Below are 124,173 nucleotides of genomic sequence, written 5' to 3' on the forward strand. Positions count from 1 at the left end.
CAGTTAAGCTGATTTAGGGTCTCTTCTTTATCTTCATTTAACACCTTGGTGCATAAGTAGTGGAGTACTTCATTTATGAAATATTTGTTCACCCTTTGCTCAGAGCTAGACACAATGTTAGGTACTTAATGAACCATAATGCATTAATCAATTTTGTAAAATATCCAAGCTAGAAGAATGACAGACCAGAGTTATTTTTGTGTGCTAAACAGACTATCTTATTTTGGACTATCTTTGATCAGATGCACCTTTTCTTAAGTTTGTTTGGGGTGAGGAGGGGCAGAGACAAGGAGAAGGGGAGAGAGAGAGAATCCCAAGCAGGTTCCCGCTGTCAGCCTGTCAGCACAGCCAATGCAGGACTTGATGTCAAGAACCTTGAGATCATGACCTGACCCGAAATCAAGAGTCGGACCCTTAACCGACTGAGCCACCCGGACGGCCCCAGAAACACTTTTAAGATAGTTTTCAGTTACTGTCTAGCAGATTTCCAGGCTTTCACTCTGTTTCCAAATGAGTGTGTTAGCAAATGCTTGAAATCTCAATATTGGCCAGGGCTTGTATAGTTAAAAAGGAAGAATGGTCAAGAAAGAATTATATTTTTTTATAACCAAATACAAATTAATTTTTATAACATGCTTGCTGATGTTCCATCCTTTGAATAAAAATTGACCATCTATTCCTATACCTTCATGTGTTTCCCCTGATATTAATTTCTTCATTTGATGTGTAATCTATAAACAATGAAATACATACATTTTGCATGTACAGATCCATGAATCTTGACAAATGTTTACACTGGTCCAACTGCCAATTCAGTGAAGAGATGGAGTATATTTATCACACCAGGAAGTTCCTGGTGTTCCTTTGCAGCCAAACCCCCAAACACTGTTTTAACTTATGTAACTATGAATTAATTTGCATGTTCTTGAAGTTTATATAACTGGAATCACACAGTATGTATTCTTTTGTGCCTAGCTTCTTTCACATAACTTTATATTTGGAGAACCATCCATGTATGTCAATCTGTAGTATACTACAGATTATTTATCAATTCACCTGTTAGGAGGCATTTAGATTATTCTCAGTTTTTGAATGATTTGAATAAAGTTGCTATAAACATTCTTGAACAAGTCTTCAACCAGACATATGTTATCTTTTCTCTTAGGTAAATGCCTAGGAACGCAATTTTGGGGTCATATGGGAAGTATATGTTTAATTTTATAATAAATTGCCAAACAGTTCCCTAAAATGGTTTTTACCATTTTTATATTCTAATACAACAAATGTGTGAGGGTTCCAACTGTTATGCCAGTGTCATATTGTCTCAATTGCTGTAGCTTATTAGCAAGTCTCAAAATAGGGTAGCCTAAGTTCTCCAGTTTTATTATTTTTTTCAAGCTTATTTTGGTTATTCTAGGTCCTTTGCTCATTTCTTTTTAAATTTTTTTTGTTGAGAGAGAAAGGGGGGAAGAGAAAGAGGGGAGAGAGAGAGAGAGAGAGAGAGAGAGAGAGAGAGAGTATCTTAAGCAGGCTTCATGCTCAGCGAGGAGCCAGAGGAGGGCCTGGAACCCAGGATCCTTGGATCATGACCTGAACCTAAATCAAGAGTTGGATGCTCAATGGACTGAGCCACTCAGGAACCCCAAATATATTACTTGTTTCTCATTCTGAATTTTTAAAAAAAATTTTTTTAAATTTTAATTATTTATTTTTGAAAGGGAGAGAGTACATGCATGTGAGTGGGGGAAAGGCAGAGGGAGGGAGAGAGAAAATCTCAATGTAGGCTCCGCTCCCAGCACTCCCAAAGCGGGGCTCTATCTCCGGACCCTGGGATCATGGTCTGAGCGGAAACCAAGAGTTGGTTGCTTTACCAACTGAGCCACTCAGGCGCCCCTATGTCTTTGCATTTCCATATAAATTTTAGAATCAGCTTCTCAATTTGACCAAAAAAAAAAAAAAAAAAACAAACAACAACCTAGAATTTTTATTGGGATTAAATTGAATCTATAGAATAATTTGGGGATAATTGATACCTAAATAATATTGAGTCTTTTAGTCCACAAACACAGTGGATCTCTCCATTTATTTAGGTCTTTTACTTTTTCAGCAGTATTTAATGATACCAGTCCTCAGTGACAGAGTGGTTTTGTTAATTCTGTATGCCATAACCAAGAATCAGTCCATTCAATTAAAATATTCCTCTAAATCCTTAGCTTGAAATTTCTATAAAATGGCATATAATTTCCTTAGCAGAAAATGTCAAATCACTAAACGCTCACTAGAAGGGGGAAAAAAAAGCATACAAGGAAAGGACTGGTTGGAGATATGCTTGAATGAGTAATGTATCAACTGTCTTAGTTTTCCTCAAAGATGACCAAGCCTTCAGCAGGAAGGATATTACCGGGAGCAGGTCAAAGCAGACTGAGTGAAAGTGCAAATTAAAACGGCACCTAGGGAAATGTGCTAATGGTCAAACCAGTGCAACTAGATTGGTTCAAGGTGGAGGCTTGGTGCTGGGAACAGTCACTAAGTCAGGAAACAAAGGCAGAAATGAAAATAGAGGTGACCAGCAAGACTGGAACGAACTGAGAACAGCCAGGACATCTCTGAAAAAAAGCTGGTACATTCAGATCATTGTTAGTGCTGGACTCAAGATAAACAGTTTGATCAGCCCGGAGGGTGAGGCCAGGGTAGACACCTTTCAGAATTGGAGGGCCCTGAAAGCCACAGTGTGGAGTCTGAGTCAGCAGCTGATGAGAAGACTGCTTTGGGTTTATAAATTATAAGAAAGACACAAAAAATAATAAGAAGCATATGGTTTAGAGGAAATACTGGGCTAGATTTGAGGGTCTGGGGGTACACCTACCTCCCTAAGGAATGGAGATAGCAAATGTAATGGGGAGTCGGAAACCCTACATGTTGAGGGTAGAGATGAAGTCGTTTAGGACCTTGGGAGGAAGGAAGTAGAGAGGAGGAATACTCCATAAGTCTGTGAGCAACATAAAGGCATCGTCTGTATAGTCATGTTTTCTATTCCAAATTGTAGTATAATGTCATAAAATGAATGAATGAATAAATGATGAATGAAAGACTATTGATATTGTAAAGGAAGGTGTGGAGAGTAGGCTGGGTTCCAGGTTCCAATCAGATAAATTATCTCACGGAGTCATCAATGAAATGAAAATCCCATTAGCTTACCCATAAAAATCCCATTGGTGAGGAATCAGCATTTGGTGGTTTTTGAGGCGGGCAGCTTTGACCTACTTCTGGGGCATGAACCATTGCACATGGATGACAGGAGCAGGGTAGAGGATGCTAGACCAGGAATGCTGGAAGTCTGTTCTTTCTAGATTCTAGAGCGAGAAGTACAGTTAATTAACCTGAGAACAGTCTCCCCAATGCAAATATGGGGTTTTCACATGGAATGGAGATGACACAAAGACTGGAAGAATCTGTTAAGCTCCCATGTCAATCTTTCTGAGTGACCTGTGTCTACATATATAGTTGTAGTTACACACACACTCACTCACTCACTCAAGACAAATGGACTCTGGCATTAGATAGCCTAGGTTCATATCCTGACACATCCCACTTAACTAAACAAGTAGCAAACCCCTTCATTTCTTGAAGCTTCAATTTTACTATCTGCAAAACACCTAAGTCCTGTGGGTAAGAAAAGTGAATGTGTTCAAAGGATTCAGTCTAGCATCAGGCATACGGTAAGCTATCAAGCATCAATAGCTCTTGGGAATTTATGCGCTTTTTAGAACTCCTTCACTCCAAGATGGCTGGGACCATTAGCAGCGTTCAAGTTGTGTAGGAAAACTATAATATAAATTTAAAAGATGGGAGAGGTGCTTGGGTAACTCAGTCGGTTAAGTGTCCGGCTCTTGGTTTTCGATCGGGTCACGATCTCACAGTTTTGTGGGTTGGAGCCTGTATCTGGCTCTGCACTGTCAGTGCGGAATCCCTGCTAGGGATTCTCTGTCTCCCTCTCTCTGTGACCCTCCACCATTCATACTGTCTCTGTCTCTCTCAAAATGAATAAATAAACTTAAAAAAGAAAGGTGGGAGCAAATCCTTATCTCATGGATAAGACCTTTGGTGGAGACATTGAATCTTTGCTTAATACATGGATAGTTAAAGAGGAAATTATCCTGTTGTTATAAGACTGGAAGGATATCACTGGAGAGCTGTTCTGGGAAATCTTATAAAGGAACATCATCTAACCATCTCAGTGTTGGTTTTTGTGATGTAATGCAGGAGTGGGGACAGAAGACATTGTGCAGTAATGAGGATTATATGATCCTCAATAGGAAAAGAATTTAACTTTGACCAAAAAGAGATCTGGCCTTTGCCCTTGAATTCTGAAGGATAATGTTTAAACCCTTTGAATGTCATGCCTGATAGAAATGTTTTGGTTTTCCTGGGGCCCTTGGGTTACCCCAAACAGTCTGACAGTGTGATTTGGAGTGAGGAAGGTTGGCTCATGAGGTCAACCTCTGGAGGCACTGGAGGTTGAGTTTGGCTACATGGGTGTCAGCCATACCTGCATGATGGATCCCCAATAATCTCTGGACACTGGGCTCAAGCAAACTTTACTGGTCAGTAATGTCTCATGTATGTTGTCATGTATTGATGCCAGGAAAGTAATGCTGTCCACAACTTCATGGGAGGAGAACAACTGGAACTTCCCTGAACCCTGTGTTATGTGCCTTTTTCCCTTGGCTGATCTCCATCGGTATCTTTTAGTTATAATAAACCATACCCATGGGTATAACATGAGTCTTTCTAGAAAATTATCAAACCTAAGTGTTGTCTTAGGGACTCCCAAACTTGGAATGGGTGTCAAAAGTGAGGATAATCTTGATGACTGCTCTTTTTAACTACGCACACCACAATTCCACTTCTCTTGGGAAGGAAAGAAGGGAGGAGAGAAGGGAGAAAGCCTGGGAGGGGAGGAAGGAAGAAGGGAAGGAGGGAGGAAGAGAAGAAGGGAGGAAGGGAAGAAAGAAAACGTCAACCACTATCTATCTGTATAGACATGTGTTCGCATGTATCAGGAGAAAGTATGGAAGTATTTTTGCCTCTGATGGGCAAAATAATTGCCCCCCAAGGATTTCCATGTCCCAATCCCCAGAGCCTGAAAAGATGTTAGATTTCATGGAACAGGGGAATTAAAGTTGCATATGGAATTAAGATTGCTAATCACCTGACCATAAACAAGGGGGATTACCCTGGATTATCTGAATAGATCCAATGTAATCAAAAGGATCCTTAAAAGTAGAAGAGGGAGTTGGAGAATCAGAAGATGTGACTAAGAAAGAATAGTCAAAGAGATGTGAGATTTCTGGCTTAGAATATGCAGAAAGGGAACCATTAGCCAAGGACTGTGAGTGGCTTCCAGAAGCTAGAAAAGTTAATGAACCCGATTCTCCCCTGAGAGCCTCCAGAAGGGAACCCAGCTCTGTTGACACTTTGGTTTTAGCCCAGTGAGACCTGTAACACACTTGTAACAAACAGAACTTTAAAATAAATTTGTGTTGTACTAAGCCACTAAGTTTGTGGCAATTTGCTACAGCAGCCACAGAAAACTAATCTAAATGGTAACTATCAATATTGGCTACCTAAAGAGATAGAAGGGATTGACTATTTATTTTAAAGTGATACTTAGAAAAATAGAGTAGAGACTTCTTTCCTAGAAGGTAGTCTCTTCACTTTTGATGCTGAAGATTTCAACATGTATGTTCCCTAAAGAATCCAACCTTATTAGGTCCAAAACCTAACTTGTCATCTTTCTAGAACACTAGACATTTCTGCTAAGGGCATCCCTCTTCTACTAGTTTAGAGTTGGTCTCTAAGTTCAGAGGTGCTGCTGTCATATTTCTCAAACTCAACACATCCCTGTTTCCATTGGTTTCATTGACCTTGTCACCTCGCTCTAGGAATGCAACAGCCACACCTACCAGGTGTCTCTATTTTCATCTCTCCCCATTCCAGTCTACTCTATTCTCCAGATCCAGGTAAATATTCTGAAAGCACATCTTCCATCATGTAACTCTTTGACTTTAGATCCTTCTTTGGCTTTTCCTTTCCTACAGACTCACAGTTTAAATTTCTCCAATCCCAGTGACTTCTTTTTTCTTTCTTTTGAAAGAATGGATTTTTAACTCCAAATGTATCATTTTCTAAATCATACCACACAGATTTCACAGCCTAAAGGATTTTGATTTTTATCATTTATTTTTGCCATGTAAAAACGTCATTTTTCCTGGATCATTTTATTTGTATAGAGATGATTTGATTCAAACAGTACTTTGACTCATGCTAGTAGTGTTCATTGTGTTGTCCAGAATTAAAAACTTTAATTTTCTGGTTAAACACCATGAAATCAATTTATAATACTATTAATATAATTCTTAACTCCTTTTTGCTGTTATTATTTTTCAAAATACTATCTGTAAATATTTAAAAAAATGAAAAATTCTCCAAAGCTTATGTTAAAAAAATAAGTTTTCAACCAAACTCCTCCTCATCTTTAACTTCCCTTTCTCAGAAGTTAGTCACTTGCAATTCTTTTTCTAAATATCATGCTTCATTGCAACTATTTCTTGCTGTTTCGGTTTTAGATATTATATTTCAACTTGTTACCGTGAAAGACAAACATTTAGTGTTCTTGGACACGACTCACATTTCCTCCTTCTCCAACCTACTCATATATCAGAATTTGTTGTGTAGATAATTGCAGACCATTCATACTGTTCTGACTCTGTAGCTATTATTTACAACTTAGCAACACAGTGCATTGTGATTGCATTTTCCTTTTCTGTACAATTTTTTTGTTTTGTATTTGGAGTTAATAATTGTCTTGTGGGTTTTTTTGTTTGGTTTGGTTTGGTTTGGTTTGGTTTTCTTCTTTGCTTAGTTTTGGATGTGACTATTGCTAATTCATCCAGAAACCTCTGCCTGAGATGTAAATCTCCTCTCAGGAACTAGACACGTAAGGTATTTATAAACTTCATCTTCCTGTTAGGGGCATCCTCCTGGATCCTCTGCCTGTCTGGATTGGCTGTTGTCATACCTGCCACACGACTACTGTGTATGTGTGTGTGTTGGGGGAGGGGACAGATAGCATCCTGGTGATTCTCTTTCGCCTTCTCCTACATAACATCTTCTGTGTGCTCAGCTTCATGACTTCCTCTTCCTCAATATACTCCCTCGTTTGGAAGATGGAGGAGAGCAGATCCTCCGTTAGCTTCCTCAAAAAACTATTCCTTTTCCCCGAAACTTTTATTTTGAAAAATTTAAAACATGGAGAAAATTTGAAGAATTTTTCAATCAACACATATTTTAAACATTTTACCACATTTACTATTTATCTGTCTCTTCCTCTCTCTCACTTTTCTCTGCCCCTCTCCCTCTCCCCACCAATCTAATTATCTCTCTGTGAACTATTTGAGAATTATTTACAGACTCATAACTTCAACCTGAAATATTTCACCATGTGCCTTCTGAAAGTCATGCATGTAGGACCCAAATTTTCTAGCCACAATACACTCATCACACTCAGGAAATTATACATCAATATAATACTATTACCTGGAATGCATCCACACTCACATTTCCTCCATTATCTCCATACTGTCCTTCAATGATCTTTTTTTTTTTTCCATTTTGTTCTTCCAGGATCCAATCAGGGATCTCATCTTGCATTTAGTTGTTAGATTTCTGTAGCCTCCTTTCAAATTATAGTTCTGTAACCCCTCCCTGTCCCCACCTCATAAAATTGACATTTTTGAATATTCCAGGTAAATAGTTTTGCAGAATGTCCTTCAATTTGGTTTTGTCTCATTCCTCATGCCATGTTGGTCCTGTTATCTCCTTTAAAGTGTTTTCTACAAGGTTTAGCTCTTTGCCTGATGTAAGCTATAGAGAAAGCAAATACACACTTATCCATATGCATACACATATTCACAAATTCAAGTTTGTGCATAATTTCAAGTGGCTCACTGACCTTCCCTTGAAGCCTACACATGCAGGTGCACAAAACCTGGGCAAAGACTGTTCTCTAAACATAAATGGCATGGGTGATGGGACTTATGATCCTGCTACTCAGCAATAGTGCTTGAGTTACTTTTTAAGTCAGATAATGTTTATTAGAAATGTTACCTCTTAAGTTATGGCATTATTTGTTTCCCTAAAATTCATATGTTGAAGTCCTAGTACTGTAGAATAGGACTGTATTTGGAAACAGAGTCTTTAAAAGGTAATTGAGTTCAAATGAGGTCAATAGGGTAGGCCCTAACCGATATGGCTAGTGTCCTTTGAAGGAGAGAAGATTGGGATGCAGACAGAGACAGCAGACAGGTGCATGCACAGAGAGCCAGCCATGCAAAGTCATAGAGAGAAGGTGGTCATCTGTAAGCCAAGGAGAAGGGCCTTAGGAGAAGCCAGCTGTACATCAACTTGATCTTGGACTTCCAGCTTCCAGACTTGTGAGAAAATAAATTTCTGTAGTTTAAGCCACCCAATCTGGGGTATTTTGTCATGGCAGTCCTAGCAAACTAATGTTGATACCTTTCTGAATTCTCTGAGAAAATTAAAAAACAATTTTTAACATTTTTATTTATTTTTGAGAGACAGAGAGAGACAGAGTGTGAGCAAAGGAGGGTCAGAGAGAGAGAGGGAGACACAGAATCTGAAGCAGACTCCAGGCTCTGAGCTGTCAGCACAGAGTCCGACACGGGGCTAACACCCATGAACCGTGAGATCATGACCTGAGCTAAAGTCTGACGCTTAATCAACTAAGTCACGCAGGCACCCTGTCTCTGAGAAAATTTCAATTATTTCCTCCTCCATTCCCGTAGCACTTCATTAATGCAACCAAGATAGCACATATCACACTGTATTATGGTTAAAAATGTCTCTTCTGCCAGACAGAAGATCTTTAGAGTAGATGCTAAACATTCTTGCATCACCTGGCATAAAATCTAGGGCTTGATGGTGCTCAGTTGTTATTTCTTACTCTGAATTAAATGAAAGCATCCAAAGGGCTTTTATTTCATGGGCAAGTCTTACCTCTGAAGTGATAGCTATTTCTGAAATGCTATAGATATAGGAAAAGATGTGGATCACATACAAAGTTATATCTAATAAAGTTATCATAATTTATTATAATTTGGTTTATTAGACATTTATGAGAGTGGGCTTAGACATCCCAGGTTGTTTCTGAAACCATTAATGATTTACTTAACAAGTGTCTATTGAATGTCTTCTAGGTGCTGGCCATTGTCACAGATAATGGACCAAATGGCAAGCCAAAACTGAACTTGTTCCTGCCTGCATGGAGCTGACATGCCAGAGAGATTCCAGAGTTTTGGGAAATAATTCAATTCCTTCCAAGCTTCAGAGAAGTAGAACAAACCCACAGCCTATACATTCATAGACCTTGGATAGCCTTGGAGAACTCAGGTAGTATGATAGCCCTCTAGTTTTAGGATGTCTTTCTGGAGATGTCTCTAGAACTTCAGTTACAAATGAGGTCCACTTGAGAACATTGAAAACACGAAGAGCCTACTAAAGCTTGGAAAATTTTTGGAAGTAAAATTATTTCTGAGTTTTGAAGTGAATAGGAAAGAGTCTTAGAATTCTGACATTACTGGGCCATATTTCTGCACTTGAGACAAAGTAAGAGAAATAGTGTTCCAGGACCTAGAGACGACCTTAGAAATGTTGATTATTCAGTAGAAAATAATTGCAATGCTTTAGGAGGCATCAGACCAGCTTCCTGACTTCTGAATCACAAGAGGTGGTAATTGGTGGTTCAAATGACAGGCTGATGCATGTTTCTCTGGGTAAGTACGTTAGTGGCTGGGTAAGTAAGTGGCAGTCTTTGAAACTTGGGAGAATTTAGGGGTAGATTAGGGATTAGCAATACTGTAAAGGTCCAGTTAGTAAATATTTTAAACATTGTGAGCCAAAAAGCAAAACTAAAGATATTATGTAGTTATGTATATAAAATCAGAGATGTGTGCATATTTATATACGAAGTTAAATAAATTTTTGCAATTTTTTATTGATAAAATTCAAAACACAATAATTATAGAGAAAATGTTTTATTTACCCGAGGTTCAAAATTACTGTTCCCTATCTCTAAGTTGATTATAAATGTTCAACTGTGTTTATTGGCAATGAGATTTTATGTGTTTTATGTTGGAAAATGTCATTTCACACACATAGTACTGCAAAATATTGATCTCAAGCTATGGGAATTGATTTTACTTTATTATAGTCATCGTTTGGATGTCTAGTAACCCAGACACTTTATTTATTTACTTATATTTCAGTTTTGAGAACTTGGGTCCTGAGGCCCACACTGAGCTTTTGACCTTCAGGTAAAATGTTGCCTTCCAGCCCTGGTTCAGCATTGCTAACACCAGTCCCACCTGGACTGCCAGTCCTGGAATTAGCTCCAATACGGGATCTTCACTGGCCAAAGACTAGCATCTGCCTTTCCTATACTAAGGAACTGCCTATCAGGGTAGCTTTTTGCTTGCTAGGCATGCTCGTCAACCTCTCTGTAGGTTTTTTTTGCCTTTTCCGTAAAAGAGGCCCTCCTTGAAGTTGGCCACCTGCCCCTCTGTTACTGTGTTATTTGAAGTCTTTCAACTTTGACGGACTCCTTCCTACTGCTGGGCCTGAGCCCAGTATCTGCCTCAACTTCACCACCTCCCTCAGTGTATCCAGTTTCTCTGGGCCTTCCCAGTCTGGCTCGTCCAACTACCACCAAAGCTCTAGTGCTGGAACCAGGAAGGACGGGTTTATGAGCCTTAAGGAAGTTGATGTTGGCATGCCCCCGGGGCTTTCCCAAGACAGCAGCATACTTGCTGTTTTTTTCTTTGATTTTAGAAAAGTTCTCAGTATTCTGTGGGCACAAGGACCTTGTAGAGTGTGAGAAATATTTATGATTGGTAGGAGATGTAATGATCGCTGCCTTTGAGAGCATAAGTGTTCTAGGCCATTAAGTATTACAGTCCGCACAGGGAAGCTTTCAGAGGACCCAGAAGGTGCAGATTGTTCTAGTTTTTACAGGGGTAAAGAATACAGTGGCTTACAAGGTTCAAGTAACTTAGAGAGTAATAGGATCGGATCCAGGTGACTGTACGGTGTATTCCAAAGTCTAAGTTGCATGGAAGGTATGGATTTGTCCAGAGTCCAATGCTCAGGTGAACTGTTAGGAATAAGTGTTTCTTTTTAATGTTTATTTATTTTTGAGAGAGAGAGAGAGACAGAGACAGACCGTGAGTGGGGGTGGGGAGAGAGAGAGGGAGGCGCAGAGTCCGAAGCAGGCTCCAGGCTCTGAGCTGTCAGCACAGAGCCTGACATGGGGCTCAAATTCATGAACACTGAGATGATGACCTGAGCCACAGTTGGATGCTTAACCAACTGAGCCACCCAGGTGCCCCTGTTGGGAATAAGTTTTAAGACTTGAGACACTCAAAAAAGGTTGGGGTTAGGGTTCATTTAGGGGAATTGCTAACAGCAGAAAATATGACTAGAGACTGGACAATCTAACGTCTCTACTACTCCTGCGTGTAAGTGTCTCAGGTAAATTCCCTGAGGTTTGCTCACCTCAGGATCTGAAGGACTAAGATATTTTTCCGTTAATTTAGTAAATTTGAGATAATTTGAGATCACCTTAAAATGTAGAATTTGGTCTTAAGAGTCAACCAGTAAGTGAGACAGGCAAGACTTTATCAGAGGCCGCTTGACTTTCTTCTCTGGTGTTTTTGTGTTCTCAGGGTTGAAAGAAGATAAAGGATGAGGGTAGAAGCAGAGAGGAAGGAAGTTTGGGCAGTGGGGAGAGGTAATGAATGTAGTAACAAAAATACAGAGCCAGAGTCGGTGGTATTCCGGTGAACAAAGTTGGTATAGAATCGAGTGACATCATGGAGGGTACCAGCAAGGAGCATTTGAGTGCAACTGGGGTATCAGTACCAGGTAAGCCTTCTGGAGTCAACGTATACAAATTATTATAGAAAATACCAAGACAAAGAGTTAGAAATCAAGAAGACAAAAACCAAGATAATAGATCCTGGAGGGCCAAATAAGGAAGGGAGTTTAAAATAAGGTAAAGTCTTAACAAGAAGGAAAAATGTGAGATGTTCAAAGGATGTATCAGTCAAGATTCTCCAGAGAAACAGAACAAGGTGGAGGTGGGGGGGCAGGGGGAGAGGGAGAGGGAGAGGGAGATGGACAGAGAAAGACAGACAGACACACACACACACACACACACACACACACACACACACACAGAGAGAGAGAAGAGAGAGAGAAAGGAATTGACTCACTTGATTGTGGGGGCTAGCAAGTCTGAAACTTACAAGGCAGGGCAGGCTGACAGGCTGGAAACTTGGGCTGATGGTGTAATCTTGATGCAAAATTTCTTGTTCTTTTAGTCTGAAACTGGATGGAAAGCCACCAACATTATTAAGGGTAATCTTCTTTCATTAAAAGACAAATGATTGTAGATATTACCACCTTTACAAAAAACCATCATGGCAATATCCTCTATTAGCTTTTGATTAAATAACTAGGTACCGTAGCTTAGCCAAACTGATGTGCAAAACTACCATCACAGAGAGGAAGGTAAAAGTAAGAGCACTGTTAATGAGAGTCAAGGCAGACTAGATAGATTGTCATAAGTGCAAATAGAAAAATTGAAGCTATATGTCAGAAAACTAGATAAAAGCCATAATTCCTAGGAATCTCCTAATTTTGATACAAATTGTGGTGTAGACTGGATTTTTCTTTCTTACAATCTGTTTGCTACAACAGCAATGATGACAACAGTACCCCCTGAAGCGGCAGTTTCCACACCAGGCAGAATCTGACTTCTGAGATAGCACTAACCAAGGTGATCTTGGGCAAGAAGTCAAGCTCTAGAGGTCCTCTAGTCTTATCTTAAACCTAAAGTTTAAGTAGAATCCGTAGGAAATATTTGCAAAAGAGAATTCAAAAGTGCATGTGCTGCTCAAAACAAAGTGTTTACACTGAACTTGGTTACATATAAAATGGCTTGGAGGGATATTTTAGCCCCAAATCCAGAAGATTCTAATTCAGTTGAAGTGGACTGGGCTTCAGGATTTAAAAAATAAAAACGAAAATTAAAAAAAAACTTCTTGGGGTATTTCTAAGTCTATCCTGTGCAGAGAACCTTTTGCCAAAGGCATCCAAACGTGTTTTTGTTTACTTCTTTGCTGTCCATGTAAAGAAGGCTTTGGACTTTGATTTAGGTTTAGGTTATCTCTATGGCATCTTCTTCTAAAACTCATTTCTTCTGTGTCAGCAACTCATGCGGGTACTTCCAGTGATTAGGCATGAAGGTAAAGTTGGGGGGAGGGGGTATCCTGAGCTGAGAAAGAACAGCACAAACCCTTAAAAGGAAACATGGCTCTTATTCTGCAGTTTTCCTTAAGGGCATGGCCTCCAATAGTAGAAAAAGGGATTTTGACATGACTTTCAGAAATAATATTCATATTTATAAGTCATTGTATATTGGGATAGATTCTTTTCCTATTTCTTTTCACTGCTTTTAAGATTGTAATAGTTTAGTGTTTTCCAAAGACTATACTGAGCCTACAGGATTTTTTTTAATAATCTTTACATTAGAAAAGAGTTCTAAAGCTTTATGTAACCAAGGAGGTTTTCATAGGACTAGTGTTCCAGGGAATCACATTTTGAGAATTACTGCCTTAGGGTCATTTAAGCTGGAAGAGCTTATGCCCACCATTTACCATAACTCTCTGGCTACATTGCTGTTAATTTATTTCTTTCATCATAAACCTGTACTCCCCTTCTCAGCATGAAGTGCATGTATGAGGATGCTCTTGTCTATGTAAAGAAGAAAAGAGCGAGTTTAATTGCTCAATGAAAGTTAACTTGAATTTGGGGAGTAGAAGACTTGGGTTTCAGTTCTACTTCTGGAATCTAGTAAATATGTGACTTGGGACAAGTAAGTCACAGACCTGACTTTGAATAATCAGACCTTTATTTGACTCAACTACAAAATAGGAATAAAATGTTTATAAGGGATGTTGTTAAGTTTGATATGAGATAATACGTATGAAAACATTTCAAACTGTGAACCCTTTAAAACAAGAAGACATAATTCTTTTATAATTAAGTACTTTATATAAATTCAACAGAGTTATGGGATTCCTATATGGTTAAAGCACATTTTTAGTAGTTGACTTTCAACTGTGAAATTAAGTGTATTACAAATGTAGAAACTCCCTGGAATTTCTATAACAAAACCATTTGTTTTGGGTTATTTTTGAAGAAAACAAATGATCAAATTGTATTAAAATTTGATTATTATTATTGTTACATGTATTTTGATTAATATGTAGTATTTGTCTACAATGTCCTGGAAGAGGACTTTCATCTCGTGACACTATTGTCATTACAGCCTTTTTCCTCCCTTTTGATTGTCCAATCATTAACGAGCTGTGACCTTCCAAAACATTGAAGTTACTCACAGCTGTGTAACTCATTCAGTTTCTCTTTGCTGGACTAGAAAAAGGAAGGAGTACTACTGTCTTCTAGTAAAACAGGTTTATACAGCTAATGGAGTCTACGCAGACTCTATCAATGGAAGAACCTGTCAAGAGGAGCACTGTTAGGACGTATAAGATAATTTGTATTGTAAGTACAGCTTTTAATTTTAGTCTTTGTAGCTTTGTGATAAATGTTAAGTGTATGACTCCCCATTTACATTGGTGTTGCTTTTTGAGTGTAAAGTTTTAAGTGATTGCATTCACTTTGGCCCTTGTGACAGCTCCAATGCCACGTTAATATTTTGAATACCATTTTGCCTAAGAAATTTGAATAACAAGTTAATATCTGATCCATCCTAAAAAGTTGGCATCTTGTGGCAAAACACTTTGCAGCATTGATTTTAGCACGATTATAATCCCATCCCAAATCACCATTTTATTGCGTGAATATTTTTAAGACCACAGAGTAAAAAATCAAAGATCACTATATATCATATTCTTTGTTGGACTGTTGCTTTTATCTAGTTTTCTTTACTCCTAAAGATGGCCTCTTTTACCTTTTTTCTCTATGCTTTTTTTTTTTTATATGTTAAGATCTTCCCTGTTCTGAAAAATAAAGCTTTCCTTGATTTGATTACTCTCTCAAATGTTTGGGGAAGGGGAGCTCCATCCACTGCCCTGGTTTTCTCACCACTCACCCATTCATTCCCTGTTCCCTTGCTTGTTTTCACTCTCCTGAAGTCATCTTCTTGAAAGTCTTTCCTTCTCCTCTGTCCTCCTGCTGTGTCTCCATAACAACAATATGTGGATATTGTTTTGTTCTCATCTTGAATTATTCTCTCCCCATGCTTCCGTGATGGCATTAATATCCCCATTTTTATGACTTTTCTCTTTATCTGCATTCTTGGCTGACTTTCTTCTTTCTTGCACATAGCATTCCACCAAACCTTGTCTAAATATCTTTCCTTTAGGCAATCTCATCTTTTCATGGTTGTAAAAGTCATATTCTCAACCAAGAATTTCAAGTAGGCCGGTAGGTCTGACTTCTTGCTGAGTTTCTGGCACAAGACTTCAAATGCCTGCTTGCTGGCTCTCATCCAGTAACTCCAGCCAAAAACAGTTGCATAATTTCTCACACCTATCCTGCTGCATTTTTCTCCTAAGTTCCCTGCCTTAGGTAATGTCACCACCATTCTGTCACTCAAGCATTGTTTCTAGAAGTAAATGAAGAAATGTGTGTGAGCATTGAGCCCAGGAACTATAACAAAGTAAACTGTCAAGATACTCTATTTAGTCATTATCCTTCTGGGAACTTTAGAGTGCTCTTTTAACTCTTATGCCATTTATTAGATTTATTCCATCTATAAATTAAAGAAATTATAAACTCCTTGAAAGCAAAATTTTGTGCATCACTTATGTTCCTTCTTTCTATCCTTCCAGTGGTTTACTAGTATGTATAATAGAAGCTCAGTATTTTAATTTTTTTAACACTTATTAATTATTGAGAGAGAGAGACAGAGAGAGACAGAGCATGAGCAGGGGAGGGACAGAGAGAGAGGGAGACACAGAATCCGAAGCAGGATCCAGGCTTCGAGCTGTCAGCACAGAGCCTGACGCGGGGCTCGACCTCACAAACCGCGAGATCATGACCTGACCCGAAGTCGGGCACTTAACTGACTGAGCCACCTAGGGGCCCCTAGAAGCTCAGTATTTTAAAATTGTAGTTTCAGAAATACCCTGTTTCCAAATTTTAACATAGGTTTCATTCAAGAAGCTTTAGATGTATCTACTGTGTTGCTGGCACTCTTTATACAGCTTTCTAAAGCCAAATGTTGGCTTCTTGGTGATTTTTGGAGTCCGAGTTCTCCCCTGTCCATTTTGTAGCTAGCATAAATAGTTTAAGATGCATATGCACCTAAATATCAAGAAGCTAACTCAGAATTACTCATTTAGGGGAAGTCATTATAGGAGATTAAAAATGAAGCTTCTTTGGGACACCTCCGTGGCTCAGTCGGTTGAGTGTCCGACTTCAGCTCAGGTCATGATCTCATGGTTTGTGAGTTGGAGCCCCACATCGGCTCACTGCTGTCAGCCTGTCAGATCCTCTGTCCCCCTCTCTCTGCCCCTTTAAACAAAATTTTTTAAAAATGAAGAAGCTTCTTCTCAGGGAATTTACAGAATAATGCGAGAGCAAGCCAAAAATACACAGAACAAGTAGAGTCGTCAAGAAACAGACACTAAGATTTAACAGGAGAAAGTTCTAGAGCATCCTAGGGACAGCTAGATGCTGTTTATTTTCCCATCAAGTTTGAATGGTAAAAGGACTAATGATAAGATGTAAACCAAAATATACCAATTTTTAAATCTATGATTTACATAGATTTTGTAAATCTATGAGGTTTACCATAGGGACTATGTCCCAGTGTTTCCCTGCTTTGTATTCCTAGTCCTGGTCATGAGTGGCTTTTTAGCATCATAATAAGGGACTCAGTGCTAGTGATGCTATTTAGTAACTATTTATGTTCACTTTTTGCCTCTCCATTCTTTCCACTGAATGCTGGAAGGTCACTGAAACCTGGGCGAAGTTTCAGACTTTATGTAAGAATTGTTTTCATAGGGGGTGCCTGGGTGGCTCAGTCCATAGAGCATGTGACTCTCGATCTCGGGGTTGTGAGTTTGAGCCCCACGTTGGGTATAGAGATTATTTAAAATAAAATATAAAAAAAAAAGAATTGTTTACATAGTATTTTCACATATTTTCCCAGTCCCTGAATCCACTGCTGTTGTAAAAATTAGATATGTTAATTTTCCAGATGATTTTCAGAGTGAAAACAAAATCAGTGGTTTACAGTATTATCGAAGCAAATTTTGTTATTGTGTTTTTTATGAAAGTGATTTTTTAAAAAGCCATAACAAAGGTTATTGGAGTTGTAAAATACATTCCTAAGTAATTCATGTGTTTGTTGTGTTCATATTCTATGGCAATATATGTTTTTCAAGCTCTGTCATCCAGCATGCTTATCATTGGACTTACTGGGTGGGGAAAAAGGTGAGTGGGAATAATTCTCTGCAATTATATCACAGTTTAATTCTAGTCATTGCATAAAGTCCACTACACTGAAGAGCCTTGTCAGCAGTAGTGATAATGAGTGACACACACAATCTTTGGTCACAGAGCTTCCACATCGTTGTCTGTGCTAGAGATCAAAGCGGATCATTTGCCAGTTAATTATTTGAATGCTGTATTTTCACACGTATTAACTATTCTCATCCCCTCCATAGGACAGAGCTGGGAGGGAAACCCCTGCTCCCTAGGAATGAGGTAGTTAACGATTTCACAACTCAGGAATGCTCTTAGATAAATCATCTCCAAACAGGTACCTAGTTAAGAATGAGAAGTGGGCAAAGGTAAATGGCCCTCGTAGTTTGATCCATGCTTTAACTCAATCTGGGGTTATGCTAACCAGGACTCATACATTGGAATTTAAAGATCTGTAGTAAATACTATTTTAAACTTGTGCCCAGAGCTTTCTTATTTTCAGGCCTTTAAAATTGTACGTTCCCCTGTCACTGTTGGATCTGGTGTTATGAATAACTAGCTTGCTGTGGGGCTTTCGATTCACTGATGCAGGGCGGGATCTTTGCACCTTTGTACATTTTTTAAAAATTGTAAAGGCCACTTTTCCTTATTTTAAATATAGGTTCTCCTTGCTTTGTTGGTGATTGTGTCACTTGGACTGGGCCTGGGGCTTGGACTCAGGCGACAAGAGGAGCAAGGTAACCCCTCAGTGTTTTCTCAACACATTTCCTGATTCCTCCTTTCTCCTCACCTTTACCGTTGAAACTTGTCCCCTCTCTCGAGCCCCCTCTCTCTTGCGTGGAGCAGTCTCATCCAAGGTTTCTTCTTCTCCCACACCGCACTTATCGGGAGCCCACATCTGTGGTTAGCATTATCCAATGTCATTTCTGGACTTCACTCTTTTACCCTCACCCCTTACTCCTTTGAGAGTCATATCATTCCTGTATTTTCCCCTCATTTGTTCTCACCTTCATAGAGTATTTGATAACTGGATCAAAGACTCCTTCTGTCTCAACATCTACTCTAGTCATTCCTACCTGCTGATAAACTTGGCCTCAAAAGTCTTGGTTACTCCCCTCCCAGGACCTCCTGGGAGAAGGTATCACTTTCTTCTTGAAATCTCACTATTTCTTGGCTAGGCAATGACACATTCTTGAAATGTAGTGCAGACTAAAAGCTTCATGTTTCTTTATTTTTCCTCCTGAGAAGCAAAGAAAAAATTGGAGAAAGATGCTGCAACATATCAAAATACATCTTTTTTTGCAATATCTGGTCAATATGAACAATAAATAAATCATTTACAAGCATTGTCTAAGTTTTGTTATGTATTGTTTGGGTACTTTTATTAAGGGGAAGTAGGAGGTCGAACATGAGATCATTTGTTCTCCTTTTTAATTTGGCTGATTAACTTTTAGTTTGACTCCCTTGGGGAAGGTCTTTTTGCTTCTTCATTAGGGAGACTCTTGGTGAGACTGATAAACAATTTTTCAGTTATGTTTTCACTTAAAAATTAACAAACATTCAGTACTCCCAGGATAGCATGGGAACACGGCAGAACTGAAAAGGTGGACCTTACCTGGAAAATTACTATCTTTTTTGAGTCACTTGGCTGTTGTGTTTCTGAATTATAGTACAGAGCTACAGGTTGTGTTTCTGAACTACAGAGCCCTAGGCTTAGATCTAACAAGTGTTTCTGGGCCACTTTAGTAGTATTATTCTGATGTAAGTGTGCACAGAAGTACATCACTTCTTGCTTCTCTTAAATTACGTAAATTAATTGCAAGAGGCACATACTAATCTCTGATTATTTTGGCTGTTTCTCTCACCTCCTTATTTTATTGCACCTACTGGCTGGCTTCCCAGTGTCATTGTTCCTTATTCTTGTCCTTTTATCTCCGTCTGTCAACCCTCATGTGGCACCACCCCCTCCAGGACTTTGGTATTTAACTCCAGCCCCTCCTTTGCCAGCGCTCTTGAAATAGTCACTTCCTCATTCTTTTACCACTGATTCCTAATCCCCAACCCTGGACCATTTTCACCATTCTCCATTCCAGTTAACCTGCTTTTCATAGGCAGTGTGAATTTTAAAAGTAGTTCTTCTAGTTTGAGTTTGTATGTATTCTTTTTTTTTTTTTAATTTTTTTTAAACATTTATTTATTTTTGAGACAGAGAGAGACAGAGCATGAACGGGGGAGGGGCAGAGAGAGAGGGAGACACAGAATCCGAAGGAGGCTCCAGGCTCTGAGCTGTCAGCACAGAGCCCGACGCGGGGCTCGAACTCACAGACCGCGAGATCGTGACCTGAGCCGAAGTCGGACGCGCAACCGACTGAGCCACCCAGGCGCCCCAAAAGAACACATTTATAAGAATACATACAAACTCGGGGCGCCTGGGTGGCTCAGTCGGTTGCGCGTCCGACTTCGGCTCAGGTCACGATCTCGCGGTCTGTGAGTTCGAGCCCCGCGTCGGGCTCTGTGCTGACAGCTCAGAGCCTGGAGCCTCCTTCGGATTCTGTGTCTCCCTCTCTCTCTGCCCCTCCCCCGTTCATGCTCTGTCTCTCTGTCTGTCTCTCTCTCTCTCTCTCTCTCTCTCTCTGTCAAAAATAAATAAAACATTAAAAAATGTGTTCTTTTATGTACACATGCTTTTTACTTACTCTTCAATAATTGAACACTGACTGTATGCTAGGTACTATTCTAATTACTGGGAAACTTCAAAGAGTTTACATTCTAGCATGGAAGGGAGACAATAAAAAAATAAATAAGTCATATATATATATATATATATATATATATATATATATATATATGATAAAGTGCTAGGGAGTAAGTAAAGCTGAAAAGGGGATTATAAAATATTGAGTTGGGGTAGGATTGGGGGTGTATGTGAAATAACTTTTGTAAAGAGCTGAAGAAGTAAGGGAGAAACAGGGATATTTGTGGAGGGACATTCCAGGCGAGAGGAAAAAAAACAAGTGCAAAGGCTTAAGGCAGGAGCTTGCCTGGCAAGTTCATTTAACAAGTAACAAGATCAGTGAGTTCGAACTAAGAGGACAAGAAGGAGGTTGGTCATAAAATGAGATGGACCAAAGGACTGAAGAGAAGCCAAATCAGTGAGGCTGATAGATTGAATATGGCCACAGGCTTTTATTCTGAGAGTGCTGGGAAGTGATTGGAGCAGAGAAATGACATGCTGTGGTTTGCTTTCGGTACACTCATTCAGGCTACTGTGTTTGAATAAATGGCAGAGTGAAACGAGGAGACGTGGGGAACACCAACTGGGAAATTATTGCCATAATCCATACAAGTTTTATGTCTTGAACTACAGCAGTGATTGTAACTGGTGAGACATGTTTAGGTCCTGGATATCTTTGATGTGGTAGATAGATTTTATTGACAGAATGGATACGGAGAAAGAAGAATGACCTCAAGATTTTTGGTAGGAACAGCTGGAAATACAGAAATTCCCTAACTGAGATGGGAAACACTGTAGAAGAAGCTGGTTTGGGGAGAATAATCGGGAGCTCGTTTTTGGACATGTTAAATTTGAAATATTTACTAGATGTCCAAGAGGAAAAACCACGAAGGCAGTTGGATATATGAGGCTGTCTTTTGAAGGGAAGTTCTAGATGGACATACAGTGAGGTGGTTATCAGCATCATATGTGGGACTTAAAGCAATGTGACTGGAACACACTAACCTTACAGAATTGGGAACATGCGGTGGGGGAAAAAACCCACAGATGAAGCCTAGGAAGAATTTGTCAGGAATGTGGGAGGAAAGCCAAGTGATTGTTGTTTCCTAGAAACCATGTGCAGAAAATGTTTCAAAGCAGGTGAGTGAATATAAAAATGTAAAGGCCTTTTGTATAAATGGTATAACACTTTTTTGGTTACTTTTTCACTGAATGTTTCTTAAGATCGATCTACATTGTTATCATGCATCTATTCTTATGCATCTATCTACTTACTACTTAATACTCTTTAGCATGTATCTAATGTACTATTTAACCTATGCCCTCCCCCCAGTGCCTGACTGACGTTAGTTCCTTTACACCACATATATCCTGCAGGTTCCCTTATGGACTTGTGTGAGATTGCTTCATCATCTACCAGGGATAGAATTCCCGGGTCTTAGTGATGAAATTTGGGGGTGATGGAGCGTTTGTGGGGTCTGGAGCTGATGGCCAAGAAAGAATTCTTGAAGATGTCTTTGGTGCAAAAAGGTGATTTTATTAAAGCATGGGGATAGGACCCATGGGCAGGAAGAACTTCACTGGGGTCCTGACCAGTAACTCATTACATACCCTCAGATTGGGAGAGGGTCAAGGATAGAGTAAGTCTCTAAGGAATTTTGGAAGCAGGGTTTCCAGGACCTTGAGGGGCTAGCTGTTACTAGGGAAATGCCATTTATTACCATTTTATAAAACCTCAGTCATGAGACCCTTTAGATGTATATCGGGGGGCCATAAGCTTGGAGTATGATTGCCAGCATATATCTTGGGGCAGTTGGGGTAAAGGAAGCAGACTTATGGGATCCTCAAAGTTGGGATAATGTTATGCCAAGATTCCTTTTTGCCCCTAGCAAAGCATTATCCAGCAGCTGAGCTCCTAGAGGGAGGTCACTCTGCCTGTCTCAAGGACTTGTCAATGGGCTGTAGGCAGTAAGGGAATTTAATTTTTCATTTGCTTTAGTTTCCCGTATTACCATGGCAAGCACTTAAACCCCTTTCCTTTGTTCTTGGGTAGCCAGGAGTGTCCGAGGAATATCACACATATTCCACCTGGGTGTGTGTGTGTGTGTACCAACCTATATTTTGCCTTCAGCTTGCCCCAAGCTCCCTCATAATCAGGGTTTGTATTTTAACTCAGTTGAGTAGCCCCAGATTGCTTCCTAGAATGGCTGCTACAGCCTACTCTGTCTTTACCATGTATCCCCACCAACTCTTGGCATTCTCTGGCTCTCTCATTTTTGGCAGTGTAAAGTTAGGTATAGAGTGATATCTTTTATTTTAATTTTTGTTCCTCTGTCCTGCTGCTCTGATCTGTGTTGTTTGCTCTCTTAGTTTTCTCTCTTTGTTTGCTCTCATATACCTATGGTTGTTATTTCGCTAGACTCTCCATTGTGTTGGATCTCATAGTTTTTGGATCTCTTTGTGTTACTTCCTCATTTTGCTAAAGAACATCTTTAGTAGTTTCCTAAAATAGGATGCATATGAGATTTAACTTGAGTTCTTACCTATATAAAGATATCTTCATCACCCTAACTTAACACTTAATGGTTTGGCTAGATACTGAATTCTGAGATGAACATAATTTTCCTTTAAAAAAAATGAAGACATTGCTTTCCTATCTTCTAGGTTCCAGTATTGCTTTTAAGAAATTTGATACCATTCTGACTTGTGATCTTTTACAGATTGCTTATGATTTTTCTCCGTGAGCTTTCAAGATCACTTTATTCCTGTTGAGCTCTTGGTGTGAGTTTTGCCCTGCGAAATGTTGATGTAATAATTTAAGCTTTTCAGTTCTGGTGAATTTTATAATGTGAATTCTTTAATAATATCATCTCCACTTTCTTTGTTTTCACTTTTAGGTACCACATTCCTGTTTTAAGGTCAACTAAGTAATAGCCTTAATTACATCTGCAATGTCTCTTTGCTGTGTAAAACAGCATAGCATATTCAGTCTTGGGGATTAGGGGAACAAATCATGTTGGGAACCATGATTCTGCCTACCACAACCCCTCTACTGAATTTTTCATTACCGCTCTTATGTTTTTATTTCTCATGTTTTTATTCCCAGGATGTTATTTCTCTTTTTTAAATTATAGCTTTCTTTCTTATTTCATGGATACAATGTTGTCTCTTCACAGGATCTCACCATTAGCTGTGCGTGTGTATATTTGTGTTTAACTCTTCCATTCCTTGCATTGTTTCCTTTTCAATCAAGCTTTTCTTTTTCCTTTTCTTTCTTTCTCTCTTTCTTTCTTTCTTTCTTTCTCTTCTTACTTGTTTTGGTCTATGTTTTTATGTTGGATATTATCTTGCCATTCTCAAATGTCTGGTAACCATCTGTTCACGTTTGTGAATATGGCGTGTTCCTCTTTTCTCCTCGTAGCTATCCTCTGTGTCTGCCTCTGTGAGGAAAGCTACTTTTCCTAAATTTCTCCAGATTATGAGCCTTCAATGTGAAGACAGAAGTGGGGTGGATAGTTGCTGCTCCAGCTCCAGACTTTCACCCAATTCCGCTACATTTAGCCTCTGCCGGTGCCTCCTACCTTCACCTAATGGTGCCTGGTATTTCTGAGTCTGGGACCTCTCTGGAGTCCTATGGAAAAATCGCTTATTATTTATCACTTTGCACTGATGAATCATACAGCGCAATAACAAAATACCTGTTTGACCTACAGAGGTCAGAGGTCTGTACTAGGTACCTCTTCTGTGTGCTTCATCCAGCTCTGAGATACCGGATAACTCCTAAGCACTGGTTTTCTCATTTCCTCTACTCTGCAGGCAGTTGCAGGAAGAAATGCTTTGATTCTTCATTCAGAGGACTGGAGAGCTGCCGGTGTGATATGGAATGTAAACAGCGGGGTGACTGTTGCTGGGATTTTGAAGACACCTGTGTGAAATCAAGTATGGACTCTGAGGATAAGTTCATTGTAACATGTTGGTTGTGCTTTCACGAATGCACGTCTGATGTGTGTTAGTTTTCTAGGGCTGCCATAACACAGAAACTGGGGAGGGGGAGACTTAACCCACAGAAATTCATTTTCTCACAGTCCCAGAGGCTAGAAAGCCGGGATATAGCTGTTTTGAAGGTTGGTTCTTTCTAAGGGCTACGAGGGAGAATCTGTTCCTTGCCCCTCTCCTAGCTGGTGGGTTGCTGGCAGTCACTGGCAGTTGTTGGTTTGTGGTAGCGTAACCCCAAACTCTGCCTCCGTCTTCACGGAGAGTTCTCTTGTGTCTTCGCAGTCTTCCCTGTGTGTGTGAGTTCATGTCCAACTTTCCCCTTTTTATAAAAATACCAGTCGCACTGGATAGGGCCCACACTAAGGACCTCATTTTAACTTGAGTGTCTACAGAGATCTTTTTCTAAGCAAGGTCACATTCATGACATTGGGGGCTAGGACTCCAACATTTTGTGGGGACATTATTTAACTCATAACAGCTTGTGTATGGGATCTATGATTACCATTCCCCCCTTTACAGTACTAAACATAGAGTCCACACTTGATCTGATTGAGGTTGAGGAGTACTAGTCTCTAGCAGACAAGATGCTGTGTATGTTGCATGGAGTACAGATGTCACAATGGAGTTTCACTATGACTCAAGTTAATCATCTTAGTTTCATTGGCAGTGGCTCTTAGATTTTAGGATGCATAAGATTCACTTGGAAAGCAGAATCATCTTGGTGATTCTGATGCCAGTGCTCCACAGAACGCAACTTGAAAAACACTATTCTCTGGGGAGAAGAGACCGTTCACAATGTTTAATTTTTTAAGAAACCAGCGACGGCATGTGCATACGGGGGTGGCTAGTGATTCAAGGAGAGTAAGACTGGAATAACAGAACTCCTTACATTACGCTTTCTGAAAAGGATAAGAGGGAAGGGATAACGTACTGTAGATAAGATGTGTATTCCCTTTACTAAACCTTTCCCAGTATTTTCTAATAATAAGTGAAGGGCAATGAAGAACTTCGTGCACAATGGAAGCACACAGCAGTTACCTGTTCAATGCATTTGTCTCCGCACAGGGCTGATGTTGATTTTAGACACTGACTCCTAGCAGGTGGCACTAGGAAACAACGGCGGTGCAGTCTCTTGCTGTTTTTAGCCCAGATGTTTATTTACACTGATGTCATAACTGAGCACATAGCCTGGGAGAACAGCAAGGGCATGGCGGAGGCTCATCCACCAGTTCTGTCACCCTCAGCTGCGAGGTGCCCTGACCTCCCTACATCCTTACCCACCTGACCGTGTTCCTGCTATTTCTGTTGTCACTGCCTCTTCCTTGCTGCCTGTCCTTAGACAAAACTGCTCTCAGGTGGCAACAATCATTCAGGCATAACGGTTCATCGCTGTTGGGAACTCCTATTTCCCAATAGGGTAGGGTGGGTGGGGACAGAGCCAGTGTTCAGAGTTTCTCCAAACTCAGAGGTGTACCTGCTAGGTGGATCAGAGCTGCTGCTTGAAAGACTGCACCCGTGCCAAATGAAGAAAAGCGGTGGATAGCCCCTTGTTTGTCTTACATATTCTCATTTATTAGGGCGATAAGCCAAGACTTTGACTGCCCAGTAATACAGGGACAAACGCATGGAATTCATGTTTGATATTGGATACTTACAAGAAGTTAAATGCTGGCAACCGAACTGTGTGATTTTACAGCTCAAATATGGACATGCAATAGATTTCGTTGTGGGGAGACCAGACTAGATTCCAGCCTCTGCTCTTGTTCAGATGATTGTCTGCAGAGGAAAGACTGCTGTGCTGACTATAACAGTGTCTGTCAAGGTAAGCAGAGGAGATTGAACCATTTGCCTCCACGGGTTCAGTGACCCCAGAGCTGACTGGTCTAGGCTGCATAAACGAAAACGAGTCAGAGAATCTTGAGCTACTCCACGTAGAAGAAATGGCCAGTGTGTTTACCGTGGGAAGAAATGCGGCTTGTGTGCTGTAGAGAGAGGGAGCTCATAACATAGGGACTACAGAAAAGAAGAGAAAGGTGAAAGTTCTGTATTTCTTGGTAAGGCAAGGTTTCTCTAGTCCAATGACTATGATAGAAATACTTGTGGTTTGAGACACCAGATGGCAGATCCTAAAGTTAAAACATGAGGAAAGAGATTATCTGGCTTGTATATCAGTCTGTTAAACCAATGTTACTGTTGAAACAGCTGTGTCCTGACTGGTTAAATTGCTGATTAAAGACCATGAGAGAGTTAATGCAGAGCCAAGATTAGGATACAGGTTCAACTCCTGATTCCAGCTCTAAGTGAGATACTGTAGATTTTTTTTAATTACTAATCCCTCTGAACACCTAATGAAATTTATGAAAAGTGAGCATAAACACACAGCAACAAAATTGCTTCAAGCTATCAACCTTTTTTTCATAATGCCACACCCGATAAGAGGACTAGGAGGAAGATGTTATAGAAGAAACATTAACTGTAATCTCTTAGTAGAAAATAGGTTTTGCACTAATGGATGAATCAGTTTTTATTACAAAATGTAATTTAAAACCAACTAAAAAGAGCTATCAAAAAAAGAAAAATAAAAGCCTGAAATGGTAACTTCTTTTTCAAATAATTATTGCTTGACATTTAGTATTGTATCATTAAAAATTCTGCTACATTCACAAAGGCAAGCATAATTTCTTGCTTGCTTATTTCTATAAGTTCACTGACCACACTGCCTCTGACCTCTATATTTTCCCAGCTTTTACCCCAAATATATAACTTTTAACTTTTTATCTCAAGACTGGTCCTCAGGTCATATGGTAAAATTTCCTGCTGAATTCCTTGCACAATATTGTTCAAACTTAATAGATACAAAAATAATTGTTTAGCAGTGTAGAAGTTTACTACCACCACTAATTGGGCACTTTGATGGAGTTAATTTCATCATTTCAGCTTATTTTTCAAAATAAATGTAAATGTGTTCTTACTGTAAGGAGTCAACATTTTGTTTAAAGAGGTTACATGATTTGTGCCAAAATTAAATCTTTAAGCAGTAGCTTGAAGGCATTCGAATAATTTTGGAAGAAACCAGCCAGTTACTCTTACATTTTAAGTTTGGAATTTTAAAGATTTTATGATAAACTTCTAACACATGTACAGAACAGAATAGTATGGTGATCTCCCCATATGTCTGGCACCTAGCCCCAGCAATTATCAACTAATGGCCAGTCTTGTCTCATCTTGACAAAGTATAATTTTCAAAAGATAAAAACACAACTCTCATATAAATGTAATGTGAACATGTCAAAGAGTAATTAGCTCATTCATGAGATAACCAACTGGAATGTTCAGTTGGCTTAAAGAGAATGAAAGAGACTAAGTATATATAGTATGGAAAGAATGTTAGAATGAGGTAAAAAGTACTGTAACTTTTGGTGGGATAGAAATGATTTGCATTTCTACAGGAAAATTTCTTTGTTATCAGACAAGAATCAGTTATGTTGCTATCACTTTTCTACCAATTAACTGCTATTGTTACTGTGAAGTAAGATAAATGGTAAAGAATAAGCTAAATAAAGGTATACATTCCTAGGTAATTAGATAATCCATTTGATTAGATAACGTCCATTTTAGATAATTCCCAGAATGATATTAAAATGAAGTTTAGTGATCAGTCCTCCTTTTGCTTATCTTCAAGTTTTGGATTTTGTTTTTCTTAAAAAAAATGTAATTTTATCCACCCCAGCTTTTCTCCCTAAATTTTAGATTATTTCTAAGTAAATCCTAGAGTTAATATTCATCTGTAAATATTTTCAGGACATATCTAAAAAATGTAAGTATTTAACAAAATTATAATACCATTAATAGATCTAAAAATATCAATTGTTGTTTGTTGTCATCAAATATCCACTGTTCTGATTTTTCTGCTTGTTTCATAACATTTTTTAAAAAGATTGTCTGAAGTAGGATCCAAATAGATTCCATACATTACAAGTGGCTGATGTATTTCAAGTCCTTTAAAAGTAGGTTCTCTTTCTTTTTTTCCCCTTGCAATTTACGTGTTGGAGGAAAAGGGCCATTTGTTCTAGTTTTCCAGTCTGAGCTTTGTAGACTGCATCCCCTGTAACTTAAGCAGTTTGTCATCTCATTTCCTGAAAATTGGTAGTTGCAATCAGAATCAGACGACTGTTCAGATTCAGGTGCTATTTATTTATTTTTTTATTTTGCAAGTATACTCCGTAGACGGTGGTATTACTTCCATCAAGAGGCACATCTTGACTGCTTGTCACCTTTTCTGGGATGTTAGCCATTGATGATCTTGCGTATATCCATCAAGGGGTGCAAGTGATGACATTTATGCACTATCATTTCTACTTCATTAATCAGCTGGAATGTTCTATAAACAGAAACATTTATGAAGTCAAATTTTTTTAGTTAAGATCTTTGTTCAGGTTTTCCCAGTTGATATCAATTATTCTCATTGGCTGCTTCTGCCCACCCCCCACCCCCCACCATGATTTCTTTCCTCCTTTCTTTAGATGGTATATCTGTATTTGTTAAACTCATTTTTTCTAATTGTCCCTTTCCAGTTAAATGAATCTCCTTTGTTTTTCTTGGTAAAGATGAGCTTCTTGATATTCAGTCTGTGCAAATATCTGGACGCACTGACCTTTTCACCATGTGGAATAACACTTAACATGTTCTGGTGGAATTAAATCATTGGAATAACATGGACTAAGTAGTTTGGAAAGATCAAGGTCATTGAACATTTGTTCTTTTTTTTATGGTGTAGTTGTCTAAAGATTTTGATCTTACATTTTTTTAGGAGAAACCCCATGGGTGAAAGAAGAGTGTGGCACAGCCCAGCCGTCTCAGTGTCCAGAAGGGTGAGAATAAGGGCAGTTTTTATTCTCCTTTAACAGATGGCACATGGAATGTAGTTGAGACACAGGGTGGAATTTCCTCCACTATATTTATATTTCAAAACAATAAAGTTAAGAAACGATGAGGATTCTTCTGACTTCAAACTCAGAGTTTTGTCTACAAAGCATTTTTAAATTAATTTTTTTATATTCATGTCTTACAACAATGACTTAAAAAGATTTGCTGAACTATTACATACTGACATTCCCAAGGTCCTATGATCAGGACTGGAATTTAGATCTGAATTACTCCAGCCAGAACTCTTCTCTATTCACATCCCGGTACCTCGAATTTATGCTTACTGAGGGGAGGGGAAGAAGTTTGCCCATGGAAGGCCTCACAAGGAAAGGTAGACCTTGAAGGATGAGGAGGACTCGTTATGTGTACCTGCGTGATGAACATGTGAGGTAGAACCCCTCGCTGACCCCTCCTATGCATCTCCTCCACACATTTGGGGTGGCTGCTACTGGACTTTTCCCAATCCTGGAAACATGCCCACAGCATGTCCCAGTCAGGATGGATTTCTTCTCCAGTGGCCCCTTATGCCCGTCCCCTACTTCATTCTGGCCCAAGCAGTGGGAGGAAGATGATGAGGTAGAAGAAAAAAGGAGTACCTGGCTATAGGAAGAGTTAGTGCAGTCATTTTTAGATAACATTATTTTATATAAAAAATGTGTGTGGATCATGTCTGTTTTTGTACCATGCCACTTTGGTTTACCCCAGTCCTCAGATCCAGTTGCCCAGTTCAGCAGCATCCAGGAGGAAGAGCCAAGAATTTAGAATAAAAAGGATACTTGAGTTTGACTCCTGGTCTTGCCCCTGAGACTCTGCACTAGTCACTTCTCTGAACTTCATCTATAAAATTATAGTAGAGGGGCGCCTGAGTGACTCAGTCAGTTAAGCGTCCAACTTTGGCTCAGGTCATGATCTCACAGTTTGTGGGTTTGAGCCCTGCATCAGGCTGTCTGTTGACAGCTCAGAGCCTGGAGCCTGCTTGGGATTCTCTGTCTCCCTCCCTCACTCACGTTCCGTCTCTGTCTCTGCCTCTGTCTCTCTCTCTGTCTCTTTCAAAAAATAAACATTAAAAAATTTAAAGTTGTAGTAGTAGTAATAATAATAATAACAATAATAATGCCAAGTTCAGAAGATTTCATGTGAGAATTAAGTCAGCATCATCATCAGTGCGGATCCTGCTTAGGATTTTCTCTCTCTCCCTCTCTTTCCGTCCCTCCCCCACTCATGCTCTCTCTCTTTCTCAAAATAAATAACATCAAAAAATAAATCTTTAAAAAGGGAAATAAAAAAACATGGTAATTGTCTTAATGTGCTTTCTAAGGATTTTCTAATTTACAAAATTGTAAGTAGTACAGACGTCTTTGTTTTTGTTTTTTTTTACAATAAAAACATGTACTAATTCTGTTTTCCACTTTCAGATTTGAATTGCCGCCAGTTATTTTGTTTTCCATGGATGGATTTCGAGCTGAATATTTGCAGACCTGGGATACTCTCCTACCTAATATTCATAAACTGAGTAAGTCCTCCACAACCACAGGCACACAAACGATGAGGACACCTAGTTAGCCATCCTGTAGATGTGCACCTTTCTTCCTGACCTTCCATATTAGTAGTTTGTCTTCTCCCAGGACCTCTGGAGATCCTGAGGACTTCACCGCTCAGGATACCTAGTTTCATACTTTTGGCTCCTCCTCTTTTTTGACGCATGCTCATCTTTTTGTTTGTTTCTTGTGATTCGTTTTGTATTTGAATATAACTTCATCCTATGGAAATCTGTTCACATATAATGTCTCAAAAGCGGTGTTTGTCAGACTTGGGTTCTGGGTCTTAGCAACAAGCATATGACCAGCAAGGACATGATCCTGAAAGAGTCTGAATGGCAGAGCAGAGTCAGCACATCATACGCTCCAGAAGGCAAAACGTCTAGTATCTCTCTCTGGTTCTGGAATGAAACTGCCTGGAACCTGGCTTCACCACTTATTAGCTGTGAGACCTTGGGCAAACTTATCTCATCTATTGGCGCTCTTTCTCTCCAGCTGTAAAATGGTCACTTCCTACCTGATGCAAATACTGTGAGAATGTATATGTGGTACACACTGAATGGTTTTAAACTGTGATTGTAATTATTGTTTCTGTTATCATCTTTATCAGGATGTGACGCTTCTTTCTAGGACACTTGGCCTTCATACAATTTTATAAAGTTATTAATAAGGAGAAATTAAGTACCTATGGATACAGAGCCAAGAAGTGTATCAGAGCATGGTTGGAACCAGAGGGTTGGTTCCAGAGTCTGTATTCTTCACTGCCTGACAATTCCTTTCTTTCTTCCCCCTTCTACTAGGCCTTCTTTTGCCTCTAAGGTTCTCAAAGTTTATCACAATTTTACTGGAAGCCTGTTTTTATTTTTCTCCAAATTATTAAAAAAGAGCTGTTTGAGCCTGAGTAAGTCAATTACCTCATCTGGGTCTTCGTTTCTTCATTTGTAAAATGAGAGGATTAACTTTATGGAATTCCACTGTTAATTCCAGCTCTAAAATTCCATGACTCTAGAGAGACGAACTGCTTCCCCCTACAACACAAGATACTTTGTCTCTTCAGCTTTTTTCTTATTCCCTGAGGCAGAACTACAGCAAAGACATTGAGAGTTTGGGGCTCTGACCGAATTAGCTTCAAATTCAGGATTTGTCGTTTAACTGCTGAGTTACTTTGGCCTGGAAAGTTGATTAACACTTCCCAGTTTGTATTTCCTCATCTGAATTTTCCTTGACAATCGGGATATCCAATTCTGTATCCAAAAGGGAATTTAGCTAGCCAGGCTGAACCGAACCCCTTCTGAAGGGGAATTATTTGATTTGCTCATCCCACTCAGGGTTGGAAATGACACAAATGAAACATTGGGCCATTGAGAATGTTCCCTTTTTAAAGCTTAATATGTATTTTTTAAGTCATGCAGACAACATTTGATTCTTTAATGTGTAGACATCACTAACTAGGTCTACCAAGGCAAATGGGCTGTTAGTTTCCAGGAGGCCTGATTAAGAATAGATGTGAATGAGACTTAGGATTAGGACTTCCTGGGAAAAGTAGGCTTGAGGTGAGGTGTGTGACAACAGACATCACTTTAAGGAAGTCTAGAACCCCATCTCCAGTATCCCAAGAAGCTGCCTGAGTTGGGTGACAGCGGTCTGGGAAGCTGAACATGAACTAATACCACAGCACAGTGAGTCATATTGGTGACTTACAAGGACTCAGACTCAACTCTAGTGAGAGGACAAGGTCATTATCTTGTCTTAGTGTGGGTGGGGACAGGAAAAAAAGGGTCAGGCCCAAGAACAGCAGACTGTCAGGTGAGATGGAAGTGATTCGACTTGCACCACAAGTCAGGCTTCCTGGAAAGTTAGGTAGGAAATTGGGGATAGATTAAGGCTAGTAGTAACAGGTGTATCTGGCAGGCAACATTTGTAGATTTTTGAAGATCAGAGTTAGTTAGCAAAGTTTACTTTCACAAACAATAGAATTCTTAACTTCTCCATAGCAGATGCCGTTTGCTGTCTGCTGCCTCTTCCTCCTCCCCCTCTTCCTCTTTCTTTCTTCTTTTTAATTTTATTGTGGTAAAAATACTTAGGAGATATAACCACTTAACAGACTTTTAAGTGTATAATGAAATATTGTTATCTATAGGCCCAAGGTTGTATAGCAGATCTCTAGAATTTATTCATCTTGCGTAAATGAAATTTTATACCCATTGATTAGCAACTCTCCATTTTTTTCCTCCCCACAGACCCTGGAAATCACCATTCTATTCTTTGTTTTAAGACCTTGACTCTTTTAGATCTCATATAAGTGGAATTATTTGTATCTGTCTTTCTGTAACAGGCTTATTTCATTTAATGTCCTCAAGATTCATTTATATGGTTTCATTTTTTTAAGGCCAAATCAAGTTCCATTGCATATATACACCACTTAAAAATCCATTTATCTATTGATGGACATTTAGGTTGTTTCCACATCTTGGTTATTGTGAATAGTATTGCATTGAACATGGGGGTGTTAATATCTCCTCAAGAACTTGATTTCAATTATTTTGGATAAATATCCAGAAGTAGGATTGCTGGATCATATGATAGTTGTATAACTTTTTTATTCTCACTGTCAGTGCACAAGGGTTGCACTTTCTCCACACCCTCACTAACACATGTCTTTTGTGTTTCTGATAATAGCCATCCTAACAGGTGTGCAGTGATATCTCATTGTGGTTTTGACTTGCATTTTCCTGATGTTTAATGACATTGATCATCTTGTATGTATTGGTCATTTGTAGGTCTTCTTCAGAGAAGTATCTATTCAAGTCCTTAGCCTATTTTTTAATTGGGTTATTAGTTTTTTTTTCTATTGAATTGTAAGAATTTATTATCTATTTTAGAAGTCAACTCCTTACCACATATATGGTTTGTAAGTATTTTCTTCCATTCCGTATGTTGTTTCTGTTGATGGTTTCCTTTGCTATGCAGAAGCTTGTTAGTTTGATGCAGTCCCATTAGTTTATTTTTGCTTTTGTTGCTTGTGTTTTTGGTGTCATATTCATGAGATCATTACTAAAACCAATATCACAAATCTTTCCTCCTCTTTTCTTGTAAGATTCTTGAGTCTTTAGTTCATTTTGAGTTAGATATTGTTTATGGTATATGAAAGTGTCCTTGCCTAGTTCCTAATTTTACTGGAAAAGCTCTCAGTTTTTCTTAGTTGTGGGCTTTCCATACATGACCTTTACTATGTTGAGGTAATTTCCCTCCATTTCTAGTATGTTGAGAGTCTTTATCATGAAAGAGTATTGAACTTTATCAGATGCCTTTTCTGCATCTATTTAGATGATCATGTGATTTTTATCCTGTATTTTATTAATGTGGTATATCACATTAATTGATTTTCATATGTTGAGCCATATTTTATCCCAGGGATAAATTCCACTTGGTCATGGTGTGTGATTCCTTTAATGTACTGTTGAATCCAGTTTCCTGGTATTTTGTTGAAGATTTTTTTCATCTATGTTCATCAGGGATATTGTCCTGTAGTTTCCTTTTCTTGTGGTGTCTTTGTCTGGTTTTGGTATCAGGGTAAATGCTGTCTTCATAAAATGAGTTTGGGACAGTTTTCTTCTCTTCAGTTTTTTGGAAGAGTTTAAGAATGATCTCCATTGATTCTTCTTGGTTTCATATGAATGTTTATTTTTGAGAGAGACAGAGACAGAGACAGAGCATGTGAGGAGGAGAGGCAGAGAGAGAGGGAGACAGGATCCAAAGTGGGCTCTATGCTGATAGCAGAGAGCCTGATGAAGGACTCCAACTCACGAACCATGAGATCATGACCTGAGCTGAAATTGGACCCTTAACTGACAGCTCCCTAGGAGCCCCGTGCATTAATTTGTCTTTAAATACTTGAGAGAATTCATCAGTAAAGCCTTGTAATCCTAGACTTTTCTCTGGAGAAGGTGTAGTCTAGCTAAAGATTTGTTAATTTTATCTTTTCAAAAAACCAACTTTAATTTTCTTGACTTTTACAAGTACTTTTCTTACAAGTATTTCTCTTTGTTTCCTTTATGTCTGCTATAATCTTTATTGTTTCCTTCCTTCAGCTAACTTTGGATGTAGTTTGTTCCTTTTCTTCTTTGAGTTGTAAAGTTAGGTTGTTTATGTAAAATTTCTTTTTTAATGTAGCTGTTTGCTGCTATACACTTCCATCCTCGTACTGTTTTTGCTGTATCTGTCAGCTGTTTCACCTACTACGCATTTAGTTTTCTGCTCTTTCTTAGAGTTTATAGTTTCTTTTTTAAATTTTTTTAATGTTTATTTATTTTTGATAGGGACAGAGACAGAATGAGAGTGGGTTAGGGGCAGAGAGAGAGGGAGACATAGAATCCGAAGCAGGCTCCAGGCTCTGAGCTGTCAGCACCAGAGCCCGATGCGGGGCTGGAACTCACTGAGCTGTGAGATCATGACCTGAGCCGAAGTCGGACACTCAAGCGACTGAGCCACCCAGATGCCCCAAGTTTATAGTTTGTAAGGATATGTGTTTATTCTATTTATGTTTCCAGATTTTTGGGGGGTTGGTACTTCCTTTTTGAAAAAGTTCTTTAAAGAGTAAAATACACAAATGATAAACTTTTAAAAATGATATTAAAATGTATATAGTAGAATAACAACAACCAACTAACAAACAAAAAAAACTCTTTCCAGATTTTTCTAGCTTTATCTCTGCAGAAGCATCTACTCTTGTTGGCTTCTTGTGTATCCTTCCTTCCTTTATGATTTAGATTATTAAGTTCTAGAAGAAACAATTATAGAATTTTTTGCTTTCTGTGAGCTGTTCTACAACAGCTCTTGTTCAAAGGCAGGTGATCCAAAATTGTAGCATGAGTCATGGATAGTCCGCAGGTGTGTCCTATTTGGGACATCCCAACTAATGTCATGTTTTTACATTACTGGTAGCTTAGTTTGTATTTTATTTTATACTCCATGACTTAAGGCATTTAAGAATTTGATTACATCACCCATGTTTGAAGGAAATAAAAAGAAAAACTGACTTTAATATTTCTGTTTATTGTATGCTTCCTCCCCCACTTAAATTCTTTTAATTATATAAGAGAATTGGATCTCATTTTATTTTCTTATTGTATGACTTCTTAAAAATAATAAATGTTGTCTTTCTCTGGTTAAGTATGAGACTTATGGTAGTATTGACTGAAAAAAAAGGTTATTTTAATCTTTAATTATACTTAGAAATCAAATCCTAGGGCAGGCCTCAAACTTAGGTACATCAGAACCACTTTGGGTGGCTTGCCACAAATGTTGATTTTTTTTCCAGATCTCTTTTCTTCATCTTCTACTTACCCCTCCATTCCTACCAGAGTCCTATTTAGTAAACTTGATATGGAGCCTAAGAAGGTTCTGAAGGAGATAATCCCTAGGTCATATTGGAAACACTGCATATTGGACCAACTCCAAGCCTATTTGAGAAAACTTTCATTGTTTCCAACTATAAACTTTGTAACTTTCTGGACAACAATCATTTTTGCTTTTTGTTTTAACCTAAATAAAATCAATAATGGTGAAGCTTTCTTTTAGAATTTGAGTTGACAGTATTTTGAAATGGAAAATTTCTTATCCTTCACCGTTGGAGAGGAAATAGCAATGCTGGAGTGGTTCTGACCTTGAGTGGTGTTATTGCACAGATCGAAAACAGCAGAACATTTGAAAGCAAAGTTGATGCCGCACTTTGTGGAAAACAGATCACAGGAAACTTCACTGATCAAATGGAAACTGTACTGAAAATAATAAGTAGTAAAGTTATTTACTACTTATTTTATAAATGTTACTACGTGACATAGGCTTATGCTCGTATATAGGGCAAATTCCTTTTCAGTTACCTAGATAGTTGTGTTGACTTTTGTTATATTGGATGCTGTCACATAAGAACTATTAGCTGGGATGAAAATGTTATATAGAAATTCTCATCATAATGACCTGGGTCAGAAAGAGAGGAGCAACACAAACATACAAAGCTGGTGGCAGTGTGTAATTTGGGGTATGCTTAGCTGAATGATCCCCAAGATGTGGCTCATGGACAAAATGTGGCCCACTCTATTTTTGTGTGGCCTAGTAAATGCTAAGAATTGTTTTACATTCTTAACTGGTTGAGAAATAAAGAAGAGAATATTTAGTCATATGTACAAATTACATGGAATTCAAATTTCAATGTCCACAAATAAAGATTTATTGGAGGACAGCCATGCTTATTTGTTGGTGTAGCATCTATGGATGCTTTTGGCCTCAATAGCTGAATTCAGCTGCTATAACAAGGAACATATGGACTTACAAAGCCTAACATTTATGATCTGGCCTTTATAGAGAAATGTTGTAGAGTCTTTCACTTCTCTATTAAAAACGGACATTCCTTAGAATGTAGGAATTGTAGGCATCAGAATTTCAACCTTTTTGAAATCAAGGAATCGATCCCATTTACAGTTGCACAAAAAACCATAAAATACCTAGGAATAAATTTAACCAAGGAGGTGAAAAATCTATACACTGAAAACTGTAGAAAGCTTATGAAAGAAATTGAAGAAGACACAAAAAAATGGAAAAAATTCCATACTCCTGGATAGGAAGAACAAATATTGTTAAAATATCGATACTACCCAAAGCAATCTACATATTCAATGCAATCCCTATCAAAGTAACAACAGCATTCTTCACAGAGCTAGAACAAATAATCCTAAAATTTGTATGGAACCTGAAAAGACCCCGAATAGCCAAAGCAATCTTGAAAAAGAAAACCAAAGCAGGAGGCATCACAATCCCAGACTTCAAGCTATACTACAAAGCTGTAATCATCAAGACAGTATGGTACTGGCACAAGAGCAGACACTCAGATCAATGGAACAGAATACAGAACCCAGAAATGGACCCACAAATATATGGCCAACTATGCTTTGACAAAGCAGGAAAGAATATCCAATGGAATAAAGACAGTCTCTTCAGGAAGTGGTGCTGGGAAAACTGGACAGCGACATGCAGAAGAATGAACCTGGACCACTTTCTTACACCATACACAAAAATAAACTCAAAACAGATGAAAGACCTAAATGTATGACCGGGAGCCGTCATACATTCTCCTTAAGGAGAAAGCAGGCAAAAACCTCTTTGATCTTGGCCTCAGCAACTTCTTACTCAACATGTCTCTGGAGGCAAGGGAAACAAAAGCAAAAATGAACTACTGGGACCTCATCAAAATAAAAAGCTTCTGCACAGCAAAGGAAACAATCAGCAAAACTAAAAGGCAACCGACAGAACAGGAGAAGATATTTGCAAACGACATATCAGATAAAGGGTTAGTATCCAAAATCTATAAAGAACTTATCAAACACCCAAAAAACACCCCCAAAAAACCAAATAATCCAGTGAAGAAATGGGCAAAAAAACATGAATAGACACTTCTCCAAAGAAGACATCCAGATGGCCAACTGACACATGAAAAAATGCCCCACATCACTCATCATCAGGGAAATACAAATCAAAGTACAATGAGATACCACCTTACACCTGTCAGAATGGCTAACATTAACAACTCAGGCAACAACGGATGTTGGCAAGGATGCGGAGAAAGAGGATCTCTTTTGTGTTGTTGGTGGGAATGCAAGCTGGTGCAAGCCACTCTGGAAAACAGTATGGAGGTTCCTCAAGCAACTAAAAATAGAACTACCCTACGACCCAGCAATTGCACTATTAGGCATTTATCCAAGTGATACAGGTGTGCTGTTTCGAAGGGACACATGCACCCGCATGTTTATAGCAGCACTGTCAACAATAGCCAAAGTATGGAAAGAGACCAAATGTCCATCGATGGATGAATGGATAAAGAAGATGTGGTATACACACACACACACACACACACACACACACACACACACACACACAATGGAATATTACTCAGCAATCAAAAAGAATGAAATCTTGCCATTTGCAATTACATGGATGGAACTGGAGGGTATTATGCTAAGTGAAATTAGTCAGTCAGAGAAAGACAAAAATCATATGACTTCACTCATATGAAGACTTTAAGAGACAAAACAGATGAACATAAGGGAAGGGAAACAAAAATAATATAAAACCAGGGAGGGGGACAAAACATAAGAGACTCATAAATATGGAGAACAAACTGAGGGTTGCTGGAGGGGTTGTGGGAGGGGAGACGGGCTAAATGGGTAAGGGGCACTAAGGAATCTACTCCTGAAATCATTGTTGCACTATATGCTAACTAATTTGGATGTAAATTTTTAAAAATAAAAAATTAAATAAAAAAAAGAATTTCAACCTCTTTCCATCTTCAATCCACTCTTTAGTTAGCTTTTTATTTCTCTGTAAAAACTTTATGTTTAGATTTTTACTTAAAAAAAACTTACCAGGAAAAAACAACTTCTTAATTTCTCACTATGTTTTGTTGCAGAAACATGTGGAATTCATTCAAAATACATGAGAGCTGTCTATCCAACCAAAACCTTCCCAAATCATTACACTATTGTCACGGTAAGTGTTTGGCCCAGTGGCAAGACTGACAGGCCATAGACAGGCAACTGACCACGACAGACACGCTTACACAGGAAGTGGCTGAGTCCCATGTCACACACACATTTCAGAAGCACATGTGGCTTCATTCAGGCTAGGAGGTAGCATCTCATTGTGAGGCCATCCAGTGCTCTGAGATGTTACGTATGAATGAATGTCCCAGCAATAGGCTAATTCACCTGTGTGACAGGCCAGGATAGCTTCTTGGTTGTGAGAAATACCATTCTCCTCTGATCTTTGGATTTGCCTCCACTTTTCTGAGTCTGCTGGGAATTGTAGGTTATGTGTGAAGACAGCCACTTTGAAGTAGGAAATGTCTTTTTTCCCTAATCTTTTCATTGTATTTAATTTGACAAAGACTTCTGTTTGATAAATAAATGCATGCTGGCTATATGTCTTTAGATAAAGCAAATAAACCAAGTGAATGCTCCTTAATGTGTAATAAGACATAAGTGAAATGATCAAAATGAACTCAAAGGCAAATTAAATTTTTTAACATTTATAGATTTACAACACATCTTAAGGAGTCCTCTACCTCAGACTTTATTACCAAAGGATATTATGTCTTTACCACTTTGCATTTACTCTTTTATTACTGTAGGACAGTAACTATAATTTATTTAAATTTTAACTCTTAAGTTGCAATGTCTAATGTATGTAATGTATATATATATATTATGTGTGTAATATATATAATTTATATATAAATATAAATAAATATATAATTTATATATAAATATAAATAAATATATAATTTATATATAAATATATATATATATATATATATATATATATATTTGCAGATTTTACCTAAATATTTGAGTTGCCCAGCTCACATATTCCCAGTTGAGGTCTAAAAGGTGACACTCTGCCTTGCTTGTTTTAACTCTCATGTAGCAAACAAACGTTTTCACGGTGTACTGACTATATGTGTGTTAGATAAGCTTCACTGAGGCATGAGTTATAGTGAACCAACAATATCTATTAAATGATAATTTTTAAACAGAAATAGACAAAAACAAGATTATGTATTGATCAGCAGATAAAAGTGTTGTGACTAGAGGCTTGCACTTTATTTTCCCTAGGAGCAATGGTTCAGTATTCACTCATTCAGTGTTGTAGCAACTTTATAGAACATAATTACCACAGATAACAAGAATTGACTACTAATCATTAGGGAAATGCAAATAAAACCACAATAAGGTATCACCTTACACCTATAAGGATGGATAGTATGAAAAAGACAACAAATAACAAGTATGGGCAAGGATGTGGAGAAAAAGGAACCTTCACGCACTGTTGGCGGGAATGTGAATTGGAACCTTCACGCACTGTTGGCAGGGATGTGAATTGGTACAACCACTGTGGAAAGCAATGTGGAGGTTCCTCAAACAATTAAAAATAAAATTCTATAAGATACAGTAATTCCACTATTGGGTATTTACCCAAAGAAAATGAAAAGACATATAAAAACGAGCATTATTTGCAATAGCCAAGATACAGAAGCAACCTAAGTGTCCATTGATAGATGAATGTATAAAGAAGACGAGTTATATATGGCATATTACCATCTGTAAAAATGAATGATATCTTGCAATGTGACAACATGGAGGGACCTAGAGGGTATTATGCTAAGTGAAATAAGTCAGACGGAGAAAGATAAACGCCCTATGATTTCACTTATATGTGGAATCCGAAAGCCAAAACAAATGAACAAACAAGCACAAAACAAAATAACAAACAAATCATAAGTACAGAGAACAAACTGGTAGTTGCCAGAGGGTAGGGAGTTGGGGAGAATCCGCAAAATATATGAAAGGTATTAAGAGGTATAAACTTCCAGTTATAAAATAAATAAGTCCCAGGGATGAAGAGTACAGCATAAGGAATATAGTCAATAATTACGTCATAATGTTGTAAGGTGACAGATGGTAACTACACTTACCATGGTGAGCATAGTGTAATGTGTAGAAGTGTCAAATCACTGTGTTGTACACCTGGAACTGCTGAAACACTGTATGTCAACTATCCTTCAATAAAAAAAGAATTGACTATATGTGTGCATATATACATAAATATACACACATTATATATAACACATATGTATGTATATATAAATAAGGTGTTATACATAAGTGCTATTAATTTACTGTGTATGTGTGTATGTATCCATATAGTGATGTTCTGAAATAAGGACCCTAAAATCTATCTAGAAATAGTTACAAATGCATGGGATATCATAGGCATTCAATAAAATGTGTGGAATAATTGAATAAATATGTGTTAGTGGATTGAAAAAAATGATTGGATTGATGGATAAGTGGAAGGGAAGATGGAGAGAAATTTGACAGGCTCCCTTCTAAAGTGCTGGTAACACACTTTAACCCCTTTAGCCAAGATATTTGATACTTAAAAGCTTCTAAGTAGTGCATTTCTTGCTATTATTGCCAGTATAACCAGTGGCTGATCATTATTATCATATAAGAAACTTTAATTAACAGTTATTAATCACGTAAGAGTTATATTAATGTCATTGGCACAAGCCATCTGCCTAATATCATTCATTTACTGCTCTAGACCATGGTGGAACCATGCCTATACTTACATCTATACCTACACTTACACCTACCTATACCTATACCTATCTACATACATATCTGTACCTATATCTACACTTACACCTACCTATACCTATACCTACCTACATACATACCTGTACCTATATCTGCACTTATACATACCAATACCTACACTTGCACCTATGCCTGCATATATACATATACATGTATATATATTTGGTATTTAGGTTCAGACCCAGGGGTTTTGTATCGAAAAGTATATGATGTCTTTCTAAGATATGAGTTATAGATCCTATGATATTTTAATTTAAAAGTGATTGATTGATATATTATTTTAAATCTTTTTTGAAATTATCATTTTAGGGATTATATCCAGAATCCCATGGCATCATTGATAATAATATGTATGATGTAAACCTCAACAAGAATTTTTCACTTTCATCAAAGGAGAAAAACAATCCAGCTTGGTGGCAAGGGCAACCAGTATGTAGCATCTACATGTGGCATCAAAATAATCTCCATTTTTCAGTGTGATAGTGGATCACTTTCCTTTCTGCACTTTTACATTATCTTTCTAATTTCTAAGTGCGGGGTGTAATGGGAAGGTGTTTCACCATTTATAATTTTAATTTAAATCATGTAAATATTCATGATTGTTCACTTAACTTGCCTTCTGTTGAAACTTGGATGTAGTATTCTAAACATAACAATCTAGAGGTTTCTCAGAAGGGTTTTCTGTTAATTTCCTCCCCTCCCCCTTTCTGTTTTATACTTCTTTAAAAGCAAAAGAGGAGCTATACAGTTTTACCAATTTGAAAAAGAGTGATCTTTCTTACTACCTTACTATGTTCTTGACTTTTGGGGTGGATCCCTACGTAATTAAATTTTGTGAATGTTAATTAATATTGTTTAGTTGCTAAAAAATGGCACCATTTCTACAAGTTCTACCCAAACAGATTATTCTTTTGACTTCCACTTACCTTAGGTTTTCTCTTCTTATAGATCTGGCTGACAGCAACGTATCAAGGTTTAAAAGCTGGTAGCTTCTTTTGGCCTGGATCAGACGTCGCTATCAATGGCTCCTTTCCTTCTATATATATGAGTTATAACAGGTAGTCGTTAAGATATGATTGCTCCTAGGCAGGTATGATTACTAACCTTGGTAGTAATTCTATTTTTCCAGTTGTTTGGGTCAAAAATCTTTTTTTTTAATTTTTTTTATTATTATTTTTGAGCGCGAGAGAGAGAGACAGAGAGCAAGCAGGGAAGGGGCAGAGAGAGAGAGCGAGACACAGAATCTGAAGCAGGCTCCAGGCTCTGAGCATTCAGAACAGAGCCTGACGGGGGGCTTAAACTCACAGACCGCGAGATCATGACCTGAGCGGTAGTCAGCGGCCCAACCAACTGAGACACCCGGGTGCCCCTGGGTCGAAAATCTTGAAGTTATCATTGATTCCTCTCTCTTACATCCCTCACCTGGTCTGTCAGTAAATGCTTGTGACTCTAATTCAAAATATATGCCATCTATGAACTTTTGTTATTTCCAGCATTACTGCTGTGGTTGGAGAAACCATCATCTTTTGCCTATATTATTGCATTTTCCCCATCTCCCTGCTTCTATTCTTGTCTCCTACCATCTATTCTCTATCTACCAACCAGAATGTTAACTTTAAAAAACAAGTCCAATTACGACGTTCTTTTGCACTAAAAACTTTAATGGCTCCCTGTTTCACTCACTGAAGTAAAAGCCTTCAGGGTCCTATTGGTATGACCCCAACCACCCCACTGTGTCTCAGACCTTGTCTCCCATTATCCCATTATTCCACCTGGTGCTGACCTCCTGGGTAGGCCTTAACACGCCAGAATTGTCTGCTTAGGGCCTTTGTGTGGGCTGTTCCCTCTGCCTGAGATAACTCACTCCATGTATCTGCATAGCCTGCTCCGTCACCCTCTTCAGGCTGTTGCTCGAAAATTACTTTCTCAATATTGTCTTAGCCTGATTAAACTAAGATTTCAAATTCCAAACCACCCCCACCCTGAATTCTCACCTTACTGTACTCTGGTGTTTCTTTTATCCCTAGCATTTGTCACCTTGAGACACACAATAGAATTTATTTATGAATCAGATCTATTGTTTATGGTTTGTCTTCACTAGAATGTCATCTCTAGGAAGGAAAGCATCTTTGGTTTTCCCACTGATAAATATTGTTTAAAATGAACAAATAGGTGCCCAATATACACAAATGTATAAATAAATGAAATAAAAATAAACCGAATGGATAGTAATTAATGGTGTTTATTTCAGTTGGGGGAAAGTCGGAAGATGGAAGGATGAGAAAGAAAGAAAACAATATATATTTAATTTACACTGAGACAAACGTATCTCTATATAAGTATCGAAAACAGGAATCCCATTGAGTAATACTGAATCCCCTTCAGTATTCTGATCGTATATGAACACAAAATGGACATCTGAAAATATTAACTGTCTTTCTGAGTAGGAATATAGTGGAGTTATTTTTTTTATTTGAGTAGTTTTTGAAAATTATTTTTTCTCTCCTTTTCAGAAGTATCCCATATGAAGAGAGGATCTTTACATTGTTGAAATGGCTGGACCTGCCCAAAGCTGAAAGGTATTACTTAGAATCAGAGAAGGGCTGGCACACTGGGATATCTGCGAGTATAAAATGCAATTATTTCTTTACTTTAAATGACCCCTTCTGAAAGAAACTTGGCGTTTTCTTTTTTAAGAAATTTTCAAGAATTATTCCTGAGAGCAGTTGAGTTGACTTTTTGCTCTTGAGAATGTGACTGGCACTATGGGGCAATAGAGATAGAGCCAGTACCAGGAGTAGAGGCAAGTAACACAGAACCTGATGTAGACTGGAGGCAGAGTGGCGAAAGGGTCTGAAACTTCATTATGAGGATTGATTCATGGAGCTAGAGGTGCCAGAGCAAGGCCCTGTCAACAGTCCTGAGTCAGAGCATCCTGAAAGAGAGCAACATGTCAACAACGCCTCAGAAACCAGCCATCTAAAGAAAGAATTCAAATGGCAAAACAAAGAGTGGGTGGAAAGTCAGAGACTGGGAACTATAGAAGGCTGAGGCACACCAAGAGAGGTCTTGGCAGAAAGAATAAGGGAGATTTTCATAAGTGAGTCAGACCAACGCTCATGCCCAGGAAGGTCTTACTTCCTGTTACGAGTACCTCCCCTCTGGGCCAAGTGGAACGGCTGGGCCTGGATGAAGACAAGGAGGCCAGAGAAAAGGAAGGAAACTGCCACCAAGTTCTAAACCTATGCACTTGCCAAATCCAACCCGTAGGTTTATTCCAAGTTGATAATGTCTTTCTCTGCTTCAATTTTACCCCTAGACCTGCTTTTTATACCATCTATGTGGAAGAGCCTGATTCTGCAGGACATAAAAATGGGCCAGTCAGTGCCGGAGTAAGTTGGTTTTATTGAACAAATATAAAATCATCTAGCCCTAACCCACAAAGTAAAATATTCTTTAATTCTCACTGAATACAAATGTATCTGATATGAACATGAAGACATTAAAATAGCGAACAGTCTAAAAGTATCTCTACCTTATTAAAAATTTTAAAAATTACCAAAAAAATTAAAAGTCTAAAAGATATACCTGGTTTATGACAACATCTCGATTCATTTGATAAACATTCATTGAAAACTTAGATGTAGCACTGTTATTTCATACAGTGGAACCATCAAGGCTAGATACTGCATGCCAATTCAACATGCTAATGTAGCTCATTCCAAATTAAGTCACTTGCAAGTCTGTTGTGAACTATCCAGCTGTCTATTCACACACTATGTTCCATTCACAACATCCTTATAATTGGACTTTATATGCTGGTGCCCCCAGCAGAGTCCTTCCTCTCCTGGGCCTCCATTAAAATTGAAGTAGACTTTTAAATATTAGTTTTGCCATTATCTAAACCGTTATGTTACATTTTTACTACAGAAATAAAGACCTTAAATATTACTTAAAAAAAAATCATCTCCTTTATTGCTGTTGTTATTGTTACACTGAAGCCTGTATTGTCCTGGACATAATAATGTAAAGCTATGAAGGCCTCCATGAGTATGGAGGCATTTTCCTGCTTCATGGAAACTTATTTAACAGTTATCCTCCATTGGAAAACAAAGCATATTTCTTCTGGTACCCTGACTTTGTGGTTTATCAGAAATGATAAACCATTAAACCAAAATGATTCCTGATACAAGGCCTTGCTCAAGTCCTACCATTTTTTTTTTAATTTTTTTTTTAACGTTTATTTATTTTTGAGACAGAGAGAGACAGAGCATGAACAGGGGAGGGGCAGAGAGAGAGGGAGACACAGAATCGGAAGCAGGCTCCAGGCTCTGAGCCATCAGCCCAGAGCCCGACACGGGGCTCAAACTCACAGACCGCGAGATCGTGACCTGAGCTGAAGTCGGACGCTTAACCGACTGAGCCACCCAGGCACCCCATCAAGTCCTACCATTTTTAACCCATTAGTCCTCCATATTCCAACACCACTTCGATGATATCCCAGAATTTAACATTTAATCAGGCTATTTTAAGGGTGAGTGGCATAGTAACTATCTGAAGTACATTCACCACTTCTTTTCTGTTTTAATTCTTATCCACACTTGATATGGCTAATTGTTTTGAGAGGGGACACTATAATCTGTATTTGTCTGACCCATACAGCTGAGTTAATATTAGGCACCATATCTTTTTTTCTAGTCAATGCTCTAGTTTAGCTCCCAAATAAATTTTAAGTGTAATGTTGAAAAGTGCCACAAAGGAAAAGATCAAGGTGCCCTGAGGGGTGATTGAGGAGGTCCTAACTAGTCTGAGGAGAGGCAGGGACTGTGACTGGTTAGAAAGTTCTCTGAATAAGAAAAAGGAAAAAAGTTCACAAACAGCCTGGTTGAGGGAGGAGGTGAGCATGATAGAGGAATGCACAGAATGAACAAAGGGACAGACAGGCAAAGGGACAAATAGACATGGTGATAATGGTAAGAATGGTAATGGCAGTTAACTCTTCTTGTGTGCTCCTCTGTGCCAAGTATTGTTTGGAACGCTATGAGGATTATCTCCCTCCCATGTCTGGAGCATTGTGACCCAGGGGCAATGGCTAGAAAGAAGCCTAGAGAAGGAGGCAGGCACCAAATCATGCAGATCCTTGTTAACCATGTAATGTGCAAGGGAAGCACTGAGGCATTTTAATCAAGAAAGCAACATGACCAGATCGGGTTGTATCTAAAGATCAGTTTTACTATGCAAGAGGAATGGGTTAGAGGGAACAGAGGAAGGTGGGGAGAGATGGGTTAGCTTTGCAACATTCCTGAAAAGAGATAATTGCACCTTGAACTAGGGTAGTGGCAACCATCATGGGAGGAAGGAGTTGCATTTGAGATTCATTTGGGAGATAGACCTGGCACGGCTTGGTAGGATTCGGGTGGTGGAGTGGAGGATCAAGGACAGTTGTCAGATTGCTATCATTAGCTGGCAGGTGTTTCCATTTACATCAATGAGGCGACTGAAGGGGGTCAATTTTGAAGGAGAAGATCTTGTCGTGGTTAAGGGGCTTGTGGTGTCCAAATGACGATGCTCAGAAGGCAATTGAATATGGATTGAAACCTCCAAGGGGATGAAATCAGGCAGTTTGGCAGCATGTAGATGGTGCATGGAAGTGAAGATGTCCTAAGGAGAGAGTGAAAAGTGAAAATAGAAGGATTAAGACCATGCCTCATTTAAAACTTTAGAAGAGGCAAAATGGATGGAGAACCTGGAAAGCTTTATGGCTTTATTGCTGTTATTATTGTTAGTCATATACTTTAGTTTGGAGTGAATGTGACATAATTTGAAAGCAAAAGGCTACTTTAGTTTGTTTGTTCACTCACTCTTTTTCAAGCTTATTAACTTCTACATTTTTCAGTCATCAATACTCTCTTGCTCTTGCTCTGCTATCCTTTTAAGGTCTACTTTTAATAGTTTCTGGTGGGCGTGATGTTGTGCTGGGCATTCTTAGGGGTTGAAGAAAATGAAGCCATTACCCAGTAACTATGTTGAAAGGACAAATAAGTAATGACTTAATGTATAGCAAGGTTTTATTTTAAGAAACCTTTAAAATTTTGGTAGCTGAAACAGTGTTTAGGGGTGTCTAGCTCAGTCGGTTGAGAATCTGACTCTTGACTTCAGCTCAGGTCATGATCTCATGGTCATGAGGTCAGGCTTTGTGTTGGGATCTGTGCTGGCTATGGAGCCTGGTTAAGATTCTCTCTATCCCTCGCCCTCCACCCCTCCCCAACTTGCATGCTAGCATTCCTGTGCATGTGCGCTTTCTCTCTCAAAAAATGAATTAAAGCAACAAGTGTTTATTTTTTTCTCACACCTACATTTTTTTAAAAATTTAGGGGCGCCTGAGTGGCTCAGTCCGTTAAGCCTCTGACTTTGGCTCAGGTCATGATCTCACAGTTTGTGAGTTGGAGCCTCGCGTGGGGCTCTGTGCTGACAGCAAGGAGCCTGGAGCCGACTTCCAGTTCTGTGTCTCTCCCTCTCTCTGCCCCTCCCCTGCTCACACTCTGTCTCTGTCTGTCTGTGTCTCTGTCTGTCTCTGTTTCTGTCTCTGTCTCTCTCTCTCAAAAATAAACAAACATTAAAAAAAAATTAAAAATGCAAATCCAAGTTGGTTAGCATACAGTGTAGTCTTGGTTTCAGGAGTAGAACACAGTGATTCATCAGTTAGATGCAACACCCAGTGCTCATCCCAACAAGTGCCCTCCTTAATGCCCATCACCCACTTAGCCCATCCCCTCACCCAACACCCCTCCAGCAATCCTCAGTTTGTTCTCTGTATTTAATAGTTTCTTATGGTTTGCCTCCCTCTCTGTTTTTATGTTACTTTTCCTTCCCTTCCCCTATGTTCATTTGTTGTGTTTCTTAAATTCTACATGAGTGAAATCATATGATATTTGTCTTTCTCTGAGTGGCTTATTTTGCTTAGCATAATACACTCTAGTTCTATCCATGTTGTTGCAAATGGCAAGATTTCATTCTTTTTGATTGCCGAGTAGTATTCCATCGTGTATACATACCACATCTTCTTTACCCATTTGTTAGTCAGTAGACATTTGGGCTCTTTCCATAACTTGACTATTGTTGATAATGCTGCTGTAAACATTGGGGTGCATGTGCCCCTTCAAATCAGCATTTTTGTACCCTTTGAATAAATACCTAGTAGTGCAATTGCTGGGTTATAGGGTAGCTCTATTTTTAATTTTTTGAGGAACCTCCAGACTGTTCCCCAGAGTGGCTGCACCAGTTTGCATTCCCACCAACAATGCAAAAGTGTTCCCCTTTCTCTGCATCCTTGCCAACATCTGTTGTTTCCTGAGTTAAAAACAACAGTGTTAAAATGGGGAGAGTATTGTGGCCTGGTATAGCTGGAGAAGGCTTTATGAATTAGGGATGTAGAAGGTGGTGGAGAGATTTAAAGTCTTGTGAAACCAGGAACTTATTTTTTTTAAATGTTTATTTATTTTTGAGAGAGAGAGAGAGAGAGGGAGACAGAGAGAGAGAGAGAGAGAGAGAGAGAGAGAGAGAGACAGAGTGGGAGCAGGGGAGGGGCAGAGAGAGAGGGAGACACAGAATCCAAAGCAGGATCCAGACTCTGAGCTGTCAGCACAGAGCCTGATGTGGGGCTTGAACTCACTAACTGACCTGAGCTCAAGATCTTGACCTGAGCCAAAGTTGGACGCTTAACCAATTGAGGCACCCCAGAAACTTCTTGATACCAAATTTGTTTCAATGATTCTCTAGTATTGAAGTTGAATTCGGCACAGAATGTCCTGATGGGTCTTGAATAACCTTAAGTAATGTTCTAATACTTTAACAAGTTTCACCTGTTAACTCATGATTGAAAAACAAGTTATTACATGTTAGATGGAAAGAAAAGTTAGGAAGAAAAATTCAATTTGGAAAGAAAATTGAAATTAAGAACAGATCGACTTAATTCTTGATAATGCTCATGTACATGGTAGAATGATTCTACAGCACTGAGGACCTCCACTTTTGAGAAAGTGTCATAGACTCTGGGTCTAAAGTTCTCTCTTGTCTAGTAAAAGAGTGGGATGCAGGATTGAAAGTGAGAGATGGCTAATGTCCGGGAAAAGACAAGAGCCCAGAATAAGGGTCCTTGCCCTGTATTTATTCAGATCATAAGGCTTACAAAAGTGATGGGTGTGTACAAAGAGACAAAGAAACTGGGAACGTTAGCTTGGGGACGTGAGGGAAAAGGGGATTTTTGAAGACATACAGTGTTTGGGGTTTGGGTCAATATAAAACAAAATCTGTGTGCTGGGCAGTCGGGAGTAAGGTTGGTTACGGGGGACAGGAGGCAGCACCTCTGTTTATCTTTGCCAGCCTAGGGGATGAGACAGATAGGGGAAATAACCTCAGGGTTAATAAGGCATCTTTCCTTTTGTTAGCCAGCTCCACTCTGGGCTGCTTTGCCTGCAGCACAGGGGTCCAAAGTCCAGTTCACCAATTTACCTAACCTGGCCCTATCCTCCTGTGAAAGCAGCTTTTCTGCATAGTACTTCGAGCCTGAATATCTTATCTTGTTTATTTCATACACCTATGTATTGGGCACCTTTGTGCCATTTCTATTTCAGGCCTTTGCCTCTCCCTCTCTATTTTGGGGGCTCTGCAACCCCTCTCTACTTTGGGGTGCATTTGCACCCCCTATTCTTGGGGTGCCAATCTGGTTTACCCAAACTCGGGTGTGAGCATTTCATGACTTTGTATTTCTTTATGCCTTGTCAACCCATTGGTGTAAACCCGGGGGATTCCTAAGCTTATCCCCCACAAGAAAGCATGTGGAGGTAGAATACACAGGAAGGATGTTGTACCTATTGAAAAGCCCACTATGTTAATGCTGCATAGAGCTTCCTACTAGCAGGATCCTCTGCAGTCTTGAATTTCATTTTACAAAAGGGAATGTTTGGATCCAAAAAGCAACTGTTTATTGAGGGTCTTAGCATTGAACTCATTTTATCAGTATTGATTTTACTGTTTCCACAATATCCACTGTGAAAGTGAAGGATCATGATTCCATGTGAAACAAGCAAGGTTTTCTACCCAGACTTGGTTTACCCCAAAGCTGCAGACATTTCTATTCCTATTTATTATCTTACCACCCCCCAAAATGCTCACTTGTGGTCTGTCACAGGGATTTCTCTTCTTTCCTTTGTCTGGGCTAGAGTAAGGGGCTGGCATCTAGTCATTTTACATTCAGCAATATGTGCCATCTGTGGAGTGGATACTGTGTGAAAAACCCTATGCTTGGAAAGCGTGTGGTGAGTTAGGTTGCCCGGTTCCTTCCCTGCAGGAGCTCACACTCTTCTTGGGAGGCAGACATACGCACAGATGATTTCAAATCTGTGGAGAGTCCAATGGTAACAGATGCCAGGGTGCTGGGAGAGGACAGAGAAGGGGCTATTACTGCAGTTGGGAGGAGTGAGTAGGGTGACTGTGAAAAGGGACATAATTATGCCATGACAATGGGCGGGAACCATAACTCATGCTCGTAAACCAGAGTGCATGGTCACCGTAAGAATGAGAGTCAGGAAAGTTATCTCCGAGTTGATGGATTTTAGCAGTAGATAGAGCTGGTTTGAAGTCAATTCTGTTCTATCCCTTGTTAACTGTAGGACCATAAACATGTTATTTAAAATTTTTAAGCCTCAGGTTTCCTGGTATTTCCAACTGGAAATTCCAGATGGTGGAAATAGCACCAACCATGCATGTTTGCCATGACAATTTCATGAGATAATGTACTAAAGCTCTTAACAATAATTAGCTTGTAAAATTCCTTCTCAAAAAATAAAAAAAGCGATAATTTTTATAATAGTACTATAAGAGATTACACATTTTCCCCCAATCCATTTGCTATTACAGTTTCCTCTTCACTGAAACAAATAATGAACAGTTAGTCAATTAAAAGTTATTCATTTAAGGGACACCTGGGTGGCTCAGTCAGTTAAGCATCTGACTCTTGATCTCGGTTCAGGTCATGATCTCACAGTTTGTGGGATTGAGCCCCATATCAGGCTCCCTGCTTGGGATTCTTTCTCTCCCCCTCTCTCTGCACCTTCCCTGCTCATTCTCTCTCCCTCTCTCTCTCAAACTAAATAAACTTAAAAAAAAGTTACACACTTAAAATAGTTTAATGTACTATGCTGATAAGGCGTAGAAAATTTTAAAACACAAAAGAATATAAGCAATAAAATAAAAATGAACTCCAATTCACTATACAGAGACAACCATTGTTAATATTCCCTTGATATATTTCTTTTTTGTTTTCTGTGCATGTGTGTTTACTAAGGAGTGCTAAATATATTTAAACATGAAAGGATTATGAAATATCTGTGGGTACATACAGTTTAGTTTTAATATTTTATGTTTAGCATTGTATTTATGAGCAGTTCCCCATGCCATGGTTTTTTAAAGTACATTTTGAAATGTTTGTAAGCATGTGTGGCATATTTATTTTTATATTGAAATTGAAATTTATTGAAATTTTATATTTTAAATTGAAATTAGAAATGAATGAATGAATGAATAATAAATAAATAAATAAATAAAGTAATGAATAGCCCTAGGTGTAAATAGCCATTTGTACTATAAGTGTTTATGAGGACAAATTTCCAGAAATAGAATTGTTAGGTTATAGGGTAGGTCCTTTTTTTAACGCTCTGGTTAGGCATTGTCACATAATCCCTCAGCACCCAAATAACCATGTGGACTTCTATAGAAGTGTCTATGGACTCCCCTCTCCAGCATTGGGTATTATGATGAAAGCCTTTGCAGCTGAATATTTGTTGAGGCAGAACATTTTTCTCAGATACTAATTGGACAGTAGTCTATATTCCTTTGTGGAAAACATGGTTTACTTTTTTTTATTTGCTTATAGAAATTCAGGGAATTGATATTTGGTAAATGTGGTAGCACAGTGCTGGGCTCTGATGTCCTATTTCAAAATCCAGAAATTTCAGAGAAGGAAATGTGTTCAGTTTTTACTCACTCCCTTGGATAATGATTTCATCAATTAAATTTTAATTTATGAAGACAGTCTTAACTCCATTTTTTTTCCCCCTTAGGTAATTCAAGCCTTACAGTTGGTAGATAAGACTTTTGGAATGTTGATGGAAGGCCTAAAACAGCGGAACTTAGACAATTGTGTCAATATAATCCTTTTGGCCGACCATGGTACGCTTTTTTTTTAAATTATATTTTATCATTGATGATATCTTCTCACTTCAAGGAGCATGCAAAAAGGATAGTGATATTTTAAAGTCTATACTTCTAGACCTAAAGGTTCTCGAACAAGCAAAGAATACGTTTTGTGGTAGGCTGTGATGAATAGAATACTAAAACTAAAATTTCTACTTTAATTATTTTAACATTCATTATGAAAATCCATCCTTATACTTACTTTTTTGTGAAAATGGAGGTCATAGTACTTAACAGAGATATGGTTGGGTTGTTAGTCAACCAAATATTTTTTGAGTGCCTACTCAATGTCAAGTACTTTCCTAGATATGGTGTGTTTGGAGGTATGTAAAGCAGAAATAGGCCTTTTCTAGATGGGGTGACACTTTCTACATTAGTCAAGCTAAGCTCCAAAGGCTTTGAAGGAACCAGTCAAGGAAGAGAGGAGGAAAAGGACCATGTCTACAGAACTCTTGTTTTTATTTTAGGACATCAAGATAATGAGAAACAGAGTAATTTATTTAAAAATTTCTGAAATGTTTTCTTAACACATTGACCTATTGTTTTAAAATTAAAGGGAACCATTTTAATGTGCATTTTGATAAAAGATACTATAAAACATGAAATAAATTTATAAATAAATATGAAAATAAAAATTTAAGGGCAGTCTGAAGAATCTACAAATAGAAGAAGTTTTAACTACCAAATCTTTTTTTTAAGCACATGCTACTTATATAAAGTTAAATAATACACCTAAGATCTAACGAGCTTTCTACAGAGGATTTTCTTCTTTGAAATTAATTGATTTATGTTGAACAAATGATCTGTTTATAATTCTTGTTTATTCTTCTCTGATCAATGCGACCCTTCTCCTCCACTGCCAGGATTTTTTAGATCTGCCATTTAGAGTGAAATAATAGGTTAAATTAATATAGATTCTCAGTGAAACTTAGTTTGAGATCTGCCACATAAAATATCTCTGATTTGACATCATGAAAGACAACTAATTGTTACCATCTATATGCATTCAGTGGATTTTTTTTTTTTAATTCAGGAATGGATAAGACTTACTGTGACAAGATGGAATATATGACTAATTATTTTCATCGAATAAACTTCTACATGTATGAAGGGCCTGCCCCTCGTATCAGGGCTCGTAATATACCTCAGGACTTTTACACTTGTAAGTACGAAGACACCCATGTGAAAAAAGGGGTAAAATTGAAAGTGTGTAACCATAACTTCCTGATTCTGAGGATACAGGGATTGCCAGGCCCCCTCTTCTGTCTTCTTGGGAAGACCACACAGAAGCAAATAAGAAATCCCCGTCCTTGTTTAAATATCATCAGCCTATAAAGTCTATGGTAATATCAAATATCGTTAGGTAAAAGTATACTCTACTTAACTATATTAATATGAATAAGATATTAATTAATACAATCAAACATTACTATTAATAAAATATTGATATTTCCATGTAATTATTAGGTTATAATTAAAACATCAATTAAACATTAATATTACAAAAATATTAATATATTCTACTTAATCGTTAGGTTAAAATATATTCTACTTATACGTTAAATTCTAAAATAATTCTTTGCTGAAAATAATTTCCTATTTAGGGACACCTGGGTGGCTCTGTCTGTTATGTGTCTGACTCTTGATCTTGGCTCAGGTCATGATCTCAGTTTGTGAGATGGAGCCTGGAGCTTGGGATTTTTCTCTCTCCTCTCTCTGCCCCTCCCTGGCTCATGCTCCCTTTCTCTCTCTCTCTCTCTCTCTCAAAAAAAATCAATAAATTTTAAAAGAATTTCTTATTAATTTTACCAGGTCATAGTCATTAATAAATGTATGTGTGAAATTCATCTGATATGTTCACATTTGTAATGTGGTTTATTTATCTTTTTCTTTTGAAACAGTTAATTCTGAAGAAATTGTTAGGAACCTCAGTGTAAGTATACAGTGTCCTAATACATATATCTAAGTTAATATAATGTCCTTAAAATCTGGATTTGAGGAAATTTATGTTCCATATTTCTGAGTCCAATCCACTTGAAATTTATTTCTTAAACCCTCCGTTAATAGTATTTTACCTGCAGATCAGCTGCTTTTGTCTTAGGTGTTTTCATTTACAGTCGCTACCACTAGAGATTAGTTTGTGACAACAGTGGCCCTGACTCCTGGCTTTTACTGAGTGTGTTGCTGTCCCATTCAAAAGGGCCATGCCAGTCACATGTGTTGTGTGACTTAACATAAGAAAATAGTGAATCATGAACTCTTACACATCTTTTCATAGAGGTCAGAAAAATCATCTCTTTACCCTCTAATTCCAACTTCTTTTGACTGGTTCCCACATTCCAGGTTGTGAGTAAACTTAGTGGGGCAAATTCGAGATACAGATCTTAAAGCAAACTGGACTTTTCAAAGTAGAATTCCCTACTCCTAGAGAGACCTGAAATGTTCTTGCATGTAGTTTTAATACTTCTGTATTCAAGGTATACTCACAAGCATATTATCTATTATATGGAATTCATGAGTTTATCATTGCTTGGGGTGGAGCTATGTTTATTTAAGTATATAGGTCGTGTGCAATTATAGAAGAAAACTGTTAGGATGAACTGGGAATGATTGAAGGTAAGAAAACACCGCATGAAGAATGTTACTGTCACCTAGGACCCACTGCAAGTCTGATGCAGAAATGACCATTAGAGCAGCAATTCTTTAGAGTGTTAATCACTTCTTTTTTCTCTTATACTTTGATATTTTGGTCTTGAGTAAACATGGTGGACAATGTCTCCCTCTGCTGGCGAAGGGCATACAGGCAGTGTGTTCATGCTGATTGGATGGGTACTTCAGAATTTTCAACAGATGGACTCTCTAAAACCACATATTGTTGTCCTTTTCCCCATCACCTCACGAGCCATAAAGCAGAAGCCCTGTTGCTGAGGAAGGGAAAATCTCTAATAATCCTGTAGTGGAGGAGGATTGGATACCACGGGCTTTGGAAACCATTAATGGTATCGCAAATAAAGACTGGGCCTAGAGCTATAGAACCCCGAAGAAATGGACCATCATTTCCTGAATAGTCCATTATTCCCAGGAAATTTTCCATGTGGGGGTACAGTATTCCCAGTAGGCCTGTTTTGAGCTTATATTGGACAAACGTAATCAAACATGAACGGATGACTCTTTAAGTTCAACAGCATTCTGGTTGCATGACAGACAATGGCATCCTTGTTCTTAGATAAAATGAGCACAGTCTTCCCAACTCTAAGGTCTTCATCCTAAATTCTCAAATGCAAAGTATAACGCCGTCCTGCTTCGGAAATTGGCAGTGTGCCTCCACTTTCCTCTGGATTTACTCTGGCTACACACCAGCTAGGAAAGTGTGACTTGTCAGATGATCTGTGGTCCTCAAGGGCACATTCTAGTTCTTTGTATGTTTGAAGAAGCTTCATAACCAACTGCTGCCATCATGTACTTGCCTGGATGTTACAAAAATATTGACTTCAACAGGAAGTAATGATAAATTAGAAAGAAAAAGAAGCCCGGTAAAGATACCAAAATAAGCAAAGAAAAACTGGCCGAAATATCTGTGCAATAAATAATTTCTCTTCCCCTTTTCATTCTGTTACTCTCCTTGCTCTATTGTTTTTTTTTTCAATTTCATAGTGTCTTTCTTCTTACATAAATTGAGCCCAAAACAGCAGTGACACAGACTTAAAATATTTGTGTGATTATCAAGGCTTAAAATAAATAAAATGAGAAAGTAGAAAAAAATTATTTTCCCATATGCGTACCTGTATTTTTTTCCTCTTATTTCTCAAAAAAAGTTCACAAGGGAGAAAAAATTCCTTTGTAGTTCTGTTTCTCATTTCCTCACTTCTTTTTTTAGATGACTGAGTTGCATCTTTACACAGTTTTGAAATATGCCATCTAGTTACAGCAGTAATTATGAAAGACACAAAATTTCACTTCAGTTTGTGAGAAATCCATGAATCGTTCACAAATAAGGAGCCTGTACTAGGTTTTGACTTGACTTGAGAATTAAGCAAATGTAGGTTATTTCAAGGGTAAATTGAATCAACTGTAAAAGGATTTTGGTGCAATTAAACTGGTTTTTAAAATTTTTACTGATATCTACTAATGTGTTATATAATATGCATACATAATTTAAATTCAAAAATTGTAATTGCCACTTGAAATCTAGACATATCTATTGTCTGTCAAAAAAGGAGGGGAGGGTTATGGTGGCTAAAGATATAAAAACTTAGAACATCAGACACCAAATCATAATTTAAATCACATTTTAATTGCAATTTAAGTATTGTTGCAACAATAAAAGCAACCTAATTGGGGAATTTGGCCACACTGAGAATAGGGTTAATAGCCTTATTTTATTAGCCATGCTTAAATCTTCTTACTTTTTAAAGAGCGCTTAATTGTCTTAGCAAATGAAATTGTTAAATTAGCCTGCATATTTTATAACTTACACAAATAAATAATCTACCTATTATTTAGTGCCGAAAACCTGATCAGCATTTCAAACCCTATTTGACTCCTGATTTGCCAAAACGACTACACTTTGCTAAAAATGTCAGAATTGACAAAGTTCATCTTTTGGTGGACCGACAGTGGCTGGCTGTGAGGTTTGTGCATCTATTTACTTGTTTCATAATACTTTTAACCACCATCTTTCATTATAAATTACCTTAATTTTACTGGTCTATTATGATCATGCAACTTTTCCTGAGCATTGGTATTTCCTTGACTTTTTTCAATATGTATTTTTTTAAGTTTATTTCTCTTGAGAGAGAAAGTGAGCATTCGGTGCACTTGAGCAGGGGAGGGGCAGAGAGAAAGGGAGAGAGAGAATCCCAAGCAGGCTCCACACTGCCAGCGCAGAGCTCAACCTGGGGCTTGCTTGATCTCACGAACAGCGAGACCATGCCCTCAGCTGAAATCAAGACTCAGACGCTCAACCAACTGAGCCATCCAGGTGCCTCAATCCTTGACTTTCTATATGCTACCTAGCATTTGTGCATTTGAAATATCAGGGGCCAATCTTAGCATCGTAATCCTCACAATATAGATGCACAGAAGGGAGAGGGTTAGCACTGTTGATTGGCCGTTCCAGAAACCACAAGTACCAGCACATTCTTAACCCTCAGTTAGATCTTTTTTCAGGTAGTTGACAGGATGTAAAGATGACATCAGTTGTCTTCCAGGTTGGCAGTAAGTAATTGATTAGATAGGTCATCGAAATCTTTGTCATCTTTGTGGTTTTTAGGAAAGAGCACATTTGTGGCTAAGCTAACCAATTAGGTGAACATTTTTTTTTTTCTAGTTCTAATTCATGTTGATTGTTGAGCATCTGCAAGTTACAACTGCATTTAGGGAAGATAAAAACCATTCTGGATCGCTTCATCCCAAGATAACCAATGAATTCGTTGGTTTCACAAAATTTTATTGATGCTTGTTATTGTGTATGCCAGGCTTTGTTCCAGGCATTTGGGATACAGACAGGATTCCTGCCTTCCTTGTCAAATGAAGAAGACTGGTAATAAGCCAGAAAACCAAAAAATATACACTTTCTGATAGTTTAGCTAATATTTCCTTTTTTTTTTTTTGTATTTTATTCCAGCGTTTTGTTTTGTTTTGTTTTTTTCCCTGTGCATAAGTGGTTTTAAATGGAATCAGGATCACATTGTTTTCTGGCCTTATTTGCATGCTACGTCATGTCGGGGGATACAGAGGACAATGGGATTACAGATGCTGGAAGATATATTTAATAAAGAGGAGACAAAAAAGATGAGGGAGTTGGGAGAGCCTGTTCTGTGAGGTAACCAGGAAACCCAAGCAATACACCGCTAGGCCAGAGAGTGTGCATGTTCACACCTGGCCACTAGATGGCACTGGCCTCTCTTCTTGGGATAAGAAGTTTCATAACCCTTTGTGAAGGTCCTTGGCTATATGCTGTGTGGCTCAACATAACATTCTCCAGGAGATTTTAAAAGACTAAGCTTTACTTATATTAAGTATATCGGGTTTTAAATAATGTATGCGGGTAATATGTAAGCAAATATAGTCCCAAATGTGGGTATATTCTCCAAATACTTACTGTTGAGAGTATGAGATCAAAGAAGTTAGGAGGCCACTGGTACAAAACAAGAAAGTGCCCATCCATCCTATAACATGCCCTGTGGGTTGTAGAAGGAGAGTCCAGCTGCCAGGGTACCTCTGGGTATTACATAACACCCAGTCTCAAATTATGAGCTTTTTATATTTAATAGCTAGCAGTGAGATGTAAAAAGAGCAGCAGGCTGAGTTCCAGACCCGCCTCCACGCCTAGCTTGGGGGAAATGTAAACAAATTAATGTCTTGGGGCTTCATTTTCATCATCTGTAACACAAGATTAGCCTGGTTTTATTATTCTCTTGATGTTAAAGGAAACCGACTTACCCCAAAAGAAATGTTGATTATAGTCCTAACCAGAGCAACCAAGTTCTCATCTGGTTAAGTCACTCTACCTCCAATTCGTAACACATGAGCGTCAGGCTACCTAGTTTCTATGGCAAAGTATGTTGTCTTTAGTTATAGTGTCAAATGTTTGATAACTAGATTGTATTCCCTTCCCAGAGTTATAGCAAACTTTGTCATTTAGTACAACCTATCATCATCATCATCACTATCCTCATTTTGCCTAAAACATGTTGGATTTCACTAATTTGGGGAAACCCAATTATTTGAAACTACAGCTGAAGTATTTCCCCCTTAGAGAACATGAATAATAGCTTTTTATTTTATGATCGGAAAGTGACAAATACTTTCCAGGCACGTTTCTACGAAATGGGGATAGACCCAGTCCTCACCCTAAGGATCTTTGCCCAGGCAGGGAGGAAGACAACAATTATAATCAGGTATAACAATGGCCACACTAGGATCACCACAAATGTGCTCTTTCCTAAACAATAAGAGTGATTACACAGACTAGATGTGGATGTCACAGAACATCCAGAGGCTGCTTCCTGGTAGGTGTGATTCCTGCTCTGGGCTTTGAAAATTAAGGATGAGATCGGCTAAATGCCGTCACATACAACAGGTCTGCCCCAGGCCGTTGGGCAGTCTGTGCGTTGTACAGAGGCACTCAGCCAAGAACATGAGAGGCAGTGGAAAAGTAACCCTTGCTCAGCTCACTGAGCCCTGATGGGGGGCCTGTCTGCAGGAGGCCATGGACCACTTTTCTTTTGCTGGAAGGCATCCATATTCTTGCCAAGCCTTGAGTACTGCCAGCCTGTGTCTTCTCAGGGGTGCTTCTTTCTCTAAATATTCTGCCCAGAGCAATGGGGCACCTTTTTAAAGCCAGCAGCTGCTCTGGGGTCAAGGGAGGGTCTGCAGGCAGACAGGCTAGATGCCCTCGATTGCACTGGTTCTGTGTTGCCAGAGCACCAGGTAAATGAAGCCACTCTCCGCCTGACAGACCTTACCTGTCATGACTGAAAAGTGTGACTTTGCCTGGGAAGAAAATAGACCATTGGTAGATACAAGGTGGCTGCAGGTGAATATGTGGTTGTGTGGATTTGCATTTCTGAGAGCTCACAGTGTTCAATGTGATTAGGTGTGTGTGCGTGTGTGTGTGTGTGTGTGTGTGTGTGTGTGTGTGTGTGTTTTATGTGGGAAGATTCTGAAGTTCAGAGTCAGGATAACCAATTAGGAACTTCGTGCAGTTCAGAAGTAATAAGGGTCTAGCTTAGAATGGTGGCAGAGTAGGAAAGCAAGGGAAGATGTGAAAGGATTACACAGGCAGATAGTTGGCAACTGCCTGGAGGGGCGGGGGGCGGTCAGGAAAGAAGTCTTACTCGTCTCCCATCTGTGTCATTACCCGACTGTGGCAGAGACACTGGCCTTGATTTTGACTTTATGAATTAGACATGGAGAAGATAAAAGAGAGTTTGTTCCAGAAGATTTAATATGGTACTTGGAAGTTGAGCTAAATCATGACAGATAAAATCAACTCATCTTTTCCAAATGCCAGCTTCCATTTTTCCATATGGATTTCCAGAGCCAAATTAATGGCTGGAGAGCATAAACATGAGCAGTTAGAAGAGCAAATTTGTAACATTTTCACTTGAGAAGAGAAAATAGAGCTTTTTCAAACACTAATTTTTATCTTTTACTTCTGAATAAAGCTTTGCAATATTGACTAAAGTTTTCTGATTGAGTTGGGTTAGGAGTTGAAAATATTATAAAAAGAGATATTTCTGAAAATAGAGAGATATAGAACAGACCAAATTTCAGAGAATTTTACCAATGACTTGGTTCTAAAGACCTTTTTGTTCTTTCATTAATGAATACTCTAGCCTCCCACACAGAATTTAAAACTGAATTATCCCCAAATGGTTACGGTAATCTTTTTTTAATGTTTATTTATTTATTTTTGAGAGAGAGAGAGAGAGAGAGAGAGTGCACAATCAGGGGAGGGGAAGAGAGAGAGGGAGACACAGAATCTGAAGCAGGTTCTGACAGCGCAGAGCCTAACATGGGGCTTGAACCCACGAATGGGCAGATCATGACCTGAGCCGAAGTTGGACACCCAGCTGACTGAGCCACCCAGGCACCCCTAATTCCAGTAATCTTGAAGGAAGCAAATATGTATGCAAGAAGGATAAAAATATTTTTAAGACAACTCTTACCTTAAGCCCCACATTTTATTGGAATTAACTAAGGTAATGAGCTGGCATCTTAGGGTAATTGAATTTAAACACCTTATAAATAGGACTCCCTTTCTTTCCCCATCCAGCTAGTAAGTAAGTACTTAGCCTCTCCTTTCTTCCCTCTATTGGGTAGTGTTGAGTGTAGCTGAGTGTAGCCTGCTCAGTGTGATGATTTATTTTTTATTTTGTGATTTGTTTTTAATTAAGCTGAGACTCAGTTATGAATGTTTTAGAAGCTGATCTTTTAGGACACTAAATTAAAGTCCTGCCTACAACATAAAAACAAAAACATTGTGTGTGTGTGTTTTCCCTGAGGAGTGGGAGGTAGGGGGTGGGAAAGCAAATGAGACAAATCTCTTAGGGAATAAGAGTCTCTTTTTCCATTAGAGACCTAATTTGAACCAGTATGGCATTGTTGTTTAAAAAAAAAAAAATCTAGGTTTATTTATTGCCAGTTTGGACTGCTAAAATTGCTCAATTCAAATACTAAAATAGGAGAAGGTGGGTAAAAGGCAAATTAAATTTGAAAAGTCATTCAAGTAACAGAACACAACAGCCTATAGAAGAAAAGCCCAAAAGTTAGAAATAAATTCTAAATTTACAAGAATATACTAGCTTCTTCTTACCGAGTGTTATAATGAACTTTCCTTCAGTATTCTTTATACTTTTACATTATTTCCCTACCTATCTCTACTGTAGAATAGGAATCAATATTTTTCCCAGTTTCAAAGACATATTTCTAAAGCACTGAAATGCTTAAAGTAGTATATTAATTAAACTATTCTTAACCACACAGACATTAATGTGTAAAGATACAGATAAGCTTGAAGACAATTTTTTACATTTTTAAATTAATAGATTTTTATTGACATATAGCTGACATGAAGTTATATTCATTTTTTTTTTAACCTATGCCTTTGTTATTATCTTGTCAATGTCTAAGAGTCAAAGGCTTTTGAATTCTACTTCTGGTTCTGGAGTTCTCCTTCCTGCTACCATTCTGCTACCATTCTGTTTGTTCCTCTGTGGTTATGAACTTGAGCATGAAAATATATTTATGCTGTTGTTGACAGAAAATTTACCTATATAAAAGCATAAGCTGCATAAAAATCCGTTAAAGGTCAGTTTACAATAAGGTCTCATATTAATGTATTAATTGCAATGTAATATCATTTCTTTAAAGGAGTAAAGCATATTCATCCTGTGGAGGAGGCAACCACGGTTATAACAATGAGTTTAAGAGCATGGAGGTAACTTACTGCTTTATTTTATTTTTTTTAACAAATATTTATTGAGCACCTACTTTGTCACAGGCAGTCTTTAGGGCCCTTGAATACACCTGTGAACAACACAGATAAGGATCCCTGCCCTCATGAAGCTTTCATTCTAACAGAGGGATATAGACAATTGGCATAATAAGGAAATATATTATTTGGTATGTTAGGGGATAAATGCCATGGGAAATAAAGGTGACACAGAGTAGGTGGAAATTGGGCATGTCCCAGGGTACCATGGGGGCAGTATGCAACTTTACATAAGGTGGAGAGGGTAAGATTCATTGAGATGACATTTGAACAGAGACTTGAAGAAGGTGAAAGAATCAGCCTTTCAAATGTTCAGGGGATAGGTGTACCCAACAGAGGAAACAGCCAAGTACAAAGGCCCAAAGGTAGGATTGTGCCTGACGCGTTGGGGGCAGGAGAGCCTTCATCGGCTATTGGAAGGATGTAAGACTGCGTGGCTGATTGGAGAAGAAGGAGTGAAGTTTCAGTTGGGCATGTTAAGTTGAAAATATTTATCAGACATGTAAGTAGAGATGCTTTATAGGCACCTAAAGGGAATCTACCCAGAAATAAACAAAAAATTGAGTTTTAGGTATATCAGTTATTTAAAAGATACGCAGCTAGACAAGATCCTTAGAAAGTGAGTACAGGTAGAGAGGAAGACCAAGTCCTGAGCTCTAAGCACTTCTACTTGAAGAGGTTGAAAGACACCTAGAAGTATAGCCAGTGAGCAAAGAAGAAAACCTGGAGTGGAGTATGTCCTGGAAGCCCAGGGAAGAGACTATTTGGAAGAGTCCATGAGAGAAGTGTAGCGGATATGCCCACATAGGTAAACTTCATGATTTTCTGCAACCTCATTATCTTTTTAAAAAATTTATTTCTTTAAATTCAAGTTAGCTAACACACAGTGGAATCTTGGCTTCAGGAGTAGAACCCAGCGATCCATCTCTTACATACAACAGCCAGTGCTCATCCCAGCAAGTGCCTCCTTAATACCCATCACCCATTTAGCCCATCCCTCTACCCACCTCTCCTCCAGCAACCCTCGGTTTGTTCTCTGTATTTAATAGTCTCTTATGTTTGCCCCTCTCTCTGTTTTTATCTTATGTTTTCCTTCTCTTCCCCTATGTTCATCTTAGTATGCTTCTTAAATTCAGGTGAGTGAAATCATGTTATTTGTCTTTGTCTGACTGACTTATTTCGCTTAGCATAATTTCCTCTAGTTCCATCCACACTGTTGCAAATGGCAAGATTTCATTCTTTTTCATCACCAAGGAGTCTTATTCCACATCTTCTTTATCCATTTGTCAGTCAGTGGACATTTGGACTCTTTCCATACTTTGGCTATCGTTGATAGTGCTGCTATAAACATTGCGTGTGCCCCTTCAAATCGGCATTTTTGTATCCTTTGGATAAACACCTACTAGTACAATTGCTGGGTTGTAGGGTAGCTCTATTTTTGATTTTTTGAGGAAACTCAATACTGTTCTTCAGCGTGCCTGCACCAGTTTGCATTCCCATTAGTGGTGCAAAAGTGTTCCCCTTTCTCCACATCTTTGCCAACATCTGTTATTTCCTGAATTGTTAATTTTAGCCATTCTAACAGGCAACCTCATTGTCTTTCCTATTTCCTGTGTGTGTTATTCACACACACACACACACACACACACACACACACACATTCCTTCTCAAATAAAGAAAATGTGTTGGGCCCATTATGAATATACTGCCTTTTAACATTGCTGTGATGCATGATATCCCCTTGTAAACATTTGAAAAGTCTCTAGAGACAGAGTGCCTTTCTATCAAATAGAGTACTATTTGATAATTAAGTTAATTGCTAGAAAGAAAACCTATGTCTCCATTTATTTGCTATCTTGGAAAAAAAGGATATATATGTTTTATATAGTCCTATTACCAAAAAATAATTATGTTTGACACTTTTCTTCTAGTTATTTGCAATCTGAAAGAATTAGATTGTTATGAATAACATAATTAACTTAACATTAATTATTTAAATATAAATAAAAAGTATTTAGAATTCTTCATCCGAAAGGTAAAGGGGAGATATATTTGAGAAATCGGTGGGTTAGTCTAAGCTGTGAAAAAACTTTAGTGTTTAGAAACTTCAGCATGTTTTGGTCATGTATTAACATATTTGAACAATGATATGAAAAGACAACCAAAAGAATTCCTGATGTTATATTATGAATTTGTAATTTATACTGTCCAGATATTGTAGAATTGTGCTGACATTGATTGTCCATTGTTGCTTGTTTTCTCCTCGTCTGTTGACACGCAAGGTGCTGTGGAATCAGGTACATTTAGAAAAAAATAAATACAATATGCATTATATTTGATTGGGATTTGTGGAATCCCAGTCACGGGTGGAGGTAACATACAAGTCATTTTCAAATCTGAAAAGAAATCCTTATAATAGCAGGAGACACAGCTAGGAGAGCTGTGACAGAAGGCAATTGTGTCTCTTCCACCATTTGTTTTTGAGTTTAGATGGCATCTAGTAACAGTAGGACTGTCATCACCTAGGCTATCTTTTTGGCACATGGACCCAGTTTTAAAGAGAAGACTGAAATTGAACCATTCGAAAATATCGAAGTCTATAACCTTATATGTGGTGAGTATATCTATATAAATTTAACATCAAAATGTGGATGTAGTTTTAAAAATACATATTTTGAAATTGGCAATAAATTGAATCCCAGAGGGGGCTGCTCTGCACTAAGAAGACAGAAAGTAGAAAAGATAAGAATGAATCACCATTCTGAATTATTCAGCCATAGTAGTTTATGAAATTATTGTTTCTGATTGCTGGTAATGACAAAGATTAGATCTCAGGAGATGAGCCTTTCTATCAGTTAGTTACTACTTGAAAACTTAATAAAACTTAGGTGAGTAAGATCACATTTCCAACTTTTCAGAGTAGGAAAAGAACCCCTAAAACACAAGTATTTTCTTGTAATTACAGAGAAAAAGCTTCTGGCATAAAAGGATGATAGAAATCCTATTTGTATAGCTGCTTATTATTATACTCAGTGTTAAAAAAAAAAACCTTAAATAATTAGAGTTTCAGGGGATTTCCCCTATCTTTATGCCTACATGCTTACTTCAAACCATTGTATTAACAAATCGTTTAGGCAAGGTAATGGGTAAGTTGCAATTTCACCTTGAGCTTTAGAATTCTGACATAAATATCCTCACCATTGTTACTCTTAATCTTGCCAAAGGCGTGTGGTGATTGAATATGACTTAGAAACCAAAGAGTATCCATTTGAAAATACTGTGTTGTAGCCTTAACAACTTTGATTCTTGGTTCCCCAGCTGGATGTGTGGTCAGAGATGCTGGCCCTTTGTGGGGAAGCTTAGAAGGAACCAGATAGGATTTAAGTTCTGGAAGAGATCTATTAGGCGGTATTCAGCAGGAGCCACTTAAAAGGCTATGTCCATAAAATATTTGTATATTGTATTGTTATAGAACAAAATAGAAAAAGTTATCTAAATATTAAGCAAAATCTATGAGTTTAACTTTTTAAAGGTATCTGTCCTTAGAGAAGTTTCATATAACTAAGTAAATATACTACCAATAAGATTGTAAATTATTTAACTTCTTCAAAATTGTTTTTTGATAAAACTATAGCTTCTTATGCTAGAAAGACCATGATATGCTTAAAGAACAAAGTGATCCTTTAAGCAATAATACTTTTCTGTAGAGGAGCAGACACAGTTCCTGAAAATTCCTATAGCTCTTACAGCAACGGTCCCCATTCTCTAGAAAGAGGAGGTGGTGAAACCATGGGGCAAGAGTCAGTAAACCCAATGGCACATGCAGTCCAAGACTGTTTTACGGCAGAATTTATTTATTTATCTATTTATTAATTAATTAATTATTTATTTTTTGGGAGAGCACAAGCTGGGAAGGGGCAGACAGAGGGGGACAGAGGATCTGAAGCGGGCTGTCAGCCTGACAGCACAGAGCCCGATGTGGGGCTCGAACTCACGAATCACGAGATCATGACCTGAGCCGAAGTCAGATGCTCAATCGACTGAGCCACCCAGGTGCCCCTTACTGTGGAATTTATTAATGGAAATTTTGTTTTCCTCCATCTCCTAGACAGATATTGTTGCCTTTTAACTTAAAACTACTTTGAACTTATTTTTAAAAACAGACCTTCTACACATTCAACCAGCACCAAATAATGGCACCCATGGTAGTTTAAACCATCTTCTGAAGGTCCCTTTTTACGAGCCATCCCATGCAGAGGAAGTGTCGAAGTTTTCTGTTTGTGGCTTTACTGTCCCACTGCCCACAGATACTCTCCATTGTTCATGCCCTGTGCTACAAAGCGTAAGTAATAACTTCATATATTCATAAGAATATAAAGGGGCAAACTAATTTCCATAACCAGGGTTATCGTCAGGGTAGCTGACAACCAGGTTTGTGTTCTAGTTAGGATCTTTACTAAGTAAATGTATGTGGTTTCTCTGAACCTTGTCTGGGGATGAGAGATGCATTGTCAATTAAGTATGTGACTATGCTTTGTAAATTGGAAAGCACTATTTGGAAATTATTAATTCCCTTGTGAGCTAAGTGTCCTTAACCATTCAAAATGGTAGAATCTTGGAGCTCTTTTTTATTTCCTTGGTAAACCATCCCTCTTACAGCTACAAGACCTCTTACAGGTCTTTTTAGTGCATCAGGTACTTGGCTGAGTTCAGGAGCTTGACTTCAGATCCCAGGAGACCGTCAGTAAGGTGAGATTCCAGTGCTAGGAACCCCCACCCCCACCCCCAAAAGGCAAGGAGTCAGAACAGGAGCTCAAAATGCAAGTTCTCCTTGTGAGAACTAGAGCACATGGATGGGCCTTGGGGTTTCAGAATGGAATCCGAGCCCAGTTATCAGGAATCCATCAAGTTAAAACCAATGTCAACGTGCATTTGACGCCAAGTTCAAAATGTGGTTGTAGAGTTCAATAAGCACGGGCTGCCTCCGCCAAGAATTATTCCTTATAACCAGGAGGCAGCAAAGACTTGACCTTCTATAATCCTCCAAATACCATTACACCACACAGATCAAAAAGTATATAGATAGATGCCAACCAAAAAAGGCTTTAAAGGGTAAAAGTCCAGTCAAGCTTCCCAGTAGAAATCAAATCCACAGTCAAGATCAAAGTATGGATGCGGGTTTCTTACCTACAGACAACTTTGATGGAAATGCCATTCAAAATAATGGTAATAATAATAAACATCACAATGTGGGTGTTTTAGTCTACATTTTAGGAACAAAGAAGGGTCAGAGAAGTCAGGTGAATTGTCCCAGGTCATGGATGTTTGGTCTACCTCCGGACTGCCAGCTTCCAAATTCTTCTCTGTGAAGAATGCCCTTTGCTATTCAGAGTGTGGTCACAGGATTCAACATCTGCCTCACTTGCAAGCTGCTCAGAGATCTAGAATCTCAGGCCCCACTGAGCTCAGGTTTTCTAATCAGAATCTGCATTTTAACAAGACCCTCAAGTGAGTTGTACTCCTATTAAAGCCCTAGAAGCCCAGAGATGTTGTTATTTCAGTTTAGCAGTTGATTCTAGCTGTGGTCAAAATGCTTTGCCCCAACATCAATTGCATCTTTGCAAACTCCCACACAAAGTCTTTTAAGGAGTAATAGTATCTCTGTATTTCTGAGTAAGTGGCAGAATTGGAATTTAAACTCAAGTTAGTCTGGCTTCTTTGTTGAGTAGTAAAATATTCATGTGATTACTGCAATCCTGATCAGGAAATAATCCTGATCACCTTTTACAACATGTGTTATCACTTTGACTTACTTTCTCCCTTCCCCGCATTGTTTTACAGAATGCTGCTTTAGAACATGTGAATCTAATGCTAAATCTCTCCCAAAATGAAAGTAAGTCAGTAGAAAACATGTCAAGTCTTTGATGTTTAGGCCCAACAAAACACAATATTGCCTTTTTGGGGGTTCTTTAAAATAAACTCACAGAGGCTTTTGAACATAAAGATCGTATTGCCAATATATAGGAGGGGGAAAAAACAGAACTAGATCTGGTAAGATCAGTTGCAAGCCTGGGTAGTTATAGTGGTTCCAGGAACACAACAAATTCCTTGAAATGGTTGTGCCTTCTCTACGGTCCCCTGTTCCCTTTCTTAGATGTGAACAGGGTTCACTGCCTGGGTTGGACTCCTACCTCTACTGCTTCTTGGCTATGTAACCTGAGCCAAATCACTTAATGTCTCTGTGCCTCTGTCTACTCATCTATAATAATGGTACCCACCTCATGTGGTTGTAAAGACTGAAGGAATTAATCCATGGAAAGAATTTAGAACAGTGCCTGGCCTGTAGCGACATTATTATTATCCGTTATCTTTAAAGTATTCTCGTGTTAAACTCATTGGGCTTGTTTCATCATTTATAAAATGGGGATACCGTCTTTATAGAGTTTTTATGAAGATTAAATGAGTTAATCTATGTGCGCACTTAAAATAGTGCCTGACGCACAGTAAAAGTTCAGTCAATGTCTTGGTTGGTTGAAAATCTTTTTATAATCTATTGAGTGTTATTCCATGGCATGAATACCTTGCAGGTTTTTAAAGTATCAATAATTGATGGAGTTTTAGAATATACTAACAGGCAAATAAAAATAAATACATTAGGGCATACTTTTCTTTATAAAATTGCAACATTGTTCCTATGATAATTATTAATGTAGGTCATCTTTGTTACAAAGTATGTCCTTTTGGTTTTGAGGTTTTCCCTCTTCAAATATGCCCTGTGAGCTGTTAGCTGCTTGGCTAAATATCTAAGCCCTAGTTTTGTAATATATAGAGTGGAATAATAACACTTCAGAGTTGTAAGAATTAAAAGGTTAAGTATGTAAAATATTTAGGAGAGTAACTGGCATATAATAAACCACCAGAGAATGATGGTTTTTTAAAAGTTTTTATTTATTTATTTTGAGAGAGAGTGAGAGAGAGCAAGTTGGGGAGGGGCAGAGAGAGAGGGAGAGAGTGAGAATCCCCACCAGGCTCTGTGCTGTCAGCATAGAGCGCCCATGCAGGGCTCGAACCCACATGAAGGAAGATCATGAACGGAGATCATGAATGGAGCTGAAACCAAGAGTCAGACACTTAACCAACTAAGCCACCCGGGCACCCTGAGAATGATAGCGTTACACATAGAAGCATTTGCTAATTTTACAACCATTTTTATGTTATTGTCATTTTAGTAACAGCCACAGAGAAACTAAATGTGCCATTTGGGAGGCCCAGGGTCATGCAGAAGAACAAGGAGCACTGTCTTCTCTATCACAGGGAATATGTCAGTGGATTTGGAAAAGCTATCAGGATGCCCATGTGGAGCTCATATACAGTACTCAAGCCAGTAAGTTTCTCTGTCCATTGATCCCCAAAGACTGGGGAAAAAAACATTTGTAGCTCTCTAATATTCTAAGAATTGAATTTTGATTTTCAGTAGAGATCCCAAAGTGAGTTTGTCTTGTAAGACAATAGCCCAGATATTGTTTAAAGGTATTTATAGGTGCTGTATGGGTGCAAAAGAGGAACACACTGAGTTTTGCCTGGAGAAATTAGAAGGTGTTTACAGGCCAATTGGTAAGGCAGGTAGGAAAGATTTCAAAAAGAAGCAACAGGAAGTACAGAGACACACCGTTTATTTTGTATATCCTACGTACACAGTGGGTGCACCTGGAAGGTGATGGTAACTAGATTATAAAGGGCTTTATATTTATTTGATTATTTAACAAATACCTTACTATCTGCTGTGTATATTATGGCAGGCACAAGGAACACAATGTGAGTAAAAAGTAATCCTTCCCTGAAGGATGCAGTATTCTAATAAGTCAGGCTGGACTTACATGTATAGATGTCCCTTGTCATAGAGCTCTCCAGACTGAAGTTGAGAATCCAGCTGTTTATATTCTCTTCCTTTTTCACTGTCTGGAAAACACCTTTTGGGTAAGTGACCCTGGGACATGTGGCTAGCAAAATAAAATGTCAGATCTCTAATTCACACCATATACAAAATTAAATTGCTGGTAGATTTATAGACTTAAACGTGAACAGCAAATCTGTTTTCCTTTGCGTATATCCTTATGACCTTGGGATAGAAAAGGATTTCTTAGGATCCAAGAATAAAAAAAAATTATTAATTTGACCATATTAACATTAATGTGTGACAAAAAGACAAAGTTATGGATGAGACAATATATTTGCATTGCATATAAGAAACAAGAGATGGGTAGTATCCAGAATGGCAATTAGGATCTAGAATAGCTAATAAATTTCTTCCAATAAACAAGAGAACAAGAGAATGATAAACTTCTTAGTTAATAAATGGACAAAGACTATGAGCCATGCAATTGAACTTCATTAGCAATCAGGGAAATGTAAATGAAAGCAAAAATCAGTCTGCCAAAAACCAGTCAAAACCCCCTTCAGGGCATGGATGGTCCTGTTTAACGTATCCGCACAATAGAGCTGCCCTGTCAATACTTCCTGAATGACTGTGTTGGCCAGATTAATCCCAACCATTATTTTTAAAGGCTTTAGGACAATGCAGTACTTTCAACCAGCAGGGTAAATAAATAATCAGGAAGCTGTTTTGTAAAGAAAATCTTGATATCTTAGATCCAAAGATTCTGATGACAAACGTCAACCTATACTGTTCTTCCTAAGGGTACAGATATTCCACCCCTTTTAATGGCAAGGAAGTGATTGGTTTATTTACTTATCTTCTGTTCCAATTTAAGATTTCTGGAGAAAAATAAGCATATTTTCCCACTATTAATTGAAGCTTTGTGTGTTCTGAACACCAGCTCTGCTGCTGACAATGGTTTAATTGTGGTCAGTGGTAGGAGAGCCCTGATATTTCCCAATGTGGGCAAATATTTTACCAACAGTTACCTGAGTTCATGTGTATGGTTAATGGCAACATCACTTTCCTAATACACAACGTGGTGTTTGTGATTTTCTTCAACATACTGTGGAACAACAATATGAAGTTGTTTATTCCTTGAAATAATTTCTATTTGTTTTTGTTTTTGAGAAGGGCAGTATATTTAAGGCCAGTCTTATTATTCAGTTCTCTATTTTGAAAAGTCCAGGTTATCAGGGACTCTGTGGAGTTAAGGGAAATGTTGATGTTTTTAATACTTTCCCCTGCTGTCTTGCATTCCTGAATTTATATGAGCTTTAGCGGAAATCAGAGGCAGAGAGATTTTAAGTGGGCTCAGACCAGGCGTTTAGTACAATTCTTTTTTGTTATTGTTTTAAAACTGGCTTCATTGTTACCAAAAGTTCCTGCCCTTTCACTGATCCCACAGACCTACTTGTATATTTCTCCCTCCATGTGACAGGATGGAATTCTAGCAATTTTCTGCTTTCTAATTCAGAAATTACTCTGTTAGTATGTTGTGGTTCAAGAAAATTACATACAAGGATGTTTTGAGATTCACATAAAAATGTTGTAAATCAGCCCTGTGTTTGAAAAAAAAAAAATCAGACTTTAAATAAGCACTTTTTGGAGCATGGGCCCAATTGGCTTGTGCCTTTAAGTTTTATGGAGCTTTTGTTTTTCTGTGGTTTTGGTGGGTTTTCTAATTTTTGTTGTTGTTATTATCTCAGAAGAGTTCTGGAGAAGTAGCTGTGATTTGAAATCATGGTCCTAACAACAACTGCTTCAAAACCATTAGAGTTGATTAGACTGTATATGCATTTTGCTTCTGGGCCTGCTCAATAGGGCCAGATGAATGGCTTTTTCTGTTGCTAGGTGAAAAATTGAAATTAAGGGCAGGAACTATGATTATGTTTTAGAATGTATGCCTTATAAATTTAAAATAAATCAAAGAACTTTTTCAGAGAAGAAAATCTAGCACACTTGCAAAGCACTTCTCTCTCTCTTGATCTATATTCGTACATACCTCGCTTATCACTGGATTTTGGCGGGGGTGGGGGGGGGTGGGGGGAGGGAGAGGTGGACGGGGAGGAGGATCTCACTACCGTGAGATCATGACCTGAGCCAAAATCAAGAGTCGGACACTCAACCGACTAAGCCACCCAGACATTCCTTCGCTGGATTTTTAAATAGCCTTGTTTTGTTTCCAAAGTTTCCTAGCGCTAATATTATAAATTATGACTTAATCGTATTTTGTGACTCTTTAAAAAACTAGGAACGTTATTATGTATTGCAAACATTTTTTTAACTATAAGAAATATTTTTCCCTATAGAAAAAACCCACATGCCCAGAAGAATAATTTAAAAAGTATACAGTTAGTATTCTTACCATAAGTTCAGATGGTAACAATCCAATCTTCAAATAAATAACTAGCTTTTATGATCAGCCTACAGGTAAAGAGAGTCTGTAGCTTCAATAAAAATACTTTTATCTCCTATTCAAGTTTTATTTTAACCCCATGCCAGACTAGAAATGAAAGTATCTTGCTTTCCTGTCTGTGCTCATCACCTATTTCTCTTGAAGAATTTTGAGAGCTAGGGAGTTCAGATTTTATCTGAGTGTCTGAGTTCTATTTATTCTTTTCCTGACTTTTATCCCCTGGCTTAAAAAACTCTAAGGAACTCTGAAAAGCTAGCAGGGCTGAACCTGTTTCTGTGTGTGGAGGTGGGGGGTTGGGGGTGCGATGGTTCACTGTATCTTCTCTCAGGAACCCAGGACTCAGAAATGATGTGACCACACCTCCCCTCTATCCTTTTAAAGGGCTGCCTAATGCATAACCTCATGTTCATACAGGAGGCCACATCCTGTCTTTCCTAGTCTTGATGCACTTATATTTGGGGTTCAAGTTTGGTATGTAAGAAACAGGATTTTCGGTAAGCAAAAAAAGTGTAACTTTTTTTTAGTACTTTCTGACTAAACCCATTTTGATCCATGTGCCCCAAAGTCTATGCTACTTAGAGAAAATAGTAAATATTTTTGCCAGTTATTTGAGTACAACTTCTACAGCTGCAGTCTCATTAAAAATTACAGTACACTTCCCTCCTTAACATTTTTATTATTTTAACTGTTGAATGCAGGCATTTCACCTTGCTTACATTACGGAAAATGTGACCGTGGCTACATTCATGTATTGCACACTTCAAGTAAAGCTTACAAAGCATGTGAAGATTTAGAGGAAAGCGATAGGGATGTGTGGTAGGAACCATCAACTCACAATATTCTGGTTGTCTACGCAGCTGACAGTCGATATTGTTGGTTCTCCCATTTTGCAACATCTTCACGTGCCCCTTTATGTCAAGTGGAGAAACCTGGTCATTGAGAACTATTTGCTAGGGTGTGTTTTTGAAAGAATATAAACAGATGTTTTTAGCTTTCCAGTGTCTGCACCAGGAGAGTGAAATAAATGGTGAGAGCTAATCCATTGCCTCTAACACAAAAATCTTCATGTTTCTTGGTTTACTTTTTGGTTTTGTAGATTATATCACTCAGGAACTTCCTGAGAAAGGAAGACGGAAAGGTACATTTTTGCGACTTTGTGCATCTTTTTTTTTTTTTTAACGTTTATTCTTGAGACAGAGAGAGACAGAGCATGAACAGGGGAGGGGCAGAGAGAGAGGGAGACACAGAATCTGAAACAGGCTTCAGGCTCTGAGCTGTCAGCACAGAGCCTGACGCGGGGCTCGAACTCATGGACCATGAGATCATGACCTGAGCCGAAGTCGGACGCTTAACTGACCAAGCCACCCAGGCGCCCCAACGACTTTGTGCATCTTAACAAATTCTTATTCTATCTACACACTTACTTGATGGGTTACGTTTAGATTTTAGAGGTGATTTTTCTTCAAATTAATAAGACTTCCTGGACTGATTCTCTAATGTTTTTATATGTTCTCTAATTTTTTTCCCATCTTTTGTTAAATTCTACTTTTTGAGAGATATTTCCAACTTTATCTTATAACTCTTATTGAATATTTTGTTTCTGCTGTCATAACTTTTTATATCCAAGAGCTCTTTCTGCCTTTTTTTTTTTTTTTTTTTTTTTTTTTTTTTTTAGCATTTATTTATTTTGAGAGACAGAGACAAAGCATGACTCAGGGAGGGGCAGAGAGAAGGAGACACAGACTCTGAAGCAGGCTCCAGGCTCTGAACTGTCAGCACAGAGCCAGACGTGGGGCTGGAGCTCACAGACTGCAAGATCATGACCTGAGCTGAAGTCAGATGCTTAACCAACTGAGCCACCCAGGCACCCCTCTTTCTGCTTTTCTATTGTGTGCTCTTCTTTCTGTATGGATGCCATACATACTCTCATCTCTCTAAGGAGTGAGTTTTCTTCTCTCTCCGCATTGTCTCTTTTTTGTCTTGGTTCCTCCCCCACCCCGACAAAATGCCTGATGATCCTTGGCTGTAATTTTATATGTTAAGGGAGAGGAACTAAGCTATGTGGCTGGGGCTTGCAAGATGATAGACTTCGCTATAGGTTGATCAGGGTGAGAACCAGCCATTTTGTTGGGGATTCCCAATGGTAAGCATCCAGGTTTCCTTTCAGGCTGGCTTTTGTTTCCCTGAAAAGGGACACTTTTAATCTGATCCAGCATATATAATTGGTAGCCTTCATGGTAGCAATGAGACTGACAGGAGTCTTATCATTCAGTATATAGATTTTTATTTAATCCCATTACTTTCAATATGGTGCACCTGCTCTCTGGGCAGGTGTCCTTTAGTCTGGACATCCCTCTTGTTCAACCTCTCTAGTGAGTAGATGTTTTATCTAGCCTCTTTTACAGACTTTCAACCTATACTCTTCTTTCTGGCCCTATGTACATTACCTGTCTTTAGGAAACTCCCAAGTTCTACCCTTGGGGTTTGGCAGTAGGAATCAGCTTCTTTGTGCTTTCCCCAATCACAGGCTTTTGGTTGTCAGTGTTTACTGCTCTGTCAAGTCATGTTACAATAGTAAACAAATAGGATTTCCAGCTTCTGAAAATTTCTTATCCATTATGTGTCTTCATCATTAATGTTCTTTTCAACGGATTTCAGAAGGGAACAGAGATAAATGTGTTCAATCAAGTTGACAAGTCTATTCAATTTCTGTATAAGTGTTTTACAACCGAAGTGTTGTAGTATGTTAGGGGGTACATTCTCTGGGTGACTTTCCCCAGACTTCCCTCATCTTTATCTCCTACCTATTCTATGTCTATTCAATGTCTATTCTCCTACCTATTCTTCATCGTACTCTCTTGCCTATGAATGTGGTGCACAGTGTTTTTTGCCTTTTTCTTTGTGAATTGAGCTTATGCATATTATTTTTCTCCCACTTTATTGAGATATAATTGACACATAACATTGTATAGGTTTGAAGTATACAACATGATTCGTATATTGTAAAATGATTACCATATACATTTTAGACATCATAGCTTATTTTTGCTTTTAGTGCATGCAGTGAATAAAGGATATCTTAAATTAATTTAACCATTTTTTATAAATTATTTTAAAAATTTTGTTAAGAAATATACACATTGTGGGCAGTAGTGGGCATATGAATCAAAATCTGAAAAAAAAATGAATAACAAAATGTTTACTCACTCATGGTTACAACCTAATTGAAATATGATGATGATTTAATACTGTATTACCTTAAGTACTTGGGTTAGGCAGCATATTTATAGGACGCTTGCTAGTGGATAAATTATTGTATTAGTCTTTAAATAGAGTTACAAGGAAAATTATAAAAAACTTGTTCCTATATTTCATGATAAATTAAACATGGCTACAATTTTTTTTAAATCCCCAAATAAGTAAGATCAGACAACCATAGCTTCTTTGAATTAATCTCAGGTTGCCCAGTTGAAGAATAACAACATCCTTAGTTCATATGTGTATTTTTAAAATAAATTGTTTGTTACTTATTTTCAAAATTTACTTGCAGGTACAATATATTTCACCACCTAAAAGTTAGATCCTAAAAAGAATTTTGGTTTTTAGCAGTAGCTCCCATTATTCCTTTTTTTACTCCCAGTTCAGGATTTTATTCTGTAAATGTTCCTTTCCAAGATGTATTTGATTTGCCCTCGCAGTGTCCCTAACCAGAAGGGAACCACAGAAGAAAACATTGCTGAAGACATCCATTTCCATTGCTTGCGTAGACCTGATTCACTAAGAAAATAGGAAAAGGTTAAATGAAAAACATTCTAGGGAAGTTACAAACCATATAAGGTGATGGGTTAGCCACAACTGTGGGTGTAACTTTTTTTTTCTTTTTCTCTCTTTCAACAGGGAGACACATCGCCTCTTCCTCCCACTGTCCCAGACTGTCTGCGGGCTGATGTTAGGGTTGCTCCTTCTGAAAGCCAAAACTGTTCCTTTTATTTAGCAGACGAGAATATCACCCACGGCTTCCTCTATCCTCCTGGTTAGTATAACTCTTTTTTAGGGCAACAACTTAGAAAGCCCTCATCAGCTGGATGTGGGCATGTGCCTTAAACATATGCTCCCCACCTAAACTACCTGCTTGGGCTAAACTAGCTGCCCAGAGGCTTCCAGTGGTTGTGGGCTGACCTGATACAGTGTAACAGCTATAATAAAGACTAATAAATTTTGCAGTGGGAACCACACATTGGCTCTAATCTGGCCCAGATGTTCAGAGAGTTCGTCAGGTTTAAGTTTAATTTTAAAACGGAAGATTCTTTGGAGATGGATGCAAAGCGTCTAAAAAAATATTTTTTCTGGCTGCCACCCCAGCTAAGGCCTGCACCGAGAGTGCAGCTGTGCCCGTGGCAAGAAATCAGGCTGGAATTCTGGCCTGTCACACATGGGGCAAGCTCATGTCCGACAATTTCACACCATGGATTAAATAGCTGAATGAACTTTACGTTTTTCGTTTGTTTGTTTTAGAAAACGTCTCTTCTCTTGGGAACTTACAAAAGCCAGTGTCATTTTCCCTTTTTTTCTTTTTAAATGTTTATTTTTTATTTCTGAGAGAGAGAAAGAGAGAGCACAAGTGGGGGAGGGGCGGGGGGGGGTGTAGAACAGAGCATCCCAAGAGGGCTCCACGCCCATAGCAGAGAGCCCGACGCGGCCAAACTCATGAACTGTGAGATCATGACCAGAGTTGAAGTCAGATGCTCAACTGACTGAGCCACCCAGGTGCCCCACCCATGTCATTTTTCTAAACTCAAATCTTTTCCCTATTCAGCAGGAAATGTCATATTTGTTAACTCACTCATGGGATTTTCAACAATTTCAGCTTCTGGGAATGGGTTTGCTTCTGCTGTTTGGCTTCATTTTCCTGGAAGCCATGACCTATGAGGTCAGTTTAGAGATTTATAATTTAGGGATTCTTACAGTAAGGAAAGAAAGGTTTAATGAAACCAAGTAGCATGTCAGTTTAAATTCCTAATGCTGAATTAGGACAAATAAGCTGATATATCTTATTAAAATATCTTCAGACAAAGCTCCCAAACTTACACAAACCATAGGATAAACCTTACACAGTTGCAACATTTTATTAATAAAATTTTAAAATTGGCATATAATATTGTATCTGTTGAGCCATAAGGCATTTGTTGATATATAAATGTTTGCCTTGACAAAGAGATGAAATTAATAAGTAAACAACTTGTCTCAAAAAATATTAAGGATGAAATGAAACTCTGCTAACTCTCCACTACTCTGTTAAAAAGTCTGTTGTAAATTAATTTTATTTTTCTCTGAAAAGGAGGTAATGCTATATTGATGGCTATCCCAACTTTCAGAGCTTAGTTTAAAAAGTAGAAAAGGCTTCTAGGGGTTCTGAGGACTGTGAATAACATGTGAAATTTTAAAGAAAAAACCCAACAACTTGTTTTTCCTTGCCTTTTGGTGCCCCCTCATTAGCCTTTCATTTAAATATTAGTTAACACACCCAAATGTATGTTTAAACACAAAGAGCATTATAATTATAATAAACATTTACAGGCTTGCAGCTTTTTTAATCCTCAGTATATTTATATGACATAGATACCATGAGACAAATGAAATGCAGAGGGACATAGCATTTTGCTCTAGTGGTTCAGCTGGTAGGTGATGGAGCTGGGGTTCCAACCGAGGTAGTCTTGGTTCTAGAACATGCTATGCCCAGCACTCACTGTGCTAGACAGCACATCCATGAGTCCTCAGAACCAATCCTGTGTGGTGTCATTAGCAGTCTTCATTGTGTTAAAACTAGCTCTCTGAAGAAAATTTGACTTTAGAATGGTTACTTATAATAGCATTATTATTTTGTGCACATTCAATAACTATGCATTCACGTTGGTATAGTGTTTGTTTTCTAGGGCTGTTGTAACAGATTACCACAAACCCACTAGCTTAAAACAATAGAAACGTATCTCTCACAGATCTAGACAGCAGAAATCTAAATCAAGGTGTTGGCAGGGCCAGCACCTCTCTGGTGCTGAAGGAGAGAATCTAGGGGAGAATCCTTTTTTTTACCTCTTCCTGCTTCTGGGGGCTCCGGGCATCATTTGATACATGGCTCATCATTCCTCATCTTTGCCTCCATCTTCCCAGTGCCTTCTCACCTGACTCTCTCTTGTTCTCAACACACTCTCTTTTTATAAAAAACACCAGCCCCCTCTAAGTCCAGGATAATCTCATCTTGAGACCCATAACTCAGTTCTATCTGTGAAGACCCAATTTTCCTGTATATCACATTCACAGGTACAGTGGGGTTAGGACTTGGACATATCTTTTTGAGGGTCACCGTTCAACCTACAGGCATCAAATGCGTAAAACTGCTGGCATTGTTGATAATGTCTGCTGGAGAGTACTTAGTATCCCTATGTTTTGACTGCTAATGAATTTTCACTAGTATGTAATTGTATTTTGCTTAGTATGGAGTATGATATATTTTCTCTTCTAGTTTGATTTAATCAAATTCATTTGTTTTGCAGCAAACAATAGAACTTCTGATAGTCAATATGATGCTTTAATCACAAGTAACTTGGTCCCTATGTATAAAGCATTTAAAAGTAAGTATACATTTAGATTATTAATTTAAGTGCCTAAGTGACTTTGTGAACTTACAAACTAAACACATCCTTTTGGCAATTTCTCCATGATATTGGGTCATTATGTTCTACTGCTTTAAATTTAGGAATAGGAAGGACCTCTGGCATATTTTTTTTTACTTCAACTCTGGGTGCCTTGGGACTAGAGCTTCAATAATTTATTTTTAATCCTAATTTAGCTGTAAATGGCTGTTCACAAAACAAAATTTTACTGGCACTTACCGTAAGTAAATGTTAGGTGGTTTGTCCCTAGAATCATAATCAATACAGCAGTCTGTAGGTTCTGACCATTATTTAGTATCACTGTCCCCAAAGCAACTCAGCACTAGGGAGGAATTTGGAAACAAATTTTACTGTAATTTCACAACGGCAACTACATCGGCAACAAGAAATATCATCAGTGTGGCTCTTTATTTAATTGTGTTGTATGGACTGTTTTGCAGAATTACCTAATCACCATGGACAATTACCGAAGCAATCTCTGATGCTATTTAAATGTACCTGTCTGTAATAGAAAATATTTCCATATGCAATAAGGGTTGATATTTTTAACATCTTATTCTATTATTTTTAGAAATGTGGGATTACTTCCACAGTGTTCTTCTTGTAAAACATGCCATGGAAAGAAATGGAGTAAATGTGGTTAGTGGGCCAGTATTTGATTATAATTATGATGGTCATTTTGATGCTCCAAATGAAATTACAGAGTAAGTAATTTGAAAACAAATGGACTTTTTGATTTAGCAGTGGGATATCATGAGGGGAAACCTCAGTACTCTAAATAAAAGCTTAGTATTTGAAATATTACACAATATATTTATATAGAGATGTTATCATTGACTATTTTCAACCATCTAAATATATAGCAAAACTTTTATATGGCAAACATTTAAACTAATGGGCAAGGAAGAGTTCAGCAAAATTTTTATTTGGAAAACTTCTAAACAAATGGGCACAGGGAAAATGTGATTTTGTAAAAGTTAAAGAGATAAGGAAGACTCACTGTATATCAGTAAACATAGAAGCATTCCAGCAAAAAAATAAATAAATAAATAAAATGTCAAGTAGTGACGATTCACAATGTTGTCCAATAGTGAGTGATCCATAAAATACCTTCCAGGAGAGGGTATAGGCTTCCCCTAGAAAAGCAGTCCTAGTAATCTGTACATTTTTGTACCAGACCTGGTCATAATACGTTGCTAAGAACTACCTTTGAGTGCAGCATACAGGCATACAGAGTTTTAGAAGTTTTATCTTTATTATCAAAATGTATGAAAGGCAAACTAAATCATTGTGCTGTCTAAGCCTACGTTGTGTAACACAACAATTTCTACCTATACCTTCTGATTAACATTTTTGGTGACTCAGTGTGTGGCCTTTTTCTATTTTCATTTGCCTTGTTCTTATTTTAGTGTTTATTAATCCTATATTTCACCAATTAATAATTCTAACAAACACTTTGATAGCACTTTACTATATGCCAACTATTTTTCTGTACACATATACTTCGTTTAGTCCATAAAACATTCTTAGGTTAGATTCTTTTAGCCCCCATTTAGAGAGGAGGAAACTGAGACACAGAGAGGTTGAGTATCTTGTCTATGTTACACAGCTGCTAAGTGGCAAAGCCAGATACAAACCCAGAAGTCTAGCTCTGGTTCATGTAAAAATCCTAAAATCCCAGTAATATCGCTCCTTGTAGCAGCTCATATTTTTTTTTTTTCACCAGGCTCATAATAATAGCTTTCCTTTATCGTGCTCTTAATTTTTTTAAAAAATACTTTCATGTTCATTATCTAAAAGACTGTCATCTGTTGTATGGATTTATTTCCATATCCGCACTGTGAAGTAGGTAGCATAGGATCACCTCCATGTTAAAGTTGAGGAAACTTACTAAATCATAGAAAGAGGATCAGCACCCGCCCAAATATCTAGTGGAAATGCACGGCTAGGGTTGGAATTGGGGCTTCTTTGTCCCAGTCCCTGCTCCCCTGGAAAATGTCTCTGTGAAGTATAAAGTCAACAAAGCTGGGAAACACAGGAGGCAAAATGTCATGGTCTGCTTTTCTTTGGATTCTAATATTCTTCATTTATGCTAAAATGACCAAGTTTGGACTTCTATAAATTTCTGTTCTGGCTCATGGAAGTCTAAAAATATGTGATAAGATTTTGTACTTCCTATTCACGTACTTTTTTCTTGGACTATATTTTTACCTTGGCATTTAAAATATTTATATAATGACATTTATAAATTTTAGAAGCAAAAGTATAACAACATCCAATCTTTTCCATTGTGTTTTTAGATATATAAAGAACACTAGTGTTCCCATCCCAACTCATTACTTTGTGGTGCTGAGCAGTTGCAAAAATAAGAGCCACACCCCCAACGCCTGTCCTGGGTGGTTGGATGTCCTGCCCTTTATTATCCCTCACCGACCTACCAACGTGGAGAGCTGCCCTGTGAGTATGCTCCTGGAGAGTCCTCAGGACCTGAGAAAATGATTAGTCAGATCTCCTCCAGGCTTTTATAAAAGTGGCTTTGGCTACAACATGGGCAGGGTTGTACTAAAAATTACCACATTTTTAAACTTTTCCTTAGACTATTGATCTTTATGTAATAGATATCAATTTAAATATGGATGTGCCTACATGAACATGTTTTTAGATATGCGTATCTTATGTATTTTATTCATACACATTTTATTCACACTCACTCAGAAGGGAAGGGTTGGTACCTTATTAACATTTTGATTCTTAATATAGAAATTTAAGGTGCTGTGCCAAAGTTGGCACTAAATTAATGTTTCCTGAAGGAATACGTAAAAAAAACTCCATCAACTTGAAACGTGAGGACTGAAATTAATTACATATACATACACACAATGAGTTAAAGTAACTCTTTTTTAAACATCATGTGTTAGTCTACTTCAGCATCTTAATGGATCAAGGAAAATTGTATGTAACTAGTTACTTAAATTTGCCTGAATTTTTTTAGAAAAAAATACGTATTCTTGTAATTCGGTTTCACTAGTCATTCAACAAATATATTTTCACAGTGTACAGCACTGTGAAAGAAACTTTTTAGAATGCACCAAGGAGAAATACATAGTCTCTGCCCTCACGGAGTACATCTATAACTTTGATATGTAAATGAGACATAAAAATGAAATATAAATAAGGATAAATTAAATATGGACATGTAGATGGGTCAGTTGATAATATAAAAATTATTTTAAAAATATAAAAGTAAGAGATGTCACAAAGTTGTTATTAATTGCTAAATACTGTTATAAGGATTTAGTGTTTCAAATTTGAAACACATTTGGCAGGAATAATCAATGAGATTAATGAGATTAATGAGAAGGGAGTAGGGCTGGGCCCTGAGAATGGGCAGAATTTGTACAAATTGAGAGGATTAAGAAGAACCTTCAGTGGAGAAAAGATTTGGTAGCGGGTTGGATGCAAGAGCCAAAGAAAAAAGGAGACTGGAAGATGAATCAGAGATTTTAAATGTAGGTAATTAGAAAAAAAAAAAAAAAAACATAGAGGGAAGTTAGGAATGAGAACTATTTTGGCAGGTAGATAAGATAGTTAAGTTTAGGCATGTCCGTTGTAGAAATAGGCGTTCACATGGAAAATCCCATAGGCTAGTAGAGACTGGAAAAAGCGTAGGTTCTAGGCCAGACTGGGATTCATCTTTATTCTTTTAGATGTTCAACACATAACTGCCTTCATCATACTATGTATTGTGGGAGATACACAGATGAAATAGACATGAATTCTATCAAAAGTGCTCATAGGCTAGCCCATAGATACCTAGTAAAATAGAAGAAAGAAGAGAAAAGTGGCACAAAGGACAGATAAAATTGTTATAGGACTTCAAAGGAGAAATATTTCCTGGTAGGGAAGGCGACATTCTAACTGGGTCTTGAAGATAGGATGTGAACTTGAATGTTTGAATGGTTTTTCAATGACTAAAGATGGAGGGCATAGGTTAGAGGCTAAACAGTGGGTCTCTCATAGTCCTAGAGTGGGGAAAGTTTTCCAAAAACAGGGAAGCCATCATTCTTCACTTACTCTTCCAGTGGCAGACAGTGGTGACTAATACAGTATGGTGCTGGCTACCACTGAATCAGAATTAAATAGTTCTTTACAACGGGTTCTAGGTAGAAGAAACTATTGGATATCCCTGATCTAGGTCCTTATTACCTTTTAGCAGGACTTTTGAAAATGAATCTTAAGTAGCTTCATTGTCTCTTGTCCTCCTCCCCTTCACCTCTGTAGTATACCAGTTTACCTTAAACCTTAGGTTTTCATTATGACATACTTTTTCATCCCAAAACTTTATCTACCCAGAATAAAAAATGAAAACAAGCAAACAAAAAACTCCTAGCCTGCACTTAAGACTCTTCACAATTTATCTTCAGTTAGACCTGCAAACCCAAGTTGTGGGCTAACTGAAGTCCTTGAAACTACTTGACATATCTTGGGTTTCCCTACCTCGACGCCACTGCTCCTACTTTTCTCTCCTATAATGCCCTTGTTTTCCATCTGCTAAAAATTCTACGTACACTTCAAGGTAAAGAACAAATGCTATAAAGCCTCTGACATCCCAAGTAAAGATGATCTCGGAATTAATAGGGTGTCATCTCCATGGAATAAGACATCAACCCTAATGAATTGAACATTATCTAAGATTTTAAGGAATTTGAAGTATACTAATAAGGGTATGGCATTTATAAAGGTAATTATGAGACATAATATGACAAGTGTAAAGCAAATTTAAACCAAGCTATGAGAGAGATTGTGAACAAGATGTGGCTGTCAGACATGAGGGAGGTGAGAGGCAGGATGGAAAGGGTCAAATGTAACTGAAAAGTTAGGCATAACTGACTAGGACATATATAAGACAATCAGTTGTTTTGGGAGGGATGAATTCGCTCTTTTTAGTCTTCACGTTGAGAGGCTAGTTGATTATCTAGGAGGATACAGGAGAAGCAGCATAGGATAGATCTTAAATGCACGGATTTGGGAGTTGGACGTCTTGTGTTCAGTTATTGATATGGCTTCTTTGGGTAAATAATTGAATGTTCATCTCCTCAACTGTATAAAAAATCACCTTCCCTAATAAAATTGCTGTGAGCATTAGATAAGTTTTAAAGAAATCACATCTTATGTTGGAGCTACAGTCAACATAAAGTGAAATTGCATACAAGCAAAATCCTCTACATATCAAATCACCCAATAAGTACCAGTACATATACAAACTATATCCTAATATGGCTAAATCAACCAATATTTCCACTAGCATTAGAAAAGGTACGAGTGCTTTAAGCCCCCAATGAAATTGTTGTCTTTCTTTCAGGGGTATGTTGTAAGGAAACTGCACTTTTAAATAATCACTCCACCACTGGAAGAGGTTTGAGGCAATTAACACCATTTGTAGAAACGATAGATTCATGATTCCACCCCACGCTTGGTCTAGGGAATTAGATTCATGCTGCCTCGTTTATTTTCTTCCTTCTCTTGTCCTTTCCATATTTTCTGCCTTTTTTTCCCCCTTTTTATTTTTTTTCCCTCAGCTTTGTATTGTTAAATCCCTGTCAGTTAAAAGAGAATGTTGTCATGAGTCCAAGTGACTGTCATTATTGTAGCTTGCTCAGCAGATATCGGAAAATGCAGGCATGGAACTTGGAAGAGAAACCAGAACTGTAGAAATAGATCTGATATTAAATCATGGGAGTGAAGTAAAGTTGCCAAAGGAAAGAAAGTGGAAAGAAGAGATCCAAAGTTCAAACTGAGGGAAATGTCTATCTGCTAGGATGGAAATCACTGGAATCAGTTGAAGAGATAGAGGGTGTTCACTGAACAAGTCATCAGTTAGAGCTATGCAAGAAAAAAGGAAATTTTAGAAGCCTGTAGTGATCAACTAAGTGAAAGTTCGAAAAACAAAAACCCACTCAGCTGGGTTATCCTTGCCAAAGCAATTTCATTAGTGTGGTAGCAGCAATAACCAAACTGTATGTGGTTAAGGGGAGAAGATAAAGAAGTAGGGTAGAAAAATACTGAGACTGATATTGCCTGAAAAACCCAACAAAGGGCATTGTATTTTAGGGGTATATAATACTTCTGTTTATGTAACAATTTGAACACATACACAGTTGACTCTTGAACAATATGGGGGGGTTAAGGGTGCCAACCGCCACACAGTTGAAAATCCACGTATAACTTTTAACTCCCAAATCTAGCTACTAATAGCCTACTATTGGCTGGAAGCCTTACAATAGCATTAGTAGCCCATTTAACACATATTTTATTACATGTATTGTATACTGTATTCTTACAATAAAGTAAGCTAGGGAAAAGAAAAGGTTATTAAGAAAAGCACAAGGGGGGCACCTGGGTGGCGCAGTCGGTTAAGCGTCCGACTTCAGCCAGGTCACGATCTCACGGTCTGTGAGTTCGAGCCCCGCGTCAGGCTCTGGGCTGATGGCTTGGAGCCTGGAGCCTGTTTCCGATTCTGTGTCTCCCTCTCTCTCTCCCCCTCCCCTGTTCATGCTCTGTCTCTCTCTGTCCCAAAAATAAATAAAAAACGTTGAAAAAAAATTTAAACAAAAAAAAAAAAAAGAAAAGCACAAGGAAGAGAAAATACAATGACAGTTCTGTATTGTATTTATTGAAACAAATCTGCATATATGTGGATCCCCACAGTTCAAGCCGATGTTGTTCAAGGGTCAGTTGTTTTTAAATATAGCTCATAATCACTCTATGTTTGCAAGGCTGCTCTTCTGTTGGATGCATTAGTACAGTAAGAGTTGTCTATTGCTGGCTTCTGTTCAGATTACTTGGTGCAGGTGAACTACCTGGTATTAAAGAACTTGAGTATTACCCCTGACTAGATAGAGTTAGGTGGCCTGCTTTAGGTTTATTTCATTGCAGTTTTAAAAGAGGGTAGACGTAGTCAGGTGTCGAGTGAACGTTTAGTTGGATGGGTACCAAATAAGCCATGAGGGAGCAGAGTAATATAAATCAAGTGGGAGAAAACTTTGTGAAAAAGGTGATAAAAAATAGTGAATGCTGCTGAAATGGGAAATAAGGGCAGAAAAAAAAAAGAATCAATTAGATTCTCGTTGGAAATAGGCTCAAATTAGTACATTGCGTATTTACTTAAAAAATTAATGCACATCGTGAATCTCACAGAGAAATGCTTTAGTGGTTAGAAACAAGAAGTAGTTTCCTCTTACACTTCCTCTGTCTCATATAATAGCTGCCTATGTTAAGCTTGCGTATTTAAAAAAACAAGTAAACCAGGGGCACCTGGGTGGCTCAGTCGGTTAAGCATCCCACTCTTGGTTTGGGCTCAGGTCATGATTTCATGGTTTCGTGAGTTCGAGCCCCATGTCGGCTCTGCATTGACAGTGCAGAGCCTGTTTGGGATTCTCTCTCTCTCTCTCTCTCTTTCTCTCTCTCTCTCTCTCTCTCTCTCTCTCTCCCCCTCTCTCTGCCTCTCCCCTCATTCGCGCTGTCTCTGTCTCTCTCAAAAAAATGAATAAACAAAAAAATTAAAAAAAAAAACAAACTACTATGCTGAAGTCAAATGAGAGTTATTAAAACACATTCATCTAAACAAACCTTTAAATTTTCTTACTTTTAAAAAAATCTAAATGGAAATTAGCAGTACCATATGAATATCAGAAAATTAATATATAAAAAATAAGAAATTTTATAGAAATCCATAGCTCTAAAGGATCGAACTAATTTTTATATAGTAAAAAACCCATTAAAAGTCAGATGGCCAAGAAATATGTGAAAAGATACTCAACTCTGATGATACTCAGCGTAATAAAATCAAACAGATAAAACACTGTTTCACACTGTGGTTTGGCAAGGATGTGGGGAAGTGGGTATTCTCTTCCACTATCAATGCAAGTGTAAATTGGTATAAATAACCTGAGGAATGTGAGGTTTAATATCTGGGAAAATTAAGTTGCGTGTACACTATGATCCAGCAATTCCATTTATGTATCCTAGAAACTCATATTCTTGGATATGGGAGGCATGTGCCAAGTTATTCATTACAGTATTATTTACAGTGCCAAAAATACTATCAATATGGCAATAAAAAGAAAATAAACTATGCTACCACAAACCACAGCTAAAAACAACCGATTTAACTGGCTCTGGATATATCTCTATGGATAGATTGCACACATAATTCTTTTTTTTAATTTTTTTAATGTTCATTTATTTTGAGAGAGAGAGAGAGACAGAGCATGAGTAGGGGAGGGGCAAAGAGAGAGGGAGACAGAGGATCTGAAGCAGGCTCCAAGCTCTGAGTTGTTAGCATAGAGCCCAACATGGGGCTCAAACCCATGAAATGTGAGATCATGACCTAAGCTGAAGTCAGAGGCTCAACTGACTGAGACACCCAGGCGCCCCTGCACATGTAATACTGATTGAGAAAGTAATTATAGAATACCACTTATAATACCGCTTATATAAATTGGAACACTCATAACTCATGCTTTATATTGTAGATTGATGTGCTGTAAAAATTTTAAAACATGGACTCGTGCTAATTATTAGTTCTGAGTAGAAGGACATTGGGGATTTAACTTCATCTGTACTATCTTATTTCTTTTATATCTGAAGTAAATACTAAAGTAGCTAAGCTTTATGACTTTGTGGTGGTCTGTATTTGTTATAACGTACTTTTTGTACTTCTGTTTTCCTTTTATTTTAGTAAACAACAAAATTTAGCTGTATCAAGTTAAGATTTAAGGCAATAAAAAACACAGGGAAAAGGAAAACCTCTAAATAATAGAAGATCCCTCTGTTAATGAAAAATAATGCCCTATGAAAAACAGGCTTTTGTTTCGCTTTTACAGGAAGATAAACCAGAAGCTGTTTGGATTGAAGAGAGATGGAAAGCCCACATTGCCCGGGTCCGCGATGTGGAACTTCTTACTGGGCTGGACTTTTACCAGGAAAAAGTACAGCCTGTCTCTGAAATTTTGCAACTTAAGACATATTTACCCACATTTGAAACCGTTATTTAACTTAATATATAAATGAATTGGGGCAGAATGTAAATGATTTTTCTGTTAAATAATCACAAAATAAAGTGTTCTATTTTTCCTTAACCCTTCTAAAAAGCCATGTCACAGAATTTTCATTATTCCCTTCTCTTTTTCATCTCTACAAGTGTGTGTTATTTTAAAGTTCCTCTTTTTTTTTTTTGCACAGAGATTGTGCTGTGGTATACCTACCATATTATATTTATTATCTTATTTATAATCTTTGGCCATATTTTCTGCCCAGCATTATCTAAAGAGAAAGGAGACCAGGCTAAGTGTCACTTTGGTGAGGGTTATACAAGAAATGTTGCATTTGACAATTACACAATATTTATTAAAAGAAGCACATTACCTCATTCAGTAATTTCACTTGTAAAACCTGCCAACAGGGGTGCCTGGGTGGCTCAGCTTGGTTAAGGGTTCAACTTCGGTTCAGGTCATGATTTCACGGTTCCTGAGTTCGAGCCCCACATTGGCTCTGTGCTGACAGCTCAGAGCCTGGAGCCTGCTTCAGATTCTGTGTCTCCCTCTCTCTCTCCCCCTCCTCCATTCGCACTCTGTCTCTCTCTCTCTCTCTCAAATAAATAAACATTAAAAAAAATTTTAATAAAAAAAACCCCATGCCAGTATATGTTTTACTGTAGGAAAGACTAGGAAACAACCTAAAAGACTGGTTGAACAAATTCTGGAATTTGTTTATACAAACAATATGAGTGCAATGCTATTCCAATACTATGAAGAAAGAAGTAGATCTATATATTGAATGTATGTCTATTGTTAAATAAAGAACAAGGTAGAATAGCATTCTATCATTTTTTAGGGGTCAGCAAACTTTTTCTTTAAAGGGCCAGATAATAAAAATTTTTAGGCCATATAGTCTCTTTTGCAACTACTCAACTCTGCCATTACATCAAGGAAGTAGTCATAGATAATATTTTAAAAAAGGGGGAGAGTTGTTGTGTTCCAAGAAAACTTTATTTACAAAAAACAGACAAACAACCAAACAAAAACAAAAACAAAAGACACCATGGAGGGCTAGATTTGGCTTCAAGAAAACTTTATTTGCAAAAACCAAAAAAACAAAAAAACAAACAAAAAAAAAAAAAACAAAAGCCAGAACAAAACAAAACAAAACAAAAAAACCCAAACCCTTGGATGGGCTATACTCTGTCAACCCCTGATTTGCATAATAAAGCTGGGGTGGGGAGAGGTAGGAATTAATAGTAAAGAGAAATAGGGAAATAAAATTTTTATTTTGTGACCTTCAGGATTATCTAAAATTAAAAAAAATCACTTTGTATATGTTTATCTTTAATTTTTCAAAATATAGTTATTAATCAAAGAGATCCCATACTTATTTGAAGAGCAATGCCATTAGTCAGATTTTTGGATTACTAGACTAGCAATGTTCCAGATTATTTTCTGATATAAAGACCAGTTCATTCAGGGGACAAAGGCTTTGCTAGTGATGAAAAATCCTGTGACATGAGCTTCAAAAAAATAAATAAACTATTTCTATTAGGAGGTCAATTGAAGTATGATCATTAACTACAACTAATTGAAATGATAGTTTAAATGCCATTGGATTTTTTAAATATATTTTCTCCACTTGTAGGATTTAGTTTAAAAAATTGTGCAGTGAAAAATGTAAGGCACAAACTGAAAACTATTCCCAGCTACATGGCAAAAATTAATATAGTCAGAATTCCTCCAATTCATGTCCTCTGCCCACCACAGTGTGGAAATTAGATAAGATCACCTGAATTTAGGGGTGCTTGGGTGGTTCAGTTTGGTTAAGGGTCCAACTTCGGCTCAAGTCAGGATCTCAAAGTTCATGGGTTTGAGCCCTGCATGGGGCTTGCTGCTGTCAGCTCAGAGCCCACTTCCGATCCCTCTGTTCCCCCCTCTCTCTTTGTCCCTTCCCCACTTGTGCTTTCTCTCTCAAAAATAAATAAGGCTGGGGCACCTGGGTGGCTCAGTTGGTTAAGTGTCCAACTTTGGCTCAGGTCAAGATCTCACAGTTTTTGAGTTCAAGCCCAGCATCGCGCTCCGTGCTGACAGCTCAGAGCTTGACAAGTGCTTTGGATTCTGTGTATCCCTCTCTCTCTGCTCCTCTCCCACTTGCACTCTGTCTCTCAAGAATAAATAAACATTTAAAAAATAAATAAATAAGGTTATACTTTTCTATAACCTCCGTCCAACTTTACCAATTGTTAATATTCTCATGATATAATTTATATACATCTTTATTTTTTTCCCTGAACTTTCTGAGAGTACATGGTAGTCATCACACCCATTTATGCCCAAAACTTCAATGTGTATTTCCTAAGATCAAGGACATTAACTCATACAACCGCAGTGGGAGGTTTAATGTTGGTACAATACTGTTATTTAATTTATAGGCCTAATTCAAATTTTCTCATATTTTCAGTAATGCCCTTTATAATATTTTCTTTTCTGGGATCCAGAAGGGAATCACTCATTGCATCAAGTTTTCTTTCCACTTTGTTCTCTTATAATGTACAACTGTTCCTCAGCCTTTACCAAATAATGTTGACATTTTTGATGAGTCCAGATCGTTTATTTTGTAGACTGTTCCTCAAACTGGGTTTTCTGGCATTTCCTCATAATTGGATCCATGTTTTGCATTTTTATAAGAACAATACTACATCAGTGATAGTGTGTTCTCAGCACTTCATATCAGGAAGCACAAAATGTTCAATTGTGCCATTATTACTGATGCCAAATTTGATCAGTTGGTGAAGTCCGTATTTACCTGGCTTCCTTTCTGTAAAGGTAGTATTTCCCCCTTCATAACTTATAAGATATTTTGGGGGTATACCTGAGACCCTATAAACTTCCTGTTTTTCATTAAATCATCCACTGTCTTTAGTATCTATTAATAATCCTTCCCTGATTAAATTTTTACTATGATAGTTAGCAAAAGGGTGATTTTTTAAAATTCCATTAGTCCTTCTACATTTATTAGCATTCCACTGTAAGGAAAAGTTTTCCTTTCTTATGTGTTCATTTGTTTATGATTTATATAGACTCACGGATTCTTTTTATCCTAATGAAATAAAATACACTATTATTATTTGTTCTGGTACTCAAATCGCTCCAGATTTGGCCTGTGGGAGCTCCTTTAAGTGGACTCTGTGTTCTTTGACATATCCTTATCATTTTTAGAGCACCTCCTTACTTTGTGGTATAAAAAATGTTTAGGTTCATCTTATACTTTCCCTATATTAACTCTGGAATCAGCTCTTTCTCCAAGGAGCCCTGGTTCTATTTAGTGGGCACTGGTGCCCTCATTACTTCTGGAGTATCATTGAACCTGTTCCACTTGAGTCAACGAAAGTACAATTGATGTCTACATCTTTTTGTCTAGGATCTTTTTATTTGTATCTCTACTCGTATTTATAACTATGTGTACAAAAAACCATGAGTCCATTGTCTGGATATACTCATTTATTTATTCATTCACCTACTGAAAACATCTTGGTTGCTTCTAAGTTTTGGCAATCATGAATAAAGGTACTATAAATGTTCATGTATAGGTTTTTGTATGGGCATGAGTTTTCAGTTCCTTTGGGTAAATACCAAGGAGAAAAATTGTTGGAGCATATGGTAAGGGTGTATTTTGTTTTGTGCAAAATTGCCAAGTTGTCTTTCAAAACAGCTCTACCATTTTGCATTCCCACCAAAAATAAATCAAAGTTCCTTTTGCTTCGCATCCTTGCTAGCATTTGGTGTTGTCAGTGTTCTGGATTTGGGCCATTCCAATTGGTGTGTAGTTGTATCTCATTTTATATATGTATATATATATATATACACACACACACAGACACTGTATTTTATATATGTATATATATATGTATATATGCATATACATTGTGTATATATATATGTGTGCATAAGTATATCTATATATCTATATCTATATCTATATCTATATCTATATCTATATCTATATCTATATCTATATTAGAGAAAGCACATGTGTGTGCCAGTGGGGGAGTGCAGAGGGAGAGAGGGAGAAGGAGAGAGAGGATACTAAGCAAGCTCCACACCCAGCTTGGAGCCTGACAGGAAGCTCCATCTCACGATTGTGAGAGATCATGACCTGAGTCAAAATCAAGAGTCAGATGCTTGACCAACTAAGCCACCCAGGCACCTCTCGTTATTGTCTTAATTTGCATTTTTCTGATGATATATGATATGGAGAAGCTTCATATGTTTATTTGTTATGTTCTTTGGTTTCGTGTCTGTTAAGGTCTACAGCCCATTTTTTAATCAGATTGTTTTCTTATTGTTGAGTTTTAAGAGTTCTTTGTATACTTTGAATAACAGTCCTTTATCAAGTGTATATTTTGCAAATATTTTCTCCTAGTCTGTGGCTTGTTTTCTAATATTGTCTTTTTGCAGAGAAAAAGTTCTTAATTTTAATGAAATCCAGCTTATTATTTCTTCTATGGATTATGCATTTGGTGTTATATCTAAAAAGTCATCACCAAATTTAAGAACATCTAGATTTTCTCTTAAGTTATCTTCTAAGAGTTTTATAGTTTTGCATTTTACATATATGTCCATTTTGAGTTACTTTTTTTAAGGGTGTAAGATCTGTGTCTAGATTCATTTTTCTGCATGTGGATTTTCTCCACTTGCTTCAGGACTGTTTATTGAAAAGACTATCTTTGCTCCATTGTATTGCCTTTGCTCCTTTGTCAAAGATCACTTGACTATATTTATTTGGGTCTATTTCTGTGCTCTCTATTTTATTCCATTGATCTTTTTGTCTGTTTTTCACCAATACTACTCTCTTGATTAGTCTAGCTTCATAGTAAGTCTTGAAGTCAAGTAGCATCAGTCCTCCAACTCTGTTCTTCTCTTTCAATATCATGATAGCTATTCTGGGCCTTCATGATAGCTATTCTGGGCCTTTTACCTCTTTATAAACTTGGAACCAGTTTGTTGATACCCATAAAATAATTTACTGGAATGTGGATTGAAATTGCATTGAATCTATAGATCAAGTAAAGAACTAACATCCTGACAATAGTGAATCCTCCTATCCATGAACATGGGATATATCTCCATTTATTTAGTTATTTGTTTTGTTTACCACTTTTATAGTTTTCTTCATTTAGATCTTATACGTATTTTGTTAGATTTATACCTAAGTATGTCATTTGGGGAGCTGCTAATGTATTGTGTTTTTAATTTCAAATTTCCCTTGTTCATTGCAAGCATAAAGCAAAATGATTGACTTTTATAAATTTTTCTTGTATCTTAAAACTTGACTAAAGTCACTTATTAGTTCCAAGAGTTTTTGTTGTTTTTATTGTTGATTTTTTTGGATGTTCTACATAGACAATCTTATCATCTGAGAAACAAGACAGTTTTATTTCTTCCTTCCCAATCTGTATACATTTTGTATCTTTTTCCTGTCTAATTACATCAGCTAGAACCTCCAGCATGATGTTGAAAAGAAGAGGTAAGAGGGAACATCCTTGCCTTGTGCTTGACCTTAGTGGGAAAGTTTTGAGTCTCTTATCATTATGTATGATGTTAGTGGTAGTTTTTTGGTAGGTATTCTTTATCAAGTTTAGGAAGTTCTCTATTCCTAGTTTACTGAGACTTATTTATCATGAATTGGTCCTGGATTTTGTTAAATGTTCTTGTCTATTCTATTCTAGTCTTTTTTCTATTTATATCTATCTATTGATAAGACTATTAACATTTCCTTTTTTAGCCTTTTGGTGTGATGGATTACATTAATTGCTTTTCAAATGTTTAACTAGCCTTGCATACCTAGATAAATCCCACTTGGTCATGTAGTACAATTATTTTCATACATTATTGAATTCAATTTGCTAATATTTTGTTGAGGATTTTTGAATTTATGTCCATGTGAGATATTGGTCTTTAGCTTTCTTTTCTTATAATGTCTTTCTCTGGTTTTGGTATTAAGGTGATGTTAACCTCATGAAATGAGTTAGGAAGTATGCCATCCACTCCTATCTTCTGAAAAAGATTGTAGAGAATTGGTATAATTTCTTCTTTAAGTAGAATTTACCAGTGAACTCTCTAGGCCTGGTTTTTTTATGCTTTAGAAGTTCATTAATGATTGAGTCAATTTTTAAAAAGATATAGGTCTATTCAAATAATCTATTCCTTCTTGTGATAGATTATGTCTTTCAAACACTTGGTCTGTTTCATCGAGGTTATCAAACCTGTGGGCTACCGTAGTTTATTAAGTCAATCTTCTATGTAAGAGCAGTTAGATTTTCCAATATTTTATAGTTACAAATATACACCAGTGTATAACCGTATGCATATGCAGTTTTGTTGGAAGAATATCTCTTGTGAATATTCCTAGAAGTGGGCAAACATATATATAGTAGCTTTATTTTCTAAAACTATAAGTACTATATTGATACAACTTTAATTTCTAAATTGGTGTATTTAAAATCTGAATTTAATGAAATAAAGTTCTCCCCCACCAAAAATGGAAATAATTTATGCTTTCTGAATCATAAAAGTAACACATACTCACTGTAACACTACACAAACTATATACATATATATATATATATATATATATATATATATATATATATATATATATGTTGTTATTTTATAGATAGATAGATAGATAGATAGATAGATAGATAGATGTAGCTATTTTTTACTTTTGGACAAGAGAACTATGTCATCTCAGGTGATGTGATTATCTTTTCTTTTATTCTGCTAACATAGGAATATGTGATCAACTAAATTTTGACAAGTGCTTTTTATATAAATTATAATTTAATACAATAGAATTACTTGCCTTTAAATAGAAGAACCACATAGCACTACTATTTTAAGTTATATGTATTTTGGTAGACAGGCATATAAAAGGAAGATTTTATGAGTTCCAATATTACTGAATCAAGGATTATAGTTAATTTTGTTTGTAGAAAGAGAACTTTCTAATCCAACTGAGGTCACCTAAGGTCTTGGGAGTAGACTTGGAAAGAAGGAAAATTCTAAATGTTGACTTATTTTCCAGATTTAGTTAAAATTCTGGAAGTTTATTTTCTCAGTGCATTTGCTTCTTTTTCCTTCTCTTTCTACTTTTTTTCTTTTTTTAACCTTTCAGAGTTTTTAGTGCCATAGTTGGAATTAAGAGAATTCAGGGTCCATTCTTCTAGAAATTCTGAGAAATAAATTAGTTTTCTGGACAAATAGAAGTGGAAGAGTGGGATGAATGGAAGAAAGGGGTATACCTTTTGATGTGCCAAAGATTCATCTTTAGCCACTAATTTAGCTGTTTAGTATAAGAGTGCCCATCAGTGTTTGATCATTTTCAAATAAGTAAATGGAACTTCTAGGAGTCTGTTTTTATGCTTATAGATTGGGCTGATCTTGTTGGTATAAATCCCATCTGGTTTGGCACTTGAGTTCATTTCCAAATTACATTTGTAAATCCTTTGAAAATCCTCTTGCCCTGGGGACATCTCTTTCCTTCCTCCACCTCCATCCCCACCCCTGCATCACCGCTATCCCACCACCACTACTTGTCATCTGTTTACTTTGGGAGGGCTGGGCATGGGAATGGAAACAGAACATAAACTGAAACAGTTTTTGAAAACACAAACAAGGCTGTTGGGAGAAACAACTTCCTTTTTACACAGCACCCTTGGCAGACCACAATCACTCCCTCAATCAGTGGACTCACGCTTGAACAAACTTCCAGACAGGAACAAACCTCAGTCTTCCAGTGACAGAGAATTCATGCAGTTTTGACTCCCAAATCCACAGTATCGAGATGGTTGATTGATGACTAGTAAAGCAGGATTGGCACTTAGAACTATACTATTTCCATTCTCCTATGATACTATGTTTGTTAATGTGTAAGTTAAAGACTCATAGGTCTAGAAGAAATCTGGAGAGGCCATCTAGTCTCTCTCTTAAGGCTAATCAATTAAGGAATAATGTTCTATATCTCTAAGAGATGAACAAAGATCTAAAAATGTTCTCCTATTTCTTGAAATTAAGAAATTTGCTTAATGATTACAACAGTATCTTGTCTATTTAATGTGATACTTATGAGATTTGTTTATGATAGTCTCCTAAGGAATATAGAAAGCACTCATTTTGAGCTAACCAGGCAATTGCTACTGCTTCACTTGGGTTTAGGCACAATCTTAGTGACTCAGATTTGTGGATTGTGTCAAGTTGATCTTTGTCCTGTGATTTGTAGGTTTGACTCCTATATTTCCTGCCAGGACGAGTTAGTCACATTAATAGCATCCTCCATCATGGTTTGTGGTTGCCCTGATCTTTAAATTTGGCCTGCCTCTATTACAATCCTTATGCATTAGTTAGGTCCAAGAATATTTTATAAGTTATGGCCACATAAGCAATTTAAGGGTGCGGGGGGAGGGGGGAAAAGGAATCATGGCATGGTTAATCCTGTTACTCTGGGATATTGGAAAGAAAGAAAGAAAAAAAAAAAAAACGGAAATGGATTGACCACAGTGGCTCAGATCAACTGGCCTTGGCAGTAGTTTCATGAGTTTCTTCCAGATTTGTGTGGATCTCATCTCAGAAAATAAGCTTATTCTGCAGAGATTTCACCAAGTATCACTTCAGATTCCAACTTTGGCCTCTTAAAGCATTTAAGCAATTTTTTTAAATGAAAATAAGAAATTTAGAATCAAATCTTGGTAATAATCTTAATTAATCCAATAATCTTTTTAAAAATTATTTTGATACTAAATACCTTCTTCTCTTGCTCTCCCTTTGAATCTGGAACCAACCTACCTTTTCCTAGCCATTCAGCAACATATCTTGCCTATTCAAGATCTTCTCATTAAATCTATTTATTCAACCAATGTTTATTGAGTTCCTATATCCCAGGCACTGTTCCAGGAGCTTAGGCTAATCAATGAACAAACTTGACAAAGATCCCTGCCCTTGAGAAGCTTATATTCTAGCAAGGCAGACAAGCAATAAATAATAAATACAACAGATAAGAAAATTAAATTATATGTGTAAGAAAGTGATAGGTGCTATCGAAAGAGAAAGAAAGAAAGAAATGGTAGAAAGCATCAGGAAAATGGGTTGTGAGGGCAGTTTGCTGAACATATAAAACAGAGTGGTCAGGGTAGCCTTCCTTGAGAAGGCGAGATATGAGCAGACTAGAAGATGAGGTATTAACCAGGCAGATTCATGGGGGAAGCTATAAAGGCACATGACAGGTATGTTCAGGGAGCTGTAGAAAGCCAGAATGGCTGTTAGAAAAAATTTCTTGTCTTCTCAGACTTATAACCATTTCCTGGGATCCACCTTACAAAATAGATAAGGGAGATTATTTTCAAAGTTGCAACCAACTCAGGAAAGTGATCGTTTTTTTTTTTTTTTCCTTTTTGTTGTGTTTAATAGGTACTCTGAGTCACCCTGTTCCAGACTAAAATCTCCTTGTGGGCAAAGACAATAATGAATAGGGTATATCAAGTTCTAGTTTGCAATAACAAGTCTGTTAGCAATAACCTCAAGTATTATAACTCTGCATTTTATGCTCTATTCATGTTATAGTATCAAAAAAATTCGTACGAAACTACAAATATGCTAAACATTGACAATTTCCTATGGTTTAACCGATACCATGTTTTGGTGACATTGAAATAAAATGAAGCATTTTGATTTTCAGAGATGTACTTTGACATTGCCATATTTTGACAGTCTTTTGTCATGGAGTTATCATTGTTTGCTTTATGAAACTTTTCAATTCATAAAATGCACCACACACTTTCACATATCTCCTCATTTAATTCCACAATCTTTTGACACAGTTATTATTGTTCCCATTTCACATATAACAAACCTGATAAGAATGGAGTTTGAATTATTTACTCAAGACCTCAAAGTTCCTGGAACGTTAAGCCAGGATTGGTCTCCAGGTTTTTTAACTCCAAGTTCAGTGCTCATTCCATTTTACCATAATTACAGTCTATTACTATCAATCAATGATAATATTGAAGGATACAAGAATCTCAAACGTCAGGTCTTGCCTTCAAGGAGCTAACAATTCAAGCAAGGCAGTGTTTTCTAAGATGATATCTTTGGAATCCTGATCTTCAGGTATAATGTCTCATTGTGTGTGTTAACTTGGATGGATATATTCTGGATGTTTCTGAGAAAATGTTTTTGGATAAAATTTGAATTACATAGGTGGACTTTGAGAAAAGTGCACTTCCCTCCATAATGTGGGTGGCCTCATCCAATTATCTGAAAGTTTGACTTCAAACAAGAGGGGATTCTCCAGACCATCTTCAGACTTCATCTGCAGCATTATCTCTTTGGAGTTGAACTGCAAATTGGCTCCTCCCCAGGTTTCCAGCATTCTGGAGCACCCTGTAGATTTTGAATTCTCTGGCCTCCATAACTGTGTAAGTCGGTTTATTATTAAAATAAATCTTATTATTTATATAGATGTATGTGTATGTGTGTGTGTGTGTGTGTGTGTGTGTGTGCATATCTAATTAGTTCTGTTTCTCTAGAGAAACCTAACAAACCTGGAATGCTCAATTACCCAGTAGTCTATATGTTTGGGAAGCATTAAACACTATTGTGTCCTTCAGAAGTATATACAGTGCACATTCATATATCAAAGGCTCCAAGGACTTTTTTCAGTTAAAAAAGAAAAACAAAAGCTTTGTAACTAAAAACAAAAGGCACCAGTAAGCTGTGCATATAGTGCTAGTGTTCTGAGGAATATACTTGTAAATATGGAGCAGTGGAGACAATTTGTAAGCCCAGTACTACATGGAAGGGCCTGCCAAGTGCTTTAGGGAAAGCACAGGGAACCGAAGTACAGCACAATGGTTAAAAGGTGGGGCTCTTGTATCATACTGCATGAACTCTGTGTGGATAGTTCAGTGCCTGTTGTAAAGATTAAGTGAGTTAACACAGGACACATGCTCTGAAAAGTGAAAATTGCTGTTATTATAATCTACTTGCCCTGAGAATTAACCTTGGGATTATAGATTCCAATGTGGAAGAATTTAGTCTTAAAAGTTGGATTGCAGGAAAATAATGCATTTTTTTGGAAAATATAAAACAATGTACAAATTTTAAAATATGACCCTTTGAACCACTATAGATGGTACTATTACTAGACACATTATTGTTTCAATGACATTGCTGGATAGAGTCTTAGCGAAATCTGGCTGATGGATCTTTGTTTCCTCCATAACTTCAGAACTTCTGCTGATACCATTACTCTTGAAAGTAATTTTAGTGCATATATTCATTATATCATAATTATTTATTTATATGCTTGTGAGCACTTTGTGAGTAGAAATCTTATCTCATTCATCTTTGTCCCAGCAACCACCAGGGTGTCTGATCAGGAAGCAGTTCAGAAAATATAAGTAAACCTATCTGCGCCCACTTAAACTTGCATTAGAAAAGTGCTAAGAGTTTCAGCTATACTAAACTATGCTCAGAGAGACTTTACTCGTGACGATGCAGTAACATGATTTGTCCTGACGTATATTGAAATCTAAGTGAGAATAACCTCTGCTCAATTTTAATCTTTTTTCTTTTCTTTAGCTTCCCAGGTACACTGTAGAGTGCCCGTAATTTATAACACACATACACAGCAGACTAAAAGAATCTCTCATCCTAGAGTGTCTGAATACTACCCAAAACAATTGTTTACATTATGAGGTCACAGTAGGCTTTAAACAGGACTAGACTTGGGTTCAAGTCTTCTGTGCTTAGAGGTAAATTCCCCTCTGCCTTGCCATGGAAATGCCCTATTGGTCTCCAGCGTTGAAATCTACCAGTCTGAACTCAAGGTCCATCTATTTGGCTAAGGCACCTCAGCATCATCTTTTCTATCCAGCTGGCCTCGAAATCCAATCCTATCTCCGAATGTGGGATTTCTTCTCACACAAGCTGGCTCCAAACCAGGATCCATGCCACAGGGAAACAGTAACTTTGGAAAATGAGCTTCAGGGGCCTCATCTGCTCCATGCCTCCATGACCGTGCCCCGTCTCCCTGCGTTGGTTCCAGGCAGCTTGCTCCCAAAGTCCACAATGCAGGGCCACCTCCCCTGTATCCTCATAAGTTATTTCCTCACAAACCTACCACATTTGGTCTGCAGCCCAGGGATGTAAAAACTGACAGGGACAACTAATTGCTGCCATTTTCTTTTTTCTCCTTCTTTCCACAGTCCAACGAGGCCAAAAAGGAGCAGCCTCTTCTCCTTCTGGATCTGCTGCACTGGAAGCTCTGTGTTTTGGCAGTCAAGTCCGTTTCTGAATATTTTGAAGAGGAGACCAAGGAATTCACATAATCATTTCCCCAAATAATAATCTGTGGTGAAAGGTTAATGTCTCTGGGCAAAGTCCTAGTTTTGACTATCAGAACACCAGTGTTTTTTATTTGATATTTGCTAAAGAATGAAAAACATATTAATTTTCCCTACTTCACCCTTATCCACCTTTGGGCAAGTCAGGATGAATAACTGTGCTCAAAATAGGCACAAGAGAAAAATTACAATAATGCTTTTCAAAGATAATTTTTTTTTGAGAACTGAAGATGCTTCTTGTTTATGAGTTATACTGAGGGGATAACGTTGCTCTTCAGGACACAGAAGATAATTGGAAATGAGACATAAGATTTTAATATTATTTCTTCAGTGCACTGTACCTTTCTAGGAAGACTCTAAAATCCTTTCTCATCTTTTTAAAAAGTATTTTTGAAATAATATAGACTCACAGGAAGTTGAAAAAACAGTACAGAGTCCAGTATACCCTCCTCCCAGCCTCCCCCGGTGGTAACATCTTACGTGCCTACAGTGAAATACCAAAACTGGGAAATGCCATTGTATGATACTGTTAACTAGACTATTGGCCTTATTCAGACCTCACCACTCTTTACATGTTTTACACAATATTATTTATTTCTATTTACACAATCTCATTTTCTACACAATCCTGAGGTTAGAGATGCAGCAAGTGAGGGTCAGAAAATTTAGAGTACTGTTCCTATCCCAGTGTGATGCCCGCCCCCCCCCTCTGAAAAGTATGTCCTGACATGTTTTCCTTTGTAGTTTTAACTATTCCCACCAGAGATTTGCTAAATTCATCCTAAATATGTGTGCCTTATTTTGAGTTGTATGTATCCCTAAGAGATTAACTCACTCAATTCTTTATTATTATTTTATTATTATTATTAAAGATATCTAGAGATGATAGTTGCCTGAGAGTTCTGGGTAAAACTTGGAGGATAGATGCTGATAATGAGAAAGGATCCACAAAAGGAGAGCTTGGGGCAACCCAGGGCAAATAAATCCTCCTTCACGCTTGCTGCCGGAAAGCCGTATTCCGTATTCATCAGGTACGTCTGGGACGACCATGGAATGTAGCCACTTTAGACAAGCGGGTGACTTTGATTTTGAGGAGCAATACCAAATGAAGAAGTGCAATATTAAAATCTAAAGTGGCAATTATCTTTATTTCAAAATAAGAATGACCTGGATAACACACAAACATAAATTTTGAAACCTCAAAACAGCAAAGAAGAGAATGGAAGAGTTAGACTCTCTTACGTTTCAAGAGGCAATTAGGGAAAAACAGCACAGCACTCCATTAGGCTGGAAACCAGTTGTCTGGAGGTTTTAGCGGTGCCAATGAGTAGAAAAAGTTTCCACATAATTTCAATAACCAAGTAGACTCAGAGTGACTCAAGACATGTCTGGAGTTCAGACTTATTTGATGGAAACTTTGTAGGCTGGGTTTTCCTTTTTTCCCACTCCGACTTTACAAGCCAGAGCCTACATACTTGGAAACAGTAACTAGGCAATTACTAACTGGTTGCTGAGTGATGGCGTCAATAGTTGGAAAAACGCTTGAATGTGGCTTCGTGACAGCTATCAAGGTAAGATTTCTTATTCTTATGTTATAGATAACTTTATATACCAACAAGACCCATGACTATTGAAGCAAAGTAAAAGTTTGCTTGGTATTTCCAATTAAAACTCATCTTGATCAGTCAAGTGTGTTATATAAAAGTATAGAGAAAAAATTTTTTTAAGTTTTCTTAAAAACTGCTTGCACTGGGTGGGGAGGGGGACATGTGGGTGGCTCAGTTGGCCCAGGTCATGATCCTGTGCTTCATGGGTTCGAGCCCCATGCCAGGCTCTGTGCTGACAGGCTAGGAGCCTAGAGCCTGCGTCGGATTCTGTGTCTCCCTTTTTCTCTGCCCTTCCCCCACTCTGTCAGTCTGTCTCCCAAAATAAACATTTGAAAAAAAATTATTGAAAAACTACTTGTACTGGGAGGTTCCATGTGTCCTCAGAAGCTACTGCTCTGTGCTTTCTGAGAGGGCATATAGATGGCTCCCACATACAGGGGACTTAAAGTCAAAGAGTCCTTGTCATTTTCCTGTTGTATATTTATCTATACGTGTATAAATACATGTATATTTATCTATACATATACAGATATATGACAATATTGCATATTTGTCTATCTGGCGAAAATAATACTCTCTTAGCTGCAGAATTTCACTCCCACCACCAACACATACACCTGCTTTGGTGGGTGAATACTTTGATAAACTGCTTGAGATGAAGCATGAAACACCCACGGGCCAGACTTAACTAACACTAAATATCAACTGATCTGGTTTTTTCACTGTGGTGGTGATGATGGCTGTCTGTGGACGGCATTGCCGGTCACCTGCCTGGGTTTCTTTTTGATAACTGAGGAACTCAAGTCAAAGCCTGGATCTGAATGTAAAGATAATAGAAAGATTTTGTTTGCTTGCTTGTTTGTTTGTTTGTTGATGAGAGACGGGAATGTGGGGACAAACAGTGAAGATCAACTTTCATTAAGTTTTTCTGGGTGATATGTGATGTAATTTCTTTTCCTCACTTCCCCGAGAAAGCATCAGTAAAATTGGCTAATACTTACGAATGCGTTGTAGTGTTGGATTTATTTGGGAGATGTGGCAAAAAGCTGAGTTTGGCTTCAGAGTCGGCACAGGAGGGGAATGGGAGCACATCTGGTTCCTCAAACCTCCAGGCAGTGATCTCCATGGAAAATGCTGTTATGATTATCATGTTATCTGCCATTAATACTTTCCTCCAAATTTAGCATGTTGAAGCCAAAGAGGGTGACTACTTTTTTAGGCAAGAAAAATTTCCTTTCATTTATGCCTTATAATTTATGTTACTAACAAAAATTTGAACACATGAAACTCTTTTTTTTAAATGTTTTAAACGTTTACTTATTTTTGAAAGAGAGAGTGGGGGAGGGAGGGACAGAGAGAGAGGGAGACACAGAATTTGAAGTAGGCTACAAGTCTGATCGGTCAGCACAGAGCCCAACACAGAGCTCGAATTCACGAACCGTGAGATCATGACCTGAGCCAAAGTCGGACGCTTAAGCAACTGAGCTACCCAGGTACCCCTAAACACATGAAATTCTTAATGGGGAAATAGGGCCCATTGTGCAAATGGGTAGTTTGGACTATGCAATTAACAGGGGAATTTCAGCTTTAAAAAGAGATGAATAAATAAACACTTGCGCTGAATTTAAAATATTATCTTAAAAACTAAACATCACCTATGAATCTTGTTACAAAGCTGTACATGCTTTCTGTAAACAGAGAAGTCAGGTAGGAAAAAGAAATAACACCCAAAATATGACCAAGCAGAGCAAATCACTGCTAATATCTGGATGCATATCCTTCTAAGTGCTGCTTGTATAAGGTCATATTCTGGGTATTGGTTATTCTGTCTCCTACATATAATAGTACTGTGCTAAATGCTCTACACAAAGTATTTTACTAAACCTCTTTTTATACCAAAAGATAAATGCTATCTCATTTGTGTGGATATATATGACTGTCTAAAGAAGTAGAAATTAACTGCTTTGAGAGTTCTACAAGGGCACTCTTTTTATTATTTATGGCTTTGGTGCCTTGAAAAGGTAAGATCCATTGTTGCTTTGGTCCAGACACTGGCCTAAATTGAAAAAGTCCACAAGGAGATTTCAGGAATATAAAGAAATCCAGACCAAAACCAAACTATCTAATCTACAGAAGAAAGAATTCAGGAATATCCAATGTACAGAGTTCTCTTTTTGTTGATTGAAATTTAATAGGAAGTGCCCTCATAGTCAGCTTATTTTCAAATATAGAAGTGGTAGGATTGCCAAGATAGAGCTGAGTTGTCCAAAATAAAATATTCAAGGTTGTTGTGTTCGAACAGAAACCTGATTTTGGTCATGTATTCGCCAAAACAATTAGCATTACCATGATCAATACAATTATTGATTGTAGTTATGGTTACAAACACGAGTGTAGAAGTCGACATGATGAAGTGAAAATATCTTATGCTACAAAAAGTGTATAACACTTTCCAGATTTATCAAGCTATGAGTTATTTTATCATGTTTAATTTTTTTAACAGACACACTGTATATTTGGGAAATGTGAAGACTTTTTTCCAAATGAAATTGTTTAAGACAAAATCTATGAAATATGAGTCACCTGCCAGACTTCCAAGAAACCAATACTCCTGAGTTTCCTTAACACATGGTGATTCACTCTTCCAGGATGTTCTAGAAGGTGGGTGGCAAAGGAGAAATTAAGGGCAAACATAAAAATTAAATGCTAGAATGTATCTTATTTTACACATGGTATTTCTCGCCTGAATGCATATTCCTGGTATTTTAACCCATTTTGGGGAACAACTTGATATTTTGGTTTTTCATTTCTACTCTATTATCTATGGTAATTCATTAAATTAAAATTGGAGCTATTAGAAACCATTGGGACCACTGGAGGGCTGAGTAATGAATTTTTTCATGTGTCTGGATGTTCATCTTAAGAAGCTATATTTACAAATACTTAACCTTACTTGAAGGATCACGTTATAAAATGTATCACATCCTTTCCTGCCCCTTTAAACAGGCCATTCTGAACATAACCAAGTATTATCCTACAGGCTCTGTTTATTATACAGCAGTACACTCTGCTTTTTGGTCAGCCGTGTGTGTGTGCGTGTGTGTGTGTGTGTGTGTGTGTGTGTATGCGCGCGCGTGCACTTGCTTTTCACTGTGTTCTCCTCTGCATCCCATGCCCACCATATTCCGTCCCTTGCTTTCAGATGACTGTTTATCATTTCTTTCTCTGCAGTTAGATGGCTGCTTAGACCGGCCTTGTCTTCCACTTTTCTCATTTGCATAATGGAGATTACATTATGGGCTGAATTGTGTTCTCCCCCAAATTTATGTGTTGAAGTTCTAACCCCAATACTTTAGAATGTAATTCTACTTGGAAGTAGAGTCTTTGAAAGTATAATCAAGTTAATATGAGGTCATTAGGGTAAGCCTTAATCCTATATGAGTAGGGTCCTTATAAGAAGAGAAAATTTGAACACAGACACTTACAGAGGGAAGATGATGTGAAGACACAGGGAGGAGATGGCCATTTATAAGTCAAGGAGTAAGTCAGAAACAGATCCCTCCCTCACAGCCCTCAGAAGTAGCCAACCCAGCCAAACTCCTTATTGAGGATTTCTAATTTTCAAAACTATGAGAAAATAAATTTCTGTTGATTAAGCCACCCAGTCTGTGGTACTTCGTTATGGCAGTCCCAGCAAACTAACACAGATTGATTTGAAAATCATGTAACCAAATTAATGAATACCATGAAAACTAACTATAAATAGGCTTTGAAATAGTCCAGGAATATATCTTCTAGGAGTAGCTTTTACGAGCTACATAACATGAATATTGGCTGCTCAAATCGTCGTCATTTTATATTGACTTCTTAGATGTTAGTATTCATTCATCCAATTATCTATGCAGTTGATGAATATGGGTTGGACTGTATTAAACCTTGTGAATATAGTTCCAGACATCATGCCAGACATGGCACAGAGAGGTGTTGGTACAGCCCTCAAGAACTTACAGTCTCAGAGGAGGAGACAGTTGTGTAAAAAACTCATTACAGTAAGTACAACAGGTACATATGATGTTGGTGAGGTTCAAAGGAAGAAGTGATTTATTTTACCTGGAATCTCTATATAGAGATTCTTGAGCACTCAGAAGGGAAAAGAGGGCAATACACTTGGAACATCCTGTGGACTGAACTGTGTGTGCCTCAAACTCAGATATTGTAACCCTCACTCCCAGTGTGATGGTATTTGGACATGGGATCTTTGGGAGATCTTTAGATTTAGATGAGGTCATGAAGGTAAGGCCTTTATGATGGGATTGGTGTCTTTATAAAAAGAGATACCAGAGAGCTTGCTCACATCTGTCTCTCCCTACTATGTGAGAATTCAGTGAGAAGGCAACCATGGAAAAGCCAAAGAGTCCTTATCAGAAGTTGACCATGCTAACACCTTGACCTTGGACTTCTAGCCTCCAGAACTGTGAGAATATAAATGTCTATTGTTTAAACCACCATATTGTGCTATGGCAGTCCAAACTGACAAAGATAGGCTGAAAGCATAAAGTGTAAGCAAGGACTCAGAAGGAACTCATGGGCTTAAATATTCAATCATTTGTTCATTCATTCATTACTTCACCTGTTCATTTGTTCTATAAATACTTATTGGATACCACCTATGTGTTAGGAACTGTATTAAGCCTGAGGAGTACAGTGGTGAACAAGTCTTTGATCTCATAGGATTTATGTTCTGATGAAAAGATAGATAATAAACTGATGAGCAAATAAGCAAAATTCTGTCAGATTATGAAAGTGTTATCAAGAAAAGAAACAAGAATGAGACGAAGAGTAACCAGGAACTACTATAGATAGTATGCCCAAAGAAGGTTTCTCTGAAGAAGTAACAGTTCACTAAGTTTGGAGAAATGAGAATCAGTCAGCCATATAAAGATCTGAGGGTCAGTGATCCGGGTAGGTGGGTCTGCAAGTTCTAAGACAGAAAACAGCTCCAGGCATTCCAGGACTAAGGCTAGTGTGGTGGGAACACAGTGAATGAGGGGATAGATATGTGAGGAAAATTGGAGAGGTATAGAGTGGCCAGGTCATGGAAGGTTTTGTGTCCCAGGTGAAGATTTGTCCAAAGACAGTCTTGTGGGCAACGGGGAAATTGGACGACATGAAGCTGGAAACACCATGGTAAAATTTTTTGCTCCCTTTGGTGGCAATATTAAAGGTGTGTTTGTAGGGTTGCCAGATAAATTATAGGTTCCCATCAATATTTGAGGTATATTTCCACTAAAATAATATTGTTTTCCTGAAATTCAAATTTAACTGACAATTCGGTATTTTTATTTCCTAAATTTGGCAACCGTAGTTGGAAAGCACAAGAGCAAAGTGACTCTTGTGATTGCTCAAAGAGAGATGACAAAGACCTCAAAAAGTTAAAAAAAAAAAAAAAACGCGGGGGGTGGGAGGACTGAATAGAGGAGAAGGCAAGTGGACCTGAGTGGATGTGGTAGTTAATGACTCTGTGGGATACAGAAAGCCAAGGTCTGAGTGAAAGGGAGGGAGGAGTATAGAGTGACTTCAAATTTTCTGACTTGGGTGGATGACATTAGAAATATAAGACAAAGAGAAAATTGTGGGGAAGGAATGGGTTAAGTTTTAGAAGTGCTGAATTTAAAGTGCCAGTGGCCCATTCGGGTGGAAATAAACAGGAGATAATTGGATATACAAAGCACAAAGTGAGGAAGATTCTGGTCAGAGAATTCTGGGCTCCTGATTGGTGAGTCATCAGCATGCTGTGGTCAGTTATGTCTACGAAAATGATCACCCAGGAAGTACTCATTAGAGCAAGAAGGGTTAAGACAAACCCTGTGATAATTTTGATATTTAAAAGACAAGAGATGGGAAGAGGAGCAAAAAGGGAGAGAAGCAACAGAATGTGGTGACACCAACAAAAAGGAAAGTTTAGAAAAGAAAGTAGTAACGTTCCCATTTCAGGTGGTAAGAAGGACCTGCTAACCAGAAAACATCCTTGCTAAGTAACATTATGTTGGATAAAATATGGCAAACATACTTCAAATGTGTAGCTGAATTTGCAAAAAGTAAGAGATATCCCCAGGGCCCATACACAAAGGAATAACTTCACCCCCAGGCGGTGAGCCGCCTCCGGGGAATGTCCCAATATTGGGGCTGAGAGCTCAGTTTCCATGAAGGAGCAGGAGATGGGATCTGTAATTAAAAAAAAAAAAATTAGAAATAACCTACATATTCATAAAGAGGTAACAGTATAAACAAATGGTAACATGTACTTACAGAAGCCCACTACTAAAACGCAGTTACAATTAACTGACGACATGTATTGCAGATAAGTTTCAAAAGCAATATTGGAGGAATGAAGAGTTTCAGAATGATACTGCAGTGTTCCATTTAAAGGAAATTTTAAGAGTACGAAAGATTAGTGTTAACTAATACATATATAAATAATAAAAGATGTAACCCCCACATGATAAGTCATGTTGGTGGTTACCTTCGGTGAGGAAGAGAAAGAAAAGAGGTCAAGGAGAGGCATATGGGAGCTCCTATGGTATTTATAATGTTGTATTCCTTTAATAAAAGGAAAAATTAGGTAAAATGTTAAAATGTTAAGACTTGTCAAACCTAGGTGATTAGTATGGTCCTTGGGGTATGCTTGAAATAATATAATGTTTAATGACTAAAAGAAGAATTTGAGATCATATCTGTAAGCTACTGAAACCAGAGAGATTTCAGGATTGCAGAATGTAGGTGCGTGCATGTATGCATTTGTGTGTGTGTGTTTATGTTGAAAGACACTGAGGATGTTTTTATAAGTTTCGTAGAAGGTTCCAGGGCGATTTCATGCATATGAGTAAACATATGAATAAATGAATTAAAGATGGGCCTTAACTTTCTCTGTCAACTGCAGAGAGAAAAGAAGCCAGAGGGCTTGGGGTGTGAATTTAAGAACCAATTCTGTGGTCACCTCACACCTGTCAACACAAGCAACAAGTGCTGGTGAGGATGTGAGGAAAAAGGAACCCTTTTGCACTGTTGGTGGGAATGCAAACTGGTGCAGCCGCTGTGGAAGACAGATTGGAGGTTCCTCAAAACTTAAACATGGAACCACCCTATGATCCAGCAATCGCACTACTGGGTATTTACCAAAAATATATAAAGACATTAATTCAAAAGGATACATGCATCCCAATGTTTTAGTGCATTTACAATAGCCAAACTATAGAAGTAGCCCAAATGTCCATTGTCCATTGATAGGTGAACGGATAAAGAAGGTGTGTGTGTGTGTGTGTGTGTGTGTGTGTGTGTGTGTGTAATGGGATATTATTCAGCCATAAAGAAGAATGAAATCTTGCCATTTGCAACAATGTACGCTAAGCAAAATAAGTCAATCAGAGAAAGACAAATACCATATGATCTCACTGTGGAATTTAAGAAACAAAGCAAACAAACAAAGAGGAAAAATGAAAGAGACAAACCAAGATAGAAACTCTTAACTATAGAGAGCAAACTGATGGTTACCAGAGGAAAAGGTGGGTGAGGGCATGGGTGAAATGGGTGATGGGGCTTAAAGAGTACACTTACCATAATTTTTACCATAATGAAAAAAAAAAAACCCACAATCAGTTCTGTGGTATATGCAAGAGAAAGCTGACCAAAGGTGAGCAAATACATACATATTATATATATATACATCAATGCATGCATGCATACATAAAATGAATAGGGGATCTTGAGTTCTGGGAGATAAATTCATCAGATGGTTGAATTCAATATGCATGAAATAGCATATGTATGAATCTAGATATTTATTTGTCTATCTAATTACCTATGTCTGTTAATATATCAGCATATTTCAGTACATTTTTGCTTGATTTCATGCCTGTTGTAAGGTTTTGGTATCTAGATATTTATTTGTCTATCTAATTACCTATGTCTGTTAATATATCAGCATATTTCAGTACATTTTTGCTTGATTTCATGCCTGTTGTAAGGTTTTGGTATCTAGATATTTATTTGTCTATCTAATTACCTATGTCTGTTAATATATCAGCATATTTCAGTACATTTTTGCTTGATTTCATGCCTGTTGTAAGGTTTTGGTATCTAGATATTTATTTGTCTATCTAATTACCTATGTCTGTTAATATATCAGCATACTTCAGTACATTTTTGCTTGATTTCATGCCTGTTGTAAGGTTTTGGAGGCCAGGAGATATGATGGAGTGGGGAAGTCATTGGAAGACATCTTCATGTCCTGCCTCTGTTACCACAAATAAATCACTTAGCCTTTCTAAGCTTCAGCACTTTCCCAAATAGTTGTTTGGGGGGATTTAATAAGATGAAATATGTCATAGGCCTCAGGGAAATTATGGCCTTAGGTAGTCCAATTATGATTTATTAAAGAAAAAAATGGAACCTTCCCTGGAAAAGAAAAAAATTAAATTAATAAATGACCGTTGAAACCAGGGCTGAATCAGGTACAGAGAACATGTTACACTCTAAAACCATTTTAGTTATTTTAGGTATTATGTGGCTTTTTGTGTCCAAATTTCCATTTTCATTGTTTTTACTTTTCCAATAACAGTTAAATGGTGCTTTCTGCTTGACTGGAAAATTGAATATTTGCTACCCTATATATGTGGGAGCAGTTGCGGATGCCTCGGTCTGATTGAAGATGCTCCCTGATGGGCATCATTTCTGTGTGGTTAGACACACACACTACAAATTCTACTCCTGAAACCAATATTACACTATATTTTAACTAACTAGAACTTAAATAGAAGCTTGAAACGTGTAGTAAATTAATTAATTAAAAGCAAAATAACTAAATAAATAGACAATTCTGCATCTCTGAAGCATCAGTTTTGACCACCTGCTGCAGACAGGCCTCTACACCAAATGTTGGCTCTTGCTCTGTTTTCTGAACAACACGGCACCGTGTGGCAATGCCTTCTCAGAAGGTCCCGGAGGACTCTTCATTGTTCTGGGATGTTCTGGGATGATAGTGGAACTCTGCTGCTGTCTCATTTTACAAGTTTGGGATGGGGGCCACAGAATGACAATCGTTTACATTCTCTTAGTGAAGGGTGAGAGCCCCCATGGAGAGGCCTCCTGGCAAAACAGAAATGTGACTCTTCTTCCCTCTTCTGGCATCATTTAGGGGCTCGCTGGTTTGCTATGCTAAGGACTTTGGGGCACTTTCAAACATTGTTAGTGAAATTGTTGTCGGATACCATGTGTCTGGAGGACAGTGTCTCGGAACTGTGTCCTAACACAGTTAGGACCTAACAACTGCGGTGGTTTCAGCTTGGGCAGTTTATTGTCAGATAATTGGCAAGTGCTCAAAAAATGTGTGAGCGATGTTGTGTTGTTGCTTAAAGTAAGGGTGATAAGTAAGGAGCTACCTAAATGTTGAACTGATTAGTAAATGATGGTGGGCTCATATATAGTGATCTATCCAGCAACACAATAAGAAAAAAAGCAAATTACTAAACCATGTGTAGGATTTGATCCCCTTTTTTTTAAAGAAGTAATTTATGTTCATACTTAAATAGAAAAAGTTTGGAAGAATCTGCACAAAGGTATTCATGGTAATTATCTCTGCATAGTGGTATTTTGGGTGGTTTTAATTTACCTATTTTTTGTTTATATTTTCTAAATTTTCATCAATGATTGTGAACAGAATGCCTAAGAATGAAAAAGGAGAAAAAATATTTCAAAGAGGCATTTCATCAGTTTGGCTAGTTTTTGTCATCAAGTTACTTGGAAAAGTCTTTTCTATGAGTTCCAAGAGGGCTCTCGGCTGGGGGGGAAGGGTGGGGGGCAGCTTCCCACCACCCTAGAATGTTCTGTGGCTGAGCCTAAGAAGTAAACTGACAGAGGTAGGTTAACAGAGGAAAAGCATACAAATTTTATTTAATATTTTTATTGTGTACATGTGAGTCTTCAAAAGGAAAATGGTGACCAGAAGAAGCCATTAGGCCCCAAAGTCTACATATCTTTTAAAATAATGAATGACAGGGGCAATTTTTATTATTTAAAAAAATATATAATAATTAATGATAAATTTTGGAGATGTGATAAGACAAAAGGGTTTGGGCTCAAGACAGTTAATTGTGTGTTAATTGTGGCAGTTAATTTAGTTTGCTTGTATACTCATTTCTGGTCATAAGAATGTTCTCTTCCTGGTGCAGGGATGGCATATTTCTCATGGCATATTTTATGACATGTTTTTTTTACATACAAAGCGGGGGGGGGGGGCTTCCTGCATCTGCTGTTTCTCAAGGGCCTTCAACTTAAAATAATCAATATGCCAAAGCAACATATCTTGGGTTGGCTTCCTCTGAACCCTTCAGGGCTGTGGCTGGTCTTAGACATGTTATGTTTTTCTTCTGATTCTACTGGTGAGGGCCACATGCCTGTGGGGAAAGTGAAGGCTGATGGCATAAACTTGAGTGCTGAGAAGTCATACAATGAATGTTGACTTCTTCCCACCTCTTCCCCTTCCTCCCTACATAATTCCCAACAGGAAAGAGAATCTTTATTGCACAAGGTCAAAAGTACTTTACTATCTGAGGTCTCAGGAGGGAAAAAGGAGAAAACAGTCCTTATCTTGACCTAGTAATCAATGGTGAGCTCTCTCAACCACAATGGCTCCCTTTTGCTAAGCTAATTATCTTGGTTGAAAGATTATCTTTGGGCTACTCCCAACAGACATGTCTCAGTGATGAAGAGAAGAGTTTGCAACTTTTGGCCAACAACTCCTAGGGACACTGCCAACAGTTCTGCTCAGGCTGTTTTCAGGCTTTTCTGGCAGATTTCCAAACCCCACAAATCTTGAAAAGTTAAAATAAAAAAGAACAATAAAGAATTAGAGTCTCTCCTCTGTGCTTACATGGCCAGCCTTGACCTCTTCTTCCAGGCTGAGGCTGTGGCCACGGCTGTGGCTGAACCAGCCAAAATAACTGATCTCACACCCAATGTTCACTGTTGTTTTTGCCAGGGACATCTTTTTGGTTCTAGTGGCCAGAGATTCTATATCCCACCAACTTGTTTTCTACCTGGGATTTTTCTTTTCATTAGAATGCTTCAGATTAAATTTAGGCATTTATAGACCCATCCTACGTGGAAGGAACTTGGCTGAGAAAAGCATTTCAGTGCAGCAGTGAAGAACCAGGGCTCCGAGCCCGCATCCCCACCTACCCTACCAGCCAATTGTTTAAGCAAATTTTTAAGCTTCAGTCTCTGCCTTTGTAAAATGGGAATAAAAATGGTACCCACTTCAAGACGTTACTGTGAAAATTAAATTCAGTTGTGTTCTTTGTCAACCTAAAATTGCCAGAAGGCAATAATTAACTTGGGATTAATTATCCCATTAATTAATAATCCCAAACATTCACTTGGGATCAAAGAATCACAATTCAGGGTAAAAGTGTCCCATATTGGGCAGCAAAGTCAGGGTAGTTTTTAAAGACAAAAAGGGAATACTTGTATACATTGTTTACAAGGAATTTGGATTGGTGCTGGTGACAGAAAACTAAACTTGGTTATACATAATTGGTTGCTACGGCTGTCACTAAGCAGAAATCCATTACTGTAGCAAGTTGCATGTTCAGAGCAGAGTTCCAACCAGAATATTTGCCATTTGGCTCAGTTCAAAAGTTCAGGGTTCCCACTGGAGAAGACATGCATGAGGCCCAGTTTCTAAATGGTCTCCTGACTCCATTTTAACATCCATTAACATAAGTGACTCTCTTTTATTTCACCTCTTATACCTGCACTGCTTGGCATATAATAAGTATTTTTAAAAAGTTAACCCGAGGCGCCTGGGTGGCTCAGTCGGTTAAGTGGCCGACTTCGGCTCAGGTCATAATCGCGCCGTCTGAGAGTTCGAGCCCCGTGTCAGGCTCTGTGTTGACAGCTCAGAGCCTGGAGCCTGTTTCAGATTCTGTGTCTCCCTCTCTCTGACCCTCCCCCATTCATGCTCTGTCTCTCTCTGTCTCAAAAATAAATAAATGTTAAAAAAAAAATTTTTTTTTTAAATAAAATAAAATTAAAAAAAATAAAAAAGTTAACCTGAGCACAGAACAGTTCAGGGGAGCTAAGGATTGACCTGATCTGAGAGGCAGTGGAAAGACATACTGGACGGAGTTTATAACGAGAATCCGCCATGTTGGGGAGGTGACCCTCACCCACGCGGAGTCATCTAGGCTGCTATTTCTTTCTGCTCCTAAACCCCAAAACATAGTATTTAAAAGAGCACTACCATTTTATGAAGGTGATGTTTTGGATGTCTGTTTTCCTGAATAGTTCTTAAATTTATGCTTATAGATGTATGCCCATTAACCATAGTACATCTGCGGTGCAGAAATCTCCTGGGAACATTTACCAGAGAAAAAGAATGCTTCTTCTTATGCTGTCTGTCCATTTCCTTGTTAAGAGCACACAGGAAAGCTCAGAATATTTAGGTTATTTGAGAATAGTAGGAAAAAGTGAACTATTAGATACTAAAAATAAAGAAAAGCCATTGAATCTACTTGAACTGATCCCTGCAGCTGGCAGTAGCTCATTGAAAGTCAGTTTCAAATGTGATAGCTTTCAAAGACCCTTTTCATATATTTTCTGACGTCTCCCTGAAAGGATCCCTTTCTTTGTGAGCAACGCTGGTGAAGATGGCCTCTATAAACCAAAATGGATTTGAAGGTAAGCATGGTTCTTGAAGGAATAGAAGCCAGATTCAGAAATGTTTGTTGAACTGGAGAAATCCAACTGACTTTGCTATCCAGGCATACCAATTTTGCTCATTTTCAAAGTGGACATGACATTCTTTTTTTTTTAATACTTTTTTAAAGTTTATTTACTTTGAGAGAGAGTGTGTGAGTGGAGGAAGGGAAGAGAGAGAAGGAGAGAGAGAAAGAGAGTGAGAAAGAGAGAGAGAGCAGAATCCCAAGCAGGCTCCACACTGTCAGCACAGAGCCCGATGCTGGGCTCTAACAGACAAACTGTGACATGACCTGAGTGGAACTCAAGAGTTGGACGCTTACCGACTCAGCCACCCACATGCCCCTGGACACCACATTCTAAAGGTCCAACAGCCCATTTAGGAAATCAGTGAGCAGCTGTGTCTGCACAGGCTCGTGCCATGTGTCAGCACACTTTTCTATGGGATTGGGCTGCTGTGGCATTTCATGTTGTGTTCCCTGTGTCCTTTCAGCTTGTACAGTCATTTATGATCCCTGGAGTGGTTTCTCCACTGCCATCTGCCCCTAAAGTCAAATACTTTTTTTCTTTTCTGAATCTTCACTGATGTTAACTGCCTGGAAGTTTTGTTTTGTTTTGTTTTGTTTTGAGAGAAAGAGGGTGGAGGGTGGAGAGAATGAGAGAGAGAGAGAGAGAGAGAGAGAGAGAGAGAGAGAGAGTCCTATGCAGGCCCCACACCCAGTGTGGAGCCCAATGCAAGCCTCGATCCCACAACCTTGGGATCATGACCTGAGTCAAAATCAAGAGTTGGACACTTAACTGACTGAGCCACCCAGGTGACCCCAGCTGCTTGGAACTTTTGCAAACAATGGGAATCAATTAATACAAAAGCAACAATTCAGAGCCTGGGAAGATGGGACTGGCCATCCATAAAGGATGTCTTTCAGTGTTCCTCTTGTTCTTGGGGACAGACATTAGGTGCTGTGTCCCTCAGGGATCAAACACATAAAGCTAAACATGAGGGTTAAATGAGATAATGCCCCAGAGGCCCAACTCCAAGGTGGTCCATACTCCTCAACTCCACCCACCTTGCATCACTCTTTCTAGAAGGGAGGCAGCTGTTATGTATTCTTTGAATCTTGTCTCTCAGGGCAAACACCTGTGTGTTTTGTTTTGTTTTGTTTTGTTTCCTTTTCAGTGTTCCTCATGCAATCAGGCCTGTGCACCTCCTCAACATATTTGTATTGTCCTTGACTTAACACTATTTCTTTTCATTTCAATTGTGATACGTGGTACTGAACTCAGTGCTCCGGGGCAGGCCACCTCCAGAGAAGGGAGTGGCCTTTATACCCTCTCTGAACATGATTCCTCCCTCCTATCAGACCAATTTCACTTCTTGGTTCACTCATTGTGCCTCTGATCCGTAACAAGGTGAAGATCCAGCTGTGCTCTGACTACAGCATGGCCTTCATTGACTGGTTACCGAAAACAAACAAATGAACAAACAAAAAATCCATGGTGTTATTTTCCATGAGGGTGGGAATTTCTTTCATTCAGAAGACATTTACTGATGTCACTGGTAGGCATTGGTTTATTTTTGAATAAATAGATGAATGAATCTGTACTTCATGAATTAATTGGTTCCTGTTACTCCCTTGGACTGGTTTTAACACGTGTTTTAAAGTCAAACTATGGCTTGTGCAATTTACTTTAGGGAATTGTAATGACAGCAGCCCTATTGTCATCTTCTGTCCCTCAGCAAGTATATTTCAGTTCCCTTCTCAGAAGGAACTGTCAATGGCTAAGAAATCTTAAGAGCCCACCGCTTTAACTTGTGGGGATGAACTGGTTCCGAGTAGTGTCCCTTTCTCTCACAATCTCACATATTCAGATATTTATGCTTCTGTATCCTCTCATTAATGTTTATTCTATTGTTCTTGGTCTGAAGTCTCTTCTTCGTGAAAGAAAACCAAAAAGCAAAATCGAACACATTTCTATTCCTGCTTTCTTTTGGTCATTGGTCAATATTATATTATTTGCTATAAGAAATGAACCTGTCCCTTCTGGTCTTCTAACTTTGTATAGTATTAATGGGGCCATTGTTTATGACTTAAGAAACTAGGCTTGGACAATTGTGTCTTTCAGCTACTGATACCTCCCAGTAACTAACTGACCTGCTGAAGTTCTCACAGAGGAACTCAGAAGAGCTTGTGCTATTGATGAGCTTTTGGGTAGTGTCTAGGGTGCCAAAGTGAGCAAATACTTCTGAGCGCTCAAACTCTATTTATGGCTTATAGAAGCTTGTTTGAAAAAATATAGCATTTATATGTTTTGTTCACTATTTCCTATACAAATATTGTGATGATATCAGTGATAACTACATGTATGTCACACTGGGTGCTTCATGTGTGATGCTCACAATGCTACTCTTCATTTTCTTGCTTTGTTTTTTGTTTGTTTTTGTTTTTGTTTTTTGTTTTTTGGTAAGAATAGTGACAATCTCTGTTCTGCATCCTGGGATTATAAGAGAACTCGAGATCTGGAGTTCCATAAACCCTAGTTTGAATTCCAGTTCTTCCATTTATTAGCCATATGACCGTAAGAAGTTGTAACCGCCTCTCTCTACAACCTCAGTTTCCTCATCTATGAAGTGGGTGCACTGACAGCATCCTGCAGAGTTGTCATGAGGATCAAGTGAGATGACGTGTGTACCGTGAGCCTGGTTAGAGGATCCTGTGATATCATGAGAGGAGGCCACGTTGTGACTCCGTGCAAATCAGGTTATTGTCATTAAGTGACTTGGCCAAGATCACATAGGAGGGGATGAACACCAGATAGTGTCCAGAGGTGTCCAAATGTCCCCAGACACGCAGCACTCAGAAGCGAGCCAGCAGCTTCTCTGATGGCTTGGATGGAGGGTGGGGAAGAGAAGGGTGGAAGGTAGAAGGTGGGGCTGGAAATGAGGCCGCGTGTCCATGTCTTGCATGCTGACAACAATGATGTTATGGTTTACATTTTCACAGTTGGAGTTGCTGAAGCTTCAGAGTGTGTAGTAACTCACGCAAGCTCACCCAGCTAGAACATGCGGAGTTGTGGTAGAATTCAGGTTTGCATACTTAAAGCCTGCACTTCTTCCACTACATTACCCTGCTAACTAACTTCTATTCTTCTATTTGAAAAATATATATTAAATGCCAGACACCGTTCTAAATGCTTGGGATATGTGAATGAAAAAAGGCAAAGCTTCCTGCCCTTATGAATTTTTTTTTTTTCGAGAAAGAGAGAGAATGTCGGGCAGGGGGCGGGGGTTGGGGGAGGAGCAGAAGGAGAGGGAGAGAGAGAAATTTAAGCAGGCTCCAAGCCCAGCACAGAGCCCAACACATGGGGTTTGCTCTCACAACCTGAGAGATCATGACCTGAGCTGAAATCAAGAGTCAGATGCTTAACCAACTGAGCCACCCAGGTGCCCCAAAATTTTAGACTCCAGCAGGAAAGACAAAGAAACAATATAATTTTACATAAAATTTATATACTTGCTTACAGGGGACAGAGAAAAGGAGAACAGAATTAAAGGAGTCTGGAAAGCAGTGGGGCCCAGGACAGGTTGCCTTATTAGATGGATGTCATTTGAAAAAAGACTTGAAGGAAGTGACAGAGTGAGTGAACCATGCAGATCTCTGAGGAGAGACATTCCAGGCAGGAGGAATTGGGGGAGGAAAGGCTCTAGATAGGGAATGGTCCCTGGCTAGTCCAGGGACCAACAAGAGATCAGGAGAGTCGAGTATAGGGAGTGAAAGGCAAAGGAACAGAAGAGGAGGTCAGAGTGGAAATAGGCCCCTGTAGGGCTGTGAATTTATTGGGTAGGTAGTGTGGACTGGAACATTTTGAGAGGTGAAGTGACTTAACCCTCAGCGGGGTCACTACATCACCCACATTGAGAATTAACTGTCAGTAGGGAAAATGTAGAAGACAGGCTGTTTAAGAGGTATTTGTAAAAATCCAGGCAAGATTCGATATCACTTGTGTTCTGATAATCCAGACCTCAGTGGGAGCAGAGGTGGGAGTGGGAAGTGGTCAGATTCTACATGTATTTTGAAGGTAGAGCCACAGATTTGCTGAAGGAGTGGGTAAAAGAATTGAAAGAGAAAGAAAAGTCAAGATGACACCAAGGTTTTGTCCTAAGCAGCTGACAGAATAAACGTGGTGTCAACTCAAACAGAAAGTCTGGGGTGAAGATAAGGAGCTTACTTTTGTTGTATTGTGGTTTAGGTGCTGGTTAGATACCGAAATGCAGTTGGGAGTAACCAGGCGGAAACTTCCCAAACAATTTATATGCATGCTCATGTAGTTTATTGATAAAATGATTTGTCCTATAAATGGTTTGAATAATTGGTAAGTCCTAAACATCTTGCCTTCATCTTCATTTGCTTATAACTATATTTGTTGGTGTGATTCGTTGAGCACCGTCATTAGACTCTAAACTGCATGAGGACAGGGATCACCTTTGTTAGTGCTCATTTCTTCTTTATGTTTCCGTCGTCTAGCAAATGTGCCTGTGAGGTGGTAGGTGCTCGAGGCAGGTATCAGCCACTCAATTCGTATTTATTAAATAAATTGATATTTGTTAAAAGAGTGGAATAAAAAATAAATAAATAAGAGTGGATTTTTTTTTTCAAGTTTAGAAGAGGGATACTGATTTGAAAATATTTAGAGATAAGAAAAAATTTTTCAAATTTTTTCCAGTGTTACTACCATGCTGTTTTGCCACAGGTATCCACCAACTTTAATTCAGAATTTAAAAAATGATTTGATCAGAAATTATAGTCTTCTTAAATATGACATTTCAAAAAGTCTGAGGCATCATGACATGTGACTATTAATGTAGCTCGTGAAAAAATATATATTTATTAAATATATATAAATATGTAAATTTAAACTGTGTATACAGATGTATAAGTTGTGCTCCTCAAGTGAGATGGAATGTCTGAAATGACAATGTGCCCCAAGGAAAAGCATTAATAAGGTTTATAAACATTGCAAAAAAGTAAGTCAGAACTTTTCTAGAATGCCTCAAACTTGTAAAGAGAGACTCGCTTAATATAAATGCTATGGATGGCAGTGAAAGGAGAGCAAGGAAATAGTAGGGTGACAGTGGGTGGAATATCTTGATGCAAAAACCATCAGAAGTTTGGATTTTGAGACACTCTGTGCTCCTGAGTGACCCAACCTCAAGGAAAGTAAACCATCATGTGTCCTTGGATTGATTCATCCGTGTCCTCAGTGAAGAGCTTTTCTTGAGTCTTAGAGCCACTACCTCCTCTGTCTGATGTGGTTAAAAAAAGGAATGGCCAAGACCCTTCATGTACATCCTACTTCATTCATTTCTTGGAGATCTTCTGGATTTCTCATCCCGAGATAAGGAAGGGACACACACAGAGCAACAGTGCTGCATGAGCTCTGGAAGAACTGATGGTATCTAGTTAGTTGATTTCTATGATTTTCCCAAAACACATAATTCTGACTTCTTCAGTTGAAACTGGACACAGATATGGAAAAAGTGAAATAATGTGTCTATATCTATTTTTACAATGTTTTCAGACCAGTTGGCAAGCCTGTACAATCTGAACAAGCCAAGATTTCCTGTGGCTTTCTCGACCTAAAGCAGATCATTCATCAGAGTGTATATCACTCATTCATCAGAGAAATCCATCAAGGAATAAACTAGATTAAATATCACAGCCAGAGCCAGTGATATCAGTCTGCTTATTTCTTCTTACGGTTTGAATATATTTTACCAGTTCCTCATACCTCCCTCTGCAGAGTAAATGAAAATATGTGCCTTTGGCAGCCACACAAAGCAACGCTGTGCAAATTTTTTAAACTCTAAGCATCAAATTTTTAAATATATAAAATGGTTTACTAAGTGAGTACATCAGAAACTTTTTATGGGCTAATACATGTAGAGTTAACACATGCTTATGATAGCATCTGGTACAGATATCATCTGGTACAGAAGTGTTGTAAATAATCGCTTCGAATACAGACAATTTGTATGAAACATCATTGTGGTTATAAATAAAGTAGGGTGGGGTTAGAATCCAGAGCCAATTCACCTTAATTTGCTGTTGAATGCTTCCTACCCTTGGATTCAATCTTGGGCTTTTCTTAAAAGTCTTCTCCTCATTAAAAAATTACAATGGCATCCAGGTACTATGAAACATAATACTAAATAGTTTAAAATAGTTCAAAAGATAGCAAGTCTTAACTCACAACTTATTACTAGCTTGTTGAAAAGCAGGCATTTTGAGACACCTGGGTGACTCAGTCAGTCAAGCACCCGACTCTTGGTTTCAGCTCAGGTTATGATCCCAGGGTCATGGGATTGAACCCCATGTCAGGCTCTGAGCTGACAGTTCAGAGCCTGCTCAGGATTCTCTCTCCCTGCCTCTGCCCTGTTCACACTCTCAAAACGAATAAATAAACATAAAAAGAAGAAGAAGAAAGGCAGGCATTCATTCAGCAGAAGGAAGGACAATGAACTCACCTGGGCAGTAGAGGTGGACACACCTTGCAACAGGTGTAGGCCAATGTGTCCCCTTCAGAATTCATAACTGCCTCTCCCATCTTCTGCAGGTCATTATCTTATCACCACATTCTTACTGTCACAGCTCAGGAATGCCTACATTCCTGATTGTGAATCCTCCCATATACTTTTTCTGCTCTTGACTTAATTGGAAGAAGTCAACAGCAAAAAAAAAAAAAAAAAAAAAAAAGAAATCTTTGCAGATTTAGATCTCTGTAGAAACTGAGAGCAAATACAATTCCAAATGAAAACCTGTCAACATAACTGCCATCGAGGGAACAAGGAAATACGTGAGGATCTTGCCTTAAATTGGCAGAGGCTCGAAACAAAGGGCAGAACATCAAGACAGTAAATTCTCTGGCTGCACTTGGATAAAGGTATGAAGTCCCAGAAGATACTCTCTAGGGGGGCCTCCCATGGTGGTAGTTAGTTCAGTGCTTGTGGGACTTGGGGATGGTCAGGGTTATTTCTTACCTCCAAGGCCCAGCCTCCTCCCCTTTTTCACTTCATCTGCTCTCATCTTCCCTCTCCAACTCTGCTGCAGCAACACTGGACCCCTGGGCATTCCTCAGAAAGGCCAGGCAGGCACCAGCCTCAGAGCTGTGCACCTGCCAGGTCCCTATTCCTGCAACACTCCTTCCCCAGATGCCCTTCCTCACCTCCTTCAGGCCTTAGATGACACCTTCTCAGTAAGGCCTTCCCTGGCCACTATGCTTAAAATTGTAACCATCCCTCCCTAACACTCCTCTCTTCCTCCCACTTGTTTTTCTCCATAGAACTTACCATTTGCTGATACACTATGTGTTTTATTTACTTATTTTCCTTGTTATTTGCATCCCCCCAGTAAAACGTAAGTGTCAGAAAGGCAGGGATTTGTGTCTCTTTCTTCATTGCTACCTTACCAGTGCCAGCCATGTGTGGGGGATAAGCTTGGGAATCCCCCAGTCTTATTCCAATGGGTTGACAAGGCATAAAGAAATACACAATCATAAAATGCTCACACCCAAGTTTGGGTAAACCAGATTGGCACCCCAAGAATAGGGGGGGTGCAACGGTGCCAGAAATAGGAAGGTGCAAAGGCACCCCAAAATAGAGAAGGGTTGCTGAGCCCCCAAAATAGAGATGGAAAGGCAAAGGCCTGAAATAGAAACGGCACAAAGGTGCCCAATACATAGGTATATGAAATAAACAAGATTAGATGTTCAGGGTGGAAGCATCCCAATTCAGTACTAAAGCAGAAAAGCTGCTTTCACAGGAGGATATGGCCATGTTAGGTAAATTGGTGAATTGGACTATGGATTGCTGCCCTGCAGGCAAAGCAGTCCAGAGTGAGATGGTTAACAAAAGAAAAGGTGTCTTATTAACCCTGAGGTTATCTCCCCTGTCTCATCCCCGAGGCTAGCTAAGATAAACGGAGGTGCTGCTTCATGTCCCCTGTAAACAACCTTCCTCCCTACTGCCTGGAGCCCAGATTTGGTTTTGTATTAACCCAAACCCCTAACCACAAATATCCCAAGACCCC

General features: G+C 38.0%; 1 protein-coding gene across 1 annotated transcript; it reads left to right on the plus strand.

The window, feature by feature from the left end:
* The first annotated feature begins 14,583 nt into the window (after positions 1-14,583).
* Positions 14,584-89,421, plus strand: ENPP3 (ectonucleotide pyrophosphatase/phosphodiesterase 3). Its single transcript, XM_042937407.1, has 25 exons — positions 14,584-14,706; positions 18,260-18,335; positions 24,149-24,271; positions 26,025-26,150; positions 29,139-29,199; positions 30,670-30,767; positions 39,254-39,333; positions 42,315-42,434; positions 42,954-43,063; positions 44,519-44,584; positions 45,325-45,397; positions 53,126-53,234; positions 54,292-54,420; positions 55,160-55,191; positions 57,762-57,889; positions 63,138-63,204; positions 65,785-65,872; positions 67,422-67,600; positions 69,100-69,151; positions 70,488-70,642; positions 77,511-77,646; positions 80,165-80,242; positions 80,856-80,988; positions 82,585-82,741; positions 89,170-89,421. Exons 1-25 carry the CDS (start codon positions 14,629-14,631, stop codon positions 89,338-89,340), a joined length of 2,625 nt encoding a protein of 874 aa, XP_042793341.1. The 5' UTR covers positions 14,584-14,628; the 3' UTR covers positions 89,341-89,421.
* The last annotated feature ends 34,752 nt before the right edge of the window (positions 89,422-124,173 follow it).

The sequence above is a fragment of the Panthera leo genome, chromosome B2 (assembly GCF_018350215.1).
Source record: "Panthera leo isolate Ple1 chromosome B2, P.leo_Ple1_pat1.1, whole genome shotgun sequence".
Taxonomy (NCBI): Eukaryota; Metazoa; Chordata; class Mammalia; order Carnivora; family Felidae; genus Panthera; species Panthera leo.

Excerpts from the sequence above, each read along its gene's own strand:
- ENPP3 (XM_042937407.1), top strand. The coding sequence starts at position 14,629 with ATGGAGTCTACGCAGACTCTATCAATGGAAGAACCTGTCAAGAGGAGC. Across the intron at positions 77,647-80,164 it reads CGGCTTCCTCTATCCTCCTG|CAAACAATAGAACTTCTGAT; the intron begins GTTAGTATAACT and ends TTTGTTTTGCAG. Across the intron at positions 80,243-80,855 it reads TATGTATAAAGCATTTAAAA|AAATGTGGGATTACTTCCAC; the intron begins GTAAGTATACAT and ends TATTATTTTTAG.